The sequence below is a fragment of the Anastrepha obliqua genome, chromosome 2 (assembly GCF_027943255.1).
Source record: "Anastrepha obliqua isolate idAnaObli1 chromosome 2, idAnaObli1_1.0, whole genome shotgun sequence".
Classification (NCBI taxonomy): Eukaryota; Metazoa; Arthropoda; class Insecta; order Diptera; family Tephritidae; genus Anastrepha; species Anastrepha obliqua.
Genome location: NC_072893.1, coordinates 22,186,445 through 22,329,571, shown reverse-complemented (window position 1 = coordinate 22,329,571; position 143,127 = coordinate 22,186,445). Strand labels below are relative to the sequence as shown.

At 36.8% G+C, this 143,127-nt stretch overlaps 3 protein-coding genes across 3 annotated transcripts; 1 reads left to right on the top strand and 2 right to left on the bottom strand.

Moving 5' to 3' along the window:
• Positions 1-8,010: 8,010 nt before the first annotated feature.
• On the bottom strand, positions 8,011-13,476 carry LOC129237459 (tryptophan 2,3-dioxygenase). Its single transcript, XM_054872232.1, has 7 exons — positions 13,333-13,476; positions 13,074-13,234; positions 9,331-9,464; positions 8,829-9,188; positions 8,473-8,722; positions 8,265-8,358; positions 8,011-8,183 (listed from the first exon to the last, which is right to left on the bottom strand). The coding sequence occupies exons 1-7, from the start codon at positions 13,356-13,358 to the stop codon at positions 8,075-8,077; spliced, it is 1,134 nt and encodes a 377-aa protein (XP_054728207.1). The 5' UTR covers positions 13,359-13,476; the 3' UTR covers positions 8,011-8,074.
• A 10,065-nt stretch (positions 13,477-23,541) lies between these two features.
• On the top strand, positions 23,542-64,228 carry LOC129237275 (uncharacterized). The gene is made up of 4 exons (XM_054871923.1): positions 23,542-24,032; positions 62,085-62,233; positions 62,309-62,389; positions 62,492-64,228. Exons 1-4 carry the CDS (start codon positions 23,972-23,974, stop codon positions 62,612-62,614), a joined length of 414 nt encoding a protein of 137 aa, XP_054727898.1. The 5' UTR covers positions 23,542-23,971; the 3' UTR covers positions 62,615-64,228.
• An 18,566-nt stretch (positions 64,229-82,794) lies between these two features.
• Positions 82,795-121,827, bottom strand: LOC129239350 (polyhomeotic-proximal chromatin protein). The gene is made up of 6 exons (XM_054874797.1): positions 120,885-121,827; positions 91,302-92,454; positions 90,601-91,231; positions 88,317-90,533; positions 84,492-84,830; positions 82,795-84,402 (listed from the first exon to the last, which is right to left on the bottom strand). Exons 1-6 carry the CDS (start codon positions 120,917-120,919, stop codon positions 83,603-83,605), a joined length of 5,175 nt encoding a protein of 1,724 aa, XP_054730772.1. The 5' UTR covers positions 120,920-121,827; the 3' UTR covers positions 82,795-83,602.
• Positions 121,828-143,127: the final 21,300 nt, after the last annotated feature.

Below are 143,127 nucleotides of genomic sequence, written 5' to 3'. Positions count from 1 at the left end.
CTCGTTTTTTAGAGCTTGCTACCCCTTCCGGTTGGTTTGTTTCTTTGGTTTGTTATCGTATTCATTTTTGGACCCACGAGTGTTAGAGAAGAGATGTCCACCTGTGCATAGCTCCGAACTACACAAGCAAGGCCAGTTATTATGGAGGGCGCCAGGGATCCGTAAGCTCACGTTAACAACTGGGCTATATTTGAAAAGGGCTCCCAGCTGTACTATTGAAGAGTAACGCACACTTGCCCGTGAAGTTTTGCCTTAGCTAGTTACCTCTCGTCTGCATACAGAATGAGAACTCTGGTACCTATTATCAGTCGGCACCCTCGGGGAGGGGCTTTTGCCAATAAGAAAAGAGCTAAGAACTGCCTTAACCCTTTCGCTCCGACTTTTGCAGGGGATTTGCTCAAACTTTATTTTTGAATTTTTGGATACCCATTGGTACCTTATGGGCATAGAAACCAGATGAAGCTTGTAACTTATGCAGATAACGGTATTTTGAGGTGGGACATATGTGTCCCAACAGTATTTAAAAATGGGATATATTTGTCCCAACAGGGTACAAACTACACCTAGAAAGTAGAAACATTTTTTTGGTAATAACATATGATTTGTACTTTTATTTATTTTATGAACGTGATGAAGCGAAACATTGTATACAGAATGGCAAATTACAAGCCCGGCAAATAATTTTTGTTCTTTTCTCGACTTTTCGATTGGCGCATGCTACGCACCGACGTCTTTTATACTGCTCTATGAGTAAATGATCCCCCACATTTGTCATTGATTTGTACCTATTCGATGATCTTCCAGACCGACGGGATCATTTATATACGGTAGATTCCTTTCCTTTTTCAATTAGCGACTCAGCCATCTCGACCAGCACTGGTAAGAAGGCAGGTTTCTTCCTATTCAGCTCCGAATATATAACCCAAGTGTTTACAGCAGCCATCATCATGCATAAAATACTTTTTTCCACCATTTATTTGATTTTCTGTTTATATCATACAATCCCGACATTTGATCTGCCAAGTCCACACCGCCCATTATTGCGCGATACGTCTTTACGATGTCAGAAAATGGAAACTCTGCCTCAGTTCCATCTTTCATTTTGCGTCTAACAGTGCTCATTTCAGAGTGTGGCAGTTACTGAGCAGCATTACCTCTTTGAAGTTCTGCCACTTTACCGCTATGGTACCTGCAATCAAGAAAGTTACTTAAGGGGTTATATACCTTGTGGTCCGGTGAAATTAGCGAAAGTTGGGTTTTTTTTAAAGATATGTAGCAATAATTTTACTGTATAAAAGTTTTTATTATTGGATATTACAATGTTTAAAGAAAAAAAAGGCTTTGTTTGTGTAAAAATATTTAAAAATGGCGGAGTTATGGCGTTTTCCCCCAAGACCCTTTTTTTGGAAGAGGCTTGCGGTGGACGCGATTCAAGTCCACCAAGTCAACTGAAATCAAAAAATCGAAAAGATTTCATTAGTATAGGGTTATATCTTCTTAGTGAACGATCAATATATTAAATATTTTGATTTTTGTGAAAATAGGAACATGTTTTTAAAAAACTCCACTTCTACAGTCCTAAAATTGGCATTAAAAAATTCATATCTGCAAGATAAAAATTTATACATAAAAAGTTGATCGTTCACTAAGAGGCGACATCAATTACGAACAATTTAAAAAAAAAATATAAAAATCGGTTGAATACTTTTTTTGCAATCGCGTCCACCGCAAAAGCATTTTTGGAAAAACACGTTTTTGAGATAATCGCGTTTAAAGTTTCAAGCGCCGCATGAGGCCTTACGCTCAGGACGTGACGACGCACAATTTAAAACGCTGTAACTTTCGATCTATTGCTCAGATCTCTATGAAATTTTTGGAAAATGTTCTCAAGGGATTGTACTTTACGATAAAGAAATAAAATTTATTTTGATTTTTTTGAAAAACACAAGGTATATAACCCCTTAAAAAATTAATTAAAGGGTTTTAGTTTGACTTCGTACCCGCCGAATTAACTTTGAAAATAGCTTCGCCTCGCTGCGATTTTTCTGGTATTTTCGGAACGTTCTTCCGGTTGGATATGAATGTTCCCAAAGCTGGATATTGTATGTTGTTAATAAGATTAACAGTGGTGAAAAAACGATCAAAGCAAAGTGTCACGTCAGGGTTAGAAATCGTTGCTGCAAGATCATTCACAACTCGTTCGCCGAGTGTCCCTTCAAGGACAGATCCTTCTTTTCTACAAAAGATACTCATGTCATAGGTGTCTCCAGTCAAAGAATCGCAGCGAAGCCACATTTTGATGCCCCGTTTCACTGGCTTGAATGGCATATATTGCTTGGGCAATGTATATACAAAGATATGCTTCTTGGAAACAATTTGCGAAAAATTTCGTAGGGGGTTGGGTGGCGCCCAATATTTACTGCAATTTTGTATTCGCGGTGGTTACTAACCGATTTTCTTGAAACAAACGACTCATTCGCTGTGCTCCAAATAACCGTGCCTGAGGCTTCCTCACCTCGTGCAGGTTGATCGTCTATGCCACCATCCTCGTCACTCAATCCGATATCCTATGAATCGGTGGAAGAATCGTCATTGCCAGTGGTTTTATCTAACTCAGGACTATAAATATCATCACTTTCGTCAATAAAATCAGTTCCTGATTCCATGGATTCATCATCATCTTCTTGAAGTAATGCACTAATTTGATCGCGATTTAATTTCGACAATTTTGCTGTCTACGAAGTTGCAAAAATAAAAAAATTAGCTGTGTGATACATTATGTACAACGTACTGCTGGGACATATATGTCCCCATATAAAGCCCTGCTGGGACACATGCATCCCAAAATTAATTTTCGCTGAATATTTTTCACAAAACTCTTATTAAAATATATATTTGTACTTACCAGTAAAAGGGCAATATTTTTCTTTAGAAAAATCAACACAAAATCACAAATTACGCGTAAATTTGATGCAATATTAGTGACTGCTCACAAACAACTGATCAAAACTAAACACGATTGAAACAGTGTGAAATGCGGATAACGGTAAATTGTAAGTATTGTTCGCAGCTACTGATTAGGACATTTTGGTTGAGTTTCCATGAAAATTGCAAGTTTCAGGGTGAAGTGAAAATGCTGTGGGATATCAGTGTCCCAGCAGTAGCGAAAGGGTTAATTTATGTAAACATCCTTGATTTTTTACCATTTGATGATTGATAACTTTTTTTTTGTTGCAAATGACCCGCAGTATGACACTTCACAAGGAATGCAATCAATTACTAGCCACCTTGTATACAATTAGTACTATGTATGTATATATATAATATATCACATATGTACATATGTATGTATATCTATTTAGTTACATAGTGTAAGTAATGAAAGGCGTGGTGGTGTGTATCAAATTGTAAGTGTGTAAGTATTTGTAGAAAACATAAAAGTTGCGACAATTTTCAGTGACAGTGCCAAAAAGGGGGGCTCGACCGTACAAAGCTTACATGAAAACAACAACAAAAAGTAAGGCTTTTATGAAACAGAATTTAAATACAATTAATTAGTGCGGCGGTGAGATGTAGGAAATAGAAAAAAAAGACAAAAAAAAACTATAATATAATAAAAAACAAACTTATAATAAATAAAAATAAAAATAAAAAAATTATAAATATGGAAAAATGTAATAAATAAAAGGGCTAGTTAGAGATTTATAAACAACACTTGGCTTGGCAGAGGAGTTTTAAATTCAAAAGATTTACAATACAAAATTAGCAAGCAGCGTTGAATCGGACGTCTTGAATGCATGCATATGTATGTGCTTATCTATAAGTAGGTATGTAACAGAGTGAAGCATAGAATTCCATAGAAATAGGTTTAAAATACTAAATACTCACGTTTACTGTACTTAAAGGAACTTAGAGTTGATAAGTTTTTGCATAACATTTAAGTTTTATTTATTGCATATTTGTTTTTGTAGATGTTTAGTTTTCTTATTAAGAAGTTGAAAAGTTACGGAAACCAAAACATATGCAATATATGTGCAATATATATATATACAGTCACTCACAGCTTACCTGTAGGTGGTACAGATGCAATTTTTTCGAAATGAATAAAGCAAAATAATTAAATTATCTGAAAGCGCTGTTTTTCCAATTTCGCAAAATATTATGAAATATAAAACACTTTACAAGAAAATCGTAGCTGTATCAAATAAGCTGTGAGTGACTGTGCATATACGAGTAAGTACATACACACAAACATGAGAGATGAAGTAATATACAGATATACATAATTTAGCACATTTGCGTGTGTGTATGTAATTGCATGTATGTTTAAGCGGAAGTGAGCATTAATGCTGGGCGAGTATGTTTAAAAACACCACGAATACACGAAAACCAAACAAAAACAAACAAAAAATAAAAAATTATATAAAAACTTATATAAAAAATAATACAAAAAGTTATATAAAAAATTTAAAAAAATCACATAAAAAATTAAATTAAAAATCTACAGAGAGCAGTGAGAAAAATAGTTTTTAAAAATTTGCATATATAAATACTCGTATGAATTGCAGTATATAAATGAAATATAGAGAGACATATATATACTCATATGTAGAATTTAATACATATACACAGGCATACATAACTACATGCATATAATACATACGTACATACATACATACTATATATTATATATATTTGTTATAAGCACCTAAGAATTGCGTGTGGGACTCGATTTAAAAGCAGCGAACACTCGAAATTCTTAACAAATGAAGAAAAGGAAAAATATATTAAAAAAAAATGTTTAAAAAAATTGTGTCGCAAAAATGACCGAAAAACCCCAAACTCAAAACAGAGATAATGACAAAAGAAATATTATATATATGTATATGTAACTATATAGAGAAATAGGCATGATAATGAAACAAAGCACACACATGCATACATACATATAAACGAATATTACTACGTACATACATACAAGCGACTGGCAAGTGTGAGTTAAGAAAAAAAAAATATATAAAAAACAAATTAATAATTGTGCTAAAAGAAGAACGCAAGTCACCTTCATTTATATGTATGTATGTGTGCATATAAATACATATATGAACATACATACATACATATAAAATATGCACTTGTCTATGCACTCCATATAAGCATCATATGTATGTACGCATATTTGTATGCAATTTTCGCCAAACACTTTTCATAGTAAAACAGCAGCAAAAAGCAGCAAATAAATAAATAAAGGAATAAAAACCCATCAGAACACAGAGTGAAAATGTAGAACTGTATTTTTCTGTACTAGCCATAAGTTAGCAAGAAAGCAAGCAGCAAGAAGTTATTAGTAAGCAAATCTAAGTAAATAAATAAATAAATAAATAAATGTGTATGTAACGTTCGCAGCCTTTTTTGAGAAGGCTTCACACAGCGGGCAACCAGCTTTCGGCCGTAAATTGTACGAACGCGTTACGGTTGTGTAGCCTTCTGGGCGCTCTCTTTTGGATTTTCGGATGTTCGAATTGGAAAAGCAAGCGAAAGCATTGTAGCGTATTAATAATTACATCTAAGAGAAATATATACAATAGTAAAGAATACCAAAAACAAAAAAAAAAACAAAAATGAAAAAAAAAATTATAATATTGAATTATGATATTGAGATTTGATTAAAATTGTATATTACTAATAGATATGTACATGCATATAAATATATATATGTATATATATATAAATAAATATATAATACGACTGAGTACATAACTCGTAAAAATTTAATGATTTGGTATTTTATTTCAATTACTTATTGGCATTTAAAATCGGTAGATAGGTAGTATAGTGGTTGTTAGTTGATGATATTAACCTATGAAATGAGACTTTTTTTCAATTGCAAACGTTTGTTAACAAAAAATGGTTACAAATCAATTGGCCGTCTTTGGCCGCAAACCAATCATCGAGCCATTTTTTGGTTTCTTCGTGAGAATTGAAGCGCTGCTCGGAAAGTGCGTGACCCATCGATGGAAACAAATGATAATCGGAAGGCTCCAAGTCTAGTGAGTAATCCGCATACACTACCGGTTCCCAATCGTACGTCTCCACTAATTCCCGGGTCGCTCAGCTGTTCAAAATCCCATAATGTGTGAGTGCTGCCAAGTTTTGAAACGTCCTCATGGGCGCGCTCTCTCTCAAAATGAAAAAGTTTCACATCTTATTGTCTATGGCGTTATGTCGCCGTAAAGCTCATACAGCCTACGATACTCGCCTACGATACTCGCCTTCACTTACGTGAAAAGGTAAAAAATCTTCCGCAGAATCTTTCTCTCAAACACTCCAACCGGCTATTGTTATCACCTATAATAAATTCTCCTTGACCTACAATATCGAATTTTTCCTTTCTGAACCGTTGCATCTTTTCGCAGGGTGTGACTTATGGTAGTAGGCCGGTGTGACGGGTTCAAAAAATCGAATTTATTTTTTTTACATTTTATCGGAAGAAAAATATCTTAAAAATATACTATACAAATTTCAAACAGAAATTTTAATTATTTTTAAGTTATAGCTAAAATAAGAGAGCGCGCCGTAGTGTGTATGAAAGCGTGTGACACGCCAACAGCAGCTGTTGTCGAAACTTTAAACGCGTTTTTCTCAAAACTATGTTTTCGAAATTTCGGAGAATCACTGACTCAAAACTATTCAACCGATTTGGCTAAAAATTTAACCCGTTATTCAAGACACACATATCTAGATCACGGACTTTTAAAACATTTAATTTTTTAATAATAAACTATTTAATTTAAACAATTTATGAAGAAAAAAAATTAGATTTTGAGAACTTTTTTCACAATTCCGCCATTTTGTTTTTGTTGTTTTATTTTTATGTATACTTTAGGTTCGGGACCTAAAATAAAGTCTGCTGAATAATAATCTCTCTGAATTTTTTATTTCAGATGACTTTGGAAGGCTGTGTGTTTCCCCGAACCAACTCATCTTTTTTTAAGGACTTCACTTTGAAGTCAAAAATTTGAAACAAATTAATATAAAATTAACTTTAAAAAAAATTTTGTATATACTTTAAAACACCAATAACAACATGTAAAAGCTTTAAAACGATCGCATTTTATTTTCTTTTTAAAAAAAGATTCATGAAAAAACGTCGAAATTTCGGTCGTTACACCGGACTACTACCTTATCCACTTCCACTTTCGCAGTGTTTTACGGTTGCCTATTGGCTGCAAGTTGCACTTTTTGTCTAACTCATCGTTGCTGATGACGTTTGCCTTCCACACCTTGAGAATGCGCCGGAGACATTTGTTTACAAAACTTTGAATTTTTTTCTGGTTGGATGGTCGCTTACAAGCCAGATCTCGCATCCATAGAGCAATACTGAAATGATATTTGATTTAAATAGTCTAATTTTTGTTTGGAAGGATATTTGTAATGAGTTCCAGATTTGGCGCAGATGAGCATTAGCGCCAGTTGTTTTATTTATTTTGGCCAGTATATCCTTTCCCGCACTATTCTCAGCAAAAATTACACCGCCGGCTTGTTCAATTTTTTTGCCATGCAGCTTACAAGCACAGGCGTGATAGAGTAATTCGAAAGTGTGTGGTTTTCCTTCGCTGGAAGAGAACATTTTTCCTCGATTAGTTACTCATCTCGACGCAGACATTTTTGGTTAGAGACATTCTCCATTGGAACGGAGGCTTCTACTGCTCCGAAATTTTAACTGTCAACAGTGATATGGTTGCCGAGATGCGACTGCCTGTGTGTTTGATGACAGAAGATGCTTCATCTTATCCTTATTCACCTTCAGTCCCATCGCTCCACTTTTTTATCGATTTCAAAAAAGGCCAAAGCTATGTCGTGGCCTATGTTCAGTAGGCCAGCGGTTGTATGCTCTTATAAACTAACCTGTTTTATATTCAATTAGAATGGAATATCAATGAACTGTAGCTTCTAAGCAGCCGTAGCATTTAGCAACTGAGTAATCGAAATGTGAAATATCGCTAAAGCACGATTTTTTATTAAACAGATTTCTTCTTAAATCTCTTATCTTTATCTAAAATGCAACAAAAGATCAATTGATCAATTCCTTTCGCATGGAGACATCAAGCGGTGGAATAGCTTCGCGTGGAATAAGAAAAGTGGACAAATTGAATAGATCCAAAAACACCTTGTAACGATCACTGCGAAAGCAAAGTAAACGAACAGACATTAATCAGAAACTGATTAGCCACTGAATCGAATGAAAACTTAAATCGAATTACCTCAGTGTGGAACGCAAATAGTGGTAGCCAGAAGAACCGCCTGTGCCCAGTTGCTGCGAACCAATCATGCGTTGCACCATAATTACGTGATTGTCTGAAAACAAAGCAAATGGAGACAAAGCAAATGAGAGCAAACACAAGAGCGAGTGTCAAGCCCATTCTTCATTCGGACACTGAATATTTTTAAATCAAATTCAATTTTCCTTACATCTCCATTTCGTTATGAGCGACTCGATGTCCATCAACAGCGTAAGCATCTGATGCGGCTGACTGAAGCGTGGCTCATCGCGATAGAAGGTAATCATGATGGCCCCTTGCAATGCCTTGTAACTGAAATGGCGATCGCCACGCGACACCAATGCCTCGTGCACATTACGATCGAAAATGCTGCGATAGACTTCACGACGCTTTTCAATGTCCATGAGACGATAGTTGCGTGCCGCTTCAACGGGTTCTTGCTGCAAAGATGTTGATAATGATGATGATGATGATATGGATGGAGTAGTACAGCGATTGAGATTGAGTTGCCATACTTTTAAATCGCATTGTGCTTTTCGAACTCACCATGGCCCTGTGCACTTGCTCTGCCAAGAATTTCTCAACGCTCGCTTCGAATTTGGCCCAAAAATTAAAACCGTCCGTTTCGAGCCCAGGTGTACGTTCAAGCCATTTCTGTATTAAATCCAACATTGAAGGCTCGTTTTCTGATTTTTCAATCGCTTCCATTGCGGCCGGCTCCTCGCCAAAAGCCTCTGAGTATTTTTGATTGTACTTGACACGCTGATCCGACTTGACACCGAGCTTATTTTCGATCAAACGAAATTGTAAACTCTGAAAACCGGACGCAGGTGAGAGGAAGTTGCGAAAATCCATAAAATCGAGTGGAGTCATTGTCTCCAAAATGGGTACTTGATCGACGAGCAGCTGTCACAGAAGAAGAAAAATAAGCAGCGCAAGAGAGAGAGAGAGAGAGAGAGTGAGGAGAGAAGCAGAGAGATAGGGAGAGAAAGAAGAAAATTGCAGAGGACTGTAAGAAATAATGAAAAACTTATTTGTATTTAATTACCTTGAGTATTAGTACTATACGATTGAGACGTTTCAAGATTTCCAATGTCTTTGATTCTTCCAGATCCTCTATGTTTAACATATCTCGTATAGAGTCGAGCTCAAAAATTATCTGCTTGAACCATAGCTCGTAAGCTGAAAAGTTGAATAGTTTATTTTAAGTAATGCTAATTAGCTTTTATTGCAAATTAGTAAGATAAAGAAACAACAACTAATATAATAAAAGCATCACAGTCTAAGACCAAATGTTAGCCGCGGTTGCACGCACAAGATATTCTAAAACATTTCCATATTATACCAAGAAATTAGTTCATCAAATCAAGGCATATTTTAAAATAAAAAAAACTAGATAATTGAAGAAAGAAGATAAAACTAAACTCAAGGAATTCTGCATAAGCACACTCGCAGAAGTTTTGGTGCCTTTCAACTGTGACATTTGATTCACCTCTTAAGTGAGAACGTATGCTGGCCTATAGGACAAAGCTCGCTGTCCACCGAAGTAAAGATTTATTCCTCTAATGCAAAGCTAGCAAAAAATTCTATAAAAATACCTATGATAAAAAAGAAACCAAAGATACAAAAACTAAATCAAATAAAATTAAAAGAAGACGAAGTAAGTTGGCAGCCAAACAACAGTACATTCGAAATAATTGACTTTAAAATTAATGTTCCGAGGTATGCTTGTGCAAGTGAATGGATTGGCGAAACCTGTTACATTTCCCCTCCCAGGGAAAGAGGTGAAGGAAAAACACGAAAAGGAGAGGGATGGGGAGGGTTGAGTATCTGTGGACTATGAACGGTGACCAATTTGCGGTTGCGTTAGCCTCTTTATGTTGCTGATGAAGTTCATCAGATTTTTGATATCAAGACCTGCTATATCAGCAGGCGCAGAAAAGAAGTGAGAACCAAGATGCTTGAATCTTAGTTCCGCAAGAGCTGGGCAGCTAAGGAGCAGGTACTGAGATAATTCCACGTCATCCTCCATACAGCTGACGCAAAAAGGACTCGAAATACAATAATTCCGAGTCTCACGGCATGTATGCCCCGTGAGGATGCCCACGAAATTTGAGAGATGAGATTTTGTCATCCTCAGAATATCCCTCGAACGTGGCCAGAAGGACTTCGCGACCTTACACGTTCGTGCAGAGCTCATCCTTCCAGGAGTAGAGCGAAGAATTCTGATGCAATCGAGAGAGAGACCAGGCATTCCGGGACCAGTTTCGAATGCACCATAATAGAGCCTAGGGCCCTAATTGCCGCTTGTCTATCGGAGTAAATATTTACCTTCTTAACAGTTATTACGCAAGTAAGTAGCCAGTCAACTGCTTCTTTGATTGCTGCCACCTCTGCTTGGAACAGAGATCCCGTAGCCTGTATTTGAGTTTGAGTGCTCTTTGCAGAATACTCCTCCTCCACCTCCGCTTGGACTAAGCGAGGGGACACACTGATCCGTCGACGGGGGCATGAACTCAAAGTTTATGAGGATGCTTGAGTGCCCATATGTGAAATTGAGCTTATAGCCTAAGCCCCTCAGTCTGATTGCGGTACGTACAGCTGTAATTCTGCCTGCGATGTTTATAGGTACCACATTTAGCACCACATTAAGCGCCAGAGTAGGAGTAGTTCGAACCGCCCACTTATTCCAATGAGTGCAGACCTTTGAGCTCTCTCTAGTTTTTTAACTGATGCCATCCTCTCCAGTGAGTTTCACCAGACAACGGCTCCATATAACAAGGTTGGCTTTATTTTGGTATTATAGAGCCAAAATACAACTCTAGGTGAGAGGTCCCATCTTTTGCCAATTGCGCATCCATGCACATCCATTCCATTCAAGGCGATTGTTGTCTTCCTTACTCTTTCCTCAATGTTGGGCTTCCACGTTAGCTTACTGTCAAAGTTTAGTATTTACGAGAATAGAAATTCGAAGCTCCTAGTAGATGTATTACAAGAAGCTTGCGACGGTTCCATAACCAGCCAAGTTGCACGTAAACATAAACCTCCGTGCTACTGATGGTACGAGAACATCGTGGAGGAAGACCCGATTTTGCTGACAACATTCATAATTTCAGTTCAGCAAGGCAGTCTTTAAAAACACCTATTAAAACTAGCAAACAAGAAAATTCTAAGAAACTGCGAAAAAGCTGATACCAACCCCTGGGGCACTGCTTACCGGGTAGTGCAATCAAAAAGAAATGCACACAAATACCCCCAATTACTTGCCCAGTAAGGTTAGGCAAAATTATTACAACTCTTTTTCCTCAAAGATCTCAGAACGTATTGCCACACTGCATTCAACACGAAATAGGTGATATTCCTTGTGCTACCGAATGGACACTCCAAGCGTCGTGCAATAAAATTCAGTCTCAGAAAGCTCCAGAGCCGGATAGCATGCCAAATAGGGCCCTGAAAATGGCGATTTCTAAACGTCCGGACATATTTTTAGCGGTATTCCAAACCTGCATAAACAAAGGCACTTTCCGAAAGACGTGGAAGATGCAAATCCTTCTGCTTTTACCTAGAAGAAATAAAAAGCCTGGTGAATCCGCATCTTACCGACCGATATGCTTATTAGATAAAAAGGGGAAAATTCTGGAGTGAATTATCTGCGACGGGCTATCATCTTTCGCAGAAGATAAAGGTATTTTATGCACATACCAGTTCGGCTTCAGGAAATCCCGCTCAACAGTAAATGCTATCAAATGCGTGGTGCCGAAGCCATTGAGGACAAGAGATGGTGTGGCGGGAGAAACGAATACTGCGTTGGAGTAACTCTGGACGTTAAAAATGCTTTTAATAAGTAGGGGCTCCCTCATAAAAGTAGGTGCTCCCACTGATATCATCAGAATATTTGTGAGCTAGTTTTTCATCTGATGCATTGAATATAAATGCCGGACCGGAATGGAACAGGTCACCCAAGGGACTCGCAATATCAGACAAATGCCCACCACGACTACTCTGATAACCCACGTGGATGCGTATATCACAATTTTCCCTAACTTTTAGTCAGATGCTAAACAACCCCTTCTGGGCTCGAAGTGATTAAATTGATACTGAAGATAAAGTACCGGCATTTGCCAGGTAGCGAGCGGAACAGTGGAATTATTGAAGAGGCATATAGAGTTGAGGCGCACCTTCGCGATGTGAGTTCACACCGTGGAGATCTTTTTTCAAGTTCTTTTTTTATTTAAAACAAGCTCCATACTAATAGGTTAGGAAAGGTTAGATTGACCTGGCTGGCTGAAAGGCATCACATAGTCTTATTGGACCTTAGTGGAGCCAGGTGGAGCTTGACCATTACGTTTCCTTGTAATATACTTCTTGTAATAAGCCTGCGAGTTTTGCGAATCTAAGTAAACTCTGAAGCTCTAACCCCAAGAGACATTCTAACCTCTCATATTGTAGAGCTCCTAAGCATTTCGTTCGGGTTCCATACCAATAACCTAAAAGCAATTTCTGATCTTAAGTACAAAACTCGACGTGCCATTGATGAAATTGAGCTGGCACTAAGGCAAATGTGTGTCGAGGATTTCGTCAAAATGCGCTGTGGCACCTATTTACTGAACCTCATTGGACTCTCTATGCAACATCCATATTTACACACTTAAAAATATCAGATTTTTCTAATTAACACTGAATTATTTTTTTTGCTTTCAAATCTCAAAATAGGTTGTCTGCACTCCATATTTACATATAAGCAAATACTTTTAACTCCAATTCATACACATAGACACACACTTAGCTGACCTTGATGTGTAACAATGAAGAGATGTTCGTCGTGCACAGGCCGATTATCCACCGCCGACAACATTCGTTGTGCATTCAAAACCTTATCCAGCATCAGGTATTCGCCATAGATCATCCCGATCTCGGTGCCCAATGGATGTGCGGAGTCATCGTGCAATGATCTGAGAGAGATCAACAGAAGCAAAATACATAGAACGCACAAATTTTCAAAATTCATACTACATAAAAAACAAAAATGATAAGCCGGCAAACTACGCACCCATTTCCAGCGTACGGGCAAGCCATCCTTCACACACTCACACGCGCCGCACACAGTTATCTCTCAGTTATAATCGGTGACTTGAAGACACTTTTCTAAGACACTCCGCATACGAACTAAACCAACGACATCGAAAGTTGAAACGAAACTGAAACGGTTGTCTACTCAATTGCGTTGCCTTTGTACGAAAATTCCTTGGATGCCTTGTCTTCGTTCATTGTGGACCGGCGACGATGAATGTTCGCTTCCGATCGTACGTTTGCTATCAAATTTCACATCTGCCAGATTGAATATTGAGTAGCAAGTAACTACAATAACAACAACAACAATCACACGTAATTGACTGCAGGCACTAAGGCGTAGTCTGTGTGCTGCCTTATCAATGCGGTTCCGCGGTGTTTTACTGTCATTTAATCAAGTGAACGTGTCACTGGTAATTTAATACACACAAATACATACAAAGTTTCTTAAATGTGTGTGTAAGTATGTAAGTATGTTTATGAATAAAAGTTGAAGATATGACTTTGGCTTAGTTAAAATCGAGTGTGAAGATAATGAAATGAAAGTGTGATGGCAAAGCAAAAGATGTTAGAGGCTTGAGAAGACCAATGTCTTATGAGCATACAGGGTGATCCCATGGATTTAATGCCCTTTTTAAAATTCTAATACTTTTATAAAATTACAATACTTTTCTTTACCAGAAAATATAAGCCCCCTGGTTAGGATGAATTGCTGCCCTTGCGAGGGGCCCGCTTGGACAAATCTACAAAATTCTATCGTAGTGTTACCATACAGGGGGAAAGGAGAAGGAAAGCAACCAGACAGCTGGAAAATTTACGCTGCTTCAAGCTACTAATAAATTTTACCGGGTGGGTGATATTTAAACCCGCTATATCTGCGGGTGTAGCAAAAATGTGAGAGCCCAGATGTCTAAATCTTTGCCCGATGAAAGCAAGGCAGCTAAGAAAAAGGCACTGAGATGATTCCACCTTGTCCATAAAACAGCTTCTGCAGAAAGGACTTGAAGCAATCCCAAGTCTCACCGCATGGACACCTAACGGACAATGTACGGTAGGGATACCTACTAAACTAGAGAACAGCGGCTTTGTTAGCTTTAGAAGTTCCCTCGAGCGCCTTGATGTACCCGTGGCCAGAATGACATCGCGACTTGCAGATTTGCGCACTAAACCATTGCTCGCTGAGTTGACATGGGGCCCATCTTTGCAGAAGCAGACCACAGATTCTTCATTTCGCAATGAAACCATCTCCAGGGTCCTTTGTTTGGGCAGCTTATCAGCCCAGCAGTCTCCCGAAAATCCCCCACACTTTAGACTTCCCGCTTTCATCGGAAGTTAGGTATCTTGGAGTGATACTTGACTCCAAACTCCTTTGCAAGCCACACATTGAAAATCGGGTAAAGAAGGCCAGTCAGTATAGATTTCTACTCCTGCAAATCTATGTCCGGCAAAATATGGCGAATTAAGACACAAGTCGAACTTTGGATGTGCAACGCAGTGGTTTTGCCCTTTTTAACTTATGGATGCTTGGTTTGGCGAGAAGCTCTTCAGAAGGGCTATAATATCACTAAACTGGGAAGGCTGCAAAGGACTGCTTGTACAGACATCACCGGGGCACATAGAACATGTCCCAGTGCTGCTCTGATTGTCGTTTTGCACTTACTTCCAATCGACTTTTACGTAATTTCCATCGTAAAGTGCAAAGTGCAATCAGGTTAAAGGAGGTTGACCTCTGGAGACAATCTCTCAAGGAACATGGTAGCGTTTTCGGGCAGTTAACAACGTATTTCTCTGAACTTCGTACAGATCTCTCTATCCGCAAACTGGAGTTTGAGGGTGGTACCAGAGCATCGTCTTTCCAAGTAGGCAGGATTAGAATGAGGGGAAAATCTGCACCGACTCTGGTACTTCTGTCTTCACTGACGGTTCTAAGATAGAATCGGGAGTCGAAGCGGGAGTTTTCTCTAAATCAGCCAATTTATCTATTTCCTTAAGACTGCCGAAAGCTGATAGTGTTTTTCAGGCAGAAGACCTTCCGATCCTGCAGGCGTGCAAAATGTTTAGGGATCGCGGAAGCAAGGGAGATATCAACATTTTTTCCGATAGTCAAGCTGCGATCAAGGCTCTGCCAACTCCTGTAAGGAGGAGATCAAATCTCTTGGATGTGCAGGTGACGTCTCTCTAATCTGGGTTCCAGGAAATAGGAACATGGAGGAAAATCTAATTTCTGATGAGCTTGCCAGGAAGGGATTGACTGAATTGGTTTCAGAGGTCTCCCACTCGGTCATCGGCATCCCCTTGACTGTTGTTAAAGAGGAAACGCAAAACTTATTTCCCAAGAAAAGGCAGAAGATTTGGAGTTCCATTTCTTCGTGTGCTATTTCGAAAACCCTAGGACATCAATACAATGAACAGAGGACTCAGAAAGTCCTGGGCGTAGACGAAAGTCGTAACTGTGTTTACCGGTCACTGGTCGATCGGCACACACGCGGAAAAATTAGGCTTACCTTAACCGTCATTGCAGAAGTTTTTCTATGCAAAATAAGGTAGGATGAAAGCTTGTCTGCCGATCGGAATTTATGTAAATGCGCTCTGCCCAATCCATAAGAAGAGTGATCCTGCAATTTATGCCAATTATCGCATTTAAATTGTTTAAAAGTAACCAGTCAAACTTTCAGCAATAGAGGGGTAGCGCAAATTTTAGTTCCTTTCCATATTAAATAATTTCCCATAGCAAGGAAGTAAAATTTAGTGAATAACTGCAGGTATAACGTTGAAGTGCCTATTGACAAATGCGAATGTAAAGAGCTTTTTTTCTGTTGAGTCAACCCAAAAAGCTACACTTACCTGCGACGGCTTCTGTGAAAAGACTCTGCAAATAACAGCGTCAAAATCGCTTGCAATGTAACAAAACATAAAGCACTAAGTGAGTGAGTGTGTGTGTGTTAATTTTAGCTCTTATTGGGCTTTCCACCCCCACCCACACACCTTCCACTGCTTTGGCGCAACGGTGAATCCACTGCAACCTGCATGCGACATGTTGGCTGCAGCGAATATGATTTGTTTTTTTTTTGTTCATGACTCGGATGCGGTCGGCATCGAGCGCCTGAGACGGTCGTGTCGGAGAATAACGGCATCCCAAAGCACATAACTTACGACCAGCAGCAATAGCAGTCAGTTTCTGTTCAAGCTTCGCCCCAATTGGACGTTTTCGAAAGGACTTGATGCGTTGGATGGGTAGCAAACGCGCGCGTTTAAAAAAAATTAATAAATAAAAGCTTTAGAAAACAAGAATTAAAACAAAAAAAGAAATTCTAAAATTTAAGAAAAGTGAAAATCATTACTCTCTGCTTATGTGTGTGTCTGTGTGTGCTTGTGCTGCAAGCATTTCTTTTAGCGCTCACTTTTTCAATGGTTTGCAGTCCTCAACTTCTTCCTACACCACGCGTTTGCTCCTTAAAAAGTCGTCTTGTTTGTCTGTATGTATTCGAGTTGTGTTCGTGTACGCTCCTTAGGAAATATTCATGTGATTTAATTCGTTCATTGGTGTTGTTGTTGTGTTTGTTGTTGCTGTTGTTGTTGTGGTAGTCACCTGCCTGCAATAAACTCGCATTCTGTTTGGCATTTGAGTAATTTCGCGCACGCAGCAAATATTTGGTGGAAAAAGTAAAAGCACAAAGAACAATTACAGTTAATATTGTAGATAAAACAAACAAAAAATCGCAGTAAAAGCGGTCACACGGTGGTTGCGGTAAGCCACACAACTCAGGGTCATGCATTTTCGACAAAAGTGAACAGCCAGGCCAGTTCTCAAAACACTTTTTGGGGAAAATACTCACACATATCTACGTACAGCTGTGCTATTAAGGGCAAACTAGTATTTGAATTGATGAAGGGAAAAATAAATAAAAATTGTTGAAAGGGCAGAGAGGGAAAAGGTCACATATTTTTGCAGACGACAAAAGGGTGTTAGAAAAAATCAATTAAATATAACTAAGCGCGTGCCGCACGCATTTTCGCTGCTGCCACTGCAGCTGCTTGTTGGGTTGAATGAAAAACAAACAAAACAGAAGCAAAAAAAAAAACAAAAAAAGCAGGACCATCGTCGACGAGGTTAGCTGATTGACAGTAACAGCAAAACCTATAGGCTGAGCAATCAATGTAATGCAACGACAGGCTGACTGAAGGACACTCAATTACCATCCAATCAGGCGCAGGAGCTATGGCTGGAAAATAATAAAACCTGGCATAATGTAATAAAATATGAAAATTTGTAATATATTGATTCATTTTAACTTTACTAAAAAATTTATACTTTAATAATAAATTTAAAAAAAAATTTAATACAAAATTTAATAAAAACTTTAATACAAAATTTAATATAATTTTATGAAAAAGTTTTTAAAAAATTAATCAAAAATTGAATAAAAACTTGAATACAAAATTTAATATTATAAAAAATATAAATTTAATACAAAATTTAATGAAAAATTTTAAATTGAATAAAAAATATAAATTTGATAAACAATTTTTAATTTAGAAAAAAGTTTTATAAAAAGTTTAAAACTGGAATTAATAAAACAATTAAAATTTAGAAAAGCAATTTAAAAAACATTTAAAACTAAAATTAATACAAAAATTAATAAAAAAATTAATAAAAAAATTAATAAAAAATATAACTTTAATACAAAATTTAATAAAAATTTTAAAATTTAGAATAAAATTTTATAAAAATATGTAAAACTAAATTTAATAAAAAACTAAAAATTAACAGAAATATAAATTTAATAAAAAATTTTAAATTTAGAAAAAAATTGTATAAAAAATTTAAAACTAAATTAATTAAATAGAAAATTTAATAAAAAAGATAAATTTAATACAAAATTTAATGAAAAATTTTAAATTGAATGAAAAATATAAATTTAAAATACATTTTACAATTTATAAAAAACAATTTTATAAAAAACTAAAATTAATAAAACAATTAAAATTTAGAAAATATTTTATAAAAAATTTAAAACTAAATTAAATTAAAAATTGAGTTCAAAATTTAATAAAAATTTCAAATTTAACAAAAAATATAAATTTAATAGAAAATTTAAAATTTAGAAAAAACTTTTTTTAATATAAATTTAAAAAATATAAATTTAATAAAAAATTTAAAATTTAGAAAAAAATTTTATAAAAAATTTGAAACTAAAATTAATAAAACTATTAAAATTTAGAAAATATTTTATAAAACATTTAAACCTAAAAATAATAAAAAATAATACAATATAATACAAAAATTAATAAAAAATTTGTTAAAAATATAAATTTAATACAAAATTTAATAAAAAATTTTAAATTTAGAAAAAAAATTTATAAAAAATTTAAAACTAATATAAATTTAATAAAAGATATAAATTTAATAAAAAATTAAATATTTAATAAAAAATATTAGTTTCTAAAAACTTTTAGAAAAAAATTTTATAAAAAGTTTAAAACTAAAATTAATAAAAACATTAAAATTTAGAAAAAAATTGTATAAAAAATTTAAAACTAAATTAAATTAAAAAATTTTTTACAATTTAATAAAAAATTTAAAATTTAATAAAAAATTTAAATTTAATAGAAAATTTAAAATTTAGAAAACAAGTTTTTACAAAATTTAAAACTAAAATTAATAAAAAAAATAAAAATTGAGAAAGACATTTTATAAAAAATCAAAACTTAACTAAATAAAAAATTTAAAATTAATCAGTATATAAAAAAATTTCCTATATTATTATGGTATAGGTATAAGTTTCCGCTCTCGTAAAAGAGGTGTCGCTGCTGATACTATTTTTGTGTTCGCTTTACTATTTATACTATATTTGACGTCAAAAATGTCTGCGTTCGTCCCGAGAAAAACATCATTTGCGGTAATCAAGCTCCATAAAAAGTGGTTTCGACGTTTCCAAAGTGGCAATTTCGGCCGGAGCGATAAAAATCGAACGAGCGAAGGGGCACTGGAAAAATTCGAAGCTACTCAACTACAACAATAATTGGATGAATACGCATGTCGCACCTTGATGATATGTCTAAAGAGTTGGATGTTGATAGATCAATCGTCGGCAAACGTTTCCATGTGATGAGAATGTTCCAGAAAGCAGGTAACTGAAGGAGAGGGATATTGGGAGACGTTTGGTGACGTGTCAGATTTTTCTTGAACGACAGAAAAGAAAACCCTAAGCGTCGAAAACCTTGCAGCCTGTCAGGTGATCCAGATCCATATACAGCGAAAAAAAATATTCATGCGTCAAAAATACACATGCTTCCCATTGGTTAAATAATTCGTAACTGTGGCTAAGAAAGGACAGGAAACTTATGTCCATACGCAAAAGAAAAGACTTTTTTATAATTTTTGTTGTTTTATGCACGAAAATTCGAACCTATGCACTTACGGGTGGTAATCGCGCACCAACTCATTCGGCTGCAGTGGCTCGTAAAGTAACCAGTTAATAGTCTTAAGTTTACTTTGCTGAGGGAAAGTTGTTTAGCGTGTGGCACCGAAACCTAACCTAACGAGGTTCAAGGGAGGTTCAATAAGTATTCGAGTTAGAAATTTTTATTAAATTTAAAAAAAAAAAAATTTTTTTTTTCAACATAGTCCCCTTTCAGAAAGATACACTTCTCCCAACGCTCCACCCTTTTTTAACCCCTCCAGAAAATAGTATTTTTCGAACGCTCCAAAATACATTTCGCGAAGACTTAATCGTTTGAACTAAATTTTTTTCCCACGAGCAATTTTTTCATGTTAGGGAACAAGAAAAAGTCGCAGAGGATCAGATCGGGTGCGACAGCAATTCATAACTCAATTCATGCAGTTTGGCGGCTACAACTCCGGATGAAACGGCACCTTCTCTTTCGCTAAATGCAGCCCCGTGTCCTTTAATTTTTCGTCAAAGCGGTCCAATAACTCACTGTAATATCCAGTCCAATGAGCGTTCTTCTTTTTTTTAAAAAATCCATGAGGATGACGCCGTTCGCATGCCGAAAAATCGTCGCCATGACCTTTCCTTCCGATGGGACTGACTTCGGCTTCTTTAGGGCAGATTCACCGGAAGAAATCCATTGCTTTGATTGTTGTCAGTTTCGCGTGTGTAATGATGAATCTAAGTTTCCTCAACGGTGACAACTTGACGCAAAAAATTCCTTCGGATCTCGCTTAAATTACTCCAAACACTGCTTCGAAGTTAACAGCCGCATCCGCTTGTTGTCCACCGTGAATAATCGCGGCACGCATCGGGCCGATAATTTTTTTCAGCCTACTTATCATGTAAAATTTTAATTACCGCTCCGGTCGACACACCTATGACCTTTGTTATTTCGCGCACTTTCGTTCGTCGATCAGCGAGAATCATGTCGTGGGCTTTTTGAATGAATTCCTCGCTAATCAAGTCTGCCGGGCGTCCTGGTCACTCCGCATCAAAAGCGGATGTTCGCCCACGTTTAAATTCGTTAAACCAATATCTAACTGTGGTCATAGATGGCGAAGCGTCCCCATAGACAGCAGCCAACTTTGCTTTTATCTCCTCGCATTTTTCTCCATCCAAAAACTAAAAACGAATTACCGAACGATGCTGCTATTTTTCCATCTTAGCGGAAATCACGAAATCAATTAGCCATCTTACTCCAATAGCTGCCAAATCCAAACTAATCTATCAATCAGTCTGAAATTTGTTTTGCTGTCGTTTGATAGATGGCAGCACACGATGCTAACATCAACTTCCTTCAGGAACGCCCTCTGTCATCAAACACGGGTACTTATTGAACCGCTCTCGTACATTTATGTAGTAAACAAATAAATACTCGATTAAAACAAACGATTGATAATTTTTACTAAAATTATTTCCCTTTCATGCATCAAAATTCATTGTTTAGTTTCAAAATTAAGCGAAAATAGTTGGAGTTATCAATTTTTGAAAAAGTTAAAAATGAAGTTAAAAACTATGAAATCTCAAGTTTTCATTTGCTCTATTTTCGAAACAAAACGCCCTTTTTCTTTCCATGTAGAACCCGTAAGAAAATTTTGGAATACTCAAAAATGTACCTACGACAAATAGTAATCAAAATATTGCTACTTGGAAGCACTGATTTAAGCAAGTTGCTTATTATCTGAGCGGTTAAAACGAACTCACGAACTTCACGTAGTTTGCTGCTATTTTCTCCATACAAATTTGCCATTAAGGCCAAGAATTTGATTAGATTAGATTAGATTTGTGGGGGGTTGGACAAGTCCAAGCAACAGTAGACCATTGTACTATACTCGGATAGTTATCAGTAGAAAGAATAGAGATAGGAAAGGTAAAAATGGATGGTAAGCCGGATAAATTAGTTTGAGGTCACTTTTCCACAAATCTCTTGGATTCATTGATGAATTTTAAGAGATCCGGAAGACGAAGAACATGAACTTTATCCATACTCAGTGTATCGCAACACAATATCTTAAGTCTGATTCTGGTAAAAGCCGGACAGCTACAGAGAAAATGCTCTGCAGTGTCGCCATTCTCAAGAAAGGATAGGCATATCGGGCTGTCTACGACCCCCATGGTAGCCATATGCTGACCACAGACGTTGTGTCCTATGATTACACCCACCAGTACTCTCAGGTCCTTTCTGCTGAGTTTTAGGAGAAAGTTCGCTGTTTTCCTGTTTGGTTCTCTCACTAAGCACTTGGCTACTCTGCGCGAGTTCAACTCAGACCAACGTCCTCTATGGATAGACCTCATGAAGGCGTCAATCCATAGTTGAATCGATGGGGAATTGACACCTAGAAAGGGTTCAGGGCCTAGTGGCATACTTACAGAGCCTTCATTAGCCAATTTATCAGCTAACTCCAGGCACCCAAATAAGACTAACTCTGTTGTGTTTTGCAACTCTGTTCAGTTTTGTCTCACATTCTCCGAAGGCCAGGAATACAAAGCTGCTTATATTTCACCAAAACATACGCTGGATATTTAAATTTTGACTTTGCCTAAATTTAAACACTTCTTTATGCTCTTCTTCATGTTTTCCCAGCTCCATCGTTTCATCGCAGAATTCACTATTTTTTCATACAGCGAGTGGCAAGCCCAGCAAATACTCTGATTTTAATTTTAGTTTCTCTGTTAATCTCAGGGTCATAAATATTCCTTAGTCCCTGCAAATATACCACAGACTCTTCACACTGTTCACTTTTGTGCTGTTCAGCTTTAACGGCAGTGATTGCAGTGCCATTGACAAAATAATAAAAAAATAAAAGTAATCTGATATTCGGCTGGCTCTACTCACAGCTGCATTGCAACCGCAAAGAGTGTGGTAGTTGCTGCTGCAGAAGCGAGTGCCTGCTTTGCATTGGCTCCATTGAATTTTAGTAGTAGTAGCTACTAGAACAGCAGCCAAGAAAACCGCAATAACGCAGCGCCGCCTGCAAAAAGTAAAATAAAAGTGCAAAAACATCACAACCACAACGACAACCAACCGACCAACCAGCCAGCCAATATTACCAACGTAAAAAAACATAACAAATATTCTAACGCGCAGTAAATAGGATGAATGCCAAGAATAGGAAAACAAAAACCAAATAACTACCAGTGACAAAAAAGAAAGTAATGAGAAAAAAAAACACAACTTAGAAGAAACTAACGAATAAACAAAAATTTCTTTAGGTTGTCTGTCGCCGTACTGCATTCGCATTGTTGGCATCTAATTTATAGAAATTGAATAATTTATTGCGCGCAGGTAATTGCGGGGGTGGCGGAATTCACAAAGCCAACACACAAATCACAGAAGCGCAATAACGAAAGTCACAGCAACTAGATCCATACGCCCTGTCGCACCTCTCAGTGCCATTTGAAGAGCGACGCTGAGGCGCACATAAATATTTCGACAGTGTCATCATTAAATTCCACGCATAACAAATTCTTGTGAGCTTTAATGAGATGTAGTGTACTTTAAATAGACATTTGTACAGCTATAAAAATTATATGCACCCACACATACGAGAGCGGAATAATTGTAGAAAATAACTAGAAAAAAAACGTGCCAGTTGTACTTTAAAGTAATTAAAGTAAAAGCAAAAAAAATAATTAAAAGCAAAAAATTTAATAAAAAGAAAAAATTAAATAAAAAGAAAAAATTAAATAAAAAGAAAAAAAATTAAATTAAACGAAAAAAATTTCTATTAAAGAAAATCATGTGCTAATTCGCCCCTCACTGTGATATAACTTAGAAAGGAAAAGTAAAAAAAAAACAAAAACAACAAATATATATTACATACAAACTACTTTTCGTACCTTAATGTGCTAACAAATCTACTCATTGTACATGAAATTCATACATAAATTGAATTGAAAGCCAACGTCGTAACAACCATCCAAGTTTTAAGCGCAATTTATAGTTGATTATCATCCACAACCACAACCACTCACACAACATAAGCACATTGTTCAGCGCCAAGTGACAATAGCAACAACAATAGAAGAAAAACTAATCGAGAAAGAAACGCATTTGCATATTAAAAGCTTTCAGTGAAGGATTTTCAAGTGGCGCCCCCAGCTATCAACCCCCAGCATCGCCAGAGAAAACTCGATACTTGTTGCAGGAAAATATCGCGCGCGATGGAGTCGCTACAGAAGTCATTTTTCACGCTGCTCTTCACTCTATGCCTTACATTAAGTGGTAATTATTACGATTTTCAATTAAAACCAATCAAACTCATTTAAATTTAGCTGGCAGAATACATAGAAATGCACATACAGGGACTCACAGCTTATTTGATGCAGCCAAAAAAAAAAAATTATTAAAATATCAAATAAAGGGTCCGCCATATAACTTTACGAATTTAAAAATGCTATAAAAAGAAACTACTCAATATTTTTCCAAATTGTTTTTTTTATTTTGAAGTACAATCCTTCCGGTTAATGATATAACACAACTTTAAAACTTGCTGCCTCATCTAGCCATGCACCATCCCATACGATCGGTCCAATTTTTCAACACATTTTCGATTGTATGCGGCTGTATTTCAGCTATGACATCGCGTATGTTGGTCTTCAGTGCATCAATTGTTGCTGGTTTGTTGGCATAACACTGGTCTTTGCCGGCACCCCAAAGATAATAATCCAACGGTGTCAAATCGCAGCTCCGAGGTGGCCAAACGATATCAGAATTACGGCTGACAATGCGATCTTCGAAGACAGTGCGCAAAAGATTGATCGTAGCATTCGCTGTGTGGCAAGTAGCGCCATCTTGTTGGAACCAGATGCCACCAATATCCTCCTCTTCAATTTCTCGGAACAAACCATTTTCGTTCAGCGGGAGAATAAAACTAATTTTCTGTCAAATCAGATGACAACTAAGTGTTACCATTCTTCAAATAATACCTAGTTCAAATCCGTAACGATAGATGGCGGGCCCTGTATATTTTATGGTATTTCCATAAAAATCCAAAAAAAAAATCTTATATTTTTTAATAACAAGTTTTATTTAAAAAAAAATGTTTCTTCATAAGAAAGATATGGCAAATTACAATAATTCAGTTACAGTTTTGAGGTCACAGCTTAAATGCTGCACGCTAAAAGTATTCAAAAAACATAAACACACTACTATTTCCAGCTTTTAGTCGGAAATTCATAGATTCTACAAGTTTTGCTGTATAATCGGAACTAATTTTATCCCATGCTTCCTGTAGTGCCAGTTTCAGATCAGAAGCAGAAGAAATATTGTGGTTTCTTATTTTATTTTCCAGCACTGACCACGAATTCTCAATAACGTTGAGATCAGGACTCTGTGCAGGTGTCTGTACTACATGTGTACTACTTCCAGATAAGCCAAGTACTAACTGTAGAGCGCAAATTACATGGTTTAAGCGCGAGACTTCCCATCAGATCTGAAAAGATTAAATTTGTTTTCATCCGCAAAAACAACGGACTTCCAGAACGAAATGTCTGTGTTCAAATGTTGTCTGCAAACCTCTATTCTTTGTTTTCTATTACGAGCATTAATCAACGGCTTATTTCGGGCAGTCCATCCATGAAAATTTTCTTCGCGCAGGACTGTATAAACAATTTCACGGTTACAGATCTTGTCTAAGTATTTTTCGATTTCGTTTGTTAAGTTTGGAGCCCTTAAATCGGGGTTTTCTTTAACTTTGCGAACAATCAACCTCTTATCTGCATCATTAAATACTTTATTTGGCGCAGATCTGCCCTTATCTTCTATCCTGTTTTCGTTGCGAAACTCTTCTATAATATGCTGGACAGTTGAGGAACTAACAATTTTTCGTTGGCTTTTTGCCTCTTTATGATGACGAACAACGTCTTCCCTTTTTTTAAGTGAGGTCCGTTGTCCCATTTAAAAAAATTTTAACTTTTTCAACTTTTCTTTACAAAAATTGTTTGAGAATGACTTAAGACGCTCAGCTAATCAGAAAAATAAATTTCACCGTTATTGCATTCTCAGAGGAAATAAAAAATACACTGCATCATTTAAGCTGTGAGCATATTTTGATGGGAAAACTATTTGTTTCTATATTTTTTCAGCAAGCTTTGTTTTTGTTATTGTTCTTTCTGCAGTCAGGAGGTGTAAATCAAAATGTCTGAAACATCATCAAAGGTGCCGTCACACCAATGGTATGTGGGGCAGTATAACATTCCTCCTCCTCGGCTGATTTCCACCCTGGAACCGCGTTAGCATTTCTTCAAGGTGGAGCCGCGTTTATGTCTATTGACACAACAGGTTCCTGCGTCCAGGTTCCGCTCCTGTGGGCGTATGGAGATTTTACGCCATCGATAGTATTCACTTCTCCCACTAGCTTCGAAAGCGGTTGTGGGGGGAGTTACACATCAGAGAAAATGCAATAGTCCGATACCCACAAACTATTGTCTTGCCTTCAGTTCGTCGGTTTGTCTAAAACAGTTAATCTCCACTGTCCACCTGCTAGCAAAAGTACCAAAAACTTTGTAATCAACGAATAGGCTTTATATTTATAAGGTTGTTTGGTATTTTTTCCCCCCTTCCTTTTCTCCTAAGAACTGTCAAGTTATGTCTTGGTTGGATTAAGTACATTGCATAAAAAATAATCTAGCTGGTCTTGCTACCTAATTAATTTAGTATCTTAATAGTACTTAGTCTATCTTTCTGCGTCTACTGCTGCTGCCGCTGTTGTTGCTGCAGTAGCAACTGCTGCTGTCGTTTCTGGGCTTTCCTTTCCCAGTCAATGCGGTTGCAGTGGTACATTCCTACATATCTCATTACATGTCGTATACATTTTTTTAATTAAATTTAATAAAAATCAAGTCATTTTCCTTTTTCTAATAAACTGTGGGTCACTGTATATTGTTAAGTGATTTGTTTTATAATCTGACTACAGATACGTATTTACTAGATTGTTCAATAAGTTTTGAAGTTCGATAGGAAAAAAAGTTGCATGGTTTGAAATGCATTTTATTATCAAGTATAGTCTCCCTGAACTTCAATACATTTGTTCCAAAGAGATTCCAATTTATGAATTCCATCTTTAGAGATTCCAGAATCTGGAATGACTGTAAAATACGCTTCCACAGCTGTTATGACCTCAACATTTCATGGAAAAACGCTTTCCCTGCATGCATTTCTTTAGGTCTAGAAAGAGGTGGAAGTAGGTAGGTGCTCAATCTGATGAATACGGTGGATGCTCAAGCACTTCGAACTTTAATTCATGGGTTTTAGCCATTTCAAAAATGCTCTTTGTTCTGCATTGTTATGATGAGAAATAATGTTTTTCTTTTGCAAACTGGGTATTTTTTCACGAATTGTTTCCTTCAACTGGCCCAGAAAGGGTCACAATAATATTCAGCACTTATTGCTACACCAGTTTGCAGTGAATCCACAAACATAACCCACATCCCAAAGAGCTGATGCTAACCCCTTCATGGCCGATTCATGGACACGAACTCATTTCGTAGCCGAAGAGCCAGGTTCGAACCACTCTTTAGCCTCCTGCATTAATTTAGAATCATGGTGATGGGCCCAAGCATCATCCGTAGTGATAAATCGACACACGAAACCCAACTTCATCCCTTCGAAAGCGCTTTAAAAGTTGCTGAGAAAGTCGCATTCGAATGTCTCTTTGTTTCATTGTTGGCGAATGCGGCCTCCCATTGTGCACACAGCTAACTGAAACCCAATACTTCAGTCAAAATATCGCTTACACTGCTCAATGAGCTGCCCAGAGCTTCTACTAAGTCTTTTTCAGTCACTCGACGATTTTCCAATAGGATTTCCTGTATTTTTTCTACGATTTTCGGTTTTGCTGCTGTTTTTGGGCGTCTTTGAAGTGGATCACCTTCAAGGCTTGTACGACCACGCTTAAATTCAGCAACCCATCTTTATACTGTACTAATTGATCGGGAAAATTCCTTATACACTTTCAAAATTTAAGACAAGAATTTAAATACTTTTTCTCATCGTTCTTGAATGATACTGGTGACCTTAGCGGTATAAGTGTCAGCCAGATCAATGGGCTTGCACTTAAAAAACAATGGTTTAACGAAACAATGGAGTAACATGATGGACTCGTTCTGCCTAAGCTGAAAGGAGTCACAATCCAGCTATCCAAAGAAATTAAATATCTTGGAGTAATCCTCGATAGTAAACTCCCTTGGAAGTCACACGTTTATACAAAGACATGAAAAGCACTGACAGCCTTCTGGCTCTCTCTCGTGGGAGTCAAGAGGACCTTATCGAGACTACAACGCACTGTGGCCATCTGTTGCACCGCCACCAGACATTAGATACTCTGATTAATATACCACCACTTGATGTTTTCATCCGAGGAGAGGCCTTGAAGGCAGGCTGAAAACAATGGGAATTGGTGCGGCCCTTGTCCGGCATTTGAAAAGAGAGTAGGCATGGATATCAATCCAACGATCCTCACCATGTGCCTTCATTCTATGGCATCAAGAGTCGTAAGTGACAAGAGATACAATGTGGTGCTGGCAAAGGATCAACTGTGGTCAAACTCATAAAATGAGCCCGGCAAACACTATCTTCGCATTTTCTCGTATGGCTCCAGCGGGACAAAACTACACTTTGCTCATGGAATGCATGCATCTGTGTTTTGAGCGGAGGTGTATGCTGTTCAAGAAGCGATGAGCTTTGTTGTGGAAAACTGAGGGAGTGGCAGATCTATATGCCTTAGACAGCCCCCCCTCCCCCCCCCCCCCCCCCCCCCGCAACCTCTTCAAGGGTAGTAGAGGCCTTAGACCTGCCATGTCCGACCGACTGTCGCAGTTCCTCCTATCACTAAGCAGAGGGGACTGTAGGAGGCTGGTTGGACTGATGGCGAGCCACTTTCTATCGACCATGCACATGGAAAAGGTAGGCATCTCAGACTCTGCCCAGCATGTGAAGAGGAGGATAAGATGGCGGACCACTTTCTGTGCGTCTGCTAAGCCTTCGCTCGAATCAGGTTTGATGTCTTTGGCACTGATGTGTTAGGAAGCGACCACCTTGGCTCCTTGGCACCACAAGATCTACTCAGATTTCTTCGGAGGTCGAGTAGATTTAAAGAAAATTAAAAAAGAAGTCCGAGTACCGTGCAATGGACTTAATTGTGTCTGAGTGCTGTACTTGCTAGTCTGTCCCGACAAAACAAAAAAGAAATAAAAATTCTCCCTTTCGCGCCTTAACAATGTTCCTAATTGTGACCCGTCCCTTCGACCTATGAATATCTCTTTGCATCTAAAGTATAACTCTTTAATTAGTCTTAAGTACTTTTGTTTCATAGCCAGTAGGAATTTATTGTTCAATGTATACAGTCCATTGAAAAAAGCGTTGGCAAGTGGCGAATAGATGAAGCAACCGGTATAAATGAGCATATCTTGGCACCGCTGGAATACAACTGCCTAAAATTGCGTTTCTTACTAAGATAGTGTATTATACCAGTTTACGGAGGTATAGCCACACTCGCTAGCGCCGAATCTTGCTCGTTAACTTTGTTGTTACTTTCACATGCCAGTTTTTCGTCAAGTAAGCCGGATGGGTTGGTGCGTGACTACCATTTGCAATTCACAGAGAGAACGTAGGTTCGAATCTCGATGAAAACACCAAAATTAAGAAAAACATTTTTCTAATACGATAGCGGTCGCCTCTCGGCAGACAATGGCAAACCTCCGAGTGTATTTCTGCTATGAAAAAGCTCCTCATAAAAATATCTGCCGTTCGGAGTCGGCTTGAAACTGTAAGCCCCTCCATTTGTGGAACAACAACAAGACGCACGCCACAAATAGGAGGAGGAGCTCGGCCAAACACCCAAACACGGTGTAGGCGCCGATATAAGCCGAGCAAAGAGATAGCGAGCAGCGAAGTGATGAATAGAATAGGCCTAATATGGCAATCAATCTGCGATGATTTTGCAAAATCAAGAAGTCAACTCCGATTTCGGGGTTTTCGGGATATATAATTCACGCAAACTGAAAAATTTTGTGATAGCATTATCTGCATATAATGTTCCTTTTGCAAAATCCCGGGATTTCAAAATGAGAATCCCGAGCTCTCGGTATTTTTCGGGATATAAAATTTACGTAATCCTAATTGAAAAATTTGTTGATAGCAATTTTATATAAGACAATCAATCCCTAATTGCTTTGCTAATTACGGGTATGGAAGTTTCAAAATGACAACCCCGAGGACTCCAACCAACTGAAAAATTTATTGATATTTCATATAGCCATTAAAATGTTTCGGTAGTTTTGACAAAGCACTAAGTATATAAATTTTGTAGGTTTTGCTTTTAGACCAATAAATCTGATCCGTTTAGACTCCAGCACCTGCATTTTCTCCACACACACAAACGAAGTTTCGAGCATTCGTTGTATGGAAGAAAACAAAACAAATGATAAAAAATCAACGCGAATTTCGCGTCATTTTAAACTTGCGCAATATTAACCAGAATTTAATGGACTATAAAGCTCCATACGAGAAATATATATATTTTTTTTTAATATTATTAAAAGTTTGAAATTTAGTTTAAAATTTGTTAATTTGCAAAAGCTTAGCACAAATTTTGAAACTTTGAGTTATGTGGATTTTATTGTTGTATGAACTATATTTTTATAAAATAAAAAAAAAATACTAAAAAAATTAATAGCCAAAACTTTGTCTATATGTCGCACTACTATTATTGTAAACACAGGTGTACATATGCATGGCCGCATGCTATTCAAATATTCATCTAGCCAAATACACTGAAAATCTAAAGTAAGCTTCATCAATATTCTAAAATTGTATGTCGTGAATTTTTAAAGCCAACTTTCCATTGACCTTTTCGTACATTTTCGATTTTGATTTAGATACTTAAAGTGAATACAGGCACGTATGCCCAAAAGCAATACTTGGACATAAACACATACGCCATAAAGGCCAAAGGAAGTAACAGAACTCTTTCAAAATCTACTCGTATTTAGTAACTTCATAAGGCACGACGTCTTCTCAACCGGCACCGCATTCATATTTCATTTATGCCGGCGCTGCACTCGCTTACGTGCTACGTTTTTTTATTTTTCTATTTCGCCTGCATTTTTTATTGCTAACATTGAAAAATACTAAGCCCAAGAAGAGCGCAAAAAAGAACAACTTTCTTGTTTCAGGCACACGGCCATGACTCTCGTGCAACATCGCGCTGACATGCAATGGAAAATTCGATTCGGTTGCAAGTGGCAAGGTAGCAAGATTGCCTACGAATGTCAACGCTATGTATGCAGGTCTGTGCATAAATGTGTGTACAACTGCATACTTTGAAGTAAAGGAAGTTGGGGAATTTCCAAAATGTTGGCTTTCAAAACTAGGCCTTCATGCAAGCACATATTTATGTATGTATGTTTGGTGCCTAGTTATGTGGCTGGAATGCGATAAAAGGACGAGGACCAAAATATGTAATAATCACCATGAAATTTAACACCATTGCGATTCTTGTACCAAAAATTATTACTTTATACATATCTGCGCTCGCTGCTACTTCTAATGTTACAGTAATCGATTTCGTTCATACAACCGCAATTTGAAGGAAAATCCACTAACTGATTTGATTCTTTTGAACCTCATAGCCCAGACAACTAGATTTAATTCTCATAATTTAAGCGGATTAGTAAAAATGTTCGATGGCAACATTGCCAAAAAATTACAGTTAATATCTTTGTGAATGAAAAATAATGAGACTTTTAAAGAGAAGAACAAGAAAGACTGTTCGAAATCACATTACTTGTTTTGATATTTTGGAGCAGTTTGAGAAATTGTAATTTAAGATTTTTTTAATAAATAATTATTTCTTTGTATCAGGTCAGCTAATACCCGTATTTGTTGCCTGCGATCCATCTTTTGCTGACATAACATTCCAATAAGCAATTCAGCTGTTACTAATCCCCGTAACAACCGAATGTCACACTACAATTTTAATCAGAAATAACTGCACCGGTAATCCCGATTAACGCCGAAATCATAATTGGTGCACGTTTCTTTTATTCTTCATTCAGGTAACTGATTAATTTTTCACGGTGATGCCCTAGGAACTGTAAAATTTGCTCTGCTGTTTTTTGCTTTTTTCTTTATTGAAATACTGGGATAATATGGTTAGGAGTTTATAGCATTCTATAACTTCTTATTGACGAGTGCACTTTGAACTCTACTGCTTCTATTACTGCCTGACTGTCTGAATAGATAACGACATTCTTGTATTTATCGCTGTAAGTCCTTCCTGAAAAACAGTGACTTCAGCTTGAGATATACTACGAAATGATTGTTTTATTTGCAGCTTTTCGGAGTAGACCCCTACACCAATCAACCAACACTGTACCTACTTTGTTATCTAATTTTGAGCTATCTGTATAGATAGTTATTTTATCTCCATTTTCCATAAGGCCGCTATCCCAACCTTCTTTCGAAGGCAATATTATGATAAAGGATTTATTCAAGTTAATGTTATTGATGTCTGTTTAATGTCTCAAAAGTCTGTTTTACAAGGAATGCAGGCGAAATTGTCCAATATAGTCGAATGACCTTTATGGATCATTGTGAATGAGTTCATTTTCCTTAATATAAGACCTGATTTGGCAGCTACTTGCTCACCAAATAGTCCTATTTGTAGTAAGTTTAGCAATATATTTAACGCATCAGTAGGTGTAGTTCTCAGGGCTTCCTTGTAAAGGGTTTCCAATAACAAGTGTTATTTTGAATTGCGCGCTATTTCGGTAGATCCCACTTTTGAAGCAGTCATTTTTTGATATTTGCCAAGTAAAAACTACGCCATTAATAAAAATGGAACGATACACGCTTAAACAACACACTGAAATTATTAAAATTCACTATAAAAAGGGTGAAAATTTGGCAGAGACGGTTCGTAAAACGCGGCGAACATTTTTGGGTCATCGTGAAGCACCTTGTCGGACCACAATACAGAAATTGGTGAACGAATTCGAGCTGTTGGGATAAGTTAGTGATTTGAAGAATAAAACCCGTGCACGTCGCTCAAGAACAGCCGAACAACAGCTGTTGCAGCCGAAAGAGTTGAAGAAAACCCAAGTCTGTCCATTCCTCGTCGTTTTTTGGAATCAGGCATTCCACAAACGTCATTACACCGTATGTATTTGCATAAAGACTTGGGTCTTAAGGCTTATAAAGTCCAGTTAACACAAGAACTCAAGCCCACTGATTATCAACAACGTCGTGTCTTTGCTGATTGGATCGTTGAAATGCATGAAAATGATCCGGAATTCCATCGAAAAATCATATTGAGTGATGAGGCCCATTTCCACCTCGGTGGCTTCGTCAACAAGAAAAATTGTCGGATCTGGGGCTCAGCAAATCCAAGAGTTATTGTTGAAAAGCCTCTCTATCCTCAACTGGATGACTGTTTGGTGCGGTTTATGGTCCGGCGGAGTCATTGCACCTTACTTTTTCGAAAATGAATCTGGAGCAACAGTTACGGTGAATGGATTGCGCTATCAAGAGATGATTGACGATTTTTTATGGCCGGAATTGGATGGTATTGATCTGGACAACGTTTATTTTCAACAAGACGGCGCTAAGTGCCACACAAGCAACGAAACCATTGATCTTAACACCTCTTATTGGAAAACCCTTTATTTAATGCGTCAGTAGGTATAGTTCTAAGGGCTCCACAAATCCAAAGACTGGCCATACTTTGTATATGATCCGTAGCCTTACTGATGCACCCCTATCTAAAGCCGGCCACCAAACCAGTACGCCGTAAGTTAGGATTGGTCTTACATTTGCAGTGTAAAGCCAATGAACAATGTTTGGGGAAAGTCCCCAAGTTGATCCTATTAAACTTTTACAGAAGTAAATTGCTATAGTGGCTTTTCTTACTCTATCTTCGACATCGATTTCCAATCGAGTTTCTTTTCTAGTATTAATTCCAAGTAGCGGGCTTCCTCCCAACTCGGGTGTGCCGTGCCACTTACTGACAGAGGAAGTACTCTTCGAGAGTATTGTGTTTCCTAGTAAAAAGAAGCAATTCGGTTTTGTTTGGGTTGACGTTTAGCCCGTTTGCTTTCGCCCACTTTGCAACTGAATTTAATTTTTAATAATATTAAAATTTTAATTTCACATAGCACGTATTGGGAAATTTCCCTCTTACTGCAATAGCAACATCGTCAGCGTAGGCTACGATGCCTGCTCCACTCTCCCCAGTCCCTCTAGCAATTCGTTTATTGTCAGTACGCAGAGAAGAAGGCAGAGCGCACCGCCTTGAACTGTTCCTTTGCTAACTTTTTTCTCAATCTTTGAGGTTCCAAGTGTTGCATTAACAAATCTGCTCATAAGTGTATCTTTGATAAAATCAACCAAAGGCCCGAAAATCCCCAAATCAGTTAGTGCCTGTAATATGGCTTACGGTGTATAGTCCTTATTATAGATTAACTTTTCAATCTCTGTAAGAAGTGAGTTAAAAGCTGTTTCTGTAGATTTTCCTTTACAGCACGCGTGCTGCGAGATACTAAGCTGAGTGGAGTTGATATTAGCTTTAATATACTCTTTTATGATTCTTTCTAAAGTTTTTAGTAAACTATTATTGTGTTTTATACTTGAAATAAATGAAATAAAATGCCGGTGGAATTTCTACAGTATTATTGACGAGATTTCCTTTACGGGAAACCGGAGGTGTCTAAATTTCAAAAAATCAATTTTTTGTTTTATCGATATTTCGAAAGTATAGCATCTTAACAACATACTGTGAAATTTTCATGCGGAAATTCCCAATATTATAGCTTATACAGCCCATTAACTACGTAGTGAGCGGTCCGCACGCTCCTGTACCTCAAACTTTAAACTCATTTATCTCCAAACGACTTTTTTCGGTATGGTGTTGTCACAACAAAAAAACTTTTTAATCGAATCGTCTGAAATTTATATTTAATATGTTGTTCAGAGGGAGACATTAATATTATATATTTTTTTCCGATAGTCAAGATGCGATCAAGGTCCTGTCGTCGCCGTATTGCAGCTCTCTTGTGCTGAACTCCTGTAAGGAGGAACTCAAACGTCTCAAACATGCAGGAAGCATTTCCCTTATCTGGGTTCCTGGGCACAGGAATATTGAGAGAAATGAAATTGCCGACGAGCTTGCCAGGAAGGGGTCGACAGAACCGGTTTCAGCTGCCGCCCTCCCAGCGCAAGACAGGTGAAGGTCTGTCTCATCGGGTGCTATTTCGAAAACACTATGGCCTCAATACGATATAAACAGAACACTTTAGGGAATCCCCCGCCATTCAATTTCCAAGCTCATTGCGGTGCTCACTGGTCGCTGGGTGATCGGTACTCATACGGAGAAGCTGGGACTTCCGTACAACCCCTATTGCAGAAGCTGTGGAGATTCTGCAGAGAAGGAGACTTTCTCTGCAAATGTTCGTCTCTGGCGGCTAGGCGCTTGAGATTCCTTAGCGTGCCCTTTGGGGATGACTTGAAGAAATTCTCCAGCCTAGATCCCTTTTCTCTCCTCCACTACATCAACAGCACTGGATGGCTGTAGAAGGTTTTCTCTTCCCAAAATTTTTCTTTTCACAGGTAGTGGTCCACATTATGGTATCAAACCGGCACGTAAGAACTACTTGAACTTGCCATCTTACCTATCTATATATGTTGTTCACAACATCAATGGCTACCGCCCGTACTAGAATCATATTATTATATTATTTCAATTATTTCGTAGTAGAATGTCAAATTCAAAACCGCGCTATTTTGTCAATTTTTTTTATTTTTTTTCATACTGATTAATAATTTTTTTGGTTTTTGTGTTTCAGATAAATAGAAAAGCCAAAATGGACAACACAGTCTAGGTCCAATTTTTCGGCAGGGTGAACTTCAGCGCCATTTTTTAAATTATTAAAATAAAAAAAAATAAAAAATTTTAATTTTTGTATGTTCTCATAAAAAGCCTAAAAAATTTAAATATCGTTTCTCATTTTTATTGTAAAAAAAAAGTCCGTTCATTTCAACAGCCCCAATCGCCGCTTTCATAGTAAAATCAACAGTCTTCTCAGGATTTTTCATATTTGCTATATCTGATTTTTGCGCGCATCTCCTGAATACTAAAATTTTCTTGCTTCATGGAAGATCATAATATTGTAAAAGGTCTCAGATGATCATAATATCGTAAAGGGTCTTTCAAAAGACGTGCCTGGATGTTTTTTTAAATAAATCTTACAAAAATTTAAATTCTTTCAGGTTTCACTATTATTTCTGCTCTTATTAATTATGACTGCGACATTTCATTAGAAACATGTGACGGATATATAAAGTTCGATGAACTGCACTTAGACACCTATTCATGTGGTTTTCTTTGTTTAGTTGACTAATAAAAATTACGAAATAAAATTTCACCAATCAATTGACTACTTACAGGGCAATGTCCCGCATGAAGTGCTCGAGTTAATACTCAATTATTTTGCTTAATTCGCTTGCAAAGCCAAAGATGCCAATATTAAAACGCATTTCTGTTAATTACTTAATAATAGAAAAAAATGTTTTCTGCTTCTCCCAATACTCACGCATGTGTCGTTGGGAAGCGGCATAAAACTGAAGGTCACAACGAGTGTGGGACCTTTGTAAGCACCACGCCACGCATTACAGTGCGATTACAAGTTCAGGCTAAAGCTAACTGGATTGTACACGGCAAACTATTACAACACATGCAATTTTATCATAAACACATAAATATGTAGATACTTGGGAGTTCATATGTCTCTAAGCACCCTCGCACATGAACGCCCAAACACATATACACACACACGTGGTTTAGGCAAATGCCGATCGCGTGCAGCACTACATATTTTAATATGGTAATTTTTGGAGAGAAAATATAATTACAAAATTGCACACTTTTGTTATTGTTGCATTTCATGTTGCTGGCTGCAACTGCTGGTGCTGCCGGTCGGGCATTTGAAATAAGTTTTCCCAGGCATGTCAACTATTTTTTCACCCTCAGTCACAAATAAAACGTTTATTCAAATATGCTTGTACGTACCCAAGTGCATAAGGGTGCACACATACAAACATATACATACATACATACAGCTGCGGACAGAGAAATAGGCACTTCGCCACAATAACATAATATATGAGCCATTTTCTTTGAAAGTGATATTGGCGTATTTTATTTTATATTAGGATATTTAAGGTTTTGCATTGGAATAATTTTTGAAATATGGATATATGTCATTACGCTAGTGTTGAATTTTTTCAGCATTAAATTTATATAAATTTATAGTGTTATAATTTTTTTTATATGATTAACAAAAATGTATACTTTAATGACTTCAAAAGGAGTAAAGCCAAAGCAAAGGACTTCAAAGTCAGCTAAAAGTAGAAATCTTCCATTTACAAAATTAGTTAATACAATATTTTCTCAATTGAAACAAACCAATTTCTTTTTAAGAATTTTCGATTTAGAACTTCGACAATAACAAAACAATAATAAAAAATATCAAAATAAAAAGACTTTATTTCAACATTTACCATTCAAGCAAAATTATTTATATTTTTAATATTAATATATCTTAACTTTTTTAATTATGATCAAGTGTTTGAAAATAAAATAGTCATGATGTATTGGAGGCATATACTTGGCGGTTCGATAAAAGAGACCGTTGCTGTAGCCAAATTTTTTTTTTTCTTCATATTAACGGATGTGCAGTTTCATTACAATTCTGTCAATTCATTCTTTCTTCCCAAGCCTTTAAGTATCGACGTGTCACATTATTTTCTATAATAGAAAAAATCAAGTGACCTGCACTGAATGCATTTTTATTTTTGGAAGCCTTAAAAGTAAGGGAATGTTTCCTGGTATTCCCAACATCATTGACTTTCGTGACTCGGTGAATACATACCTAGGCAAGCCTTATAAAATCCATTTTCCATCTAGAGAAGATTGGGAAAATGGTGTGAGAAGTAATAAAAACGGGGTCAGTATATATACAGACGGCTCAAAGCTCAATGATTAAGTGGAAGGTGGTGTATACTCCGACGCTATAGGCACAAACAAATACTTTCGCTTGCCTGATCATTACAGCACATTCCTAGCCGAAATCTTGGCAATTTCAGAAAGGCTTTTAATAAATAAAAGCGTAGTAACAGCTAGAGAAATCTTCATTCACTCCGATATTCAGGCAGCTCTGAAATCGCTGCTATTATGTAAACACTCGTCTATGACAGTATTTTTCTATTAATCTACTCTGGGTGCCAGGACATAGTTACATTAAAGGTAACTGTAAGGCAGATGAGTTAGCTAGATTTGGCTCCTCGCTCCAGTCAGAACAAGTCGACATACCCACGCCCTTGGCAACATGCAAACTTTTAATAGACAGACACACCATTACTGTTGCAAATTCCAACTCGAAACAGTTAAACTCCTGCGCTATCACCAGACACATGGCAGTAGATTAGGGACACCATCCAATGACTATTTATTTATTGTAGAAGTTGTCAAGATATGGAAGAAGAAGAGACAGTCGAATCCTTCTATGTGGGAACCTGGCTCTGTGTAGAAGACGATTGAGATTGCTCGGTCTAGCTTTTCTGGACAATATTGCGGATATTGCGAATCTTAAACTAGGTAAGCCATATAGGTGGCTATCTTTTGAAAGGCCACAAAGTGGTTTAGAGAGGACCAAGTAGAGAGGATAGGATAGTTCCGGTGGTATCACAAAGGATTTAGGTGCATCGAAGGACAGCCATTTCACCTAACATGAAACAAAAGAAATTTATGAAGAATTGTTGAAAGTGTGTAAGGACTTTTCGTCATCAATTAGTACAGTAGAAAGATGAAATGCTCTATTTAAACGTAGTCGTACAAGCCTTGGAGACGATCCACATCAAGGACATCCAAAAATAGTAGTAACAATAGTGGAAATCGTGAAAAATCGTCGAGTGACTGAAAACTACTTAGTGGAAGCCTTAGAAATCTCATTGAGCAATGTAAGCGATATTTTGGCTGAAGAACTGGGCTTCAGTAAGCTGTGTGCGCAATGGGTGCCGCATGCGCTAACAATGGAACAAAAAAGCATTCGAATGCTACATACTTCCTCAGCAGTTTTTGTTTTGGGGATGCGAAAGGAATTTTGTTAGCCGATTGCTTTCAAACTGCTTAAATTCTGAATTTTATTGTAACCTTTTCGACCAGCTGAAGAAAAAAAATCGTGAAAAAATGCCCAGTTTGCAAAAGGAAAAATTATTTTTCATCAAGATAACGCTATTCGTCACAACAACATTTTGGCATTGGCTAAAAATCCATGAATTAAAGTTCGAAGTGTTTGAGCATCCACCGTATTCACCAGATTTGGGCCTTAGCGACTTCCATCTATTTGCAGGCCTACAAAAATTCATGCCTCTTTCATCAAATGATGAGGTCAAAACAGTTGTATAAGCGTATTTTCCAGCCCTTCCAGATTCTCACTTCAGTGATGGAATTCATACAATGGAATCTCTTTGCAACAAATGTATTTATGCTCAGGGAGACTATACTAAATAAGAAATTGTATTCCAAACCATAAAATTGTGTTTTTTTTATCGAGCCGCAAAACTTATTGAGCAACACCTTAAATGATTTTATTACATGCCAACGAATTTTGAATATTTGTCCAAGTGGGCCCCAAGCAAGGGTAGCCATTAACCCTATGCTTATTTTTATATGGTTTTATTATTCGCTCACTATTAAGGGGCAGTAAGATAAAATTGTTATTTTGATAGAAAATATGCATTCAGCTAAAAAATATTTAAAATATTAATATAAATTGGCAAACAGTCACAAAAATAGAGAAGATGTAAAATCTTATCCCAGCTATAAACATTGGAGGCCGCCCCAGTTAGCTTACCGATAGAGAGGCGCATACTATCAGGTCAGTCCATAAGTTCGTGCGTTTTTTAAAGGTGACTTTAAAATTAATAAAAAAGTTGTTTAAAGTATTTGTTAATCAACAATATATTTTCCCTCATTTTTAACAATGTCTTCCCAACGTTTAGGCAAATTTTTAATTCCCTGCTCAAAAAATGGTTTTTCCTTGGAGCCAAAATACGCTTCGATATCCCTTTTTATAGCTTCTTTTGCGGAGTAGTTCTTATTACTCATATGGGATTGAAGTCCACGGAAAAGGTGATCATCACAAGGTGTGATATCCGGAGAGTATGGTGGATGCGGCATTAGCTCCCATCCGAGCTCGTTCAGCTTGCCTAATGTTTGCCTTGCGGTATGAGGAGGTCTTGCGTTGTCGTGGTGAAACAAAACTTTGCGTCTATTCACTAAAGACGGTCGATTTTTGTTAAGTGCCTCATTCAGGTTTGATAGCTGATGAGAATAATAATCAGCAGTTATCGTCTGGTTTGGTTCCCGAAGTTTATAATAAGAAATACCGGCCATATCCCACCAAATAGACAGATGAATCTGCTTGGGGTGAAGGTCATCTCTAGGGGTCGGTTCTGGTGTTTCATCTTCATCTAACCATTGCCGTTTGCGAGCAGGATTATTTTACCGAAGGACCCGTTTTCCAGCACCAGTAACGATACGGTTTAAAAAACTTTTATTTTCAAGCCGTTGCAGCAGCTGAGAACACACATTCACTCTCTGCTGAAGGTTGGCGACGGAAAATCTTTACGGAACCTATTTTCCCAGCTTTGAAATCTTTCCCAACTGAACCAGGTGCCTGTGAACTGTTCCATACGATGAATTTAACCTCTGAGCTATCATATCGACTGGCAAATTTGGCTCAGCTTCCACGAGTTCAAGGAAGGCGTCGGAGTTAAAGACTTCAGGACGACCACTTCGGAATTTTGAAAACTACTTCTGCGCAATCCTTACACTCGAGGGATTCTCTCGGTGAACAGTGTTTAAAATCACTTGTTGAATGCATTATATATCAAAGAAAATATGAATAGTTCCGTTATGTTCCGCGAATAATTTTTTGTATGCAAATACGCACGAACTTATGGTCTGACCTGATAAAGGGTTTTTCAATTGGCGTGGGTCGATTTTGGAGCCCTATGGCAGCCATTTTGTTTTGGTGATATCTGTCAAATCTTTTGTTTATTATTCAGTTGTTTATGCCAAATCATCATGGCAAGTTAAACGATTGAACAGCACGTTCAAATGATAAAACTTTATTATCAAAATGAGTGTTCATTAACGCAAACGCTGCACGCATTGCGCCCATTTTTCGGTAGACGTGGTGGCCCTTCCAATTTCTTATGGCCCATATTGAACCATATGGACCTAGACGACATGTGGTTCCAGTAAGACGGCGCTACGTGCCACACAACAAACGCCATTTTATTCAATTTCAACATCTACCTGCCCTTATTGAAAAACCCTATAAAGAAGTTGTGGCAATTCCATGTAAAAAATTCTCAATAAGCTGCTAATCGTTTTTTTTTTATTTTTAATTTTACTAAACTTAGTTTATAATACAGATAAATACAGATTTTTTATATAGTGAAAATAATGATTTTTAAATAATTAAAAAAAAAATGCCAAAAAGTATTTCAAGCCGAAATTTGAATTGGATAAAAAAAATCCATTTGTAATTCGATAAAACGCTATCTCCTATGGGTATACAGATGTTCAACGTATCAACAAAAATATTTGGCTCTCAACCAAATCACAAGTTCAACTCAAGCCCAATTGCTTTCTGTGTATTTATTATCTAATATTTCAAGTAGCAAACCTAAGTAGCCTCAAATATACATGCATATGTGCATATGTATGAGTATACACATACTAATACATATATACCTTTGAACGAGAAAGGTAGAAATGCACAATGCACAGTCGGTAATTCCACTGGAGACAATGTGGCAAGGTAAGCTTTTATCTCCTCGCCATCTCCCACGACCGCAAGCTCGCCATAGTCAAGAATATTAAATAAACTAAACGATTTGCAAGTTGAAAGGCAAACAGATTAGTATTTATTTATTTATGTTTGTATGCATGTGGAATAGCGTTGCATATCCACACATGCATATACATATGTACTCACACATGCCCATACAGCTATGGCCAGATATATAGTGTCCGCTATGCGAAATGTTATTTCTTAGAAGATTAGCTGATATTCGTAAATATTGGTATGCCAATCTTATGTTGAGAATCACTGCTCTCTAATATAGGGCAATAAGTCTCTTTTGTGAAGTTTCTTCTTGCCATGTTTTACCCGAAATGTATATTCCTTGAGCAATCAAATGAATGGCGATCCCCACTCTACCATAACACATGAGCTGGAAAGTCCCGGGCCAAACAAGGAAAACAATTTTTTTTTTTTTCAAATTAGTGTTATTCATCAAGCACAACGCAATCATTCCAGCTCCGCTGAAACCATTTCAATCCACTTTTGTAGAAGGATTTATCTTTTGCCCAAAAAAAAAAACCTCAGTTTCAGCAATAGTTTCAGTTTCAAGTGTAATTTCTTACCGGCGAACATTTCTTTTTAGATCTGCGAATAGCCAGTAGTCGCTGGGAGCCAAATCTGTTGAATACGGTTTATGTGGGAGCAATTCGAAATTCGATTCGTGTAGTTTTGCCATTGTTTTGATTGACTTGTGACACGGTGCTGGTTTGGTCAACAGTGAGCAAACGCGGCACCCACTTTGAACAGAACTTTCTTATAGTCAAATGCTCATGCAATATAAAGCCAACATATTCTTTTGATATCTTAACGATGTCAGCTAACTCACGTAACTCAAAAAGAAGAGAGGTATTCGCTGGGGTATAACAGATCGTCTAGAAAATTTGTACAATGCGGACGATATCTCCTCACTTGCGCATAATCAAACTGCTATGCAACGAATTTGAACGCAGTTATTCAATTGCAAGCAAATCGGGCTTGAAATTAAATATCTTAAAACTCAAAGCTATGAAAGCAATGGCGCTTAACACTGCCAACTTCCCCATAAACGGGTCTCCGATCGAAGAAGTAAACTCCTTTACTTCCCTTGGCAGTGTTAGCGAGGCGAATGGAAGATCCAGTGCAGATATTAAAGAAGGAATAAAAGAAGCACAGACAGCGTCCAGCAAACTTAGCTCCATATGGCGCTTGCAACAGATATTTAGAAATACCAAATTACGGATATTTGAGTCTACGTAAAGTCGGTTCAGCTTTACTATACGCCTGTGAAACGTGGAATCAGTCGCAAAAAGAAGCGCAAGCACTTCCAACTTTTATTCACCGCTGCAGCGGCCGTAAAATCGTGCGCATATTCTGGCCGAATACCATTCAAAACACTTTCCAAAACTCAAAGGAAGTTATAATACCAAACAGAAATAAAGCTGGCTTGGCCACACATTACGCGACCTAATAAGGGCGTCACCTGCAGTTAAATGGAAACCGCAGTGCAGCCACCACAGAGGAAGACCGTCTAACACTTGATGAAGTTTTATTGAGGCGGAGATGGAAAAGAAGCCGTGCGTGACTACCATTCGGAATTCAGAGAGAAAAAGCTCCTCATATAGTATCTGCCGTTCGAAATCGGCTTGAAACTGTAGGTCCTTCCATTTGTGGAACAACATCAAGACGCACACCACAAATAGGAGGAGGAGCTCAGCCAAACACCCAGAAAGGGTGTACGCGCCAATTATATATTAAGGGTTAAGTTTCAAGGGGCGGTGTTGATTTTGAATAAAATACAATTTTTTTAAGAAATTATTGTCATTTCTCTTTATTATGATAATATTGGTATGGTCGGCGACACACCTCCATATCGGATGGTCCAAATTTTCGATGACGCTGAGGCATAATTGAGATTCTATGCCGTTAATGTGCCGAATTATCTCATCCTTTAGCTCTTGCTCTTGTTGCTGATTTATCGACGTACATCTTTTCTTACAAATAACCCCAAACGTTGACGTTTAGGTGTGGTTCCCATTCAACATCGGCCCTTGAAATTTAACCACCCTTTAGATGGAAAAGACGAGCAAAACATAGAGTGAAGTTAAAATATTAGCTCAAAACAACAACAACAGTAGAAATTTGTTCATAACATGTAGATTTGTTGCTCACAACGTCTAAAACCATAAGAGTTGGAAATGTCGTTTGCATGACAACAGGAACCTTTGTAAATATTATGGAAACATAGCCACTACAGATTTGGTCCTCAATGACAATTCTAATCACTTCTGCGGTTGGTCATTTGATCTTGGTCAACATTTTTTTCGACCAAAAAAAAAAACAATTTCAGGGTGTTTCATTCTGTGTAGAAGACGTTTTAGTAGGATAACTGTTCTTTCGCTGTTTGCTCTGACATGAACTGTCTTTTGACGTGGGACTTATGCCGTAGATCGTCATGGAAAACTCGATGGATAAGACCCTGACAAATATGAAGCTCCCTCCCAAGGGCTCTCATTGATTTTAAAGGGTCTTCGCTCATGATCGCTTGCATTTGTTGATTAAATTCTGCAGTTCTGCAGATCGGACAGTTTCAGAGCGTTCCTTGTGCTTTTTGCGTTTTGCAACAGATTTTGCATCGCCGACTGTTGCTTCCAATTCACGGCGAATCTTCTGAACGAATGAGCGGGCGCACTTAAGAAATTTAGAGATTTCTAAATCGGTGTGATTTGCAGATATGGCGACGATAACTACATATCTCTTAATTTCTTGAGTTCAGATGTGTCGTCTATGTCGCATCTGAAAAAGAGCAAAGTGAAAAATAGTGGTTTCATGAAGTTGTAGCCACATAAATGCGGGTCCTCGAATACCGTATGCACCCTGTATGTTTATATGAGTTGTAGTTACCAAATTTCGCCGCCTATTAGAACGAATTAACGACGAGCTGCATAGTATGGGACATGGTAGGATTTTCCATGCGCTTTTTGGGCAAAATTAACTTACAATCGATTTGTTTTATTATTTCTCGTTCGTACACTAATTCTTGTTACTGAAAACAAATGACGCTAAAACATCGAAAATGTACTAAACTTTTAACACTAAACCTACCATGGACGGGTCAAATGACCCATTTTAAACTTTTTGTCAGAAGTTCTTAGAAACAACATTATTAAATCGTCGTTTGCCTTCAGATTTACTCTTCTCTTGCTAATTGTTTTACCGAGAAATATATGTGATTTTAATAATATATATAATATTTTAAAGACGGGTCATTTGACCCACTTTGGTAGGAATAGAAATACATAAAATATCGGTAGGTTTAGTGTGAAAATAGGCATTGCTTTTTATTTTACAATTATGGAGATTTACTTGCTCATGGGCTACTAATTTTTTTCGTCCACATACTTTCTTTTAAAACCTTGACACACTCTTTCTTTTTCGAGCACAGGTTTTTTAAGAAAGCTTTTAGATCTTCTGCCTAAAATAACATAAAAAACTTTGTGATCAGTTCTTCCAAAACCGCTTTGGCAATTCATGCTGTGATGAAAACTGCAAGGTGACTGGAGACTTTCCTATTTAATTTGGCCCAAAACTCGACGCACAAATATCCACAACCACCGCTCTCGCTTGTTATAGCTTTGTATGAATTCTGCCTACTGGATGAGCTAAAGAGACCAACGCGTGGACTCGGCCTAGAGTTGTTAGCAAAACTTTTTGAAGATGTATAATTTCTGCGAAAAAGTGATTAAGACCGGGGAAAAAGTGTACCAAGAGGATGTCTTAGACGGCGTGGGGAAGCAGTTGATCCGTGCTCTCTTCAATTGAGAGCGTTGGATCTCCTAGCAAGACTCCGCTCCAGCCCATAAGGCAAAAACCATCCTGCAGTTGCTAAAAAACGATATTCCTGGGTTCATAGCCACAGAAGATTGGCCGTCTGGAAGTCCAGATCTGAATCCATTGGACTACAGTTTGTGGTCAGAATTGGAGAACATGGCTTGTCGAAGACCTCACAGAAATTTGGAGAGCCTCAAACAATCTTTGGTTCGAGCAACGACGTCAATTTTCATGGAAACTAACAATAACTGAATGGTCTAATCGTTTGAAAGCTTTGGTAAATGCAAATGGTGACCATTTCGAATGAAGATTTAAAATTTTTCTTTCTTCTACATATTTATTCTTTCTAATACATATTTAAATGCATGATTAAATAAAACTAATTAAACTAAAACTTAATTAAAAAAGTATTATAATTTCATACGCGTAACGGACTTAACTTGTAACAGAACTTACGGCAGGAGGGAGTACATCCTTACAATCTCTTAAGTCCTGGCTTTTTCTTCAACTAACGTCATACGCTTGATATTGTCCCTAAATTGAATAATTTTTACGACGCCTCTGTGCCTTAGATAGGTTTTATGCGAAACCAAGACCCACATCCTGTACACTTCACGCACTAACAGACTAGTCTAAGACGGCATGTGTGCATTTAATTTGCCCAAGCCACCGTGCAATCGGCTGTTATGTCTCTTTTCTATCCTATCCAATCCCATTAGATCATATTGCCACTCTGCTGCCGTACGTACAAGTACGAGTTCCCTGCTGCACAGCCAAGTGCCGTTGATGGCTATTGTCTCAACAGAGATACATACGTAAATATGTACGATGGATGAGTGAGTGCTTGTATGTTTGTGTCAATACGCCTTTGTCGATTGCCATTGGTGTCAATTCTTCGTGCGCCTAAATACATATTGAACATAAAGCGTTTGGCTTCCTATTGTCTGCGGTCAATCAATGGTTAAATATGCATTGACACCCAGCGTAGTCGCTGACGGCTTGAGTGAGCGCATCAAGTGAAACGTCAGTAGAAAAGCCCTCACAGCCAAATTCCACAGAAAGCTGGAGATAGTTTGGGTATAAAAATAAATCGAATAATTGGATTTACATACAATGGGTATCTTGTTAAAGGAAATAAATTGTGCGTAGGTAGGGAGCGGGAGTTAAAGAGGTGAGGAAAATTTTATGTTTGTGTTACTTTTTATACGTTTAACTATTCATATTCACACTTACTTCACTTTACCGAGAGTTAAACCAGATATGTTTTGTTCGACTCAGATGAGTTACACGATAAAGAAAGTTATTAAAAATACAACAAATGCAACCGCATAAAAGCTTTAGTATTTTGTTTTACGCAAAAACGAGCTGGAGTTATATTTAGGCATCTTAGCTCTCGAATTTCGTGGAAGCTCTTACAGTTTCTACACCGCCGGATTCAAAACCAGTGATGGTAGCGGATCTGCCCTACGCTTCAGAACAGATGGCTTGAATGTGGCATAATTGAGAAAAAGTGGCGGGGTAGTAGTATTGGAATTTGTAGTGGCAGTCAAGCTGCATTAAAAGCTATTGCTAATCTACGATGAATGTAAGACAAAATCGAACAGAGTTGCAAAACACAACAAAAGTTTGCATTATTTGGGTGCCTGGATATTGTGGCGTCGTCGGTTTGAGTTGAGATCCTACAGAGTAGCCAAGTGCTTTGTGAAAGAACCAAACGGGAAATTAGCGATTTTTTTCCTAAAACTTAGTAGGATGGACCTGAAAGTACGTGTGGGTATCGAATATGTATGCAATTTACATAAAGAGCGATGGTCCGGTCTGAAACGCTCCAGAACTACAAAGTATTTTGTGGCAAGTCTGAACAGAAAACTGTCGGACTTTCTTCGAAAACTTCGAAGAAAAGAGGTTCGGTTGATGATCGTTATTATTACAGGACACAATCCATGGGGCAAACATATGACCGTCATTGGAATCATTGAGAACCCGATTTGCCTGTCTTGCTTAGAGAAGGCGAATGGCACTGAGCATTTTCTCTGTGAGTGTCCCGCATTTGCTAGAGCAATGCTACGAATTTTAGGTTCCGACTTCATGAGAACAAGTAAAATTCGTTCTCTCAAACTGGAGGATATTTTTAGATTTATCAAAGAATCTGGAAAATTCTCACAGGTCCAACTACCTCTATTCCTCTATTCTATTCTATGTTTTTCCTTCTGTCACTTCTCTCCTTTCCTCCTTGACTATCTACCCTTTCGCTTTCCAGAGCTTTAAATACAATGGGCTTTTTAGCCCAAATCTCTTGGTGCATCTTGGATCAGGTTTTTCAAATTTCAATCCAAATTTCAAAGCTTGATCAACTCCTGAAAAGTTCCTGTTCTGAAAAGTCGTTGTTAAGCGGAATTTCAGAATTCAGAAGCAATTAAAACCTTTAAGGCGAATATTGTCTCAGGCAGTCATGAGATAGAGCCACAGGCCGTCAACAGTGTATTTAGAAATTTAATTGGCAGATGCGCTAATGTGAAGCCACTTGAATGAAAAGGTATTCCACAAGAGATGGACACATTATGTCTGTACTATCGACACACTTAAACTAAAAGAATATAAATTAGTGCCAAACAACGTAGATCATCAGCGAATCATTCTAAAATTTAGCTGAAAAAAAATTTTAATTTTTTTGTAGTTCTCTGATTTTTTTATTTATTTATTTATTAATCAAACACGCAATCATAAGTTATTTTACAATGCTTGAGCTTAATTCTAAAAACTTAAAAATAATATAATATTAAAATGGAGATATTTTAGAGAAAAATACTTGACAAAAATTGTTCGTTAGTATCCTTATTTAGTTGTACTATTTATATTTTCTAAACGTTATTCTGTTCTCAGTACCATCCTTGCCTAAGCCTCAATTTAGTCATTTCCTAATAATTAGTGACAAAGTTAATAGGTAATTAAAAATTAAACAGCCTTTTTAGGAAGGTTTGAAACATTTAATTAAACTGAAAATACATTCCTTGAATACTACAAATTAACTTAAGAAAATAAATATTTTATTGTCTCATCATGACTTTGGTATAAACGTATAGGCACTTTTAGCGCTTACTAAGCAAATAGGACGTGATGGTTAGTCATCCTTGAAGTGATGAGAAAAATTGCTATTCGTCATTTTCTTCAATTTCTGATTCTTCATTTTGCACAACAACCCCTAAATTAAGTGATTGGTAAAAGTCGCGATTCACTGAAGGCACAAATTTCAAAAGATGTATCAAATCCTTTTTCTTCTCTTTAGTTATAGCGCGTCCATTTGGAAACAGGGCCAGTAATTGAGATGGAAAATAAAGCGAAGGGCGACCCGTACCAGATTATTTTGTCAGATCTAGTGTACTGAAAAGTAAATCATTTTCAACATAATTGTACTTATAAAACATTTTCTTTGGCTTTCCTGTTCGCAACTGAATCCATTTAATTTTAAGCCATTCGACCTTCCCTTTTTTTAGTTGAAACCTTCCTATGTGTAATAGATTCTTCCAAAGTTCTTGTACTAAAAAGCAAATCTTTCGTCATCTGATGAACATTGAATTTAGGACTTTTTTTCTTAGCGGAATTAATTACATTTAACCAATCATCGGGATGGAAAATATGGGGATGGTGCTTTTTCTGCCTTTCTATTATTCCAAAATCTTGGTCGCATGTTGAAAAACTGTGCGCCGGTACAAAAAATTACATGTCAATTTTTTCAATTTTCGAATGTTGTAGAACATAAGAAAGAGCCAAAACCACTTTAATATTTCGGTTTTGGCCCCCACAACTGTCACTATAAAGAGTGATTTCTTCTGTAGCGACGGCAAGCAGTTTTTTATGTGGTACAAAAGATAAGATGCGATTTTTGTGCGCCTCTTGATGCAATATGTTCATCCCAAACGTGCATGTGTCCAACATTATTTACTTCATCATGTATGCATAGGTTATACACCCAGAGTTGACGTTTGTAGTATACAACTCCGGTAGTCAAAACTGGAGTAGGTAATGTCTTTTGTAGGTTGAAAACGATTACTTGCTTTGTATTATTGCTAGATCTGGCTGCAACGGCATCTCGTTTTTTCATATCCCGGATGGCATCTACTTGTCGTAAATGAATGTCATGTTGCACTTTGGAAGTCTGCTTTTCAGCTTCTGTCTGCAAAGTATTTATTTTTAGCTTGAATTCTTCGCATGTTTGACAAGTGTCTTTCTGCGGTTGGTGAAAATGCAGGTTAAATTTTGTATTAAAAATGTGTCGGAAAATAAATAAGGAAACTGTATGGTGCTTATTGTCAATGGACCAATTTTTATACATATCATACATCATTTTCATGGTTAGGTCTGGGTTTAAATATTTTGTGTTACTATCTCGCCTGCAATAATGACTATCCTACGATGGAAATTGTTGTATAAAATCGCAAACCCTTTGTTCATCTGCCAAGCTAGTTTTATTATGTGGAGTATGTTTTCCTCTTAAGTCACCTCTCGGCGTACCAGATTGCTGCTTTCTCTTTAATGCATTTGTAATGGTTCCGTCGCATACAGGCAGTGTCCTAATTTTCAATATGTAATATTTCATTAACCTATATTCAATATTCAAATATGTAGAAGCGTTAAAAATAAAATATTTGTTCTTTTGATGTACAAAAATATCTTAGCGGGAAACTGCTCGTATGTGCACAGATTTGTCCTAAAAATAAAAATTTGAAAGAGTAGAAGGAAAATAGGAGGAATTTAGAGGAAAGCAACAACCGTTAACACCTATTACCTTAATGTGCACAATTTCAGAAAATTAGTAAATCAGCGTTAACGCAATTTAGAATTTTTCTCGATAAGTCGTTTTTACACGGTGGCGCAAAATTATTCATCCAATTTTGTTTTTGAATTACTGTTTTACTAAAAAAAACATAAGGCTGGAGGACAATCTTTATTTTTACTTACATGCACTCAATCCATTGCTTGCCAAATCCCTACCTCTCTCCCTCCCACTGGAAAAAGGGCTCAGTATGTGTCAGGAGCCCGAGAGCATTGGCAGCGGTGTCGTGTCTATCGGTAGGGCCACTCGAGCTAGTAAGATCGACGCCGAGCAGAGAAACTAAACGCAACTTAAGGCAGAAAGTCCTAGCGTCTTTTTGGGAGCCGAATTGCCACTAGGTAGGTCTCGCCTCATGTTAGAGACGGTCTTTAATCAACAACCTAAGAAATCGTCACTCATTTATTGGCATTATATGCGGGCTATTCAGACATGAATTCAAACCGATATGGAATTATATAACCTAAGATCTTGGCCAAACATCTCACGCATCACTGCAACCCTTACAGGGCATTGGAAAGTAGGGGATCATGCAGCTAGACTCAACCTACCCTTCAATCCTATCTGCAGAAGCTGTCAAGCGGAAGGGGCAAAGGAAAGTCTTTTCCACTATTTACGTGAATGTACAGGGCTAGCTAGGGCACGACTCCGCTCCTTCGGTAAGCCTTTCTTGCAGCAAATTAATGGGATCTCAAACATCGAGATTAGGAATTTGCTGCTTTACTTAGACCTCACTAAATGGATCTGACTTAGAAAAAAAAAAAAACAAAAAAACATCATCATACGAGGACGGTGTTAGTAAAACGGTGCTGGTCACTAATTAGGATTATTTCAGTGGAAATACTCAACCACTTCAACAACAACAACAACAACAGCATATATCCAAAGTGGTTTCCAGATAATCCTCCTGCCTTACCAGCAGCAAGCACATCAGATTTGGAGGTGCTAAATTCAAGTCCAAAAAGTCCGTCGATGAATGGAACCACAAACAACGTCATTTGCCGAAATTATAAATCTTCCGATAGGATGACTAATTTTGCGCCACCTTGCATTATATTTTCCAGCAGTGCACATGTACGCATATACAATGCTTCGCATGTCTTGTGGTACTTCTTTGCAACTGCTTAACAAGTACCAAAAAATAATTAACCCACATTGAAAAAATTTCGAAATGAAATCAGCAACATTTACATAATGAAATTGCCATTTTTTTTATTTTCCATCTATCCATGGTTTCGTGTTTATTGTACTCGTTAGCATCTCGCACTGTAAAATTTACTGCAATCCTCTCACTTTCATTTCTCTTTCCGCTAAGTGTTCGTTCAGCCGTGCGATGTGATTCACCCATTCATATGCACATTTTAAGTATGTAAGCATGTGCGTTTAACTTGAATGCGACATTCATCTCATCCTTTTGAAGGAACTTACCTCGGTGTGGATACATAGCGGCAAAGAATCGCAGCTGACATACATAGCAGGCATAGCCGCTTAGCAGCAGCTACAGCGCCGCGAGCCAAGTAACAAATGCCTACTTTTAGGAGCAATGCGTGATTTTTTCCAAGCATGTCATCATTCGTCAGCCAACCCACGTCAACTTGTCGCACACAACCATATGCAGCTGTACAATATGCAGAGCAAACTCATACATACGTACATACACACATAGAGAAGTATGCATGTGTCAAGTCAAACTGCTAAAATTTCGCTTTGCTGTCGCTCAACTGACAAACAGCGCGTGGCTTTAATTATTCAAAGGATGTGAGGAGGAGATGCGGAAAGTAGGCAACCCAAAACAGCAACAGAATTGCAAGCAGCAAAAAATTAGAGCACGAAATACTAAAAACGGCTGTGGGTACATAGTCCATATCCTATTTCACTTTACATTTTCATGAGAAGAAATTCGTAAAATTGCAGGTAGTTGAGAAACACTTAGAGAAGAGAAGGGGTGCAGGTAGAAAACAAAGACGGAAAATGCGAAATAATGTCAGAAAGGATCAAAACTGAAGTGAAAAAAGTTACTCACTAACAAAATTACACCCAACGCCATTAATAACTAGGTAACTACGCGGAAATGTGGAAATGTGTTGAAAATGGAAGCGAAAGCGAAATATTTGAAGTGCGGAAACGACTTTCTATTTCCTCTTCTTGAATGATGCATTAATCTCATTAGCGATTTTGGTCGAGTGTGAGCGACGAATTGCGCCAATTATTGCGTTTAGGGAACTACAGTTTTAGGCCGACTCCGAATGGCAGATGATTTTTTTATGAGGAGCTTTTTCGTGGCAAAAAAAAAACATTCGGAGGTTTGCCATTGCCTGCCGAGAAGCGACCAGTATTAGAAGCAAGTTTTAAGTACCCAATCAGTCAATCGGTACCAGTTCTAAAGGAATGATGAATTGGATCAGCGATTACGTATGCAATCTATGTACATAAAGAACGATAGTCCAGTCTAGAACGCTGCAGAACTGCAAAGTGTTTTGTGACTAGCCCGAAAAGAAAACTATGAAATTTTCTTCGAAAACTTAGAAGAAAAGAGGTTCGGTTGGCGGTCGGCATTATTACACGACACAACCTATCATCGTCATCATCATCATAAATTCCTAGAGTTCCAGTGTGGAACATAGGATCACAAGGAATTTCTTCCATTCGGATCTGCTTTGCGCCAATCTCTTAACTTTATTCTACCTAAGCTGCATGGCGCGTGTTTCTGACTCCAGCGGTTGTCTGCAGGCATTTGTTGGTCTTCGACGTCTGCGGCTTCCTTGGGGGTTCCAGTCAATGATGGCCCTTGGACGCAACCTATGGGGTCAGTATATGACCATCATTGGAAACATTGGGGACCGGATTTGCCTGCCTTGCTTAGAGGAGCTGGATATCACTGAACATTTTCGCCGTGAGTGTCCTGTCTTCGCTGCAAGCAAGGCTACGAATTTTGGGTTCCGATGTCATGAGAATGAGTAAAATTCGTTTTCTCAAACTGGAGGATATTTTTAGATTGGCCAAAGAATCTGGAAACTACTCACAGGACTAACTATCTCTGGCTCTGCCTCTGCCTCTATTCTATCCTATCTCTTTTTTTCTGTCACTTCTCTCCTTTCTTCCTTGATCAACTACGTCTTTACTTTCCAGAGCTTTGAATATAATGGGCTTTTTAGCTTGAATTACCATACTCTTTTTTTAAATTCGATTTCAATTTTAAGTACCGAATAGAATGACACTAATGCAGAAGTGGCCTTGCTGCCACTGTCTGCCACCACTGAGAGGTAGGCATAAATACCATAAAGACTGAATCAATCTTAAATCGCTAGACCAAGTTGATGCCATTTTAAAGCTCCTAGGGTTGGTCCTTGGCACTCAGAGTTGCTTCAGCTTACCGCACTGTCTCAGGCGCAGCAGTGTCTGTCATCAACAGGGAGATACCTGTCGATCTCATGGATCGATAACGAGTGGATGCATGGGACTCTAGGAAAAATACTCCACCACTAATGCCATGGAATAGAGATGCCAAACCATACAGCGCTGACAAATCCAATGGGACATTTAAACGAGTAACAGATGGACGGCGAAGCTCATGCCTGCAATAGGTAAATGGGTTCAAAGGAACTTCGGGGAAGTGGGCTATTTCATGGCTCAGTTCCTCTCGGGTCACGGATACTTCCGGAAATGCCTATACCGCATGAATATGGTAAGTGACCGCAGGTGCAAATACTGCGCAGCACCGAGTGATTGCGCCGAATACAGGTTCGTTAATTGCGACATACGGTTCGTGGAAAAAGATGCCTTGAGGGAAAAGATTGGTAAAATCGTGCCGACCCATGTGATCGGCAAGATGCTTCAACGCGAGGGTTACTGAAATGCGGTTAAAAGATACGTTGAAGGCGTATTACGGAGAAAAAAGATTGACCTCGACGCAGTACAACAGAGCGTAGCCTCACAGACAGAGACATAAGAAGATGAACATGAAGCTGGCTACAAGCATGGTGGACCCAGACGTGGGTGAATAGCATTAGTGCATGTCATGGACGTCCTTCTGGGCCCTCCTTTAGTAATGCGGAAAGCAGTTCCAGGAAGGGAGCTCCCCAGAAGAGGAGTGGGGTTGTTTTAGTGGCCTCACCCACCAAACGAAAAAAACAGAGTGGTTTCTTTATAATGCAATTTGAGCCCAAAACTTTTATTTCTCTTTTAACTAGGCCCGTTGAGTCAATGAATCTGTTGGTGATGATTTCTAATTTTTTTTCTTGCTGCCAGCTTCTACAAAAGCCATTGGGAGGAACCTCTTAATCTTCTGGGGGCCACTCTGCAGGCATGTAGGCTGTGTGTAGTTGTCTCCTCATATGAGTTTGGCAGTGTTTCAGGTACTACATCTCGTATCCGCCTCTGTTAGAACGAATACCACAACCAAAAGCTTGCAAAAAGGGAGCTACATACCTTAGCTCCTTCAGGTTGGTGGAGGTGTTGCGGAAGTACAGATAGCAAACTCATCTGTCTGCTCATTACCTGGTATGCTGGGATTGCTCTGGTACCCACATGGACAGGCGGCCTGCTCTGCTATCATGTTTAGCGATCAGAAGCAGTTTGATACTTTTTCTGAGTTTATCGTGGTAGAATAAAATGCCTGGATAGACGCTTTATTGTTTGAGTAGGGATACATTATTTATAAAGGGCGACCAGATTGGAGGTTCTTTTTCCAATAGGAGGTTTTTGACAGATCGCACGAGACTGCTGTCAAACTAAATACATAATTTTTTTAGTATTCATTGAAATTTCATCACGTAAAGACTTACGCCTCAACAACGTTTACAAATCGATTCTCGTCTTGGACCAGTGAATTGGCCACCAAGATCATTTGATATCACACCTTTGGACTTTTATTTGTTAGGGTTTGTAAAGTCTAAATACTTTGTGGATAAACCAGCTTCGATTGAGGCATTAAAATCCAACATTACTTTCAAGTTATTCACGAGATACCGACCGAAGCCCTCTTGCGAGTTATTCAAAATTGGTGTTTACGGATGGCCGAATTACGGCGCAGTTGCGGCCAACATTCGAAAGGGGCCAACTTTAAAAAATAACGCAGATACTTATAAATTGTGGTTTTTGTTTGTAGATGCAGGACTTTGCTATTGCACAGCCTACTTAGACCAAATTATCCTTTGTTGGCAAGAGTGATTATCTACTAGATTTCAAGACTGATGTTGTTATCAGCGCAAAGTTGATATTTAACGAGAAAAACGGCAGAACTGAACTTGTTGTTCTTTCATAAAATTTGAGCTCAAAATCAAAATCTGTACTTAACTTTTTATGTATACAGCAAGACCATAACTTCTCGTACCAGAGCAGCCACTGACAGGTTTCAGAAATGAGAATAGACGCTATGAATGTTCTTCGTGCTTGTCGTCCTCATATTTGCTATTTTAGTGCGATCATTGAGATGCCTACGGTTTTGTATCTTATCTTATCTTTGTATGAATATCTTAAATCAGAGAGTTTGGGGCAAGAGAGTATTCCATTCGACTCTGATTTTATATGGATATGGATGGTATTACATTCCCGATTTGTATCTTATATCACCGATTATTCTGCATCGATTTCAATTTTTATAAAATATTTTGAAAACTTCCTTTCTGATTTCCAAACCGATGTTAACTTTTGAAAGCTTCAGAAACTGTTAGCTCAACGAGTCAGTTATTTTAGTTAAACGACGCAAATTACCATAGGTACTCAAACACGTGGAGGTTTCATCAGACAGGTGCTATTTTTCGGTAGCCACTACCGAGGAACGACATCTCAGAATTAGTTACATTTGAGGTCGCCGTAGCCGAGTGAGTTGGTGCGTGACTACCATTCGGAGGTGCGTAGATTCGAGTCTTCGTGCATGAACATCAAATACTAGAAACATTTTACTCTAATAGCCGTCGCCCCTCGGCAGGCAATGGCAAACCTCCGAGTGCTCTTATATAATATATCTGTCATAAAAAAGCTCCTTATAAACACCATCTGCCGTTCGGAGTCGGCTTAAACCGTAGGTCCCTCCATTTGTGTAATAACACCCAAACCCACACCGCAATTAGGAGGAGGAGCTCAGCCAAACACCTGACAGAAGCGTACACGCCAATTTCTTTTTTTATATGAGGTTGGGCACCGCTGGCTTAACTTCAAATATTTGGCATTCTTTCAATTTCCGCTGCAAGGCTTGTGCGTTAAGAAGCCTAAACACATTTACTACGAACGTCTTCTCATCTATATGGTTATGATTCTGATATATTCAGGTACAATATGTACATCATCTGGTCTAGCTTGCAGCATCTATTCTGTTCTAGCTTGCATTATCGCTATTCTATCCTACCACCCAACTACTCATTTTAAGAAAAATTTAGTGGAGGCAGCAAAAATAGGCAATAAACTGTTTTTGAAATCTTTTTTAGGAACATCTCTTATGGACATATAGATTTATTGGAGGTTTGCACTTCGACCTCATGATCTTTTATGCCTTCTACTCATCATGGTACCTCATCCAGACCCAGTTTTCTTATTAAACTTAAGATAGAGCTGAGTTGGACAGAGCGTATCAGCCTTTCTTCCGGCTGCAAATGAACGAGATGTCCCAACCTTCACCGCACTATAGCGCTGCATTCAAGGAGAGGGTGCTTTGGAGTCTCCTGGGTTGGGTCACAGAAACGACAAGAGTCAGTGGACCATATCCCGATCATGTGAAGATGACGACGCAGTCTGCAATGGTCGTGAGCATTCTCAGTGTATCCTTAGGAAGAGTTATGAAATTGTTAAACCTCTTTTAACCCTAACCTCCCTTTACCTTTATTATACCTCTCTTACATGGAAATCCCAAACCTAACTTATATGTTAGGCATAAAACAGAAAGTAGTACCGCACCGCAGCTATTAACTAACCGAGTAACCGCGACCTATGCGCTTTCCAATTTGGCACACAATACACAATAATAGTTAAGGCGAGCGTGAGAGAATGAGGGCGGCGTAGACGGTGCCACAGTCCAACAGGCGCCAACATCAGGCACCAACCAGCTGACATCAACCAACAGGACAGCAGCAGAGAAGGTGCATGCAACACCAGCTAAATCTTTCGCAATAATACCAACAGCTACGGTATCAACACCAACACCAGCGAAGCCAACCAGTGAAGCCAACACAACTAGACAAAACAGCGGCAAGCAAGCGGGCGACTACGTAAAACATTACCTTCACCGCGGGCAAATAATTATGCGAATGAATGAGCGCGCGGACGGATAGGCGCAGGGAACTCAGTGGTTGGCCTCCATATTTTACATTAAACCTTACCCCCACTTAATTTTCTTCACCATCAGGCCAACATTTCACTTGTAAGCGCCTGCATTCGTGTTTGCCCACTAGACATGCCAGCGCATGGATGCAGGCGAACGTACAACATCTGCTCGATGCGGCTATTTGTTGGCTGGCGGCAAGCACGAGTGAAAAAAGCAAAGTGAAAAATCAAAGAAAAATAATAAAAATAGGAGCAAAAAATCAGCAAGCCAACTCAGTTCGACGCCAGCCGAGAGCGAAAGTTTATTTTCGCCGCACATGCGTAAAGCCGCACTCGACGCGTCTCTCCGTGGTGCAGAGAGCAGGTGGCGAAGGCGATATATGTAGCATAGACATTTATACCGCCACACGACACTTCCTGCGTCCTGCGCGACGACAAGTCAAAATAAACACGTGCAAGGCGTCTAATTCGCATCGGAAATGCATTTGCCTCCCATAAACAAGCAACCATAATGGCTTTTAGTTACATAAATATATGAGTGTGTGTGTGTATGTGTGCCATTCTATGTGAACATCAACTCAAGCATTCAGCAATCACACTTCTAAGGACGCTTATTCCTCGTTCGGCTCGTTCACCAAATTTTCCCTAGTTGATTTTGTTTGTCTTATTGTCAACGCCGCTCACCAGCTGTGGCCTGCCAGCCCACCGCTCACTGCACCACCACCCGAAGTGTCATCCCCTGCAGCTCGGCCGTTCAATGTAGTGGCGCGTCGAATGCTTCTTCACTACTTTAAATTGACTTAAAGCTCAATGGTGCAGCGGTTGGCAAACTTGTTATTACAATTGCAACCGAACAGCTCGTTATGGGCGGCATGAAATTGCCTGATACTCGTATGCAAAGGCAATCCCAAGACGGAGATAAGTAACGGGAAAATATTGCTGTGCGCAATAGGCAAAACAAATAATTGGTTGACCTTAACCTTTGAAAATATTTTCCTATCACAAAAGCCATTTTTCGTCTATAAATCCATTAGCCGTAAAGGCAAGGCTTTTGCTTAATGCCAGCGTTCACGAAGTTAGCAGCTATTTACGGAAGCAAAAAATTATATAAATAGTTTCGTAAGCTTCAACTACGCACTAGTTTGGGTTCGATTCATTCTAACCGGAATGTACTCGAATCTGATAAGCTAATCAGACCTTTCGTGACCTCTGTCAGCAAGTCAATAGATTTCCAAATTGACGCTTTAGCAAAATAATAATTTGTTAATTTATAATTACATTTATATATTTAAAATCCATAATTAATTTGTAGCGTTGTAATTTGGCATGTTCTATGAATTCACATTAGGGTGGCTAAATTTTCACAAGCTCAGAAGATCGGCCAAGCAGTTTAGGTCGAAATTTGCTACGTTATTATACAGGTGGTAAATGCCGATATGCGAATGCTGATTGCATGCAAATCATCTCGTGCGAGATAATACAAATGGAGGCCGCCGCTCAACGCAGACCTCATGCAGCGGCGGTCAGGTTAGGTTAGGAAAACCTTGCGCAGGGCCCATTGGGCAAATAATAAAAATGTTGCCCATTCTTATACCATACAAAGGGGATGGAAAGCAGAAGGAAAGAAACCAGACAGGCGCTTTGGATTAGAGGATGACGACCAACAGTGGCTAATTACGTTTGTATTTACCACTTCAAGCTACTGATAAATTTCGCCACGTGTGCGATATTTAAACCCGCAATATCCGCAGGTGTAGCTAAAAAGTGAGAGCCAAGATGTATAAATCCCGACGAGAGCAGAGCAGCTGAGAAGAAGGTGCTGAGATGAGTCCACTTTATCCTCCAGATAGTTTCTACAAAAAGAACTTGAAACAATCCCCAGTCTCACCGCATAGACACCTAGGGGACAATGTCCCACCAAATTCGAGGCTTTAGACGTTCCCTCGAGCGCCTTGATGTACCTGCGTCCAGAATGATATCGCGTCTTTGCACCTTTGCGCACTAACCCAGCGCTCGCTGAGTTGACGTAAGGCTCATCTTTCCATGAATATACCACAAAATTTCAAAAGAGCACCAATCCTCTCATTTTGCAATGAAACCGTCTCCAGAGTCTCTTGTCTAGCCAGCCAGGGAAGCCAAATGAGTCTATTATCGAAGTCTTCGGATGCAAGAGAGAAGCCATGCATTCCGCGATTAATTTCAAAATAATTGCCGCTTGGCTGTCGGAGTAGATATTTACGACCTTTACAGTAGTTACAGAAGAAAGCAGCCAATCCACACAGTAAATCGCAGAGCTTCTGGCAAGAGGCTTATCGCATGCAATGAACTGCCACTTTACTGTTTTGACAGCCAGATATATATATTTTCATTTATACCTTTACTTAAGTCTTACTCTTTGGCTCGAAGGCTCGTGCAAGGAGTGTTTTGTTCGCAAAGAAATATAATTGCGATAAATGTTCCTGTTGCTCCAGCTTCATTTGCGAAAAAGTAAGGTCTAATGACTCCGCCGGACCATAAACCGCATCAAACAGTCACACGTTGAGGATAGAGAACAGCTGCCAGCTTTTTTGTCACTTTTGTGACATCTACCGAAATAGCGGGCTATTCAAAATCACATCACATAGCGAAAGATAAAGCATTTGAAATTTTTGCGCACTTGAAATCATGGTTTTCGAAAAATGAAATTTTTTCTTCTAATACAATAGGCTGGATTTCGCATATTCCCCTAAACAATTACACTGAACGATTGCACCGCGCCATGGCGGAATATTTGTCTCGCCAAAAGTTAGGTACAATTTCACAAGAAAACTTCTAAGCGCACTTCAATTACTCATAATTGTTTCTAAATATTCTTTTGGCGTTCTCTAAGGGAGTATATTTCCTCTCTCTCTACTTGATTGGCACGATAACTGCTTAAGCGATTTTGGTCGAGTTTAACAAAGTGCGTAAGTTGTTTCTTTCTCGTGATAACCGACGCCAGTTGGACACACCAAGGGAAGCAAACTCATTCTCCACCTGATCTTTCCAACGTAGAGGAGACCTTCTTTTTGCTCTGCTACCACCGGCTGGTACCGCAGCGAATACTTTCAGAGCCGAAGCGTTTGTATCCATTCAGAGAAAAAATCGCTGGATCTTTATTAACTGCGCTATGTCTATGTCGTCGTAAAGCTCATACAGTTCATCGTTCCATCGCCTGCGATACTCGCCCTTGCTAAAGTGCAAAGTCCCAAAAATCTTGCGCAGAATCTATCTCTCAAACACTTTAAGCGTCACTCTATCGGATGTTGGGCTGAAACCTGCAAGGGAGCAGAGGTCGCGGTCGGTCGGCGCAAAAACAACAGCCCAGAACCGTATACGATGGAAGAGTCTTATCGAGGCTCTGTGCTCTCGAGTGGAGTGAACAGGGATATACAAAAAAATTCCGGTTGCTTTGGGTGGATCACCCTATGTTTGTCATAAGTCTACTGAGTAGGGATGCCATCTTAGGGGTTTTCCCTTGGGTCATATTAGGTAGGTAGGTGAATACTTGAAGTGCCAGTCTGGCACTCCTCAAGTAGCACTAACGCGCCTTTTTAATACCATTAAGAGACCTCCAACAGGCAGATATCTACAACCAGCCAGAGCTGTTGATACAATGGAGGAAATTGAATAGCTTTAGGTTGGGGCACTGCCCCAGGCTGTCGAAGAAAGGTCTCCACAGCTTCTGCGATGGGGGTTAAATGGTAAACCTAGGTTTTCCCAAGAGATTTGATCGCCTCCTTACAGGAGTTTCGTTCTGTATCATGGCGTCGTCAGAGCCTTGATCGCGGCTTGACTATTGGAGAAAATGTTAGCATCTCCCTCGCTCCCTAAGCATTTTGCATGCCTGCAGGATCGCTTCAAAAAACACTTTGGCAATTTAGTTAAATTGGCAGATTTAGAAAAAACCCTTGCTTCGACTCTCAATTCCATCTTGTAGCCGTCAGTGAAGAGAGAGGTACCAGCTTTGGTGCAGGTTTTCCCCTCGACCCAATCCTGCCTATCTCGAAAGGGTGCCCTAGCACGATCCTCAAACTCTAGTTTGCGGATAGAGAGATCTGTACGAAGTTCAGAGAAATACCGTGTTAACTGCTCAAAAATGCTACCATGTCCCTTGAGATATTATCTCCAGAGGGCAACCTCCTTTAACATGATTGCACTTTGAGCTGCGATGGAAATAACATATTATTATGGGAACATTTTAAATGTATTTATTTTATCATTATTATTCCTTTTAATTGTAATTTTTATTATTATTAATAATTTTTTTCTTATTATTCTTATTCAATATTAAAGTTAAATATCAGAAGAAAATATTTTCATTCAGTTTTACTAAAAAATTAGTAGCAAAAGTAAACATCAATTTTTAGCATCGTCTAAAACTATTCCTCCTGATTTTCATAAAAAATAATGCTTTATTTCATTTCTTCACAGCTGCTCTCGAGGAGGACTGCATCGATTTCCAAGGCAATTCAGTGAATCATGGCATGCTGTACGTACCCGGGCCGGGAGTTTGCAGTCTATGTGTCTGCTATCATTCGGAGCCGCTTTGGTGCAAGGCCATCTACTGTGATCCACCCTATGTAAGTGGGCCTAAGCAAATGGATTGCAAAATTGTTTAAATTAATTTTCATAACAAATATACTTTCGTTCTGCAGTTCTGCAAAAATTTCCGTGTAGGCGAGCGTTGTTGTGAATTCGAATGCTTGGATCCGCCTGGCGAGGATAATAAATATCAAGTAATGCCGTTATAATTAAATGCATACATACATATGTATGCAAATATTATGATATTTTCTAATTGTGTGCTTTCTTTTGTTCACTTTTCGTGCTTACTTTAGGAGCGCATGCGGAAACGCGCCGAAATATTGGCTGGCAATAGCACAGCATCGCTGCACATCACCCCGCTGGCCGTGTCCACTATAGTGTTTACGGTGCTAACGAACAGCATTTTCAATTTATAACTTGAAGCGAATGGCGAATATGCAGATTGCGGATGGTGGTGAAGTGGATGGAAGTGAAGCGGTTGAAAGTAAAAAACAAACAAAAAAAAAGAAACAAATATTAAAACCTAAAGTAGCAAATGGAAAGCGCCTTATTGGGGGAGTAGTGGAAATGTGTGATGGTCGGAGGTGTAGTAAGAAATTTTTGCCAGTTGCGTGTTAAATACGATTAACTGTAAAATCGTATAGATTATATGCATATGAATTTAGCACATTTTTTATATACTTCAAATAACAATAAATTAGTGCGAAAGCAAAAACAATCTTAGCGAAAGTAAAAAATCAAAGAATCAAAAAATTTAAAAATTAAAAACTAAATAAATGCAATAAAATAATTAAATATAATTAATTACATATAAAAAAGAAAAGCAAGCGAACTTTCAAGGTATTTATCTAGGCAAATCAGTGAAAAAACAACATATGGCTAATGTAAAAAAAAAAATAAAAAATTGAAAAAAATTTAATTAGGAAATATGATAATAATTTTGAAAAATTAAAGCGAAAATCTATCGCAAACGCATGATTTTAGTTGACATATGTACTAATGCAGGTGTGTATAGAACAACTGAACAATATATGCTAGGTTCTCATTTTCAAACTAATATTATATTTACATACAAACACATATAGAACTTGCCCGTGCAACTAATTAGAGCGAGCAACGTCTTTTGCGGCCGACCACTAAACTGCGTAACGAAATAAAAAAAAATAAAAGAGAATTATAAAAAACTAAAATAAAAATAAAATAATATCAAAAATGAAAACAAAAAATACAAAAAATAAAAATTATAATAAAAATAAAAAAATAAAAAACCAAGTAATCCATGCATAGATATGTAAAGGGTGGTTAAGTTTCAAGGGCCGGTGTTGATTTTGAATAAAATACAATTTTTTTAGGAAATTATTGTTATTTCTCTTTATTATGATAATATTGGTATGGCTCAATCACGTATAGAATAAAATATCAGCCAAATAGCCGCCGCGGTCTCGGTGGCTCACCTTCATCCGATAGTCGAAATTTTCGATGACGCTGAGGCATAATTGAGGTTCTATGCCGTTAATGTGCCGAAATATCTCATCCTTTAGCTCTTGAATTGTTGCTGGCTTATCGACGTACCACTTTTCTTTCAAATAACCCCAAAGAAAGAAGACCAACGGTGTCGTTGACGTTTAGGTATGGTTCACATTCAACATAGGCCCTTGAAATTTAACCACCCTTTATATGAAGGTGCATAGCTAATTCTAGATTTAAAATCAAAACACTCCTCAAAATTACACCCTGGCACTTAGCAGCGACTAACGTGAAAAATAACTGTTAAAAAAATTTACAAAAAAAAAAAAAAAACTTGTAATTATGTCAAAAATTAATCTAAAAAAAAATTGGCATTACCCCGTCAGTTGCCTGTCGACGTGTGACAATGTCATCTCTTTACTTTTACTCTTTGATTTCTTAAGTAGTTTAGAACAACATATCTACTTCAATGACTTGCAAATAAAAACAACAACAAATCATTTATGTACACTGCATAATGTAATCAATAATTGAATATACATACAAACATATAATAAATATCATTTTCGACTTGAAAACATTTTTAATTGGTGCTAAATGGAAGATGATAAAGATGAATAAGAAGAAGAAGATGAATAAGAAGAAAAAGACGAAGAAGAAGATTGACTAACGAAATTGAACATATTCAGTAAGCGTGCAAATATGCATACATACATACCTATATTACCAAGTAGCACTTACATAATGCTTATAAGTCCAATTGTATATATCACCATTTGTACATAAAGTGTACATACATACATACATATTTGCAGCTTTGAATTTTTAGATAAATGCTTTAGAGGTATTCAAACACCAAATATTTACAAGCATACATTAATTTACATACATACATATAATATATTTCAATATGTAGTATAAAATTACGAAAAAAAAAATATTTTAATAAAACAATTATAAAAAAATATATATATAAAATATGGGGGAGGGCATTTTTAATATTTAAAAAGCAAATCAATATTTAAAAACTTTGGCAAAATAATAGTTAATAAAAAAAAATAGTTAAAAAAATAAATCGGAAAATAATTCCGAAATCAGAAATTACAGTGGAATTTCGTTATGACAAATTTTTACTGGAAAAAAATAGTTAAAAAATAAATGTAAATCTGAAAATAATACAAAATAAAAAAAATTATAAATATAAAATTGTAAAAAATTTTACAACATTCGCTGGAACTGGAGAAATAGTTAGAAAAATTATATTTAAATAAAAAAATAATACAAAATGCAGAAATTACAGTGGAATTTCGTCATGACAACGTTTGAAGAAATTTTTAGAAAACTCCCTGCAACTGTATTCAGTTTAATTATTTATTTTTTTATGTTTAAATTACGAGCTCCTCATAAAAACCATTTAAAAAAAAACAAAACACTTAAAACTGTTAGTCTCTCCACACACAAAAAAGAGGAGGATTTATTTATTTTTCCTTTCCAAATTAAATTCGTATTTTTTTGTTAAAAAAAACCATTTATTTAAGTATACAAGTGAAAAAATATTTTATTCAAAATATTTTTCATCGAAAGCGGCAACTTTTTCCCATCTTTCTGGCAATTTATGGATTCCATCCCAAAGAAATTTCTCATCTTTTGCGCCGAGAAAGTCATCATCCCATTTTTTAATACCTTCAACATTGGTGATCCGTATTCCAGAAGGTTATTCTGCATCGACCGAAACAAGTGGCAATCAGAAGGAGCTATGTCTGGGCTATAAGGCGGGTGAGGTAGAATTTCCCATCCGGCATTTTCCAAATAATTTTTGACCGGTACTGCAACATGTGGCCGAGCATTGTCATAATGGAAAATCAATTTCTCTTGTCTCGTCGTCCATTCTGGCCGTTTTTCGGCTATTGCTTGCTTCAAACCAAGGCGAATTTATTACAGGTGACAGCAAACACATACAAGTAAACCCCTACATGTACTTGTTATTGCGTTTGGTCCAACCATCACGTCAAAATCAGCAAGCAAATGTAAACATACGAATGTGAACATACCAATACAAACAAACAAAGCATATCATTTTGACGTAAGCCATACCTACGGTGAAAAATTCAGCTGGGTGAATGCTGTCACCTTAATAAATCCACCTTGCTTCAAACGTATCAATTGTTGCCTGTATAGCTCTCCCGTGATCGTCTTTAACAGCTCATAGTACAGCACACCCTTCTGATCCCACCAAATACAGAGCATTACCTTCAAACCATAAATATTCGGCTTTGGTATGGATTTGGCTGGTTGGCCTGGTTTCACATATCGCACCCTAAATACAAAAGGGTCACAACTCAAAATTTTCCACACTCGAGCTTGACTTGTTTACAGTAGCACAGAAAACAAACTATGTGATATATCACGCTGAAATTTGCCATGTAAGCTTATAACAGTCCTACCAAAAAACAAAAAATTTATTTTTGCCATATGTCATCCGCGGACCGTTTTATTGATAACGTCTCGTTCATATTTGAGCAGAAGTACATTTTGAGTTGTGACCCTTTTGTATTTAGGGTGCGATATGATCTTTTACGCTTTGGGTTGTAATGAATCCACTTTTCATCGCCTGTGACAATACGATACAAAATCGATTTTTTTTTTGTGGCGATTAAGCAGCATTTCAGACATGCGAAATCGTCTCTCAACGTCTCTCGGCTTCAATTCGTGGGGCACCCAATTTTCTTGTTTGTGAATGTATCCGGCTGCTTTTAAACGTTTCGAAATGCCTTGTTGAGTGACTTTCAATGTTTTTCCAAGTTCTTCTTGAGATTGACATGGGTCTTGATCGAGTAATGCCTCCAATTCTTCGTCTTCAAACTTTTTTGATGGACCTGATCGCTCTTTGTCTTCTGTGTCAAAATCATCACTTTTAAACCGTGTAAACCACTGCTGACATACTCTAATCTCTGGAGCATATTCAGTATAAGCTTCTGAGAGTAAACGATGTGCTTCTGTTGCACTTTTCTTAAAATTTAGGAAAAAAGCAAACCTCCCCGCAAATGTTGTTTTGTTGGAACGTAATTTGACATTTGGACTGTATTAAAAAAAATTGTGTGTTTACTAATATTCACTGTGACATATCAAATTTACTTGATTTTTTTGCGTGCTTTAACTTAGAATAGCTGTCACTGTCAAATTATTGACTACATGAGGTTAGTAACAAATACGAAATTAATTAGTTGTACACCGATATTTAGTTATTATTTATTTATTTTTTATTTATTATAATTATTATTATATTTCTTATTTCATTTAAGTTATATTTAATTATTATTTTTTTATTTTATTTATTTTTAATAGAAGGAGGATTTTTTTTATTTTTATTCATCATCGGTTGCTGTTTCTCCCACTGGAGCATAGGGCCTCAATAAAACACCTTCATCTGATTCTAATATAGTTTGTGCAAGAAGCTCGATTTCGTTCCAAGTTTTTTCGAGCGTTTCAACTTCCTTCTGGACAATTCTCCTCCGAGATATTTTTGGACGGCCAACCTTGCGAGCACCTTGTGGATTCCCATCTAGTGCTTGACGACAGATTTCATTTGCGTCCTTGGGAAGCGTATGCCCAATCCACCTCCACTTTCACAGTTTTCTCATGTTAGCTACCAACTGGATTTTGCACCTCTGGTATAGATCGTCGCTACTTATGATGTTGGTCCACCAGATCTTTAATATCTTGCGTAAACGTCTGTTCAAACAGCTTTGAATTTTGTTTTCGATCCAATTATTTGTGAGCCAGGTTTCCGTTCCGTAGAAGAGTACTGATAGTATATTTGTCTTAAAAATCCGTATTTTTGAATGTAAGCTGAGGATGCTCGAAGACCAGATAGCTCGGAGCTGTGCATACGCGCCGTTCGCTTTATTTATTCTGCCGATAATGTCCAGTTTCGCATTGTCCTCAGCAGCAATGATGCTACCCAAGTAGGTAAAGGTGTCTACGTTCTCAATTTAATCACCATTTAAGAGGAACGACGGGCGGCTGCTAGTCGATCGAATTTTTATGGCTTTCGTTTTCTCGTGATTTATTTTTAACCCTGCATTCAATGAGGTTGCGGACAGATCGTCAATTGTGTTCTGCATGTCGGTGTGTTTGACGGAGAGAAGGCATACTCGTATATCATCAGCATCATCAGATCATAGCTTTTTAGTATATCATCATTAACAATTAAAAATAATAAAGAAAACAGCAGGCAGCCCTGCCGTACGCCAGATAAGATTTATTCTTATTATTTATTAATTTTTATTAATTTTTATTAATTATTATTATAATTACTTATTTAATTTTTAACCTACAATGAAAATTTGAGCTCAAAGTTTATTTTTGTTTTATTTTAATTTTTAGATCCAGATAAGTCACTGAAAATTTAAGTAAAGAACGTTCGCTATGGCAAAAAACAACGAAAATTATTTTTCAGCTAAGTGTCCTCTTAGGCTTACCTCTGTCTTCACTAACAGGTCCAAGATGGTATTGGGAATCGAAGCAGGGGATTTCTCTAAATCAGCCAATTTACCTATCTCCTTAAAAGCGCCGAATACTGCTAGTGATTTTCAGTCAGAAGTCTTTGGGATACTACAGGCATGCAAAATGCTTAGAAAACGTGGGAACGAGGGAGATATTAACATTTTTTGACGCCATCCAAATAAGTCAACTTCTGTAAGGGTAGATCAAATCTCTTGGGTGTGCACGTGACATCTCTCTGATCTGGGTTCCAGTAAAGAGAGACATAAAGAGAAATTAAATTTCTGATGAGCTTGCCAAGAAAGGATAAACTGAATGGTCTTACTGAATTTATCTTAGAGACCTCGTATTCGGTCATCGGCAACTGGCTGTTGTTAACCCCTTTGCCGTGCCATTTAGCTCGATGAAACTCGAGCCCAAGTGTTACGCGTCAACGCGTGGTAAACAGATCAGACTAATGCGCGAGATGATGTAAGAGCAATTCACGAGCCTGGCTCGTCATATTCATGTTTGGGCCAACATTTTTATCACGAAACAAACTCGTTAAAGAGGAATCACACAACTTATTTTTCAAGAAAACGCAGAAATGATGAAGCTCAATTTCTTCATGTGGTAGTGCGAAACCCTTTCCCAGTGCAATAGACGAAGTACTCAGAAAAACCTGGGAACTTCACGCCATTCAACTTCCAAACTCGTAGCTATGTTAACCGGTCACTGGACGATCGGCACTCACTCAGAAAAGCTGGGTTTACTATTTAACCTCCGTTGCAGAAGCTGTGGGGACCTAGCAGAGAAGGAGCCTACACAAAGTTCCACAATAAGGGACCGAGCACGGAGCCTTGAGAAGCGCCATCTGTGACAATACAATTTTTGATGCCTGCTAAGGTTTTATATTCCAACAAACGGTCTAGGAAAAAGTTTCGTATGAGTCTTCTTAGATAGAGGGCTATTCCTATACGATTCCGTATGAATCTGGAATGTAGAATCTTTGCTCAATTAGCCGTGTTTAAAGCATTTTTGATATCCAGGGAAACAATCAAACAGTATTCCTTAGATTCTTCGAGCCAACGAGCACCGCTTATTGTGTCCAGTGCTGAGTAGCTGTGCTTATGGCGTGTCTAGGGGTTCTTCCTTTTCTGAAGCCAAACTGGTTATCGGATATACCTTCTTTAGCTTGGACTTCTATCGCGAGAGGGTTGCATATAACTTGCTCCAAAACTTTGCCCGCTGAGTAGAGGTTTAGCAAAACCAGCGTTTTTCTCTTCCAAATTAATGAAAAAGTTCCCTCACTAGACATTTGTTAAACAGATTTATAAACGATGACGTTCAAATATTAATAGCCAGTTTCAGAACCAAATTTGGTACCAGCTTCTAGGACTTCATCCGAAGTCACTTTCTCGAATGAGCTGTGCGGGTCCCATGAAATTGAGGAGACCAGTTTTCTGTGCCTCCGAAATAGTGTAATCACTATGGTTCTGAGAAATCCTGGACAAGAGGTCATCACCTCCTTAGGGGTATTGAATTTTGGGTTCTTATATAATATATACATATGTATATTTATGTGAGTACATACGTTATATGTATAAAAGAGCGTGGCATAATCAAAGCAATAAAAAATAACGGAACATATATAAGCAACATAATACCAAATAACAAAACAGAACATAACAGAACATAACATAACATAACATAACATAACATAACATAACATAACATAACATAACATAACATAACATAACATAACATAACATAACATAACATAACATAACATAACATAACATAACATAACATAACATAACATAACATAACATAACATAACATAACATAACATAACATAACATAACATAACATAACATAACATAACATAACATAACATAACATAACATAACATAACATAACATAACATAACATAACATAACATAACATAACATAACATAACATAACATAACATAACATAACATAACATAACATAACATAACATAACATAACATAACATAACATAACATAACATAACATAACATAACATAACATAACATAACATAGCATAGCATAACATAACATAACATAACATAACATAACATAACATAACATAACATAACATAACATAACATAACATAACATAACATAACATAACATAACATAACATAACATAACATAACATAACATAACATAACATAACATAACATAACATAACATAACATAACATAACATAACATAACATAACATAACATAGCATAACATAACATAACATAACATAACATAGCATAACATAACATAGCATGACAAAAAATTCTATACCCAAATCACAAATAATTTTTAAATATATTTTTATATTGATTTACTCACTTAGTTGATTTTGAGTCTAGTTCTAAGCCTTTTCCAACGGAAGCTGCTTATTTCGATAGCATTCGCTGTAATTTAACGAAGATGGGCAAACAGAAGCTAATTATAAACATAAAAATAAAAATTAGTTACCTATCAATTAGAAAAAAAAAAACAAATATAAGAGAAAACTACAAATTAATAATATAAATAATAACTCAAAAAAATGCCGACTTTTTTTTACTAGAAAGAGTCATAGAATTTAACCTTTGTCCGAAAGCTTTAGAATATATAAAATTACTTTTTAACTAAATAAAAAAAATTTAAATTTTAATTTCCATTCATACCAAAGATGGCTGGTGGCAGACAATTTTATATAAATTACGAAACAACTCATAACTGTGGTCTTTTCATACAAAAATAAATATGAAGAATTCAAGCAAAAATAATCATAAGAAATATTTAAAAAAAAAAGTGTGAACAGAATAATAAAAATGCTAATTTAAATAGGCAAAACATTCAACAATAAAAATGAACAAAAACGATATTTAAATTTTTAGTAAAAGATTACACAATAAAAAGTAGCAAAAAGAGATTAAATTAAAAAAAAAATATATTTATAAAATCAAAAACGAAATTCCACAATTTATTAAAAATAGAATTTAGAAGAAAATAATTCCTCCTTCTAAAATTATATAATAAACTACTTGACGAGTGCCATGAAAGGAAAATTTTTCTATGGATTTCTATAATTTAAGCTTTTTCTTGTAATGACGTTCGGCCTCGTTGTGAATTTCATGCGAACAAAGCAGGCCAATAAATTTCGGTGCAGGGTAAAAAAAGGTGAGGAAAAATGTATTATAAACTCACAAGGCGCATTCATTAAAGGTGGCGGCGTTAGACCAACAACAATTTTTTACACATAGAGGTATCACGACAAAATAAAGTAGAAAATGAAAAGGACGAACTATGTTGCACAGCCGACATGCAGTTGGAGCTAAAGCACACGATGACGCTGAGAATGAAACGACTTTTCCTCCTTTCATTTTATGCTGGCATCCGGATGTACACGGGGAAAGAAAAAAAGCAAACCAGCTGGTCTACCGATACCAACTTTGATAGACTTACCTTGCAAATACTGTAATTTATGGAAAGATTTATTCACTTAGAATTTACGACAAGACTGTCTTTCGAATTATTATTAAAAAATTGTTAAAATACATACAAACACACACATATACATACTGCTGAAAACTTTCAAGATAATGATATTTTTCGAGTTGATATCTGCAATTCTAACTTCCTCTAACTTGCTAAATAATTTGTAAGTCAAATTTTTCGGCAAGCAGGTTTAGTTTCAAATTTTTGCTTTGCAACCGAAGCAGTTGAGTTCGCAGAGCAACTAGTCTTTCCTGCCGTGAATACCTTCACAGGCAGCCAATTAGACATTAGGCAATAATAGCTGTGATGGAAAGAAATGTATGGGAATACGAAGCTCGAAGTGCCGTCCCAAGCCGGCCTCTGTATCGATATGGAAGGTGAGTACCTTGAGGGATCAACTAACATCTTGCAAGGCTGCATAAATGTTTCACAGTGTTACCAAAGATGTTACTAAAGGTGCCCTGGAACACTTTCTATGTTACCCAGCATTTTGCAGAGTTCGACTTAGTTGCCTTGCGTTTGGAATTTTCTCCTCTTTAATATTTGTTATATAGCAAACCTGAGGCTTGGAAATTTACTATTCGCAATTAAGTTCTCGTTGTTTTTTTGATGAAAATACAACTTTATTTTGAAAAAATGATTACAAGTGAATCATTGAAAGTATTGCCCATCGCCGGCTACTACTTCTTCCCATTTTTCTATAGATAGTCGCGGTAAATCTGTTCATCTTTTGAAGCTATCCTCGGATCAAGCCATTTTTTGATGTCTTCATATGAATGAAACTGCTGGTCTGCTAGACCATGTGCCATCGATCGGAACAGGTGATAATTGGATGGCGCAATATCTGGAGAATATGGCGAGTGGGATAGGATTTCCCATTTCAGTGTTTCCAGGTAGGTTTTAAAGGGTTTAGCAACGTGTGGCTCATTGAGAAATGCCTCCCTCAGGCAACACCTCTACCACCACCACATACTACTGCACTAGAGCCAAAATTAGATGCTGGAATAATTGCATTGAAGGTATTAGATGAAGTAAAAATTTCTAAGCATTTTTCTACTTGATGCATTTAGTAAGCCACGGGGGGTCATACCATATGGCGCATTAAAGGCGATATTTTGGTTCTTTGTTGTTTTCTGTTTGATGAGTCCAGTTGCTTGCTTTAGTGTTCCATAATGGCAGATCAATATATGTTTCAGTACCAAAAAGGTGAAGAGTCGAAGTAGGCGGCCAACAAAAATTAGTGCTGTTTATGGGCTCAAAATACAGTGACGAATACAAAGTAGTCTTCTTTTACGTTAGGGCAACGACTTCGACATCGACATAATTCATATTATATTTCTAAAACATCGATATTTTGAGATATTTTTGAGTGTTCAAAACATTGATTTCTGTTGTTCGATCTCTTTTTGGCATCGATGTTTGGCTTCAATGTTGGAGGATTTTTAGTCACGAAAATTTTTTTTATTTTTTTTTTTTCAAATAAAGTTTATTTTGGTTCACATTTTTTAGCATCGATTTTTTGCTTCAATATTGGAGGTTTTTTGGTCCCTAATATTTCTTTTAATTTTTTCCAAATAAAGCTTATTTTGGTAACATTTTTTATGACTGATGATTAATTTTGCGCCACCTCGAAATTCGATCATTCGTTACATGAAAATTATCAATAATCAAAGCGATTTCGCAACTGAAATTTCAAACTGTCACTGTTTGCACTTGTGGCTGTAGTGATCGAAATCTCGTAAAATTACGATCAAGCTATTTAAAGTTTATGCTCGTTGTCAAGGTGACATTTCGCACTAAAAAAATTAACGCTAAAATAATGGATTTCTTTTTCCCCAATATTATAATTCAGTGGGGTATAAAACTGCACATCTAAATTTTCTGTAAAATTCTGAATACGAAATTTGATGTGATGAACATCCTTTCAATTTGACTTTTTTGTTTTTGTACAAGTTATTGAAGATTTTAAAGTTTTCGTTTTCATGGTTCTACGAGAACGACGGCACATCAATTTTTAGTGCCGAACCAACCAAACTGAGCCGAACTTTGACAAATTTCAGCCAAAGCTGAACCGAAACCGCACCGAAAATTTTATAGAGTCCAAGTAACAAACTATGAATTTAAACAAAATCCAATATTTTACTTACGAGCATGTCTCAATCACTTTAATTTCAACTTACTTCTACATTTATTAAATACTCATAGCAGAATAATTTTATATTGCAACGTAAAAATAATAGCTTATCGGCATTTTCACCTTGCTGGCGGCACCGTCTATCGGTATAAAGCTGATTTGTGGCACTGAACAATTTCTCACCAGACGCACCCGGTGGAAAAGCAGGTGATATTTCAAAGAAATTCAAAACAAAAAATGTGAGTTTTGATATTAGTAATAAAAACAAAATGTTACAAAAAATAAAAGGTAATAAAATTGTGAAAGAAAAAATTGGAACTTCGATGTTTTTGAGCCGAAGTTTCTCGTTTCGAAGCATTGCTGTTATGCGGCCGATGTCGCAGCTCTGCTTTACGCCCGATTTTGGTTTAAGGTTAAAGTTAAAGGTACTCGTAGTCAGGCAAACCTCTTTCTTGAAGCCCTGCCACAAAAAAATCGCTACACTCATATTTTGCACCTTCTAATTTTACTTAATGATTAAACTCTTGCAAGCAATGGTTACACAAATACAAAACAAAAATCGCTTTTAAATGCAACGTTAGTAAGTAAATAAAACAAAATTTAAATAGTCCATAGAGCTTTAAGCACGATTTTTTGCATAAAAAAAAAAACAAAAATACTTTTTAATTAATTTTTAATTAATTGCTTTTTTTCGGCGAAATGTGTTACTGTAAATCGTATGAAACTGATTGAAAAAGTCCAATGGGATGGAAGTGTCGAATGCGTTTGAGTCAAGATTCTTTTTAAAAGAATATCAAGAGAAGGCTGTGAGAAATATTTGCTTTAAAAAGACGAAACAAAATAAAATGAAACAATAATAAATATTAAAGATGTACTAAAAACTTGCATACATATGTACATATATAAAATTAAAATGATGTAAAATACACTTAAATTAAAATTAAAATAAATTTAAGTAATAGAGGATGACACAAAATTGTACGACTTACCAGGCAGTTAAGTCTTCTGTTATTGACGTTTTTGAAGGAGTAAAAATCAGAATTTTAAAATATAGTAGTCATATACAGACATATGTACATACAATAGTAAAGAATTATTAAGTAGATACTTCAAGAAAATCTTACGATACACAACTTGTAAAAATTATTAGACCAAATAAATTACCTACATTTTTTTTTACCAGTTTAGGGCTAACAAAAACATGAATTTTAATATTTAAACTTTTAATGATAAATAATTTAAAAATATTCAGAAATAAGCACACATTTCACGAAACTTAAACTAAGTTTTAAGAAGAGTAAATCTATAGCACGTAAAAAGTGTAAGGGGGCAGAGTTTATAATCTGGAGCTCAGTCAATTGTATTGCATCCTCCCTTGATTATAATTTGTTGTAGTTGTTGAGGCCTCCATTTGATTAAATTTTTTATAATATTTTTTGGCAGACATTTTTCGAAAAAAATGAAATTTTCGGTCAAATTTGCTTCACATTTGGTTTTTTTTTTAATAGTTGTAATTGAAAAAAAAAATCCTTCGTTCAAGCAAATTGTATCTCGAACACCTGTGTAAAATTTCATCATGATTGGTTGAGTAGTTTTCGAGAACATTTGCCAACCGACTTTGAAAACACGGTTCCGAGAAAAACGCGTTCAAAGTTTGAGTAACAATAAAAGTGACTTGGAGCGCACACCTTTCAAAGACTGTATCTCCGAAACTATTATTCGGATCGACTTGAAAATTTAGAATAATATTTTTGAGATGTTGTAGAAATTAATAAGCCAAAAAAAATCGATTTTTTTGAACCCATGAAACCCATATAACCCCTTAAGTGCAAAAAATACGGGTGAATCGTCCACAAGTTAAGAAATAATGCAAACAACATTTTCCATTCAGCTTTCATTGAGGGCGGTTATTTACATAAATTGTATGGATGGAATGGTTGGCGGAGGAGTATGCTGGAAGGAGCTCCCAATCAGACTCTCAAGTTCAGCTTACAGCACCACTGCAGTTTATTCCAAGCAGAGGTAGCGGCAATTAAAGAATCAGCTGATTGGCTGCTCACTTCTGTAATAATTGTCATGGAGGTAAATATCTACTTCGACAGTCAAGCGGCAATCAGGGCCCTGGGCTCATTGATGGTGCACTCAAAACTGGTTGGGAAATGCTTGACTTCACTTCGATTGCATCCGAATTCTTCAATATAAAGTCCATCCGAGTACCTGGTCATAGCGACATCGTACGAAACTGTGCGAGCAGAGAAACTAGCTAAATAAGTGACCTGAGAAGTAGTTGCCCAGCAAAACAAGATGGCCTTCTTATCACCTTTATAATGGTAACACAAAGGACTAATATTTGATTTTCGTCCACGTGTGCCCTCTCTATAGACAACCATTTCAACCTTACCCAATGCAAACACACCTTTTTTATCATAAGATAATCAAAGGCAAAATTTTATTGATGCTCGTCATAATAATGCCCAAAGATGTCTCAATCTCACGGTATGTGGCATGACGATTTTGCTCAATCATTTCACGCACAACATTGATATTTTCCGGCAAAACAACTGATTTTGAACGACCTTTCGCGAATTCCACGATAAGCGAATAAGAAATCAATATTTTAGTTTAGCGCTGCTTTCTTATCTTACCTTTTGGATCCACGTTGAAAATTTTGAAAAATAATCGCACGAAAATGATCATGGTTTCATTTCATTTCTTAAAGGCAACTGTAAGTCAGATGACCGGCCAACTTCCTTGGCCCGCAGCCCGTTCTGCCACTCCCTTCTGCAATCATTAAAGCCACCGTTAGCAAACGGGTTACTCTAACCCACAAGCGAGCTTAGCAGGCTGAGAGAGGCTGCAGATGAACAAAACTGATGTTACCCGTCATTTCCGACCGACTGTCGCAGTTGCTCCTGTCACTAAGCAGAGGGGAGTGTAGGAGGCTGGTTGGACTGATGACGGGCCGCTTTCTATGGGCGAAGCACATGGAAAAGGTAGGCATTTAAGACAGTGCACACTGCCCAGCATGTGGAGAGGAGGATGAGACGGCGGACCACTTTCTATGCGTCTGCCCAGCCTTCGCTCGAATCAGGCTTGAGGACCTTCGAGTGCAGTACAATGGACTTAATTGTGTCTGAGTGCTGTACTTGCTAATCTGTCCTGACAAAAAACAAAAAAAGGCAGATGAGTTAGCTAAAAATTATTCTGCACATGGTTGACATATCCATGCGCTTGGCAAAATGTAAGCATTTAATAAACAGACACACCATTACTGCTGCTAATTCCAACACCTCCGCTATCAGTAGGCAAACGTGTCCCGAATGGAACATGGGTCGCACTAAGAGTCTACTCAAACTATGTAGGAGGGATCTAAGAATCGTAGTAGGTGCCCTATCTGGGCACTGTCTAATAGAAATACGAGCCAGTAATTATGGGCAATGACTAGTGTAGAAGCTGCCAGGATATAGAAGAGAAAGAGACAGTCGAACACCTTCTATGCGCGTTCATGGCTCTATGTAGAAGACGATTGAGATTGCCCGGTCTAGCTTTTTGGGACAACATTGCGAAAGTTGTGAATCTGAAACTAGGTAATATACCCATCTTTTGAGAGGCCATACATTGGTTTAGAGAGGATCAAGTAGAGCAAGTATAGGATAGTTCCGGTGGTATCACAAGTGGCCTCTAGCTGATCTAGGTGCTTCAAAGGACAGCCACTTCACCTAATCTAATTTCATTTCTTTGTCGTGATACATTTTTGAAGCCCCTGTAAGAACATTAATATGGCTCACACATCAAAAGATTCTGAGTGCATTTCTGGTAAAATAAAGGGTGTTTTTGTAGAGGTTAGGTTTTCAAGATGAAATAAAACGTATATAATTTAATGTTATGGCCAAGAATTTAGCTTTATTATAAAGATAAGGGTTTGCCATTATGTTTTAAAAATGATTTCGGGCAAGTGGCCGCCGCGGCTGGCTCGAATAAATTCCAGCCGAGAGGCCCAATTTTCGACCACTTTTTGCAGCAATTGGGGCCGTATGTCAGCAATAACGCGCCGAATATTCTCTTCCAAGACGTCAATCGTCTCGGGCTTATCTGCGTAGACAAGCGACTTCACATAGCCCCACAAGAAATAGTCCAGCGGTGTTATATCGCACGATCTTGGAGGCCACGCCACAGGTCCACGGCGCGAGATAATGCGCTCACCAAAAGTTTCCTTCAATAAATCGATTGTTGCGTTGGCTGTATGGCATGTAGCGCCGTCTTGTTGGAACCAAAGGTCGTCCACATCAACATCGTCCAATTCCGGCACGAAAGAGTCATTAATCATGGCTCTATAGCGCTCTCCATTGACTGTAACATTATGGCCGGCTTCATTTTTAAAGAAATATGGACCAATGATTTCCTCTGCCCATATAGCACACCAAACAGTGGCTTTTTGAGGATGTAACAGCGTCTCAGCAATGGCTTGTGGATTATGTTCACTCCAAATGCGACAATTTTGCTTATTGACATACCCATTCAACCAAAAGTGAGCTTCAGCGCTGAACAAAATTTTCTTCGATGCGGCGCGCGAACCGAACCATTATTTTCGTAATAAATTTGCACGATTTACAAACGTTGTTCAGGTGTAAGTCTATTCATTATGAAATGGCAAACCAAACTGAGCATAAATCACAGCTCTCACTAAGACCATCTACGAAAAAAGTAGTGCCAACTTGAAAACCTAACCTCTAAAAAAAACACCCTTTATTAGTCTGATGAAAAAGAAATCCATTATTTTCTCCGTAGATGGCTGTATTGATCGATATTTCGTAAAATATCGATTAAATAATTTACTGTTTATGCTCGTTGTCAAGGTCAAAGTTTACGCAAAAATAATGGATTTCTTTTTCCCTAAACTAATATACGAAACTTTCCAATGGATACGTCAGAGGGCGTCTGGCAATACTATATAGAAGTGCTCAAGGCCAGAAATATAAATAGCAAACCTCGTATAATTTTTATAAATTTTGTGAGTTACTGAACAAGACCCCCCACGAAACTATACAGTGGGTAAAAAAATTGATTCAGTGTTTCAAAATTTCTAGTTCTACCTGAAAAAATGTATTCAAATAAAAGAATGTCATCCGCAAACAAAGAAAAAAAATTGAACCAAAAATTACTTTAAAAGCAAAGAGTAACGATTTTCTGAAACAAAAACACAAAATAGCTCCACACAAACTAATTATTACAATAAAAACACAACACAATTAATACTGAAAAGTTTAAAAACTAAATTTTTAAGAAATCATAAAATAAAATTGCCGATCACAAATCTAAAAAATAGAATAACTCAAAAATACAACATTCAACTTTATAGATAAAATAATTTAAAAAAATAGATATATATGTATGGGCATAGTACATTTTTGTCAATTTGAAATTTAATTACGAACACAAAACTTTTAATAAAAGGTAGCAAATAGTCAAATTTTTAAAATAAAATTATTATTAACGAAAAACTAAAATAAAAAAGTCAAAATAATAATTCCTGATCAAATTGCCAATTCTCAAAATACAGAGCAAGTCCATTCAAAATTAAAATATTAAATTAAAAGGAACCACTAAGTAAAATTTTCACTAAAAATAAAAAATATGAAAAATAATACTTAGTTTTTTGCAAATAATTCACGCTCACAAAATGAGTTTTTACAGTAAGTCGAAAAAAATGAGGCTAAAAAGCTGCAATTTCGAAAATTATTGTAACTCACAGAAATTTCGCTTTCGAAGTCCAAAATGAAAATTTAGTAAATTTAGTTAAAAGTAGCCGCACAGATTGCGGCTTTGAGATAAATAAAAACTTATGAAAATATTGGCGATGTTTATTAAAAAAAAAAAACAATTGTGAATAAATGCATATATGAAAAATATTTACAGTTAAGTATGTAAATCGAATAGTTAATAAATAAAAATTTTCACACCAAATATCTCAGTGCAAAAATAAACAATACAAAAAATTAAAATTTTGAAGTTTTGCAATTTATCAAATTGAAAAGTAAAAAGGCAGGTAAGTAAATGGAAAGAATCTGATCTGTTTGCACCGTAAGTTGCTTTAAGACTCCAGGTTTTTGACAGCTCTTTGCCACTCGAAATTTTTATTGCATCTCAGTATCAAATCATCAAGACACTCGAAGTGTAACTCTTTAATCCGTTGGCCATAAATTTAGTATGGAAAATTACTTTTACTCGACTCAAAGTAAAAAATATGTGAAAATAATACAAAATTAAGAATCAATTAGCTTTTGCTCGATATGACCATCTTTTGCTTTGACTATAGCTTTGAGATCGTCTAGAAACGAATCCGAATGTGACTTGCAGGTATTTTGGCCCGCTCGCGAACAATGGCTTTTTCCAGCGCCTCGAGACTGGTGAATATTTTAGTTCGGACTTTGCGCTCCAAAATCGCCCAAAGAGAATAATCCATCAGATTCGCGTCTGGTGAATTTGACAGCCATTGTATGGACGTTATGAACTTCGGAACGTTGTTTTTTAGCCATTCTTGGTTCACTCAAGCTTTGTGAGACGGTGCCGAGTTCTGTTGAAACGTCCTGGGTCTGCCACCGAAATGTTTGTCAGCCCTCGGCTTCAAAGCGACCTCCAGAATACTTTCCCGATAATATTTCGCATTTACCTTGACGCCAGACTCGATGGAAACTATTGGAGAGCGTCTATCTGCCATTACAGCGGCCCAATCCATTACCTGTGACGGGTGCTGCCTCTTGGTGGTCGATCGATGACTCAAATTCTCATAAGAATGGTCGCTTAAATAAACCCTATCGTTTTTTGAGTTTACGAATTGCTCAATTTGAAAATTGTTTTCATCAGAAAACACAATATTCAGAAATTGACCGCTTTCGGCCAAGCGAAGCAACTCCTTCGCTCTATCAAGTTTGACTTGTTGCTGCTTTGGTGTGAGATCAAGCGCCTTTTGGATCTTGTAAGGCTTGACTTTGAGATCATTTTTCATTTCATTTTTAATGCGACGGTTGCTGCGGTCAGATATTTTCAGTTCTTTTGCCATTTGATTGGCATTTCGTCGGGGATTTCGTTCAAGTCACTTCTTCACTTTTTGAACCATTTCACGTGACGTTGCACCCTTTTGATGACCAACTCCATATCATTTCACGATGCTACCAGTATCATTGTATCGAGTAATGATGCTATAAAAAAAACTTTATTTACTTTAAGGTGTTCGAGCTCACGAATAATCGCTGGTTGTGATTTTCCAGCCAAAAATAAGCCAATCACACTTTTACGTTTGAACTCCATTATTGATTTTATTTTTTCGCGTTTACTCTCAGCGCGCTTGTAAACAATACTCTGATGCCCGCGAATGGTCTGAAGTTGGTTACACTTCGAGTGCCGGACCCTGAAGTTGAGCTCTGAGTATTTTATACATCCTCGTAAATAGGACGAGCTCCGTCTTAAGAGGATTCACTCACAGACCGCAATCCGCGTAGGCAATTACCCTGCAGCCGCCTCTCACCAGCTCCGCCAGCAAGTCATTCACAACAACAACCCAGAGAAATGGTGAGAGAACACCACCTTGCGGAGTGCCCCTCCTCACCTGCCGGCGGATGGAGATGCCACCCCACTCTGCCGCGACTGCTGCTAATAATTCTGTAGATAAATCTTGTAAGGTCGGTTCCAACCCCCAGTTTACCCAGAGAACGAATAATTGCCTCCGGCAGGCCTTATTAAATGCCCCATCAATGTCGAGAAATGTGTTCACCGCAAACTCAATCTGAAAAAGAGACTCCTCAATCTCTTTCACAATTGTATACAGGGCAGATTCCAACGATCTACCCTTACAATAAGCATGTTGGGCATGCGACAACCGATCCCGAGGAAATTCGCTTCTTATGTGCCAGTCAATCAGTGGGCTTGTTCGAGCTTCAATCACAACCGCAGTGTCGCATGATTTGTGAAAGTATCACGTTCAATGTAAAATTTTGGCAACATTGTCAAAAGCATCACGTTCGAATTGTCAAAAATTCGGCAAATGTTGCGCGCGAAAACAAATAAATCGGCATCAAACATTTTTGTTTGCTGAACATCAGAAAAGTATCAGTTAAGGGGGTCTTCTGGTCTCGAGGCCCTGAAATGAAGGGTTTTTTTGGGGATTGATTGTGACAAATCCTGTGAATATTTAAAAAAAAAAAATTTTTTTTATTTTAAAGGTACATGTCTTGGCTTTTAAAAAATGGTTTTGACTTTGAAAAAATTAACACCCGCGACCTTGAAATGGCGCTGAAGACGTCCACCTCCAAACGAAACAGGTCTCCATTTTGGTCACGGTTTTTCCACCTGGGTAATCAGAAAGCAAAAATTAGATATGCGTTGTCTTCAGAGTTGCCCTGGCTAAGTTTTCCCGTGACAGATTTTTTTTTTTTAATTTTTTTTCAAAAGTTATGCAACAATTTGCAAAAAAAATTTTTTTTTGCTCATTTTTTGAACTTTAAAAGGTTATAAAAATGGAATGAAAAAAAATTTCAAAAATCGTACACGGGGAAACTTAGCGGTATGTTTTCCGAACCTTTTAAGACCAAAACCATTGAAATCGGAGTATAACTACTATGAAAAGTGTGACCAAAATGCTTAAAAAACACGATTTTCGGGGAAACGCGTTTAAAGATAAAGTTTATGATAAAACGGCCAGAGGAGGGTACACTTCGGTGCCCAGAAAAATGTGAAAAAATGCGATTTTCAAAAAATCCTTTCTGTGGCGTATTCTCGCATACACATACAACAAAATTATGCAAAAAAAAAAAAATCGATTTTTTTTTCGCTGGAGACCAGAAGACCCCCTTAAGCAATTGCAACAGTGTTGCAAATTGTCATCAGTGCAGCAATATTGTCGCTTTTATAACGTGCCTCGAACAAGCCCAGTCTCTCAAGGGTTTTCAGCAAGAAAGATGAAACAACAAAAGGCATTTTTTGTAATGAATTTTTCACATAAACTTACTTGTAGTGAATGCCATTTATTTATATTAATTATTTCAAATATGCTTTAGCAGCAATATTATATGAATATTCATTTAAATTTACATACTTATGAGCTAACTTTAAATATTACTTAGTGATTAGTTTTAAAAATAAGAAATACTCTTTGAGTTTACATCTGTAGGTTTTTGAGTTTTCACCTGCCATAGCGACCGGACCGTACGACGACCCAAAAGCCTTCGCGGCGTGCAAAACTCCAGCACTGAAATTAAGCCTGTGCCCTAAACACTATTAATTACTACATATATATTAATTATATAAACAACTTAAAAAGAGAGATGTACCAAATTTCAGTAATAAAATTGTGAACAAAACAAAAGAAAAAGTGGCGTAAAAACTCGAAACTAGCGAAATAATAAAACAATGTTTAACAAGAGAACGAATGACACATATACTTATATACTGTATTATATATATATGTAAGCATTAGTATGTAATGTGATATCTAAAAATAGCGCAAAATTAAACATAACCTCACTTAACGTAGCAGCTGTAGCTGCGTATACTCATACTTCTTGTACACTAAATTTTAAAATAAAAATATTTCTTTGTATAGTTGTTGTTGCAATTTCTGGAGTAGTAGGAGTTACAAAATGTACGCAATATTTATATTATTAATTAATTATTTGTTCAACTATTTTATGTACAAAGCCTACTTAACAAACAATGCTGCCGCACCTCCTCATCTCCGCTTAAATCTATGTCTGTGCTATCGAAGAAAACTACCGCCTCGAAAATATTATTTTTCTGTATTTACAAATTCCAAACGACGCTTCTACTGTTGCGCCTCCTTATCGGCACTCTGCACGGGCGCCACCTCTTTCATCGACTCTACTTTGGCGACAATCTTCAACGCTGGCCCCAATTTCATGCCCATCGCATTCACCAAATGATTCTCCTTGAGCAACATCAATGCTTGCCCATCGATTTCCTGCTGCTCAAAATCATCCACATAATCGGTGCAGCCAGGTAGGTGGCGTATAAATTCGCACACTTCAGCCACACTCCAATCGGCCATGGCGGGGCGTTCGCTTTGTACGGCAGCACCCGTCTGCGCCGCAGCAGTGCCAGCTGCACCCCCAACATTATTCGCCGCACTATTTGCAACCTGTTGCGCTTCGGCGGCCATAGTGGCAGCCACAGCGGCCGTATTTTCATGCTTCGAAACGCCATTATTGTTGTTAAAGGCAGTGATTGGCGCAGACGGTATGGGTTCGGTTTGCATTTTCTCAGGTGCAGCAGCGCTGTTTGCGTTGCTCGTAATACTGGAGTTGTCGGCGGCAGCGCTTTTGTTATTCGCCAGCAAAGCATCGGCAGCTGTATGCTGACTGCCTGCAGTTGTGGCGTTGCTGGCATTGCTCTGTGTGGGCGCCTCCGCTGGCTGCTCGTTCATGGAAGCCGCCTTCGATTGGCGGGCACAAGTCAGCGAGCAGAAACGTTTCTTCTTCAGTTTCGCTTTGTGCTCCGGTTTGCCGCATTGCTCGCAAGCGATCATATCGGGTGGTAGTGAAGTGGGGCCATTGCTCTGGTGGTTGACTGCATTATGTGCCTCTTCATCCACGGCAATTTTCTTTCCTGTAAAAGTTTTTTTTTGGGAAAAAATGATGAGTGTGCATTGTGTTGTGGGAAAGGCTTGATTTTGCTCATAACTTGACGATACTTACTGGGTGGCTCATCGTCAGCATCTTTGTCTGTGTAACGTTGGCGCGTCACTGGAAAGGGTTCGTTGGCCTCTTGTATGATGAAACCTTCGATGACGTGCGTCAGCACATTGGGCTTGATCATGGCCTTCGGCAGATCCTTTTCCACCTTGACGCTTGCCATGCTGGACGTGTTCTTGGGCATGCTGTTGGATATGCTCGTCGAGACGGCATTTGTTGGTTTGGTAGCTGGGGTATTGCTTTCGTCATTTGTAGAGGAAGCAACTGTGGCAGCTGTGGCAGCTTTTTCCGCCTCAGCGTTGGGGGTTTTGCTGGTGTCCTGTATACGATTGCCAGATGCACCTGTGGGTAAGTAAATAAGAATTAATTTTATATTTAAGAATTATTAAGGGAAATATGAAAATATCAAAGCCGCTGGCGTAAACGATTTTTTCTTGGTACCGGACGCGGAAGGGACTTGTTTTATATGGCTGTAAGCCAGAAGTATTCTTCGAAATTGGTACTACTGTATTGTATTGTACTACAACAACAACAAATTGTCAAATATAAGCCCATGAATGCTTTTTACAATTTGAAAAGCACATAAAACTGCAGGTTTCGTTATTTGGAGCAAAAAATTGTGACACAAAAACAAGGAAATAAAATAAAAAAATATAATAAAAATACGTATAACTATAATAATTATAATTATAAGGAACAAATTAACAATAAAATTGAATGAAATAAAAGAATATCGTACGATAAGCCCTGATGCAATTACCAAAGGTTTAGCATTAGAATTCTGGCATTCCCCTAGAAACATTCGCATTTCAGAGGGCTGAAGTAAGTGGAAAAAGTAAATAACTTGTTGGACAAAAATGGTAGCAAAAAAGTTTTATTTTTTTTTTTTTTTAATTTAATTCATAAATAAATATTTGGTCGGGGCATAAGTTCATAGCGTTTTTATATTTTCTTTTATTTTACAACGATTTGTTTGCTGTTTGACAAAGGGTAAGTACTCATTCGATAGAACTCTTTCTGCTCGACAAACTTTTGTATGTTAAGTGTATTTTTGAGTTATTTAATTTTTTATTAGTTTTGAGGCTTAAAAAAGGAGTACCCAGGAGGCAAAAATCAACATTTTCGACACCTGCTCTTCCTTGCTTTTCATTGAGATCAAGAAGCTGCCGAACCAGCCGGGGACATTTGCGAAGTCTATGGAGAAGCTGTCGCAGGCGAGTCTACAGCACGGAAATGGTATACAAAGTTCAAAAAAGGCGCATGGCGACTTAACTTCGATGACACGTCCTGCAGCGGAAGGCCTTCGATAATGTCTCAAATCACTTTTGAAGTGTCACCAAATCAGTCGCGAATTGGCACAAAAAATGACTTGCGATCATAAAACGACTCTCAATCACCTTCATTCAATGAGATTTACCGAAAAATTGGGAACCTGATCGCTAGGTACGAGCTCAACGAAAAAAACACCAAGGAAGTCAAATTCAAATGGCTTCTCAGCATCTCAGCCGCCATCGAGCAACACGCGGCCATAAACATCGCTTTTTGTACCGAATCGTAGGGAGATAAGAAATGGTGCCTATACATCAATATGAAGCAAAAAAAGGAGTGGATGGCTCCAGAAGATACGCCAAAGCTGAGAGTCAAACCGGATCTTCATCCAAAGAAGATCGTGAAAAGGGTTTGGGGGGACTGGGAGGGCATTGTGCATTGGGAAATGCCCGAAAAGAATGCCCCGGTCAACAAAGAGCTCTACATTGCCGAGCTATACCGCCTGAATGAGGCTATTTGACTGAAAAGACTTGATCGACATGGCCAAACAATACTACTTCACGACAACGCCAGACCCCATGTTGAACATGTCGTCAAAGCCGCACTCCAAGAGCTCGAATGGAGGTACCTCAGCATTCGCTGTATACTCCGGGCCTTGCACCGACCGATTACAATCTTTTCCGCTCCCTGTCAAACCTGATGCAGGGGCGTAACATTCGATAACAAAGAAATGCTTAAAAACTGACTAAACAACTTCTTTGATTTTTTCCGGAACGGCATCAACAAATTGGTCGAGAGGTGGAAGGAGATTGTAAAGAGCGACAGCGAATATGTAGCTGATTAACTTATTGATATAATATAATTATTGTTTTCTGTTTTTAGTAGTAAAATGGTAAAAACGCTACGAACTTATTTCCCGAACTAATAGAAAAATACAACTTATAAAAGAAAATTAACGAATAAAAATAAAAAATTGTAAAAAAATAATTGTAAAAAAATGTATGATCAAAAAAATTTTTTTTTAATTTTAAAAATAATTATTAAAAAAATTATAAAAAATAAATTTGTAAAAAAAAAATTATACAAAGAAGAGTTATAAAAAAAATTAATTAATAAAAGCAACTATTAAATTAATTAAATAATTCATAAAAAAATAATTAATAAAAATAAAAATGTATAAAAAAAGAATTATAAAAAACAAATTAAAAAAAGAAATTATTAAAAAAAATTACCTATAATAACAAAAATTATTAAAAAACAATTATTAAAAAAAAATTATTAAAAAAATTATTAAAAAAAATTATAAAAAAGAAATTTATAAAAAAACATTAATTAATTAAAAGAAAAACAATATAAAAAAAAGAAATATACAAAAAAATTAGCTAAAAAAAGTAACTAATAAATTAATTAAACAATTAATAAAAATAAAAATTTATAAAAAACAAATTATAAAAAGAAATTATTAAAAAAATTATAATAACAAAAATTATAAAAAAAAATATTATTAAAAAAAATTAATTAATTGAAATAAAAAAAATAAAAAAAGGAATTATACAAAGAAATAATTAATAAAAGGAAATAATAAATAAATTAATATAATTAATTAATAAAAAAAAGTAATGTAAATAAAAATTTATATAAAAAATTATAAAAAAATATATAAAAAAATTATTAAAAAAAGTTATAAAAAATAAATGTATAAAAAAACATAAATTAATTAAAATTAAAAAAATATAATAAAAAATAAAAAAAAGAGTTATGCAAAAAAATTAAAATTAAAAAAATATAATAAAAAATAAAAAAAGAGTTATGCAAAAAAATTAATTAATAAAAGTAACTAATATAATAAATTAATTAAATAATTAATAATTATTAATAAAAATAAAAGTTTATAAAAAGAGAATTATAAAAAATAAATTATAAAAAAAAAATTATAAAAAAATTATAAAAAAAAAATTTAAAAACAAATTACAAAAGAACAATTATTGAAAAAATTATAAAAAAGAAATTTATAAAAAAATTAATTAATTCAATTTAAAAAATTATAAAAAAGCATTATAAAAAAACAATGTATTAATTAACAAAGGACAAATACACTATAGTTTCAGTAAAATGAGTAAATAAACTTCTAAACTGGCAGAAAAGTGATTCCTTGAAAAACGCAATTCCATTTTTGTTAAAAATATTAGGTTAGGTTAGATTAGGTTAGGTTATACTGACGGCCGAAGCCACGCAGAGAACAATTTGGTCCATAGCGATACCAGATCAGAGTCCTATTTAGCGAAAATATGCATCACTGGAGATGCGCGCACTATTCACGAATTTTAGGAGTCGTTCCAGCTCCAGTTTAAGGATAGATTCTAGCCTTTCAAGGCTGAGAGCGCCCAGGTAGCATTTTAATTTTTACTTGGAACTTTAATTCACATAGTCCTTTTAAATTTACAGTTCTACATTTTATTAACATTCCCTTGCATTTAAACGACTTCACTCAATCACAAAATGAAGTTCCAAAAAGCGACCTGCATTCAATGGCATAAAAATGCTCGCCTTCGCTCTAACCTTTAGTTGGCGATGCTGTGGTGGATTGAGTAAGCGACGTTACATTCGCCACGTTTTTCGTCGGCGACACTGCTGTTGACGTAGCTGTGGTGGGTGTAGTTGGAGTTGCCGGCGCCGGGGTGGTGTCCATTGCGTTCGAAGCTTTGGCCGCTTCTGCATTCGGCGAATTGGCCGTTGTTGCCGTTGCAGTGGCAGTTGCATTAACATTTGTGGCATTAGTTGTATTGGACTGCGGCTGATGTTGCTGCTGCAGCTGCTGTAGTGTGGATGGTGATGTCGACGACGATGAGGCCGTAGCCGACTCAACGGACGGCTGTTGAGGCGTAGCAACTTTAGGTGATTCCATTGTTGACTTGACTGTTGTCTCCTTCAACTCAGCCGCCGACGCTGCCAAATTCGCAGCATTAGAATTATTCATATTGACCAGTTGATTGTTGTTGGCCGACGATGTAGCCGATGAAACTTGCAACGCGCGATTCGCTTCTGACGCAATGCCACCCACCAGCGACATTTGTGAGGGCGAATTAATCGACAAAGGACTTTTGTATTGCTGTTGCAGCTGTTGGTGTTGCTGTAGTTGTTGCTGCTGCTGTTGCTGGTCGTTAGCCATCGATTTGATGGGGGTGCTCGGCAGCGAAGACACGGACGTAACCCCACCGCCAGCACCGCTGTTTAGTGGCGATGCCATGGTGGCCGCCGCTGTTGCCGTTGATGTAACCGGTGAGGAGGCTTGTATGCTGCCTCCCATCGATGCGTTCATCATCGAGGTGAGTCCGAGCAGAGGACTTTGTGTGGGTGTGGACACCATGCTGGGCTGCGGCAGTGGTTGAGCAGCTGGTGGGGCCATTTGAGATTGCTGCTGAGCTTGGTGCTGCTGCTGCTGCTGTTGTTGTTGCACTTGATGTGCTTGCTGTTGCGCCTGTTGTTGTTGTTGCTGTTGTTGCGCTTGTTGTTGCGCCTGCTGCTGTTGCTGCTGCTGAGAGGCAGCAAGAGTGGCTGCCAGCAAACTTTGCTGCTGCTGCTGCGGCGTCGCCTGATTAATGCCAATGGTGCTGGTGACCAGCGGCCCAGCCTGATTGGTAATAGTCACGACTGAAGTTGTCGGCAGCGTCGATGCCTTCGACTGATAAACGGCGTGTTGCTGCAACGCTGCGGCTGCGGATGAGGCTATGCTCGACGGCGTCGAAGAAGATACCGAGAAAGGTACGCCGGCGATTTGCGGTGGTAAGTGTGTTTGCTGCTGCTGCTGCTGCTGTTGTTGTTGCTGTTGTGCATGCGCTTGTGCCTGTTGCTGCTGTGGCTGTTGTTGCACCACAATTTGATGTATTATGTTTTGCGTTTGCTGCTGTTGCTCGCGCTGCTGTTGCTGCTGCTGTTGTTGTTGCTGCACTAGCTGCTGTTGCAGCAGTTGAGTTTGCAGCTGCTGCTGCTGCTGTTGTTGCTGCGCCTGCTGTTGCTGTGTAATGAATGTTTGTGGTGTCACCTGCAACTGTATCTGTTGCGGCTGTTGCTGCTGCTGTTGCAACTGTTGCTGCTGCTGCTGCTGTTGTTGTTGTTGTTGCTGTTGCATTTGTATAGCCGAAGCGAACTGTTGCTGCAGCAAGTGCTGTTGAAGCAGTGCCTGTTGTTGTTGCTGCTGTTGCTTTTGCATTTGTTGTATTTGGATTTGCTGCTGCTGCTTGTCGACGTGCCCAGCCGCGTTGGTCTGCTGTATGGCTTGGCCATTCTGTATTGTTATTGGCGGTCCGGTGCTCATCACAACCATTTTGCCCGCTGGCGTTACCACCTGATGCATGGTCGCGCCCTGCTGTTGCATGCCAGCTGCTGTGGCGACTGTTTGCGCCTTCACCTGCTGCTGCTGGCCATTTTCAGTCTTCATTGTCGGCAGTGCCGGCCGCACTGGCTGCTGCTTGGTGCGCATCTTCTTCAGCAAACTCTGATTCTGCGCAGTCTGCGTCGACACCGAACTAGCCGGACGTATTTGCGCGCCGTTTTGCGGCAGTATTTGCGGTACGCGCTGTGCTACTTGCTGCTGCAATTGGCTGGCCGTTACGGCCTGCTGCTGTAGCTGGGCGGCAGCGGCGACGACGGCCTGCGCCGTTTGCTGCTGCTGCTGAGTTTGCTGTTGATGCGCCTGCTGCTGTTTCGGTGCGAGCGCCTCGATTTGTTGACGTGGCTTCGTTGCAGGCTGTGCGACATTACACTGCAGGGTGATGGCTGTAAGCAAAGAAAAAACAGAGGCATTTTAACATATTTAACAAGCGCGAAATTCACTGTGGCTTACGATTCTGTTGCTGCGCTTGTATGGTTTGATGCGACGTCGGCTGCTGAATGAACATGCTTTGCGTGCCGTCTGGTTGTGTGCCGCGTATTATAATTGGATTCTGCAACTGCTGCAGGCCATTCGACCAGAACGGCACCCAAGGGCCAATTTGCATTTGCGGCGTCCCAGTGGTGCCCTGCAACGGGCTAATAATTTGTGTTGGCATTGTCGCTTGCGACACCTGCACACATTGCTGCGTCGACTGTTGTTGTTGCTGCTGAGCCACTGCGCCAGCGGCGTTCGCAGCCGATTGCACGGTATTCGTGGTGGTTGTCACCTTCTGCACAACCTTTTGTTGCAGACTTTTCTGTGCGTCGCTTGTTGCCTTGGCGTTTTGCTGTTGCTGCTGCTGTTGTTGTTGCTGTTGCTGAGCATTAGCTGCTGCCGCTGCCATGGAATTGAATATGTTCTGTTGCTGTTGCGGCGATTGAGCCAGCACGGGCGTGAAGAGTAGTGCCTGCGGTGATTGACTGGACGGTATCGCGTAGGTGTTGGGAAAACCCGCATTGCCGCCTATCATTTGCTTGGCATTTTGCGTGGTGGTGGTAATCATTTGGGGCGTGCCACCCTGAAATGGTTTGCTGGCGATAACCTGCGCAGAGAAAATGCAATAAATTGTGATTAAAAAATTAGATTTACGTAAATTCCGCGCTTTCACCCACCTGTATCGGTTGCTGTCCTAAATTCGAGTGTATCAAATTGCCGGAGACTAGCTGCGGGTAGAGGAAACCCGAATTAAGCGCCGTTTGCTGCGGCATCAACTGCACCGTGCGTCCCTGTGCCCAATCGCCCAACACCTGACTAGTCAACTGCATGGGCGACATGGTGCTGATGGTGGTCGAATGTTGCTGCAAGGCGGCGACGGCGGCGGCAGCACTGCTAGGTGTTTGCTGGTTGGCCGGGCTGCCGGGTGCGCCATTTGAGGGGTCCGCCAATTGCATTTGCATTTGTTGCAGCTGATTGGCCTGTGTGGGATCCAACAGACCGGCATGCTTCAGTTCGCCACCCGCGCCGGCGGCGCTCAACTGATGTGTGGCGGCAGTGTGTGTGGGAAATTCCTGTTTCACCTGTATGGCAGTAAATGGTGAGCCATGTTGTAGTTGCAGCTGCTGCAACTGCTGCAATTGTTCGGGCGAGATTTGTAGTGGCACCGACGAGGGCGCCACCTGTTGGGCTGGACTCTGTGATTTCTCCAGTGTGAAGTTTTTCTGCGGTGTGGCGACGTGTAGTGTTGTTGAATGGGTAGCGTTTGCCGTCGGTGTAGATGAGCTGACAAACGTCGACGATGTGGATGATGATGCTGATGATGTGGATGACGACGATGATGATGCTGACGACAACGACGACGACGACAGAGATGTTGATGAAGACGATGACGAAACTCCACTACTACCGCCTAAACTGTGCTTATAGGTGGCGTTGAAATTGTGGTGGTGGTGGTGGTGGTTGTTGCTATTGCTGCTGATGTGCGTATCCGGATGTGGAGGACTGGCAAAATCGTATTTCTCGTCAAAGGTTATTCCCGCCTTTTGTGCGAGCGTCTCGAGACACTTCAATGGGCGTTCGTTGTTTTTGTTTGTATTAACGTTGCTGTTGTTGCTTAAATGGCTATTAACACCGCTATTGGTTGTAGTAGTAGTGGTAGCCGTCTGATGCTGTTGTTGTTGCTTTAATACAGCTGTTGTGCTATCCACTGACTGCGTGTACTCAGAATTGACTTTGATAATTCTAATATTCGAGTTGTCCTTTAGGGGCTGAGTAGGTAAGTAGATGTTGTTTGGCGTTGGATGTGTGACGTCGCTTTCAATATCCGTTCTAAAACGCAAAGAGGAGAACAAAAAGAGGCAGATGTTAGTATAAGACTTTGCTAAAGCAGAAAAATGCAAAAGAAAAAACCAAAAATTACCCTTAAACCATTCTAATAATTTTAAATAAAATTAAGGAATATAAAAAAACTAAATATGAAAGTATATAGTAACGGTAAGGTACAAAAGTGCTGAGCAACATTTTTCGTATTTTACAGAAAAAGCAAAAACAAATAATAAAACACCTTTTTTTTTGTCTTTACGGCCGCATTTGAATTGGTTTTTTTTTTTTTTGGTGTTTCTTTAAAAGTGTGTAAAAGAGAAACGAAAAAATATTTTTCATTTTTGTTTTCAGTATTTTATTTTTTTATCTATTGTTATAAAATAAAAATTTTGTTTTGACCATACGAGGTACAGCTTTCAAAAAATGGCCTTCACATGGACTGTTCATTGTCAGATATATCAGATATAGCCGGTTCTACTGAACCGATTTTGATGTAATAAAATTTAAATGACGTAGAATTGATGCCGTTAACGTGTGAACTACGATCGTTCGGAAAAAATAATTTTTATTTTTTTTTTCGGGCCTTTAAAATAAAGTAACAAAAAAACATTTTTAAAATAATGAAGTTCAGAGATAAAAACAGTTTTTTGACCATTTTCCCCAAGTTTGAAAATTTTGTTAGCTACTCATTATTTGTATCATCAACTTTTTATTTTTATCACCGATTTAAAAATTAAAAAATTAAAAAAAAAAAATTCAAAAATTCAGAGATAAAAACCGTTTTTTGACCCTTTTTCCCCAAGTTTTAATATTTTGTTAGCTACTCATTATTTGTATCATCAACTTTTTATTTTTATCACAGATTTAAAAATTGAAAACAAAAATTTTTCCGATTTATTTTTATCACCCATTTAAAAATTAAAAAAAAAATGTCCGACCTTTAAAACAAAGTAAAAAAAAAGTTTTCTCCGATCTTTAAAGTAAAAAAGGGTCAAAAACGGTTTTTCACCTTTGAACGTCCGCCATTTTGTCGAATTTTTTTTAAGAGCGTAGTTCACAAAGTAAAAAAAGGGTCAAAAACGGTTTTTCATCTTTGAACGTCCGCAATTTTGTCAAATATTTTTTTAAGATCGTAGTTCACACGATAACGACACTTATACTGCACAAAAACCTTTTTGTCTTTTAGATTTCAGACGCCTGTGAGACCCGGAATCCATGCCGCCAGCGACATCCCTTTTTTTGGAAGTGCATTTTTTGAAGGCTGACAACATTTTGAACGAACCTCGTATGGCCAAAAAAAATTTTTTTATTTTTTAACAATGAATCCAAAAATAAAATACTGAACACCTAAATAAAAAATCTTTTCCGTTTCCCTTTTACACGTTTTTAAAGAAACACTCAAAAATCCTTAAAACTTTTAGTTGTTTTGTGCTGTCAAATTTCATTATAGGCTACCACAAATTTTTCCAAGAAAACTGGTGAGCAGTGTCTTTGTGCATAGATATATGTACGTGTATATAAATGTTCTATACTTTATGACCTCAAAGATATCAATAATAATTGGAAGATATTTCATATCCTAACCTATTTCATAATCGAATCTAAAAAGCATAGGAGTTACTTGAATATCATTGAGATCGAAGTTTTATAGTTTATAGTTTCAGTAGAATGAATATCAAATTTTTCATGTTAAACTTAGAACCTAAGCTTCCAATTGTTCTAGAAATATCGGCTGTTTTTTTAAGAGCTTGCGAACTACAAATGATAATACAAATCAGGAATGAATGTTGAAATGAAATGTTGAACTGAATTGTTTGTTTTTTATTATAATCTGGTAGATAATTTCATGGCACTTATTTTTTGAATCTGATATTCGGCATATGTCGCGGCTACAAGTTACATGGTCGATTCCAATTTTTGACTACTTTTTCCAATAAATCTGAATAATAAACCTTAATGAGCCCAATGAGCAAAAATGCAACGCAAGCCCTGACCATTTGGCTTAAATTCTTGCGCGTGTTACATTTTATATACACATAAGCTAAGATCCTTAAGAAAAAATTTCGACCTAGTCAATGGACAAAGGCCAACAAATTGCGACTAGCAACTAGAGAGGCTGACGCTGCTACAGAAAAAATAGAAATTTACAAGGTTCGGCCATCAGCTATAGTGAAAAACAAATTTGGGAGAGTAACTTCGGTTGCCACGTCAACGGGGTCTCGGTAACAAAATTCTACCCGCTCATTTCACACGCATTCACGCACTCGTCCAATCTGTCGTTGTTCAGCAAACAACGAAGCAACTTAAGGGACAATTGTGTTGATCTTTTTTCGTATATCATCAAAACCGCTGTCATAGCCCCGGTTACACAATCTCAAGTTTTTCGCAAACAAACCGTTGTCACGACTCCGGTTACGTCAGCGAATCAGCTGATTCTTTCAAATATACTGGAGCTAGTTAACGGTCTGATCTTGGCCATACCTCTAAACATCTTTTCACCATGGAAATAAGCAAGCACCAACGCCTGCTGTTTAGTGTGAAGCCTTCTCTTGCGAATAGAATAAAACTCGCTGCTGTAAACAAATCAATATAAGGCATCTTTGTTTCGGCAAGTGGCAAATAAATGAAGCAACTGGTATAAACAAACATGTCTCGGTAATGCTGGAAAAGAGCTGCCAAAAAGTACATTTGTTTGTGAAAATAGTAATTTATACCAATTTTATGAGATATAACCGTACTCGATAGCGGCAAATCTTGCTCGATAACTTTGTTCTTGCTTTCATATGTAAATTTTTCGCCAGGTGAACAAAGCCCAGATATAGCGAGTGGAGAATTTACGAATCGAAGATGCCTATAGGCACAATATTCGTTCGCATAGTGTATGAAAATCTCACTTGTGAACAACAAAAAGCTCGCAACAAGAGTATTTGTTGTTGTTTCTTGCTTATAATCATGAAACGAAACGCCAAAACTTGGACTCCACCAAGCGGCAAAAAAGCGCGAATGAGATTCAAAGTTGAGATTTTTATTCGATATTCATGGAATTGTATCGTACACAGCATTCCGATAGGTCCAACTATTAGTCAACATGACTACCTTAACGTTCTTGCTGAGCTGCGTCAAAGGATAACGAAAAAACGACGCGAATTATGGAAGGAAAAATCATTGATTCTCCACTTAAGTCAATGCAGTCGCTCTTCCCAAGTAGGGTATTATTATTATTATTATTATTATTAATTGATGTCAACTACCAAAGTTGTCTAATTTTCCCTTTTCTCTTAATTTGGGTCCACGAGAGAGATTCGTCAACTTCTAAAAATTCTTCCTTTAGGTTACGTCGCCAAGATCCTTTCGAACATTCCTTATGGCGGGATCTTGGTGAGTTCCATCCAGTGCCATTCTACTTATGTCCGTCGCTGGCTTGCGCAATGTATAACCAATTCAATTCCCATTTGCGCTCTCGTATTTCAATGTCAATTGGTTTTTGTCAGCTTCGATTGGCGAGTTGTTCGCTTGAAATCCAATTGTCGTGCCACCAGATAGAATATATCAGTGGCTTATTCGCCGGATCTTGCAGCTTGTGCCTTTTATCGCTTTCCTAAATGAGGTGTACATTAAAAGGAACCATATTTGTTGAAGTTGCGAAAGAAAAGGCGGCATGGGGTGTGAAGCAGCTAACGGAAGAAGACTTTCAGTACTGATTCGTACAATGAAAGATTCGCTTGGACTCGTTGTAGGAATAGAGAGGTGCACATTGGTCATCATCATCATCATTACCTCCGCAGCCTTTGACAGCCCATAGCTGCCACAGCTACATTTCTCCATTTAACTCGATCATTAGTCAGCTCCCGCCAATTGGCAACGCTCATCGTCATTAGTTGATTTACGACAGAATCCAGAGTACTTTGCTTCTTTTTCCCCACCGGTGTTCTGTGATACCCCCTGTGATGTTCCAGTCATCTTAATCGTAGACTCTTTTGTAGTGCATAGTAAGTAAATTTGTATGAAACCAAAGTAAAACCACTTCCTATAATGAAGCTCAGAGTTGCAGAAGCAGAAGCGAGCCCTATTTGAGGTAGTGCTTTATTGATTATTTTTATTACTTTTGTTGATTGATTTATTACAAGAAGCCGGCTGTACGTACATAACTTCCTGTCACACAAAAAGCGATTATTCACAAACGATTATTATATTTCCAAGTAAGACTTTGAGTGTTCCTATACACGACCTACCAGCCTATCTAAGCTAAGTCTTTCTCTTCACAAATTTTTGTGCGGATGGTAGGGCTCAACTTGCAATCGAAATCAATCACAACTTTGCGTCTACTGAAGGAGAAGTGCTGGCATTCACCAGCATTAAGAGGTAAGGAGTTAACATCACACAAGGCCTCCAATCTTGATGAGTCCTCTTGAGAAGCTCATGCAGTCAGCTACGGCCTCGATACGACTATAAACTTTCAAGTCATCTGCATACATCAGACAAGGCGATGCCAAAATAAAAAACGTCTGGAATATCTTTAAGAAAGATTACGAACAAAAATGGCCCAAAATGGCTACCTTGAGGTACAACTGAGATAACTTTGATGGCATTAGATTTTATATTGTTTATACGCACAACTTGAGTTTTATCGGTGTTTTGGTTTGCTGATTTGATTTTGCAGCGTAAAAATTCAGTACAAAAATTTTAAGAATTTTTTTTTTTTTTAATTTAAGTACAGTTAGTGCAGTCTTCTTTTTGCCGATTTTTGTTAACGAAAATGTAAATTATTTTAAACCCAAAATATGCGCTAAGAAATTTTTTCTAAATTCTCATATGCCGCGTTTTTTGACCGCCAATTTTTTCTTAGGTATTTACACTATTCCATTTTTACTTTTACACTCACTATTCTTGCAGCGTTCCACATGCCTGCCAGCCCCCTACGTGCGCATGTCTCATTACAGCTTACTTCACAGTTTGTTGCATGCCACTAATTCGATCAGCGTGCAACACAACCAACGGCAGTGAACGTAGTGTAAGAGGGGAGAGAAATGTGTTTTTTTTTTCGTTTTTTTTTACTCTGCGGCGCGTGTAAGGGATGTTTTTCACTCGAAATGTGGAATAGAGAGGCATACGAAAGTCCCATCTAGGGATGAAACCCTTTTACTTTTATCCCATTTTTTCATTTCTTCATTTTTTTTCCATCAGCTACCTAAACCATCATAAACATGGAGAGAAACAGGCAAAAGTGTGCGCGGGAAAAATAATAAAAATGTGTGAAAGACGAGAAAAAATTTTAATTTATGTACATATTTTCGATTAGGTTCGAGTTGATGTAAATTAAGAAACAAAAAAAACAAAAAACAAAAATTAATTGCGTTGAGGAAGCTACTTTTTGGGAAAATGTTACTTTTAATACTGTGTTTATGTGTGAAATTAGAAGGGTGACGGACGTACTTTTCGCTAAGTAGCTTTTTAAAAAACAAATACTGTATTGGGTTTCATGTTGGCAGTGCAATTTTGAGTTAATGGGTAACTGGTAAGAAACAAAAGAAAGAAAAGAGGAAGAAAGAAACATAAAGTTGTTTTTTTTTACCAGTGGAAGACCTTAGGTCAAGGGTCAGAAACCTGCGGCTCACGAGCCACATACGGCTGTTGTTGTTGTTGTTTTAGCAGCAGCATACACATTCCCCATGCATAATGAGGAATGAATGCTGCTGAAGTGACAGTCCTTGGCCGGATATAAATCCGGGTCGTTCCGGTTACGTAGAACCGACTGTCGTGGGAACCGACATGCGACTCTTTGGATGTGCAGCTGCGACTCTTTGGTTCCATATGCAAAAATAATTTATTTTATTCAAAAAAAAAAAAAAAAAAAAAAACATTTAAAAATCGTTCGGAATCGATTAATTAATTAGCCAACGATTCTATCTATCAGCCCCTTGTACTCACTGACTGTAAAAAATTCTTAAATGAAATGGAGACTCAGTACTTCGACCTTCTTTTCCCCCTTATAAAGTGCGATGGCTTTCCAAAGGTAAGGTGCTGAAACGCTTTGCTTTGCGCTTGAATGAAATAACTCCATTCCTCAACGAAAAAGGCATTAATCACCTTGAATTAGAGCATGAAAAATGGTTGCAAAAATTTTGCTTCAGAGTGGATATGACAGCGAAATTAAATGAGCTGAATTCCAAAACTGCAAGAAAGGGGAATCCCAGCCTCTGTTTTGGTAGAAGAAGAACTGGATTGTGTTGAAGAAAAATTTATTTTTTTTGCAGGAGATATTCACAGGGGTAAATTACTTCATTTGCAATTTCTAAAGCAATATCGTGTTAAAACCAGTGCAACTGTTGATACGAATTACTAATAAAAAAAAAAATAATAATAAAAAAAATAATAAAAACAATTATAGAAAAAATTTTGTTTTTAAAATATAATTATATAATAAATTAAAATAATAATTATATAATAAAAAGCAAAAAAATATATATCAAAAATATTAAAAAAATTTTTTTTTTTAATTTTAAAATAATAATAATATTAAAAAATAAAAACAATAAAAATAGTTATATAATAATAATAAACAAAGCTAAAAAAAATAAAAATAAAATAAATATTAAAAAAAAAAATAAAACATAAAATATTATATTAAAAATAATAAAAAAATAATAATAATAATAATATTAAAAAAAAAATTAAAAATGAATTTGCTGACTGATTTGCGCAATTCAAAACCAGCAAAACCACTTTAGTGGAACGACCCGGATTTTTATCCAGCCAAGTATTGTCACATCAGCAACATTTCTCGTATATGTATGGGGAATGTTTATGCTGCTACAACAACAACAACATTCATGGTAAATCCTCTCAGCACAAATAGTAACGAAATCCACATTGAGTCATTTGGAATTAACACTGGATCCAATGCAATTGATCGAATTCAAAAAGTAAAGCTTTGTGGAGTAGAAAATTTACAGAGTAGAAAAGCAAGTTGGAAGATTTGGAGGTCCGCCACCTTGTATCCAATTGTATTCATAATTGGCGCTTACACCCTTTATTCCTTATACTGGCGTTCCCCTTGATGTTCTCCACACAAATGCAGTGACCTACAATTTTATGTCGCCTCCAAACGGCAGATGGTTTTTTAAGAAGAGCTGTTTTCATAAAAGACATACGCTCGAAGGTTGGTCATAGCCTTCCGAGGGGCGACCGCTAAAAAAAAACTTTTCCTATCATTTGGTATTTCATGCTCACAATGGGTTTCGAAGCAAGCTACTGCCACGTGATAGTCACGCAGTGAATCCTTCGGTTACAGCGGCAGCCATAATAATATTTAAACAAATTAAAAAAAAATATAAAGAAATTTAAAAATATAAAAAAAATATAAAAAGTAAATAAAAACAAAATAAAAAAAAATTAAAAAAAAAATATAATAAATTTAAAAAAATATTAAACGTATTAAATGTAGTCTGAAAAGTTCCGTAACAAGTTAGAATAAAGTAAAAATATTTGTTTATGATTTTTTTTTTAATTTACTAAACTAAATTTGTTATTTTGAGCGGTAATCACCTGCCATTTTATGGATAGATCCATAATTCCACCGATTTAAAACTTCTGCTTTGTTTTTCTGTTTGTTTTCTGAACGCAAAACTGATTCGAGTGGCCTCTATTGAATTCACCTTCACTCGAATGCAGCTCCGAGACAGAAAACAAAAGTTACTCATCTAAACAAAACAGCTACCAAAGCAAACTGGAGATGGGCTGGTCAAATAGCGCACTTTGCGGATAACAGATGAACAAAGAGAATCCTAGAATGGAGAGCACAAGAGAAAACAAGAGTAAAAATTGGAAGATCGCCCACAAGCTGGAGCGTTGACCTTAAAAGACTAGCGACAATGCGCTTATTCCAACGCTTTTTTGACCGTTTTCAGCTCCTTCTTCGAATTCTCTTTTAACATCTCAAATATCAAAATGCTTTCCTCAAAGCGTTAACTTTAGCCATGAGCAAGGGAACAATTGACGGACGGAGCTAGTCACGGACAAGATGAGGAGAGTGAAGCCACATAAAATAACTGAGTCTCATTTGTCAGGGTGTCGACAATATTTTAGCGAAATTATGAATTTGGGTTTAGCTGACGGATACAGGAAAAACATTCCTCCCTAAAATCGTGCGAACGCAATTACAAACCAATCAAAAGTGACAAAACCTCATAAAGTGACCTCATCAGGGATCGCAGCCATCCATAAATAAGCGCCAAATAGTAGGCACCAAATTCTGCGTAAGATTTTTGGACCTTTGCACGTTGGCAACGGCGAATATCGCAGACGATGGAACGATGAGCTGTATGTGCTTTACGACGACATAGACATAGCGCGGCGAATGAAGATCCAGCGGCTTCGTTGGCTGGGTCATGTCGTCCGAATGGATACAAACGCTCCGGCCTTGAAAGTATTCGATGCGGTACCAGCTGGTGGTAGCAGAGGAAGAGGAAGGCCTCCTCTGCGTTGGAAAGATCAGGTGGAGAAGGACTTGGCTTCACTTGGTGTGTCCAATTGGCGCCGGTTAGCACGAGAAAGAAACGACTGGCGCGCTTTGTTAATCTCGGCCAAAATCGCGTAAGCGGTTATCGCGCCAAATAAGAAGAAGAAGTAGGCACCAAAAAAAACGCCAAAAAATTGGGACCAAAAAACGCCAGAAACAGTAGGCACCAAGGAAATATAACGCTAAAAAGTAGGCACCAAAAATATATTTCCTACAAGTTTGCACCAACAAACAAGCGCCAAAAAGTAGGCAATGGTTTTTCTCACTAGAAATTACAAAGCACAAGGAAAAACTCAAGAAAAATAGTGTATCTAAGATACATAGAAGGTATAGCTCTCTCTTTCCTTTTCCTCTACGTTATATCTTTTTTCTCTCCCGCGGAACGAAAATGCCCAAAACGTTGCATGGCCTTGAAATTTTACTCTCCATTCTCGATCGTCCATCGACGCCTAAGAAGTTTCACTTCAAAAATAAAAAAATAGATAATTGGCGCGTACACTTCTGTTAGGTGTTTGGCCGATGACGCATGAGGCAAGAGCCTGCTTTAGGAAGTGTGTGAAGTGTGTGGCGGGAAAAAATAGTTTTTGAGAATGGAAACATTCAAGGCGCATATTCTTGACGCTTTAATAACAAATCGTGTTAAAATCTCATGAGCTTGATCTTCAAAACAAAAGGGAACATTACATGACATGACAGTCGATAGCGAAAGTGTACCCAACGGAGTATATGAAATAGTAAAAGTGATTTATAGGCAAGGGCAAAACTGGAGATACTCTTGGGCTCACAAAAAAACAAATGAATGAATTTTCATGGTGGATCTTCTCCAGGTAGCTTAAGCGTGAAATGAAATGAAATTTGAATTGGTTGAGCCAAGGAGTACCAAGAGATTTGGTGGTTCCTAAAACACTCAGGCTAAAAAGCCCATTGTATTTAGAGCTCTGGAAAGAGAGTAGATAGTCAAGGAGGAAAGGAGAAAATTATCAGAGAAAGAGATAGGAAAAAATAGAGACAGAGACATAGACAGAGGTAGTTAGTCCTGTGAGAATTTTCTAGATTCTTTGGCAAATCTGTAAATATCTTCCAGTTTTAGTGAATGAATATTACTCATGCTCACGACATCGGAACCCAAAACTCGTAGCCTTGCTCTCGCAAATGCAGAAGACTCACAGAGAAAGTGCTCAGTGCTATCCGCCTCCTCCAAGTATGACAAGGACATTGGGTCCTCAATGATTCCAATGGTGGTCATATGCTGACCCCATGGGTTGTGTCCTGTAATAATACCGACCACCAACCGAACATTTTTCCTTCTAAGTTTTAGTAGAAAGTTTGACAGTTTTCGGTTCGGTAGCTTAAGTGTAGTTTAAGGCAATATAAAAAAGTTTTATCTCAACAAAATCGATTTCTTCTCCTGAGACTCAGCCTATGACTGGCCCTTCTACCACAAAGTTTAATGTTTCAAACTCCTAACTGCGGTTAGATTTAGAGTTAGATTTATTGGAGGTTTGCACTTCGTCCTCATGGTCTTCTATGCTCTCTACCCATCACAGTACCTCAATCAGACCCAGTTCTCTTATTAAAATAAAGATAGAGCTGGGTTGGATTGAGCGTATGAGCCTTTCTTCCGGCTGCAAATGGTCGAGATGTCTCAAACTTTTCCGCGCTATAGCGCATCGCTTTAAGGAGTACGTCTTGAAGTGATTGGATTCATCTGGGAGTGATCACAGAAACAACAAGCGTCAGTGGACTATCAAATTATTATTATTAATACTCTCGGTTAGTCTTCAACTCAACTTCAGTAAATCTTCAACTGCTCAACTGCCTTCATGACATGGTCAGTGCCTTACAATATGCCGTTTTGATATTTTCGGTGACTTCTTCCATTTTTTCGTCCACCTGTTTGTTTATTTGTTTATTTCCCCTATATTTTTTCCTCCACATGCCATGACATGGAGGACGAATTTTGATTCATTGTCCAATGGGCCTCATTTATTCCATTTTTCCTCTCAAAAAAAGCACGTGTATTTACAATGTAAAGGCTCTCAGAACACAAACATTTTTGTGACGCTTCTTTCCGTTTTATAATTAACACAGCAAACTTTAAATGGCAATCCCGACAAAAGGAACAAAGAGTTGGTACTGTAGTAAAACAAACCGGGTTTGGATAAATTTATAAAAACAAAAATTGTGTGCTCTTAGTCACAAACTACAAGCACTCCAGCTACACAAACTTCAAATTACAATTTTTTTATTGTTTTTTTTTTTTTTTTTTTGTTATTTTGTGTAATTTTTCACGAACAAGAACTACCCGAGGCGGAGAAAATAAATACATACATGAGTATGTCCTAAAACTCCATTTGCTTACAGAAAACGTTATATTTTGAATACTAATTCGAGCATTAGCAATGCTCCAGACTAAAAATCAAATGTTCAAAATATCCAACAATTATTCCCAAATGTCATCTCAATAACCGGAGTGGCAGGGAAAGAAAAAAAAAATTTTTCGAAAAATCATTACAAGCCGTGGCATTGGTAGCATATTTTTGGAGCGTACCGCATGGAAATTGCAACAATTGTCAATCACAGCGAGCAACAACAAAATTTCCAAATTTTCGAACAAAAGATTGAATACAAAGAAAGCCAACATGAATTTTCAGAAAGTACTTATTTTTGTGCCAATTTCCTTACACGCCACTGATCCGCATAGCTCACCTGCCTGCTGTGCTCCTTATTGTAACTGGTAAGGGATTCGCAATGCGAAATCAATGAAAATGGAAAAGCAAAAAGGAGCACACAAAAGGAATGGATGCCTATAAATAAAGAAAACAATAATACAAAACAAACAACAACAACAAAACAAAGCATGAGAGCAAGCAATATTTAGCATAAGCAGTTGTTGGTATTGGTGTAGTTGTTCTTGATGCTGTTGTTGTACGTGGTATTGGTACGATAACCCTGTAGGAAAACTTAAGAAATAATGCAAAAATGTGTACGTTGAGTACCAGTACACCTAATTCTCTTTTTATACGCAAGATAAGTTCCCAAAAAAATTCGTGTAAAAATAGAATTAGGTGAAAGCAATATTAAAAAACTCTTTTTAAAATTTACTTAAGATTTTATTTTTTTTTATTTTTTTATTTGATAAAGGTTTACATAACAATAAAATTATTATACAAACTGAAAGTAGTGCAGTGCTAGTATCGGAGGCTTTCGGCTGGCTTAAGAATTTATTTAGTGCTTATACATTTTAATTCATTAAAAACTCGTATATCATAAAAAAATAAACGGCGTGAGCAAAATCTAGCGAGTCTCATATACTTTTCCTGATACTAATTTACAGGCTTCGTAAATGCGTCGAAAAATCTCACTCTATTTTCTTTATTAAATTCAATAAATATTGAACATTGGGTTAAAACAAAACAATTCGTTTAAAAAAAATATTTTTTTTTCTTTTTAAGTCGTACTAAATCAAATTCGTGTAAAAACGAGAATTAGGTGTACTACTTTTTAGTGCAAAATATTAAAAATTTTAATTAAAACTGCCGCCTAACAAAAACTATTTTTGACGATATGTTCAATTGAACGGCCCAGACGAACATGAATGAACATGAAACCAGTGGTGTTTTGGTTCCAGCAGGTTCTGTTAGACGTTTGTAAAAACTGAAAATATTCACATTTTTCAAAATGAAATTTTACCGTGAAATTTTTTAATTTACTAGCTGTACCCGGCGCGCGTTGCTACGCCAACAACTTAAATAAATTTAAGAAAAATAACTTTAAGGAAAAATCAGTACACAAATATTCAATTCATCACTCTACATCTATGAACATGTCATATTCCTTTCCTCTGTGTAAAAATACATGGTCATACTAATTTGTATGACAATCGGTTGAACGGGGCAGAAGTTGCTACTCTGCATCGCCACCTGGTGGCGAGTGGCATCAATGAGCATATTCTACAAACCTTCTCTGTGGAAAAATACATATATATACCAAATTTTATAATAATCGGTCTAGTAGTTTTTGAGTTCATGGATGATATACAGACAAACATTCAGTTTTATATATAAAGATTTCGTGGTGAGATTTAATTCATTTTATTCGCTCTTCGAGCGAAACCGCGCTTATTTGAGTAAATAGCAGATTTTCTAATTAATATCTGTTACAATAAATGTCGTCGCACAGTGAAGACTCCCAAAACAAAATACTGTCAAACAAAGAAAAACGAACTTGAAAGCCCAGTAATTCACTTTTAAATATTTGTTTGGAGAGAAAGAAATCCAGTATTTTTGCATAACATTTTTACGCAAATGGTTTAAAACTGTTTTATGGTCGATCTTTAGCTCCTGAGCAATGCTACGACTACTAAAATGCCGGTCAACTTCGATTAGTTCTGTGGTTTTATCGACATTTTCTTTGACATCAAAACAACTGAACGGAATCGAAGTAATCAAAATAGCACGTAATCAGGTGTTACAGTATCTTCACCATAAAAGCCATTCACAATTTCAGGGGCCTGGCTTGAAATTTCGTCTTTATCTAAAAAAAACTGTAAAATGTACTGAATTTTCTCTTTGTTGACTTCCATTGTGAACACCCTGTAACTCACAACTGAATTTAATAAACAAACAGCAAAAGAGAGTGACAACAAGCACAAACTTTAAATTTTTTAATCGATACTTTACAAGATATCATCACAACAGCCATCTACCGAAAAAATAATGGATTTTTTCCTCCCAAACTAATATTAAAGTGGTTTTTTTTTAATCTGCATCAAGAACAATCAAGAATGTGGTTTTTTTACATTTGTTTCATTTCGTTCCCTTACTTATTAATTTCCCTAATTCTGTAAATCATTAGCTTTTCTGTTTTGCTCATAGGTGCTAAAAAGCCTAAGTAACGAGAACGTCTAAAAATCGGATTTCGAAATTTTCAAAATGGTTAAAATTTTCAATAGACCATTTGAAGTAAAAAAAAAATCATTCGAAAAATAACAAAAATTTCGCTGAAATATATTTTTTGCAAGTGTATATATGTATGTTACATATGAAAATGGGTCAGTTGATCCCGTCCGACGCTCATGCTTCAATTTCAACAAAGTCAGCTTGAGTATTCCTCTCACTTCAAAAAATTGATAAGTCTTCCGCCTTAATCCGTCGAATCCCAGCGAGCGTCATAAGCCTAAATCGATTTTCCTTTAGAATTGATTTTAATTTATTAAAATGTCATAAAATACCCTCCCCATGTTTTATTCTTTGCCTGACTGTTGCTGTAGTTCCGCCAGATGAGACTTGAAGGCACTTCGCTGTGTAAAGTTTGCTCACCTACAGCAAAGATTTAAGCTGTTGAGTCGAATTTCCTACCGAGATGACAACAAAACGGTGTGTTTGTGTGTGTATATGGTTGTTGTTGTGAGATGTTACAAAAATTACTCACTGATTGTTGTTGCATTGCGAATAACACCGTCATGGTTGCCCTTCATATTTTGCATTTGCCTGCATAAAAATGGCCTAGCGTAACCAGCAACCAACCATACAATCGTCGACTGCTGCTAGACGAAGAGCCCAACAACAATAACCAGAACTTATATATATGCATCTAAGTAGGAGTGTACGTACACAGGCGTTTGTGTGAGTAAATGAGTGAGTGAGTGAAATTGCTTATTTTGGCATTACTTTAAATCCTACACATGGATAAAGTAACAAAGCCAAATACAAAGTAAAATATGGGACGATCAGCGCGCCAACAACATCTCTCGGTAATACGAAGACCAACATGGGCTATTGAGCGTGTTATGTTAGCACGGGTGTGTGTGTGTGTATGTGTACGTATACGTGTGCGACACAGAGGCAGCATCCGGAAGAAAATCACCACCTTTTCTATAGATTACGCACTACGGCATACAGTTATAAGTTCGACTTGTGTATGAAAAATGTAGAAGCGCGTAAATCTGACTACCACCACTACTGCAAGCTGCTGCGTTCCCAAAGCAACCCCCCGTGAATGTAGCCAGGCTATGGCCTGTGTAACCTTCACATTCTGTTGCAAAAAAAAAAGAAAAAAGAAAAAACAGGAACAAGAAACAGCAGCACACTCAAGAACAGCATTTGGAAATGACAAACGCAGACCAAACTTGACGGTGCGTTGCCACGGGAACCCTTTCAACTGCCACCACCGTGCTTTTGTTGAACGTTTGTCCGAGTGTGTGTGCGGCTGAGCAATAAGCGCGGGGTAGAGGGTGTTTGCGTGCAAAGCCTGTCACCAACTTGGGAAAAAAAATTCTGAAAACACTCACTCGTACATACGCGTACTGATAGAAGGAATGGCAAGTGGCAAACAAAAAGCGGCAGAAAGTACCCAGCAAGCCAAAAGGGTTGTAAGAAAACTCTATTCCATATCACTCGTAAGAATAAACTATAAATTTGATTTATTCTTAGCAAAACGAGTCTCACAGAGGATGCAAATAAGTGTCTTAAAAGGTACGATTTTGATCATTTTTGCAAACTCTCTGTCATTTTTCTGTCAAGACCTTAAGCAAATATGTTCATTTTGGTAGGAATTTTAATTGGAATATTTAAATTATAAAATCATATAAAAATTTCTGTCATCCTTAAGACCCCAAGCAAATATTTCATTTCAGTAAGAATTTGTAATTAAATTTGAATTTAAAATTCCCCAAACGGGCTTAGAATTATGTAAGTACAACACTTGTTAACAGACAGTAATATCAGAACTCACTTAAAATAAGTTGTTTTTGTAAAAATTAGATATTAATGACTATTAAGTCATTATTTAATTTTTTTTGTTTTTTTATTTCTTATTTAGTATTTTTTTCTTATTTATTAAATTTTTTCTATTTATTTTTTTTATTTATTTTTTTTTATTTATTTATTATTATTTTTTTTATTTATTATTTTTTTTTTATTTATTATTTTATTTTTTTTTTCTTAATTTATTTTTTTTATTAAAATTTTTTTAGTTATTATTGTTTATTAAATTTTTTTATTTATTTATTATTTTTGTTCATTCAATTTTTTCCGTTCTTTGTTTATTAAATTTTTTAATTGTTTTTCGTTTATCAAAATTTTTTTGTTTTTTATTTATTACAATTTTTTTTTTTGTTTTTTGTTTAATAACATATTTTTTTGGTTTTTTTATTTATTACTTTTTTTTATTTATTAGTTTTTCTATTTATTAATTTTTTTTATTTATTAGTTTTTCTATTCAGTAATTTTTTTAATTTATTATTTTTTTTTTTATTTATTAATTTTTTTTTTATTTATTAATTGTTTTATTTATTAATTTTTTTTTTATTTATTAAATTTTTTTATTTATTAATTTTTTTATTTAGTATTTTTTCTTATTTATTATTTTTTTTATTTATTTATTGTTTTTTACTTATTATTTTTTTTATTTATTATTTATTTTTTATTTACTTTTTTTTTATTTCTTAATTAATTTTTTTGTTTTTTGTTTATTAAATTTTTTCCGTTTTTGTTTTGTTTTTCTAGTTATTAAATTTTTTTTTGTTTTTTATTTATTAACATTTTTTTTTGTTTTTTATTTATTAATTTTTTTATTACTAATTTTTTTTTATTTATTATTTTATTTTATTTATTTATATTTTTTTTATTTATTTATTAAGTTTCTTTTTATTTATTAATTTTTTTTTCATTTATTTATTAATTTTTTGTTTTGTTTTTTGTTATTTATTACATTTTTGTTTTATTTATTTATTAGTTTTTTTATTTAGTATTTTTTTTTCTTATTTATTAATTTTATTTATTTATTTTTTTTTAATATTTTTTTTTTATTTATTAATTTTTTATTTATTATTTTTTTTCGTTTTTGGTTTATTAATTTTTTTTTATGTTTTATTTATTAATTATTTTATTATTTATTCTTATTTCTCTTCTTCTTTTTATCACATTAAAGCTATTTTCTTCTTTTCTTCATTATTTTCTCAGTAGATCTCTGTAATGATCGATATCTCGTAAAGTATTGATCAAACAATTTAAAATTTATGCTCTTTGTCGAGGTGACATTTCACATTAAAAAAAATCGTTTGCGGGTTTTTGTTTGTTAAATTCAGTTGTGAGTTACAAAGAATTAACAATGGCAGACAACTAAGAGAAAATTCGAAAATTCGCTACATTTTACAGATTTTCTATAATAAAGGCGATAAATGCGAAATTTCAGACCAGGCCGCTGAAATTGCGATCGGTATTTATGGTGCCGATACTGCAACATCCGAATACGTACAATTTTGATTACGTCGATTCCGTTCAGGCATTTTTAATGCTAAAGAAAATGTTGATAATCTCGAAAATGTCGATAAAATCACAGAAATCATTGAAGCTTCCCGGGATGTTAGTAGTCAGAGTATCATCCAGGTGAAAAAGAGCGATCATAAAATTGTTTCAAACCATTTGTGCAAAAATTTTACGCAAAAAATAGAAAAATAAGACTCAAGATGTCAACTCAACTTAATATTTTGTAAAATTTTCAATTACAAAAGTTAAAATCTTCACTGCCGGTTTATTATTTCTTACAACTTCTGTACAAATCGATTACTAATATGGCTCTACTTTTGAATTGCCGACCCCTCATTATGATTATTTACATATATCTCACATCTACTCCACTATTTTTTATTGTAGGTAGCATGAAGTCTATAGTGCACGAGTGCGTAGTACTAATTTCACTATTCTATTGCAACAAGGCCATTAAATATGTCAGGTGCAATTCTTTTGCTGCATTTTTCTATACAGGCCAGCAGGGTATGTCGATCGTTAGTTTCTATAACATTTTTTTTGTACTCTTTGGAGAATGTAATTGAAGCAATAATGATTCATTGACTGCACAGTGGTTGAATGTTATGGTTTCGTGGAATCCTTTACCTACTTAAGCGTCAAACTGAGTAGAAACAACTCAACAAGCCGCACCAACGAGATAAGAGGATCCAAGCAGCTAACAGATCGTACGCGTCACTAACGCAACGCTTCTAGTAAATCAATCGAAACTAGTACACAGACAGTGCGAATTGATTCTATACAAAACTATCATTAGACCAGTATTTTGCTATGGAGTGAGTCCCGGACGCTAATTGAAGTTTATCTGCTGCAAAGCTGCAAACCTTCAAACGAAAAATAATCAGAAAAATTTTTTGGAGCAATCAATCACACATCATGGCGTGTGGCGTACACATTTAAAGTGGAACAACGCGCTAGACCAGCTTATAAATGGCGAAAATATTATACGTTTCATCAAAACGCACCGCAAGAGGAAGACAGAGAATAAAATGGGTCGACGAACTAGAGGAGAACATCACTAAACTTGGGCTAAGAAATTGGAAAAAAAGTCGCAAGCGATCGAGTTGTATGGAGGTCCCGGGTGCAGCAGGCCAAAGCTTGCTCTTTGTAGTGCGAAATGATGCCGATGATGATGATGATAACCGAGGATTGACTGTTGATAAGTAAACAACATACCCGGTTATGATGGCTTATATATTGAATTGGGGAGTAAGTTCATAGCGTTTTTATATTTTCTTTTATTTTGCAACGATTTATTTGCTGCTGGGTAAAGGATAAGTATTCATTCGATAGAACTCTTTCTGCTCTACAAAGCTATGTTAATTGCATTTTTGAGTTATGCAATTTTTTATTAGTTTTGAGACTTAGAAATGGAGTACCCAGGAGGTAAAAGTCAAAATTTTCGACAATTTCTTTGCTTTTCATCGAGGTCAACAAGCGTCCGAAGCAGCCCGGGACATTTGCGATGTGTATGAAGAAGGTGTCATAGGCGAATCTACAGCACAGAAATGGTTTACAAAGTTCAAAAATAGCGACTTTGTCGTCAACGACAGGCCTTCTGAATTCGTTGAAGAACGTCTCAAATCACTTTTGAAGGAGAACAGTCGCCAAACCAGTCGTGAATTGGCGAAAAAAATGAACTGCGATAGTAAAATTATTCTCAATCACCTGCATTCATTGGGATTTATGGAAAAATTGGAAGTCTGGGTGGCTCACGAGCTCAACAAAAAAAAAAACAAAGTCGCCTTCAAATTGCTTCTCAGCACCTCGCCCGCCATCGAGCAAAACGCGATCATAAACAACGCTTTTTGTACCGAATCGTCACGAGATGAGAAATGGTGCCTATGCATCAATATGAAGGAAAGAAAAGAGTGCCACCCACTCCAGGAGATACGCCAAAGCCGACAGTCAAGCCGGATCTTCATCCAACGACGATCATGATGCGGGTTTGATGGGACTGGAAGGGCATGGTGCACTGGGGAAATGCCCGAAAAGAATGCCACAGTCAACAAATGGAGGGACCACCCACAGTTTCCACGACAGTCGGTTCTACGTTACCGAAACGACCCGGATTTATATCCGACCAAGGACTGTCACTCCAGCAGCATTCACTGTATTTAAGTAACATTCCCCAGTTTATGCTGCTACAACAACAACAACAACCACCTACAGTTTTATGCCGACTCCGAACAGCAGATGCCTATTTATGAAATAAAACCTGTTTGCGTTCGTTCGTTAATTTTGAAAGGCAGAAAAGCCAGTTGATATTTTAAATAAAAGAACATAAAAAATTTCGGAAAATTTTAGGGAAAGAATTTAGGGAATTTCATAATGACATTGACGTTGGAAAGTAATTTCATATAAAAAATCATATAACCATCTGGGGACCATCGCAACTGTGTTGTACGCGAATGTTGCGCTATGGTTTCCTAAGCTATAGATATATTGTTGTATTGTTCATATTGTACAGGTTGAAAAGCAATAAATCTCAAAACTTTAACTTGGCTACAAGGGAAGAAAATCGTATCACCAACTACTTCCTTTAAGGGGGACCACCATTGTGAACTCGTGAAAATTAAGTGATTTTCATGAATTGTTTTTTATAAGTAGGGATGATTATTTGAGGATCGGACAAATTATAATTTATTTAACATATATTCAACTACACTGACACAATTTTTTATTAAAAAATATTAAAAATTGCAATTGTTATTAAATAATTAGTGTATTTATTAAATAATAATAAAAAGCTGATGCACCCTGGTAGCCACGATAAAGCGGTGAAAAATCATCTGAAAGCAAAAAACAAAAATTCTTTATCTATACATCAATGGCTATCGTCGTACGCGGCGGGTTTTTTGTTTTTTTTTTTTTTTTTTTGAGAAGATGGTGCAGGTTTGAAAACTGAGTTTGTGTTTTTGCCCTTTTTTTTTGTTTTCAAAAGGCTTGAAAAAATATTAATCTTTGGAATATTTAAAAACTGCTATGCACGACTGTAGCCAATACATGTACAAAAATTAAAAAAAAAAAATAAAAAAAATTAAAAAAAAAAAATAAAAAAAATTCAAAAAAAAAAATAAAAAAAAGAAAATTCAAAGCAAAAAAAGATAATTAAAAAAAAAAAAAAATTCTAAAAAAAAAAACAAATTCAAAAAAAAAAAAAAAAAAATAAATTAAATAAAGAAGAAAAAATTAAAAAAAATTAAAAAAAGAAAAAAATTAAACAAAAAAATTAAAATCGGTTCATAAGTCTTCGAGAAATCGAGGCCACCGTGTTCAGAAAAATCGTTTTGAGAAAAACGCGTTTAGAGTTTGCATTGGCCGTTATAACTCACTACTCCCACTTATTGAATTGGGTATAGCTTCGTCAATTTTCAAGATTTAAGTACAATTTTTTTACATATTTTTGAATATATCTACTTTAAGAAAATGCAAAACAAAAAAATCGATATTTTTGAAAAATCACAGTGGTGTTCCCCCTTAACACTTTTGCATCACTGCTCGAAATGCGCGATGTGCACGCAATACCTGGCGTCGGCAGGACTTTTACTGTTTGTTATAGTGAAAACCAATGTTAAATAATTACCAATTTTTTTTATTATTTTTTTTTTTATTAATTTTTTTTTTATTAATTAATTTTTTTTTTTATTTATAAATTTAGTTTTTTAATTCATTTCTTTTTATTTAATAATTTTTTTTTTATTAATTAATTTTTTTTTTATTTATAAATGTTGTTTTTTAATTCATTTCTTTTCATTTATTAATTTTTTTTCATTAATTAATTTTTTTTTTATAAATTTTTTTTTATTAATTTTTTTTTATTTATTAATTTTTTTTTATTTATTTATTTTTTTTTTATTAATTTTTTTTTTTTTTTTTTTTGCGATAAGGAGGGTTAAAAATGCCTAATGCATCATCGAAGTGGCCGAAGCTGCAATGGTATGTACGGAGATTAAACCCCTACTCCTCGTTTGGAACCGTCGCGCACTCTGGAACCGCTTTCGCATTACTTCAGAGTGGCTTTCCCTCTTCCTCATTCCAAAAGTAATTCATTGCTGATTATTTCGCTCTTAGTGAATATTCGCCGAGATTAGTTGTTCGCCGATTAGTCCGTCGAATGATGCAAAACGGTTTCTAAATCAAAAAGGTTTCGCGAGTAATACGGCAGGGGGCATCACCACGCAGAAAACGAAGGTGTTCCAGATTAAATTCACGCAATCTTAGGAACGAAAAATTATTTGAAAATCATAAAATATTTTTGTAATAGTCCCCACTTACGACGTTCAAAACTTGAAGAAGTAATCAGCAAATACTGCCTTCTAGCTGAGGATCTACCGCCGGTATTTCACGCTCAAACCTCCAGCCGCCTTACACACACACATTGTCACATATAATCCGTCCGTCCATACATTCCAACTGCCTGCTTTCAAAAGTATGCGTGGTTAACTTTTTATAAATTAAGGCAGGCATTCATCACCTTTTGGTTTGATGGGTAGAGCAAAAAAGTAATAACAACTTACACACAAGAGGAAGAAGAAGAAGACCCCATAAAGAGACTGGTTTCGTAGATTTACTACGTGGAAAGTGCAAAGCGCCGGCTTTGTATGAAGCATAAGACATTATTTTTTAAGAGCAAAGCGAATGCACTCGCCGCTGTTAAATCATCAAAGAACAAACGTACGACTTACATTTTTTTGTTGCTTTTTGCGATCGTATCCTTTTCTTTCTTGTTTTCGGTTTTTTTTTGTGCCTTGTGCTGCTTGGCGTTGCACAATGCTATTAATTCTTTTAGATCTGCTGTTAAAAATGAAATATCGGCAACATCATCATTAACGCAAGTCAGCAAAAGGTACAAAAACAACACAAAAAAGAGCCAAAAAGAAAAGAAAACGAAACAACAAAAACAATGGGGCAACAGTAGAAAACTGAAACTCATCGACAAACAACATTAACTCTGTGGCCGACGATTGCGTGCCTGTCGTTCAATGCCGTCCGTCCGCACGTACGTCGGTGCAGTAGTGTCGCCGCTGCGCTCTATGCTGCGATGCAGTGTTGTTGCACTCACTAAGCGGTGTATGTAGTTGTTGTAGTTGTAATTGCTTTAGTTGTTCTTGGCAAAACAGTTGTCGCCAGGCACGAAGTGCAAGCCTTGAATGTGTGCTGCTGATGCGATGATGGCTGATCGTGCGGCTAACGGCAGCAAAGCCAATGGCTATGGCAACAACAACAACAACAGCAAACAGAACAGCACTTGAAGGCAGGCAGGCAGGCAAGCCAGTACGTGCGAAACATACATTGCACCAACAACAATAACATCTTAAGAACGAAAAAAAAAAACAAAAAATCAGCAGCAAGACTTTGTGAGTTAGCATAAAAGCAATAAGCAACCGCAACAAAAGCAAGAAAACGCAGAGTAAGAAGCAAACGTTAATATACCCAAAAAAGAAACAACAAAAATATCTGTGTAGCATAAAAAAGGCAGACAGTCCGCAATTCACATTGGAATGAAAATTAATCGAGTGCTGCGCCGCCTCAATGCTGCGCTGTTTTATGCTCACCCGTATACATACAAGCAGCGTTCTCCTCTCTACTCCGCTCCACTAATACCATACAATACACAACAATACAACGGCCAACGCTTGCTTTGCTGTTGTTTTTCATTGATGCTTATTACATTATAGTATGGGTTGAATTTCTTGGGCTCTTCTTTTTTGTACAAATTTATGGCGTCCATTCTTTTGATGATTATAATGGACGCAACGGTGGAGGTGGAAACGGTGTCGAATGAATGTGAGCACATAAACCGGCATAGAGAAAATGAAAAAGAAATGTGTTCGCGAGAGAGAGGGAGAGGGGAAGGAAGTGCAGCAGCTGATAAAAGTGCCAACGGTGGTGGCGTTCGTTTCGTTGTGACGGCTGCGCTTCGTTGCGCCACTCATTCAATTAAAATGTACGACGGGTAGAAAGAGAAGCATAAACTTACTCGTCACCAGCGCGCAAAACTCGCCCTTGCAGCGTAGCTTGATAATGCTGTTACTGCCAAGAATGTGTGTGAGTGTGTTACTCTCCATCGTGTGTGTGTGTGTGTTACTGCATTACTGCTACATTGTATTGTGTTGTTGCTGCTGCTGTGGTGGTTGGTGAAACGAAATCAAGCAAAAAAATATAAGGCGCAGCCGTCAATGCACTCCCAGGCTCATACACAAAATCACACATTCATATATGTACAAGCATACACACATACATACTAACCAACTCGCATGCAGCAACAACAACAACATTTATCGATTATTCAGCGGCTTTTCGCGCAGTTCTCAAATATGGTGTACCCCGACCGGTCTCTTAGACAAGAGCAAAAACAAGCCAACAAAAACCCGAAAACCGGTTCGCCACCGCCTCAGCAAAGGTGTCGAAAAGAGATGGCGGATGCACACGTTTAATGGCCGCTCGTGCGAAGGAAATAGCGAATGTACGTTAAAATTAAGAATGCAAAATGCAAGCAAATGTAGAGAAATCGTGGCAATGAAAAATAAATGCTGAAACTACGCAGAGGGTTGCCAGATGTAACAAAGCTCAAATTGTGGACAAATTTCACAGTCGGCCACGGAGAGCAATGACAAGAGAGTGCACGAAATGCGGCACAACAAAACGGTGTTATTGAGCAGCGGTGGTGGTGGTGGTAGATCGAATAGGCAAACCCTTAAGCATTAAAAACTCATAAAATGTTTGTAATGAACGCATAGCATGGCACATTAGCACAGACTAAATTGCCAACTTATTATTGCCATAATTTACCCCTCGCTAATACAGTACCAGTGCCGGGCAGGCGCAGGCAAGTAGCAATGCTTCGTTGTTTAACATTCAATACGCGTATCATGCGTGGTGTACGGCAACCCTCGAGGGACATGTAGTTTTGCTGCTGCTACGGTTGTTTCTACCACCAACTAAGTCTTGTTATGCTTTCAGCTTTCTCAACTCACGCTCGTACGTAATCTGATATTTTCCCCAAATATTAGTCCATGTCTGCTAAATATGTTTTTTTCAGCCACTTTCCAATTTCCTTCTTCACTTACTTCCTTCGCAAACAATATGCGAACACAACAGCACACCGCCATTGCCAGACAGCAATGAAGTCGTCGACGCCAACTGCTATACATTGCAGACTAACCAACCATCTCCAATATTAAAATAATCTGCACAGCTCATCATGGTGCTTTGGAAAAGTATGCTCCGTCACATCACACGGCAACAATAACAGAGTATAGTGTCCAGCAGCAACAGCGACGACAACCAACAGTAAGAGCTACGCAACCAAGAAACTGGTTATTTTTTTATTATTATTATTTTTTTTTTTTTTGATAAATGTGCATTTCGGGTAGACAGCTAAAGCGAAAAAAGAGAAGCAGCAAGCAGAGTATGCAAGGGCAAGTCGAGACTTGGTTAGAAAAAGTAAAAAAGGAAAAATAATAAAAAAAACTGCTGTTAATTCAGTAGAAAATTAGTGGAAGAGGCGGTAAGTAGAAAATGTTAAAAAAGTAATATAAAAAAATCTAGAAATATCGTTTTCGAAGTGTTTTTGAAACAGAACATCTGAAATATTTATATTAGCTACTTGCAACCATTTAACATTCCCTTTTTTAGTTGAGCTTAGCTTTGATTTGAGAGCTAATGATTTTCTGTAAGTTTAAACGCCGATTCTCAGTAATTCATAAAATTGAGAAATATACAATTCTCACTAAAAACGGAGTTTTTTGCACTGCAATGTTATCCATCAGGCCAATTTTTGTTGTTTTTTCTATTTATAACTAGATTCTAAAGAAATTAAGTGTTTTTGGTTCTGATTTTAGAATTAAAACATAAAAGTATTGCAATAAAATATTTTTAAAATTTAGTGAATTTAAAAAAAAAATTGTGCTTTTATGAAAAATTAAGTGGGCAAGTACACGGAGTCATCATCATCAAATTCCCAGAGTTCCAGTGTGGAACATAGGATGCAAGTAAATGTCGCAGTATTGACAAAATGAAAATTAACGAAAAATTTCTCAAGGGATGAAGAAATAATGAGAAAATAAAATAAGAAATTAGTATTTGCTGTGAAGTAAAAATGGGCTTTACACAATTATTAAATGCATGTTGGGTATTTTTAATTTTAATGGTATTAACTTTGACTGAAATAATTAACATGAAACTCATATTGACATACTATATAATACCGCTCACTTGGATATATCAGAAAATGGAGTTTTTCATGCCCATATCTTATTTTCATTTTTATTTATTTTTTTCTTCTCAAAAACATTTTCTGCTTTGCAACAACATTAATGAAGTGCTTTCTTTACTATTTAATCGGCTTTATGACTTTGTTGCAGACATTTTTCCAATTCCAATCATTCCAATAAATCGCACTTAGCTTTTTCTTTACAAAGTTTCACAGCATAACTTCTGCTCTCTCTCTTAATGTATACTTAACGCCAGTATTACAATATGTGCATACATTGAAGTTCTATAATTTCCCTAACAATAAAATATTTAAGATATGCATGAATGTAGCAACAACAACAACACACATTCGCATCCATATAATGGCTAGTTTTCAATCATTTCGCTTGATTAGAGTGGTGGGTAAAGTCTGCCGGCTGCTGCTGCCGCTGTTGTTCAAACAGTGAGAGCGAGATCTACCTGGCTGCACTCTCAAGACGTGTACAGCGAACGAAAAAAATACAACACAACAGCAACAAAACTAGCAAATGTGAATTGTGCATCAAATGAAAAAGGGCTCATATATTCCCATAAGAATAGTTCATGATGCATAGTGTATGGAGTGTGAGCGCAAAATAGGCAGGGGATACGAAAAAAACTAATTTACTGAGCAAATTAAATGGCCACTGCTGGCAATCAGTCTGTAATATTTCTACATCAAATAGTTAAAAAAAGTTTGTGTAACATTTCGAATTCAATATTTAACAAAGTTTTATTGTTTTATAAAATTCTTATTAGCTTCGCAGATTCAGAAATAACTCGCACCAAACAATTCACTTTCAGTTCGTTTGTTTTCACAAACACGAAAGCGAAAAGAAATGTTGAGTGGCAGCATTGCTCAATTCAATTTTTGTAAGCGAGAGTGTATACAACTCTCTGAGCGCTAAAGCAAAAACCACATTTTCGGCATAATGTTGCCATATTACTGAGGAAATATTTCTCCAGCATTCAAGCTAGCTTAGTAATTATTAAGGCTCTTCTACTAGCCACTTCTTTGCTTGCTATCTCTCTGCTCGGCTCACTTGAAAAATAAATTTGCATATAAAAGCAACAACAATGCTCTCGATCAATCAAACTAACTTCTGAACTATTAGGCCTCTTCAAAGGCGTATTCATTAAAGGTAGTGGCACTATACCAACAACAATATTTCTGCATTTGATTGTCAAAGTAGAAGACAGAGAATGGTTAGGTTAGGTAGTGATGGTTACCCAGAGAGTGGGCTCACTTGGACGAAAGAGTTTAGTTCATCCTTTGTGTTACCATTGCAAGAGGGGAAAAAGAGGTGAAGGAAAAGGACGATAGGACGAAGGGAAAGGGTTGGGGAGGGTTGAGTGTTTGTGGACTATGAACGGTGACTGGTCTGCGGTTGTATTAACCTCTCTATGCTGCTGATGAAGTTCATCAGTTTTTTGTTATCAAGACTCGCTATATCAGCAGGCACAGAAAAGAAGTGAGAACCAAGATGCTTGAATCTTAGTCCCGCGAGAGCTGGGCAGCTGAGGAGCAGGTGGTGAGATGATTCCACCTCATCCTCCATACAGCTGACGCAAAAAGGACTCGAAGTGATTCCGAGTCTCACGGCATGTTTACCCCGCGGGCAGTGCCCCGTGAGGATGCCCACGAAATTTGAGAGATCAGATTTCTTCATCCTCAAAATATCCCTCGAACGCCTCCTATCCAAACGTGGCCAGAAGGACTTCGCGACCCTACACGTTCGTGTACTTACCCAGCGCTCGCTGAATTGGTGCAGAGTCCATCCTTCCAGGAGTAGAGCGCAGGTTGTTCGCGGACCCACCACCTCACAGGTCCCTTGTCTGGCCAGCTCGTCGGCTTCGCAGTTTCCAACAATGTCACTGTGGCCATGTACCCAAATTATCTTTATATCGAAGAACTCTGATGCCATTCGAGAGAGAGACCAGACATTCCCTGACCAGTTTCGAGTGCACCATAATAGAGCCTAGGGCCCTAATTGCCGCTTGGCCATCGGAGTAAATATTTACCATCTTTATAGTTATTCCGCTAGTAAGTAGCCAGTCAGCTGCTTCTTTAATTGCGGCCAACTCTGCTTGGAACACACTGCAGTGATTCGGTAGCCTGAATTTGAGTTTAGTGGGGAGCTACATATTTACAGAAAACTTCTCCTCCAACTCTGCCGTCCAACTTCGAGCCATCCGTGAACAGGTTAACCAGGCCCTGTCCCCAAGTGCTGCCCCCGGTCCACTCCTCCCTTGATGGAATATGGGTGGAGAAAGTTCCGCTTGGACTGAGAGAAGGCACGCACTGATCCGTCGACGAGGGGATGAACTCAAAGTTTCTGAGGATGCTTGAGTACCCATATGTGAGATTGAGCTTATAGCCCAAGCCCCTCAGTCTAATTGCGGTACGTGCAGCGGCAATTCTGCCTGCGATGTCTATAGGTACCACATTTAACATTACATTAAGCGCTAGAGTGGGAGTAGTTCGAAGCGCCCCACTGATTCCAATGAGTGCAGACCTTTGAACTCTCTCTAGCTTTTTAACTGATGTCGTCCTCTCTAGTGAATTCCACCAGACAACGACTCCATATAACACGATTGGCTTTATTATGGTATTAAACAAAGAATGACTTTGACTTGTTTTATCCAGGGCTGACATAGAAAATGACACATCAGCTCATTTACCAATACCACCTTTAATATATTCGCCTTGGCCTCTTCCATTTGCCACTTCAATAAGTACAATTTGTTTCCAAAAATTCTAAATATTTATTATATTTCTTATTAGAAAATAATTTAGAATGTAAATAAAAATCTTCAAGTTCTTAGCGATATTTATTTTACTAGTGCATCAAGCAGATCCTACATCTATATTTTACTTCATTAAAGGTGGTTCAAATATTTTATTTTCAATTTTTTTATTCTCTGAATGCGTTATTCAAAATCAAAGTACTTTGTTTTAAGTGAAAATAATAAGGTTTAATATTCGTATTCAAAATAAAAATCTTATCAGCACAACTGATCAAATCAATTGCTATTTAAAATTTCCCTTCGATTTGTTTGTTTTTTTAATGTAACAATAACTTTATGCACCATATACGAGTAAGTGCTACTAGCAGCTAAATCAACAGTGTAAATTTTCATATATTACGCAAATCTGGCAGCGCTGTTGGTGTAACAAACGCATGCCCACGTTCTCAATAACTCTCCCGCTTTTTCAGTCTCTTGTGAATGCAATCAGCAACTCTCGTACGAGACCAAGCGTCAGATGACAATAAAGTGTGCATAGTGTGAAGCAAAAGTAAAAGTTTAGGAAATAAAATTACTACGTTTTGTTTTTTTGTTTAAATAAATGTATGAAAAACAAGAAATACCTTTTCGAAATAAACTTCAATCCACGACGATCCATCGTTCAACGAAAAATTGAATTGAAATAACTTAAAAGTTTGCATGCAGCATAGTCAGTCAGTTCTGTTCGATTTCTTTTTCCTTGCCAACTTATAAATACTTTACACACACACAATGAGCAACAAATTGAACAAAGCAAGAGATAATAGGGGAACCAGAGAGAAACAACAGAAGTGTAACTCAAATGTACGAACAGAAAGGCAGAAATTGACACTGTGTATTAACGCAGCTAAAAAATTTTACTGCGATTTTTGTATGAGTTTTTATTCCTATTTTAGTGCGTTTGTATATATTTTTGTGGGAATATACAAATAGGTCAAGCACCTGTATGCGATAGTATAGGGACCGTTGCTGAATATACAAACATGCCACACTTACGCGTACAAACACACAAAAAAAAAAAAAAAACAACACGATGGCAATGCAATATAAGCTCCAAAAAAATGTCACAAAATTTCGACAGAGTTCAAACGTTTCGCGATTTTAGTAATTCACTACACGACGGTACACTTGATTTGCTTTTTTTTTTGACGCTTATACGATTTTATTTGACGAGTTTTAATGCTAATGCATTTCTCATATCTTTCTTTATTACTCAAATTGTAATTCACTTCAATTTTTATGCAGACGACACTCCCCCGGCCATACACTACGACAGCACTGCATGGGGTTTGCTAACATTGAGATTTTCATATTGGCGCACATCAGCGACGGCAGCTCAGTGGCTTCTTTTACTACTATTAATTGTTCGAATGTATGCGCGTGCTCTTGCACTCTCTCTCTCTCGCGCGCTAACCAAGAAAATGTTGTACAAATATCAAGCGATTGCTCTCTTGCTCTTTCACATGCAGAGAGCACACAAATTCAAAAATACTGCGAACAAGAACCAAAATGCGACTGAACTCTACGACGAACACACTTCAACTAAACCAACTCAAGCAACTACCAACTGACACGGCAACTCTGCTGGCCTGCACCTCGACGAAAAGCAACGCGGCGATATACATATACTTTCCCCAACAACAAAACAAACATATATAGCCCAACAACTACAGCCCAAAGCAATTCAATAGCGAGCAAAGGCGATGGCAGCCAGACAATAAACCAACAACACAATGTTCGGGTAGCAAAAAAAAAAAAAAACAAAACCGGTCGCGTTTGTGCTATGGTAAAAATTGTCTACTACCTTTATAGATGTCCGGGCGTGCGAGCAGCATGGGCATAGGCACTCGAACAAAGCATATCCCGTTCTCGCATGCAACGCGAATAGGCAAGCGAAACATTTTTGGGGTGATTGTAATCTGTATACAGGCGGAAGGCAAACGAAAGAAAAAATGTCATAAAATACATCTGGCGAATTTGTTATGCCCGCTGCCCGTCCCCTTCTGCAATGTCGTACATATACGGTGAACGACACCAACCGACATCTGCTTTGTTGCTGCTACACTGCTGTATTGTGCGATCGCTATTACCCTCTGCTATATTGAACACCGCTTTCAATTAACACAATGACGGCCAAAGCAAGCAGGCAAGCAAACAGCGAGCCAGCCAGCCAACTCGAGCAAGTAAAGAGGCAGCAGCTACGCGACCCGCGTGCGTTCTTCATTTTTCCTACCTCTCACCCATTGCGCCTGCTTCTTTGCTTGCCGTGCACACGTACTGAGTAATGCTTTGTTGGTATTTGAGCGTGCTTGTGCGAATATGTTGGTGTGTGTGTGTGCGTATTCGAGTGCGAGTTTTTGGTGTGCGCGCCTACCTGCCAAAGTAATTTATTTTTAGGTCGTTTTTGTTGTTGGTTTGCAATGGCACGAACGAACGAATGTTGTATCACGAAATAATTCTATCCATGCGCACAGCATTTCAAAAAGTGCGATGAAAGAAAAAAGGAAGAGGTTTAAAATGTGCACCAACAACAACAAGAAATAATCACTTTAGAGCGCAGGCATTTGTCTTCCACCCTCTTTACACTTCGTTCGTTCGTTAGGACACTACTTTACGAATTTTTCTTCATCGCAGCTATACAACATAACGAATTTCATATGTTCAGTTCACATGCATGACCATATCTTTTGTTCAAAATCAATTGCATTGTTGTTGTTGTTATAGCCAAATATACGTACGTTGCTAATACTGGTTTTTATTGAAAAATGCTTGACGACTTTTGTTGTGCTGTGCTAGCAAACAAAAAATGTCTAGTAGTTACCATTGAGCCGCTTCAAGCAAATAATGAGAATGATGATGGCAACAACCCCATTCCTTTTGTGATTGCTACATTTGTTGTAATGGGTTTTGTATTTTTATTGTATTTGTTGTTTTGTATTCATACTTCATTTCGTTTTTTTTGTATGCATACATACATACATATTTCTTCTTTTTGTTGGACTGGAATTGACTTTGACTCGTTCGACAAATGTTTGTTGGTGGCCGAGTGGGCACATTGCACTCCGCGACGATCTACATCGTCATTCTCATTGCCGTCCACTTTGGCCGCCGCCATGTTATTTTTACTTTTCATTTAATTGCACGCTCGCTCGCTCGCTGTTTGTTGTTCGATTCTCGTTGTTACACTGCCGTGTTACTACAGATATTTGTTGGTGTTGTTGTTCTTGTTGGCTTTGTTGTTTCTGCGTCGTTGGCGTAGATTTCTTCATTTTTATTTTAATCTTTCACACCCTGTTGGTTAGTGGCTGCTGGTGCTTTTCGATGGCAGAGTCGCCGCTTTGCCTATTAGCTAGTTCTTATACGCTTTTATCACTCTTTTGATTAGGTATGCTCATGCATACATACTATAATGGCATGCATATGTATGTAAGTGTGTATAAGCATGCATGAGCGGTGTATGGGTATATGCATGCATGTTGTTGTTGACGATACTGTTGCTGTCGTTTTCGTTCCCAACTGTACATTGATGGCGTTGACAAATCTAATATCAATATGAGCGATGGAGATGACAATCGCTGTGGGTACCATTTCTCTTGCGTCTCTTTGCCAATGTATTTTGTAGCGCATGCGCTGACTAAAATCAGCCGCTGCTCCCTCAGTACTCTTCGAAACGGTCATTCGACCGCTCTCACACCGTCAGCCCCCCTTCGTTCATACACTTCAAATAATACACATAAATGTGTGGGAATAGCTTTTTTATGGCTTAGCTGTGGTTATGAATACCGTAATAAACTATCGATGGGAAGAGGATTAATTACTTTGGCTTCGTTGAGGGCAGTTCATTACGTTGGTTACATTAGTTGGCCGCTTTACGCCTTGTAAAAAGATGTGCACAAAATTCGTTCTACTCGATTTCCGTCTGTTCCATTCCATTTTATTCCATATCACATTTTTATGTATGTAAGGGAATGATTCAGTGTAATCCACTACAATCCATAGTTTTTTTAAGGATTGAAAATAATATTGGGTTGGGGAAAAAGCAATGTCGTATTTGTGATCGAAATTTGACGCTTTATTTAACGTACTTAGAATTATCCGATTCAAGTCAAATATGCTCCGTTTTGTTCGCAAACTTGTTGCAACTTCATTATCCCCCCTCTATACCCTCTTGGGTCAAGTTCGTTCCGTTTTAGCAGAGAATCGCAAGCGTTGATTCGGTCCAAGAGATTTTTTTGCGTCAACACGTGAGGCACCCAAACATCCAGCTTTTTTTGGAATCCAAACTTCTGCAAATGGTTCCAAACGGTTTTGTGGTCTACACCTAGCTCCTGACTAATCGAGCGAATGCTCACATGCCGGTCTCTTTGGATAATTTCAACGATTTTATCAGTCTCTCCGACGATTGGCCTACCAGCTCGGGGTGCATCTTCGACATCTATTACACCAGAACGAAATCGATCGAGCCAACGCTGTGCTGTGCGAATCCTTACAGTATCAGGCCCATAAACTTCACAAATTTTTGCCGCCGCCTTCGTTGCATTTTTACCTCTAAGGTAGTAAAAACGTAAAATATGACGAATTTCTTGCTTGGTGGACTCCATCTTTGACGCGCTGTAACTTAAGACTGAAACGTACGATCACAACACTGTCAAAGAGACACTTGTAGTACAGATTGTCGTCTTCAAATTGGCCAATCCTTTCATGCTCTCCTCTGAGCTAGAAAGTATTTGGCTACTCTAATTTTGTACTTGGATATCCTTGCTGATATATCCGAATTGAAAGTTTCATCTGTTACCTCCAGTAAAGGGACTAATTCAACTTCATAACAGTCTTAGGAAGGCTGCCCCTTTTCTTTCCACTTAATTCTCCATCTGCCCACTCTCGCCAGATACCAATATAAGCTGTACCCAAATCATGGATGCAATGACTACTAATAGTTAAAGCCAGTCCCACGACAGCTTTGAGGTTTTTTTACATCCTTGATCACTCCGTTCGGGAGCATAGGGTCGAGGTCATCTGCTATCGTACGTGGTTCTGGGCTGTGGTTTTGCGCTGCTCCAAGTGATGTCGGCATCTGCTACTTTTAGCATCATCGACCTTCGCTAAGTGATCTTTAGTTGACCACGACCTCTACTCAATTACGAGTACCAGTCCATTTTCGTGATGCTATCTGAGGTAACCTCATCTTCTTTCAAAGCCCTGCTGTTTTTTAATTTTTAACCAGCATTTTTAGGAACTGTTTTTTCTGGTGACGATACTAAGATTTTTCTTCTATATAAAAAATATTGAACATTTGTATGGAAGTAGAGGTGTGAGACATCACCGAAAAAAATTGTCAAAAATGAACGGTATTTTGTAGTGACTTGAAACTTGCGCTTTGTTATACTAAAATTCAATGGGCTATAAAACTGCTTACTCAGAAGAAATTTTAAAAATACTGATTAAATGCTTTAGGCAAGTTTGAAAAAAGTGTTTAAATAAAAAAAAAAATTTTAAAGGATTGAAATTTTGCGTTGTATGTTTTTTGTTGTAGTATGAACTATTGCAGTTGGGCTGGTGCCATTAGGATCAAGCGAATTGAAGAACCCGAAGAAGTCAATGGCCCAAGCCAAGCGGTTCTTATCCAGCAGCCAGCCCGGGTTCTGAAGACAATTGGTGTACATCGCAAGCTGGTGCTGCTAGATACCAGATTCGTCGGAGAATGAGCGTCGAGAAACAGTTTTAGTGATTCCTCGCCGCTCAGCGCCCAACGGCCCGATTCATCCCTCAGGTATCCCAAGGGAGCCGAGCTCCTCGTGAGTATTCGTCTAAATCTTGAAAACTCATGACAGCCCTCCACGGTTCCACAGAAATTTCTCCAAGAGTCCCTCTTGGCCTTCCTAATTTCGGACTTATAAATTCCTAGCCAAAAAAAGTGTGCGTTTATAATTCGGCAACGGGGTCGTGGGGTTGGGGTTTCGTAAGGGTACGAAAGGTGGTTAGGGCGCGTACTGCTCTGAAGCTGGATGATTTCTATTTCTATTTCTATGAGTTGATGCTTATTTGACGATTGCGACATGCGGACCAGGTACATCTATAATAGAAGTGACTCGAGAGTTGGGTGGCTTTCGTTCTTACGTCTCAAACAATACCAATATGTTCCATGCGTTGGAGTAGGTTCATCTGAACAACAGTAAGTTCTCTACCACAATGGAGACGACTTCACCCTGTGGGCAGTCTTTCGCTGAAAATAATCTAACTAATTTCTGCCCCTGACTTTTTCCTGCTATGGATTTAACAAAACGCAGCTTCGATGCTTTAATTCTAGACGCAATTGTCGATTAGAGCTTGTTTTCGTGGACTTTGCGAGTTTTCCTGCCAGAGTTGCTTAATTTTAATTCGCCGATTAAAGTCTATTTTGCCAAAAAACCCTAAGCTCCAATGGAGCCAATGCGATAGAGGTTTCAAATATTAGGCGCAACTGCTTTCTTTCGAGCATTCCAAATATGAGCTCAGCCGAGCTCAAGCTTTTAAATCTGAGTTGGTTCATTCCTCAATTCATCGCAACTGAATGTCTTAGTTGCCATTTCAAAGGGCGTCAGCGGCCGACGAAATTTACAAAGGGTGGGACGAGCTTCTGCATTCAGTTTGTGAATTGCAACTTGATGATGACCTACAAATAGAGCTCCTTTAAGACGTTCCTTTGAACGATAAATGATTTGTATAAGCATTTTTTTTCAGGGAAGAAATACACCTAGAGACCAGCACTGCGGACAGCTACACGAATAGGACCTTTACCGGTTCTGGCGATGGGACACGACACCTTTAAATATCTCGATCTCTAAAACTCGCTTCTGCCCTTATTTGCCTGCCAGTAAACTAAGACTGCGCACGGCCATACTGACGAGTCATTGCGAAGTCATCTACACAGGCTCGAGATATGGTTGAACGACTCATGTAGCCTTTGTGACTAGTCGTCATACACATCTTTGTACCTGATGCTCGATTGTGATGCCATTTCGAATTCAGTATGAACATAAACATACACTTGGCCTTTATTGGGTCTTTAGCCGAGCTTCTCCACTCATTTGTGCTGTGTGTCTCGAAGTTGTGGAAGAACTGGAGGGAGCTTTTGTTTTATGCCGCCTCCAAAGGGTACATATGTTTTTTTTTTGTTTTTATGAGGAGCTTGAGATGCACTTGGAGGTTTGTCCTTGGCTCCCGGGGGGCGACCGCTATTAGAAAAAAATTGTTCCATGAGATGGTGTTTCATGCGCCGAGAATTGGAAACCGGGCATTACCCTTCCGGCTATCAGGCTAAGATGGACAAAACTGATGTTGCCTGTCATGTTCGACCGACTGTCGCAGTTCCTCCTGTCACTAAGGAACTGTAGGAGGCTAGTTGGACTGATGACGGGCCACTTTTTATGGGCAAAACACATGGAAAATGTGGGCATCTCAGACAGTGCACTCTACCCTGTGCGTCTACCCAGCCTTCGCTCGAATCAGGCTCGAGATCTTTGGCACTGATGTGTTAAGCAGCGACCACCTATACGAGCTCAAAGGAGAATTGGGTACGGCGAAGAAAAGAGGACAAAACAAATGTTCAAGACGAGGTGTAGACCTCATAATAATATATGTAAAGGGTGATCAGATTGGAGGTACTTTTCCAATAAGGTTCTTTTGACAGATGACGCGTTACTACTATCAAACTAAATACATTTCTTTCCAGTATTGATTGACATTTCATCATGAAAAGACTTACGGCTCAACAACGTTTATAAATCGTACCATTGGATTACGAAAATCGGCGCTCTGTGAAAAGTGTTCATCGCGCACTTAGGCAAACTTATGGTGTTCAGCGCTGAGACCCATTTTTGGCTTCGTCAATAAGCAAAATTGCCGTATTTGGGCTGAAGAGCAACCCGAAGCCATTAAAGAACAGCCATTACATCCATTGAAAACAGCCGTTTGGTGCGGCTTATGGGTTGGAGGAATCATCGACTTCTTCAAAGACGAGGCTGGCGCCAAAGTAACAATGAATTCCGAACGCTATCGCGCTAAGCGACTTTTTGGTGCCGAAAATTGAAGCTTGTGATCTCCACAACATTTGGTTCCAAGAAGACTGCTCTACTTGTCATACAGCCCGTGAAATAATGGATTTACTGCGTCGTCGCATCGGTGCGCAATTTATCTTTCGTCTCGGACCAGTGGATTGGGCACCACGGCCGGGTGATATCACACCTTTGGATACTTTGTGTATAAACCAGCTTCGATTGAGGCATTGAGGCATTGAGGCAAGTTATTCAAGAGAAACCGACCGAAGTCCTCCAGCGAGGCATTCAAAATTGGTGTTTCCGGATGGCCGACTTACGGCGCAGTTGCGGCCAACATTTGAAAGATATTATCTTTAAAAAATAAATGTCATGAATGCTCCTACACAAAAATAATAAAGACTGCCCAAGCAATTTGAATTTTCCTTGTTTTATTTCAAGTTAAAATCCGTTACCTCTAAATTGATCACCCTTTGCATATGTATGTCTAATCACTGGTTGGAAAAAGATTCGAGCAATCGCAATGAAATAATATACAGGTAATATTTCCCGCACCTTAAACCAATAGTTAAAAAACTACAAAAAATAAACTCACTTTTTTTAATTTATTTTATTTTATTTTTGAAATTTGTTAAATTTTGTTGAATTTTATTTTAAATTTTTTTTATTTTTTTAATTTTTTTTATCTTTTTTTGTTTTTTTATCTGAATCTTGATTTCATACAAATCGTATTTAATATTCATTCAAATTGACAGTATCTCTTAAACTGTCACTTCAGAACTACATAAAATAAAATAATAAAAAAAAACACAAATTAATAAAAAAAAGCTTATCGAAACACTTAGTATGATTGCAGAAGAGCAGAAAGGATGCGTGTACATCACAAGATTGTAAACAGCAATTTTTTTATAGATCAAGTTGTCCTTAGGCAAACTAAAAACAATAACAGAAACCTCTATGCAGCTTATATTGACTGGATGAAAGCTTACCATTCGGTTCCACACTCTTGGCTTACAGAACTTCGTACTTCGTATTTACAACTTCAATCCCAATATAATACTCTTTCTAAAAAACATTATGCAACGCTGGAGGACAAAAATAAAAACACCTGACTCTGAAAACTCTCAATACACAACCGAAATAAACATTCGAAATTGCATCTTTCAAGGTGACTCATTGAGCCCACTCTGGTTTGTTCTCAGCATGAACGCCTTAAGTCACATCCTGAATGAGACGGGACATGGGTTTGTATTAAAGCACGGACAGTCTGGAAGATGCCGGCTGAGCCACCTTTTTTACGTAGATGATTTCAAACTCTACGCCAGCAATTCCAAACATCCAGATAAGCTTTTGAAAGATCAAAATAGTTAAAAGGAAAGTGGTTTCTCGACATGTAACTGCAGGAAGTAGCGGACTCAACATAACAGAAATGGAACCGGGAGAGGTATACGAGTACCTCGGAGTTATGCAAAGCAGCAGCAAATGAGGAAAAATCTGATAGCAGAATTTAAAAGGTGCCTTCATGCTGTCTGCAAAACCCAATTTAATGGCAAAAACAAAATCCGTGCTATTAATTCATTTGTCGTCCCGGTGGTATAGTATAGCTTCGGAATTGTAAAATGGTCATCTACTGAAAGAGAAATCTACAGCGAATAATACGTGCAATTATGACTAAATACAAGTCACGCCATCCAAAAACCCTGTCATTCGAAAGATGCTACCTAGAAAAGCGGGCGGCAGGGGACAGATTGATATTGGAGCACTGCATGACAAACTTATCTTAAACATAAGAGCAGACTTTCAACATAAGTGCTCCCAATCAGATCTGCACAAGCCTGCAATTGCTGCGGATGATAATTACACCCCACTTCGGATGAATCAATCCTACGAAATCGGGAACGCAACCTCAACAGATGAAAAGATTCAAGGATGGTCTGAAATGCCAGTTGATAGCGTGTATCGAAAAGACTTGCTGAGCTCACATGTCGACCAAAAATTGTCGCATTTATGGCTGATAAACAGTTCGATATTCGCCGAAACGGAGGGCGCCATTTTCGCCGTACAAGATGGTGTAATTCCACCAAGAAATTACATTAAATATGTAATGCGACATCCAAATGCCGCTGCAGACAGATGTCGAAGATGCAATAGTCGGAGTGAGACATTAGACCACGTGCTAGGGGGTTGCACCACACTGGCAAACTCTATGTACCTGAGGCGACACAATGACATCGCGAAAAAAATTCATCTAAACTGACGCAGATGTACAACTTCAATCAAAGCAAAATACCTTACTTCAGATACCTTCCAGAACCTGTTCAAGAAGACTCCAACTACCTTTTGTATTATGACCGAACAATTTTAATGAATGCAACAAGAGACCACAATAGGCCAGATATTTTCATGATCGATAAATCTCAAACGACTGGTTATATAATTGATAGTGATGTACCTCTGAACAAAAACATGCAAAAAACTTATGCAGAAAAAATATCCAAATATTCTGACTTAGGGATTGATATCAAACGCCAGTGGAAGCTAAGGAAGGTGTACATCCTGCCAATTATCATCTCAGCCCACGGACTCGTGCATAAAAACTTAGCAGACAACGTGAAAGAAAACTCTTCAACTCCCAGAATCTTTAATTCTCGACATGTAGAAAGCAGCTTTACTCAATTCTTGTCATATAGTCCGAAACATTTTGCAGTAAACGTTTTTCTTGTTTGACAATTTTTTTACTATTTTCTATAATACATTTAATTGTAATATTTTGTACCTGTTATAAATTATTGGCTTGCAGCTAAGCTGTCGCCAATTAATGTAAATAACTCCTTTTTTAGGATGCAATAAATAAATAATAAAAAAAACAGAAATAATAAAAAACATAAAATATTAAAAAATACAAAATAATAAAAAAAATAATAATAAAAAAAACATAAAATAATAAAAAACATGAAGTAATAAAAAACATAAAATAATATAAAAACATAAAATAATAAAAAATACAAAATAATAAAAAAACATGATATAATAAAAAAGTATAAAATAAAAACAAAAACATAAAATAATAAAAAATACAAAATAATAAAAAAAACATGAAATAATAAAAAAGTATAAAATAAAAAAAAAACATAAAATAAAAAGGAACATAAAAGAAAAAAACATAAAATAAAAATAAAAAAATATAAAATAATAATAAAAAAATATGAAATAATAAAAAAATATAAAATAACAAAAAACATAAAATATTAAAAAAGTATAAAATAATAAAAAATCATAAAATAATAAGAGATATAAAATAATAAAAAACTAATAATAAAAAAAAACATAAAATAATAAAAAATATAAAATAATAAAAAATAGTAATAATAAAAAAACATAAAATAATAAAAAATACAAAATAATAAAAAAAACATGATATAATAAAAAAGTATAAAATAAAAAAAACATAAAATAAAAACGAACATAAAAGAAAAAAACATAAAATAATAAAAAACATAAAATATTAAAAAAGTATAAAATAAAAAAAAACATAAAATAATAAAAAATACAAAATAATAAAAAAAACATGAAATAATAAAAAAGTATAAAATAAAAAAAACATAAAATAAAAACGAACATAAAAGAAAAAACATAAAATAATAATAAAAAAGCATAAAATAAAAATAAAAAAATATAAAATAACAAAAAACATAAAATATTAAAAAAGTATAAAATAATAAAAGATATAAAATAATAAAAAAATAATAATAAAAAAAAACATAAAATAATAAAAAATATAAAATAATAAAAAAAACTAAAATTATGATAAAAACACATAAAATAATAATAAAAAAATATAAAATAATACTCTTCATAATTTATTATTATTTTAAATTTTTGAATGAAATCTCCATTAAGGGGGTACGTCACTGTGAAAATTCAAAAAAATCGATTTTTTTTTGCATAAATTGTTAGCATAACTGCTCAAGAAAATGTGGTAAAATTTTCGAAATTCGCTTTATTCCCGATTCTAAAGGGGTTTTCAGTAAGAGCGCTTCAACTTTTGAACTTTTTTGAATAAAACACAAACGGTTTGACTTTTTTAACTAATTTTTTTTTTATTATCGAGTTTGAACATATACATTTAAGTATGAAATTCGATTTCTTTTGCATGACCACCGCGTGCACGTTTTACGAAGTCCAATCGTTCAACCCAATTTTCGACCACTCTTTTGCATAAATCGGCCGAAATTCCAGCAATTTCGCGTTCAATATTGGCTCTGAGCTCACAAATCGTCGGCGGCTTGTTACTGTAGACCAATGACTTCACATAACCCCAAAACGGGACGGCTTGTTAAATGGACCGTAAAATGGCCGTAATGCTCTTAAAGTAGAAGCAACAGAACGATTATTTTCAAGTGTGTAGCGTTCCATGATGAAATGTATACTAATGAAGTTTACAAATGACAAGCGAAAAATAAAAAAATATTGCGTCGTTCACCCTCCCTATCGGAAAAAAGTTGAAGCGCACCTATTGAATAATGTGCACTTAAGTGAGCGCCCGTCGGTTCGGCCCCGTAGCGTTGACGATACGATGCTTTATTTCAAACGCGTTTTTCTCGAAACGACTTTTTTTTGATACGATGGCAACGATTTCTCGAAGACTAATGAACCGATTTTAATTTATTTTTTTTCAAAAAAATTTTTTTTTCGCATTGGCTATCGTTTTACGTAGCCGATTCTCCAAATTTTTTTTGGCCTGTTGAAAATCAAAAAAATGGTGAAAAACACACATCGAAATTCAAATCACCACTATTTTGTCAAAAAAAAAAAAAAAACAAATACAAAAAAAAAAACGTCTTCGTACAAGGACAGCCGTTATTGTGTAGATTAATAAAATTTTTGGTTTTTTGATTTCAGATGATTATTAATTGCTGTATCGCTGCCATCAGATGACGTCATTGTTACGTTTATTTACATAAATTTGTCAATTTTCAATATTTTTTAATAAAAATTTACATCAACATAGTTTAATACATTTATAATAAATTGCCTTTTGTCCGATCCTCAAATAATCATTCCTACTTACAAAAAAAAAACTTCCCAAAAATCGACTATTTTTTGACTCCAAACAGTGGCGTTCCCCCTTAAACAGGGCCTTTCAAGTTTAAAGTTTTTAGCAGTGTTTTGTTTCGACAGCTGTCAGCTTGCTGGTGTCACTTTTGACAGATGCTAAGTAGAGAAGCTACAATTTACTAAAATTAGTTCGATTTCGTTCAGTAACCATATGAAAATAATTAAAATCCACACGAAAGTCGTTGATCTGTGAAAATCATGTTTCGGAAAATTGTTCATTTTTGTCCATATTCCAGTTGTCCATATTCCATATTCAGTTGGTGCAGGAACAGAAGCCACACTACCCTTGCCAGCGTCGACATTTCGTTAATTTCAAACAAAATACCTAAAAATGGTTTTGTTGAAAAAATTGACTTTTCAAAAGAAACTAATTTCCATTTGACGGTTACGTAAACAACCAATCCATTGCAAAATAGTGAGAAGCTATTCGGGCGCATTGGACTCTACAAGTGCCGTTGGGCCATTTTTCTGCGAAGATGAAACTGGAAGTGCGTTTACAGTCAACGGTTTTTGGTCTTTTAATTAAGCCCAATCATTACCCTACCTCCACCGAGCGACAAGAGGAGCGCATGACGGATAATTTTCGGTTTGACGCGCGGCCATGAAAGGCAGGAGTTTGTTAGCGGCGAGAGTTTAAACTATTCAGCTACAGAAATATAGAAAAATATACATATTTTTGCTAGCATGGATATAAACTTCTTGGCTAGCAAGCGAAGTAATTTCAATTAATTAAAAACGATTTTAATGGCAAGGATTAATTTCACGGCAGAAAATGTAGAAGTTATGGCAAATTAAATAAGAGGAGCCAGCCACTGGCACGTTTGCACTGATTTGGGCGTTCTTAGGCTCTACAAATTTTAGTAGTGAAATTTTCTTTTCTTTTAAAATTTTTAATTATTTTTTTACGAAGTTTATCAGCTAAAAATAATGAATAGAAATGAAAAAAATAAATTCAAAATATAGAATTTAAATTTAAAAAATAAACTACCCCACGGGATACCCTGTATTTGAAGTTTTGCCATTTGCTCCGAAATTTGTGTTTTACTAAACTAAAAACCCTTAAAAATTTCCGTCATCATTTTGTTGCGAAAATGGGGTAAATAAAAGTTAGCGCACACAATTTCCATTAACGGTACAATTGATATTGATATTAGCAACAAATGAACCACCCTTGGGAACTAACAACATCCATTCCGTTTGACATGTTGAACGGTAAAGTAATTCATCCCCTATTCTGTTACCTACCCATCGTAGATCATCGCACCTTTTTATATTCCGGTAAAATTTCATTTTGTGATTTTTGATATTCGTAAACTTGAACTACCCAGCTCAAAGATGTACGCCAAGAAAATATAGCACCTCAAAAAAAAAAATTGCAGAAATTGTGACCATTTGTTTATTTTTAATTTAAATTACCTTTTTTATGGAAATCATTTTTTTATAAAATGAATTTCTTTATAAATTTTTTTTTATATAGCACCCCCAAAAAATATTTGCAGAATTTGTTTATTCTGACTATTTGTTTATTTTTAATTTAAATTACTTTTTCTTTGGAAATATTTTTTTTATAAAATTATTTTTTTGTAAAAATAATTTTTTGTAATAATAATTCTTTTGTAAAAATAATTTTTTGTTAAATTATTTTTGTAAAATTCTTTTGTAAAAATAATTTTTTGTAAAATATAAAAATAATTTTTGGTAAAATTATTTTTTTGTAAAATTAATTTTTTATAAAAATTATTTTTTTTAATTAAATTTATTTTTTATCATGTCGGAGAATGGAAGACTACAGTCCACGAAAAAAATACAGCATCTAAAAAAAAGATTTGCGAAATTTATTTATTTTGAGTATTTTTTATTTTTAACATAAACTACTTTTTTTATGAATTTTTTTTACATAAAACTAATTTTTGTGAACAAACATTTTTTTTTTAATTATTTTTTTTTATATAAATTATTTTTTATGAACTTATGAACTATTTACTTCTTTATGGAAATAACTTTTTATAAAATTTATTGAAATAAATTATTTATTTATTCTTTAATTTAAATTACTGTTTTGTGAAACTTATTTCTTTATACAATTTATTTTTTTGTAAATTCTTTTTTAATAAAAATTATTTTTACACAAGTTTTGACTCTTTATTTCTTTATTCTTTAATTTAAATTACTTTTTTGTGAAAAATATTTCTTTATCAAATTTATTTTTTGTAAAACTATTTTTTATAAAAATAAAGTTCATCCTATAATAAAAACCATATTAAACCAATTCCGACGTTTTCTTCAAAAGTATTTTTTATGAAACTTATTTTTTTATAAAAATTACTTTTTTATGAAACTTATTTTTTTATAAAAATTACTCTTTTGTGAAACTTATTTTTTTTTATAAAAACTACTTTTTTATAAAACTTATTTTTTTATAAAAATTACATTTTTATGAAACTTATTTTTTTATCACGTCGGCTGTAATGCCTAAAATGGAAGACTACAGAAAGGAAGACTACAGTCTGCGAAAAAATATAGCACCTCAACAATTTGCACAAGTTATTATATTTATTTATTTATTTTTTAATTTAAATTACTTTTTTATGAAAATTCTTTTTTATAAAATTAATTTTTTTTAATTATTTTTTTATACAAATTATTTTTACACAAGTTTTGACTATAAATAATTTAATTAAAATTACTTTTTTGTGAATATGATTTTTTTATAAAATTTATTTTTTTGTAAATTTACTTTTCGTAAAATTATTTTTTATAATAAAAACTATATTAATCCAAATTTCCATCTTTTTACAAGATTTTTAAAAGCTCGATAAATTTACATGAAAATAAATTTTGAATCACAATTTAAAAAACAAATTGGGGTATGCAGTTTTATAGCAAATTAAGTTTTAGTGCAATAAAGAGCAAGTTAGAAGTGGTTCAAAATTCTCGTTGGTTGTTAATAATTTTTTCCCTTGGTGGTCTTACGTATTTTCTCAACATTAAAAAAAATTCGTGGATTTGTTACATGGAAAAATGCGCAACATCGTCAAGCAAAAAATTATAAAAAAATCAAAGGTAAGTTGCTACAAACTTTATTTATATTTCAGCCACAAAGAGTTGTGTATCAGGAATCAGCTATTCTTGAATGTCAATAAGTGGTATCACTCTGCATACACCTAAGAGCTTTTACCATTTCCAACGTTTTTTCGGTTTTGAAACTTCGGGATTTAGGAGCCTAAAACTGAGTGTTTCAACTCCCATTAACTAACTACATGGGTTCAAAATCTTATAGAATGCGGGTCTTTATACGACGTAATGGTAGTTCTTTTACTGATTGCTACATGCTGAAGGCACCAGGTAGCCATTCTTCACTTACATAAGCGGCTCTAGAGAATATTTATTAAGTTTGTCAGACATTCTCTAAATATCATTGAACCGATTTACTTCTACCAATTGCTCTGTCCGCTTTTAAATTCGAGCCTTTACGTAGTATTGTATTGTAGATTTGCATTCGCGCTCTATCCTGGTTCCTAATGTTGTGAATGTATGAATTGATTGTCTTACTCTCTTGGAGAAATGAAATTTTAATGTCCTTTTGCGACATTTTCGACGAGTAACATCCTTTAACGTCAGTTTTCAAAAATCTAGTTACGCAAAGCACGCTTCATTAATGAACAGAAAAAATATCTCTCCATCATGTACTTTCAATAAATAACTTTTTCTTATATCTCTGCGTGGCAAACTTCTCATACGATTTGTAAATGTCAGCTACAAATGTTAAGCGCTACAGTTTTATGGCGTCTGAGAACAGAAGGTGATTTTTGTGGATGACGACGGAACGATGTCTGCTTCTTTGTTTGCAGTGGTCTGGTAGAATGAACTTGAGTCGGATACTCTTCCCCTAGCTTTTCCATCCAACGTCGAGGCATCCGTGAACATCCCTGGAGCTGGAACATCGCAAGAGCGTACATTGATTATCAGGGATTAACTGCCAACATCGGCCCTTGAAATTTAACCACCCTTTAGTTAGACTAATCATAACGTGGGTCCTCAACATGCTGAAAGATTGTGTGATAGGTTAACCAAGGGATGCCCTTAAAGAGCCGTTTTATCACCGCTATATTGGTCATTGACCACCTTTTACAAACTCTCGATGATCTCGAATATGAAGTTCAGAGCTTTGCTGACGATCTAGCGATTATGGTTAGAGGCAAATTTGAATCTACTATAACTGATCGCTTGCAACTAGCACTGGACATTACGCAAGATTAGTGTCGAGAGAAGGAACTTTCGATAAATACGAACAAAACACAAGTGAAACTCTTCACCTAAAGAAGGAAGCTAGGTTTAAAGACCTTAAAACTAGTGGACGAAAACTTACTCGTTGACCTGGAAAAATGATTACAAATAAAGCTTTGAGAGCAACATGTGTGTGCCAAAAGCTTTACGGTAAGGCATGGAGTCTGCGGCCAAATATAAAGGCATGCTCTTATAAGACAATACTACCAAAAGTAGACAAAAATTAAGGCTCAGAGGACACCTAACAAGGTATACAAAATAACCTGTCTGAGTGTGACGTAATGAGTAGGCGAACTAGCCCCATAACGGAATGGTTACTGAACTCATTCCACTCCACCTCGTAGTCAAATGGTCGGCAGCTAGTGCACCTCTAAGGCTACCTACTCTATTTGATCTTAATGAAGGCAATCTTACAGGGCATGTAAAAGAATTCTGGATTCAATCCTCAACTCTCCGTGATTGACGGTCTGTCATAAGATGGAAAGAAAATTAGAATTCTCCAAGAATTTCAAGGTGGTCATCAGTGATCAGTCAGCGTGGAGAAATAATGAAATATCTTTAAAACAGGTGCACAGGTGTGGGTTATTGATGTATCCAAAATGGAAGACGGCATTGCCGGAGCTGGAATTTTTCGGACCACATTTCAAGAAGGAAATTGCAATGTTAAAAATGACTTAAATTTTTCAGGCGGAACTCCGCGCCTTAGAGCTATGTCTTCGTAGAGGCACGCGTAGTGCCAATATATCAACATTCTCTCTGATGTCAAGCAGCTCTAAAAAAAATTGGTGTTGTAGAAAACGATTCTTGTAGACTATGTAAAGAGGCACATTATTACAGGTACTTATTGACAAGTTTTGAGAATTTGTTTTTTTTATTATTTCGTTTTAATACTTTTTTTATAAAAATATAATTTATTCTCCTACAAAAACCACATAAATCTAAGTTTCAAAATTTGTGCATTTAAAAAATCAAATATTAAATGGCGAATAAATTTACTGTCTAATAGTCTTTCAATGCTTTTCAACCAAACCTGTTCTAACTCCACAGTTCGATACTGGACGCCATGGCGTATAATTGACCAAAGTATTAAGACTGGCTGCTGTCGTCTCATTAAGAGCGAATATTTTGAACTTTTTGTCATATTTTTGCGTCGCTCATGCCTCATATGTTGTTGGACAGGTGTCATGTGTGCACGTTGAGGCGAATAGCAGTGCATAAAAATTGCGATACGTACGCGCCAATTATATACCAACTTATGTACGAGTATACAGTGGCGGTTACGAATTTAGCAACAACATTTTCTATACGGCTTGTAAAATAATAAATGAACCGCTCAGTTGAGAAACGCGATAATGTGGAATGCATAATTACAGATATAGCTTTCATCTAACGGTATATAAAATTAATGAGAAAGAATAGCCAACAAACAATCGTCAGTAATGTTACAATTTTTATGTGACTGATGGAGTTAATCGATTTGGCAACTGAAAAAAGTAATAAAGTTAAATTTAGTCCTTTCATTTTTAAGTTTTTTAATGCAGAAAAAGTTAGTTATTATGCATTTTTATCACAGCTTTTCCATAAAAATTAATGTTGGAAGTTCGGTTATAAAATAATTTTCGTAATTAATTTATAGCAGTTTTATGTTAGCGGCATTATTCTTTGGGATGATTCAGCAATATTATAAATAATGTCTTCTTCATCAGCTGTATGCGAGGTGATATTTCTGTTTTGACCGGTACACGAATCAGAATATGTTATTATTTTTTCGAAGTTTGCAGACAAGATGAAATTTCTTGAGACCCACGAGATCCTTCAGTTTCTGGCCAAACAAACATGTGGCTTATAATTTTTTTGAATTCATGACATCCAAAATTATAAACATATAAATTTCGCTTATAATAAGCTACGGATGTGGTCAACTTGGGAAAGGCTAAAGCTTTTTCCAAGTCAAAAGAAAATTACGAACAATTTTTCCGATGTTGCCATTCGATCGGCAGCCATTTGACTGCGAGCCCGTCCAGCCTCTTCTAAGTGATTTTCCTTTTCAACTTTTGCCATCTTAATTCCCTCATCGTCTGAAGATTGAATTTTTATTTGAAAGGCATCACAAGTTTGACACGTATCCTTTGATGGCTGTTTAAAATGTAAATTAAATTTTGTAGTAATATTTTTCTTTCACTGGTTCTACGTTTTCCCTTTCACATTCTGTAACGTATAGTTCAGTTAATATTTAAGTCAGGATTTAAATATTGTCGTCTTGGATTAAGAGCTCTGGTGTAGTGACTACTGTAGGCTTTCATGCTTTATAATATTTGTATCATCTCTTTTATTGCTTGCAACGCGACCTTTGCGCTTATAACCAAAGATGTAACTTGTTCTTTAGAACAACAATCGTATATCGTCCCGTCACTCACCTGATAAGTGTCTAAAATATTTCTTACAAACGGTAATATCAAGTCTCTCTTTTCAAAAGTAATATGTAAACGAATGTGATCTTCGTTCTTTAGTGTCATTCGTAGGGCGCCTTCTTTTTGTTTCGTTAAGTCTGATACAACCTCTTAAGAAAATATTTTGGTCAAGTTGACTATGTAAACTATAAAATTCTTTCATGACAGTCTCTCTATAATTTTTTGATTCCAATTTTGACGGCATTACTTTTCCTCCCCTATTCCTGTATGCCAAACCTCTTATCCTGTTATGCTTTTGTAAATTTCGTATCCATTTAACAGGATTACGACTTTTTTTCTCCCAATCAATCTGTTTGTTGGGTTTGTACTATTGCAATCCGATGAACCCCCGCAACTTGGAAACACCAAGTGAAGCCAACTCCTCCTCCACCTGGTCTTTCCAACGTAGAGGAGACATTCCTCTTTCTCTGATACCACCAGCTTAAGATGGTGATCACAGGCTGATTTAAATGGCTTCAATCGATTTATGATTCTTTCTTTTTCTTTAATTGGCGCGTATACCCGTTTTTTGGGTGTTCGGCCGAGCTCCTCCTTCTATTTGTGGTGTGCGTCTTGATATTGTTCCACAAATAGAGGGACCTACAGTTTCCAGCCGACTCCGAACGGCAGATCATTTTTATGAGGAGCTTTTTCATGACAGAAATACACTCGAGGGTTGCCATGACCTCCCGAGGGGCGAACGGTATTAGAAAAAACTTTTTCTTCATTTTGGTGTTTCACAGAGACTCGAACCTACTTACTCCGAGTTCCGAATGGTAGTCACACACCAAACCCATTCGGCTATGGCGCCCACCTTTTTCTTTCCTTTCATCCCCAAAAATAGATAAAAGTCGCAGAATGTCACCAAGACAGGACAAGTGAATATTTTGTGAATGATGCAATGAATATTTTTTCTAAGAAATACCCAATTCCATTTCAATAATATTAATTTTTCAATAATTTCCTTTCAATCATTTTTTACTAGTTTTAAAAAAAATCATAAACTATTACGGCGTGTTTTTATTTTTTATTTTTTTTTGTTTTGTGATAATCCAATCTGTGGATTTTTCATCATCACTAAGCGTTAATCTTTCCAATCGAAATTGTTGTTGGCGCTAGTAAATTTGGATACAGGATAAACCACACAGCGATACGAAATGGAGCTTTGTGCCTCTGCGTTTGATGAAACCAAAAGTAAATGAAAGTTTAGACCATCTATAACGTAATCCCAACATATTTTTAGCCTAAAGTTGACGATTTTTAGAATACAGGAAATACAGTAAAATATTATCAAATGAGGGTTTTTTCAGGAATATTTTTGAATTTCATTTTCATAAAATTTTACTCTATTTCTTTCTTTTTTTTTGTACTTTCGTAACATAATTGTTTGAAGATTACAGAAAACAAACGTATTTAGTAATAAAATAAGGATGACATTAGAACAAACTCGCATTGCAGAAGCTCTGGGGACCTTTCAGAGAAGGAGACTGTTCAGCACTTTCTCTGTAAATGTCCGGGTTTGGCAGTTAAACGATTAAGGTCACTGGGCGCTCCTTTCTTCGACAGGCTGGAGCATTGTACCAACCTAAATCCAATCAATATCCTCCATTATATCAACAGCTCTGGCTGGTTGTAGATATCTGCCTATTGGAGATCTTATAATGGTATCAAAACTGCGTATTAATGCTATTTGAGGAGTGCCAGTCTGGCACTTCAACCATTTCACCTACCTGCCTACCTAAAACAAATCCTAAAGCGTTCTGGCGATATGTAAAATCCAGGAAGTGCTGCTCTAGCATTCCCTTGGATGTTTTTTTTTTTTTCAATGAAAACTACGCTTGCTCCGCTAAGGAGAACTTTCTTTGCGGACTTTCTTAGTTTCAATTTTGTACCAGCGTCAGGATCAATTGGATATGATAGAGAGGATACAGCTTCTTCGGTTAATTTTGCTTCTCTCCAGTTAACTGTTGATGATATTTGGGATGGTATTCAGCACATCAAAAGTTCACGGCAAGTGAATGTTGATGGATTATCGTCTTTCTTTGTCAAAAAATGCACTGCTCTTGGCTATTCACTTCTACTAATTTTTAATAAATCGTTAGCATGTGGACAATTCATAGATGCTGGGAAAGTAACTTCTATCACATCTATATTCAAAGCTGGGAATAAAAATGACATCGCGAACTACAGCCCTTTTGCCAAACTTTCAGCGGTTTCAAAGTTCTTTGCGTATATTGTAAAAAAAAAATATACTTCGCTGTAAAAGGTAATATATCAAGTAATCAGCAGACCGGTAAATCAACTATCACTAATTTTGCTGTTTTCTCAGATTTTTGTACGTCGGCTTTCAATAATAGCCTTCAAGTTGATGCAGTTTATACGGATTTTTCCAAGGCGTTCGATAAAGTCTGCCACTCAACCTTAATCTCTAAACTAATGAGTTTTGGGTTCACTCTACTTTCCTTAAATGGATAAAGGCGTACCTTTTCAATCGTGAATATGTAGTTGTTGTCGATAATAGACCTTCTTATCCTTTTATCTGGTGTCCCTCAGAGCAGCATTTTGGGACCTTTGTTCTTTGTACTTTTTATTAATGACATATCTGAATATTTCCATTTCTCTGAGTTTGTTTTATATGCAGACAACTTAAAAATGTTTAAAACTGTACGAACCCTGTCTGATTCATATGATCTTCAATCAGACCTCAACAACGTCGTGGCCTGGTGTGCTCTCATGTGTCATTGTCTAAGCCAAAGCATTTAATCTCTTCCTCATATTTTATAAAGAATTCCTGTCTAAATATTCTTAAGGGGTTAGGGGTAGTCAGAGGCCCGAAAAAATGATGATTTTCAATAATTTTTTTCGCTAGTCAATTGTTTTATTTTACAAAAATAAAAGTATAGCATTAATACATCAAGTTTCGACTTGATTTTAGCAAA

What these genes read in the sequence shown, in the direction of transcription:
- LOC129237459 (XM_054872232.1), bottom strand. Translation starts at nt 13,358, where the DNA reads ATGGCTTGCCCGTACGCTGGAAATGG. An exon ending in CTTCATTGTTACACATCAAG is followed by an intron (nt 9,465 to 13,073) that starts GTCAGCTAAGTG and finishes TCAACTTTTCAG; the next exon opens with CTTACGAGCTATGGTTCAAG. An exon ending in GCTCATAACGAAATGGAGAT is followed by an intron (nt 8,359 to 8,472) that starts GTAAGGAAAATT and finishes CTTTGTTTTCAG; the next exon opens with ACAATCACGTAATTATGGTG.
- LOC129237275 (XM_054871923.1), top strand. Translation starts at nt 23,972, where the DNA reads ATGGAGTCGCTACAGAAGTCATTTTTCACGCTGCTCTTCACTCTATGC. An exon ending in TCTATGCCTTACATTAAGTG is followed by an intron (nt 24,033 to 62,084) that starts GTAATTATTACG and finishes ATTTCTTCACAG; the next exon opens with CTGCTCTCGAGGAGGACTGC. An exon ending in TCTACTGTGATCCACCCTAT is followed by an intron (nt 62,234 to 62,308) that starts GTAAGTGGGCCT and finishes TTCGTTCTGCAG; the next exon opens with TTCTGCAAAAATTTCCGTGT.
- LOC129239350 (XM_054874797.1), bottom strand. Translation starts at nt 120,919, where the DNA reads ATGGATCGTCGTGGATTGAAGTTTATTTCGAAAAG. An exon ending in TAGGACAGCAACCGATACAG is followed by an intron (nt 91,232 to 91,301) that starts GTGGGTGAAAGC and finishes TTCTCTGCGCAG; the next exon opens with GTTATCGCCAGCAAACCATT. An exon ending in TGCTGACGATGAGCCACCCA is followed by an intron (nt 84,403 to 84,491) that starts GTAAGTATCGTC and finishes AAACTTTTACAG; the next exon opens with GAAAGAAAATTGCCGTGGAT.